General features: G+C 42.3%; 3 protein-coding genes and 1 pseudogene across 9 annotated transcripts in view; 1 reads left to right on the forward strand and 3 right to left on the reverse strand.

Annotated features, from left to right (window-relative positions):
* LOC115158102 (cAMP-specific 3',5'-cyclic phosphodiesterase 4D) overlaps window positions 1-27445 on the forward strand; it is a 166665-nt gene extending 139220 nt beyond the window's left edge. For all 5 annotated transcript variants that reach the window (XM_029706637.1, XM_029706638.1, XM_029706640.1 and 2 more), the window contains 10 exons: window positions 1-59; window positions 6717-6810; window positions 12708-12880; window positions 14064-14162; window positions 14348-14512; window positions 14800-14899; window positions 15089-15243; window positions 17731-17853; window positions 23501-23683; window positions 24652-27445. The exon at window positions 1-59 is cut by the window's left edge and continues 54 nt beyond it. In XM_029706637.1, coding sequence (XP_029562497.1) covers window positions 1-59; window positions 6717-6810; window positions 12708-12880; window positions 14064-14162; window positions 14348-14512; window positions 14800-14899; window positions 15089-15243; window positions 17731-17853; window positions 23501-23683; window positions 24652-25215 — 1715 coding nt within the window. In that variant the 3' untranslated portion in view covers window positions 25216-27445. The remainder of the gene's footprint in view (window positions 60-6716; window positions 6811-12707; window positions 12881-14063; window positions 14163-14347; window positions 14513-14799; window positions 14900-15088; window positions 15244-17730; window positions 17854-23500; window positions 23684-24651) is intronic.
* Window positions 27446-32863: 5418 nt separating this feature from the next.
* Window positions 32864-35983, reverse strand: LOC115158104 (gamma-interferon-inducible lysosomal thiol reductase-like; annotated as a pseudogene).
* A 362-nt stretch (window positions 35984-36345) lies between these two features.
* LOC115158103 (phosphatidylinositol 3-kinase regulatory subunit beta) lies at window positions 36346-48102 on the reverse strand. Of its 3 annotated transcripts, XM_029706642.1 has the most exons (12): window positions 47743-48102; window positions 45853-46042; window positions 45175-45266; window positions 43836-43941; window positions 43599-43697; window positions 43235-43415; window positions 42710-42835; window positions 42469-42611; window positions 42163-42339; window positions 41980-42051; window positions 41680-41853; window positions 36346-39763 (listed from the first exon to the last, which is right to left on the reverse strand). In XM_029706642.1, exons 1-12 carry the CDS (start codon window positions 47864-47866, stop codon window positions 39571-39573), a joined length of 1677 nt encoding a protein of 558 aa, XP_029562502.1. In that variant the 5' UTR covers window positions 47867-48102; the 3' UTR covers window positions 36346-39570. The 3 variants fall into 3 exon arrangements, with proteins under 3 accessions (XP_029562502.1, XP_029562503.1, XP_029562505.1); XM_029706643.1 differs by lacking the exon at window positions 45853-46042 and having other exon boundaries at window positions 47743-47810; XM_029706645.1 differs by lacking the exon at window positions 47743-48102 and having other exon boundaries at window positions 45175-45261; window positions 45853-45906.
* A 22492-nt stretch (window positions 48103-70594) lies between these two features.
* On the reverse strand, window positions 70595-121668 carry LOC115158949 (microtubule-associated serine/threonine-protein kinase 3). The gene is made up of 27 exons (XM_029708387.1): window positions 121338-121668; window positions 112496-112585; window positions 103632-103720; window positions 101219-101291; window positions 92663-92741; window positions 88668-88825; window positions 87199-87274; window positions 86637-86846; window positions 83198-83299; window positions 82871-83003; window positions 82682-82749; window positions 81660-81754; window positions 81168-81376; window positions 80149-80287; window positions 78399-78531; window positions 77962-78127; window positions 77760-77861; window positions 77423-77545; window positions 77061-77173; window positions 76717-76877; window positions 76324-76445; window positions 75749-75958; window positions 74909-75135; window positions 74671-74793; window positions 74421-74557; window positions 72181-72368; window positions 70595-71930 (listed from the first exon to the last, which is right to left on the reverse strand). The coding sequence occupies exons 1-27, from the start codon at window positions 121382-121384 to the stop codon at window positions 70861-70863; spliced, it is 4443 nt and encodes a 1480-aa protein (XP_029564247.1). The 5' UTR covers window positions 121385-121668; the 3' UTR covers window positions 70595-70860.
* Between the last annotated feature and the right edge of the window lie 228 nt (window positions 121669-121896).

Genomic DNA, 121896 nt, shown 5'->3' on the forward strand with positions numbered 1-121896 from the left:
TGGACCAGCTGGAGACCCTGCAGACCCGTCACTCAGTCAGCGAGATGGCTTCCAACAAGGTGAGCTGTGTTGCATTTGAACTGAGCCTCATCTACAGTAAAAACCTGGGAATGATTGCTTAAAGCAGTGGTATTCAAACTTTTTCAGCAGGGACCCCATTTTTTCCCCTCTAATTTCTCACAACCCCACCCCACCCCAATTTGATGACACAACCGTAAAATTGGTCAATTTTGATTTTTACATGAACAAATAACCTTAAATTCATTGCATTTGAATCTCTTATCAAAATGAAAAGAAACCAATAAATACATTTTTACTCAATAAAATTTTATTTTTTCAAATTATCTTTCTCAAAAACAGTTGTATATTATCCCATACAATAACGTGACCCCACTGCACTTCCCCCGTGAACCCACTAAGGGTCGCGAACCCAAATTTGAATACCATTGCCCACAGCACCTTTCATCGCTCTCATCAGTATCACATTGCCCTTTGTTCATGTCAATCACATGTCTTATGTTTAAGATTTACAAAGTGATGTTATTCTTTACCTGTACAGTATATTAGATTGGAGAATTCAGTTCCTGGTGTAGCATATGCTGTTTTCCTTAATGCATCAAGACAGTGGTTGATTGAAGTGATATGATGCTTTTGTTCGCTATGCTATCTCAATAGCTTTTGAAAATGGCACAGTATACAGTGCATTCGGAAAGTATTCAGACCCCTTGACTTTTTCCACATTTTGTTATATTACAGCCTTATTCTAAAGTGGATTAAACTATTATTTTTCCCTCATCAATCTACACACAATACACCATAATGACAAAGCGAAAACAGGTATTTAGAATTTTTGAAAATGTATTAAAATTAAGGTATTCAAGTATTAAACCCCTTTGCTATGAGAATCGGAATTGAGCTCAGGTGCATCCTGTTTCCATTGATCATCCTTGAGATTTTTCTACAACTTGAGGTCCCACAGTTGACAGTGCATGTCAGAGCAAAAACCAAGCCATGAGGTCGAAGGAATTGTCCGTGGAGCTCCGAGACAGGATTGTGTCGAGGCACAGATCTGGGGAAGGGTACCAAAACATTTCTGCAGCATTGAAGGTCCTCAAGAACACAGTGGCCCCCATTTTTAAATGGAAGAAGTTTGGAACCACCAAGACTCTTCCTAGAGCTGGCCGCCCAGCCAAACTGAGCTCAGGGAGGTGACCAAGAACCTGATGGTCACTCTGACAGAGCTCCAGATTTGTTCTGTGGAGATGGGAGAACGCTCCAGAAGGACAACCTTCTCTGCAGCACTACACCAATCAGGCCTTTATGGCGTGGCGAAACGGAAGCCGCTCCTCAGTAAAAGGCACATGACAGCCCTCTTGGAGCCAAAGGCACCTAAAGGACTCAGACCACGAAAAACAAGATTATCTGGTCTGATGAAACCAAGATTGAACTCTTTGGCCTGAATGCCAAGCGTCGCGTCTGGAGGAAATCTGGCACCATCCCTACAGTGAATCATGGTGGTGGCAGCATCTTGCGGTGGTGATGTTTTTCAGTGGCAGGGACGGGGAGACTAGTCAGGATCGAGGGAAAGATGAAAGGTGCAATGTACAGAGAGATCCTTGATGAAAACCTGCTCCAAAGCTCTCAGACTGGGGCGAAGGTTCACCTTCCAACAGGACAACGACCCTAAGCACACAGCCAAGACAACGCAGGAGTGGCTTCGGGACAAGTCTCTGAATGTCCTTGAGTGGCCCAGCCAGTGCCCGGACTTGAGCCCGATCTAACATCTCTGGATAGACCTGAAAATAGCTGTGCAGTGATGCTCCCCATCCAACCTGACAGAGGATCTGCAGAGAAAAATGGGAGAAACTCCCCAAATACAGGTGTGCCAAGCTTGTATCGTCATACCTAAGACTCAAGGCTGTAATCACTGCCAAAGGTGCTTCAACAAAGTACTGAGTAAAGGGTCTGAATACTTATGTAAATGTGATATTTCAGTTTTTTTTGTTGATACATTTGCAAAGATTTCTAAAAACCTGTTTTTGCTTTGTCATTATGGGGTATTGTGTATAGATTTAATCCATTTTAGAATAAGGCTGTAACGTAACAACATTTTGAAAAAGTCAAGGGTCTGAATACATTCTGAATGCACTGTAACAGCTGGAATGCCAAGGTCAAGGAAATGTCTAATAGACATAATAATAATAATAGATTTCATTTGTATAGCGATTTTCGGTTCTGGGTGGAAGATCTTCCACAGTCATCCACAGAGGGAGGTGGAAGTCCAACGGGTCACATCATATGTCTGATCCACTCTCCATGCGCACCTTCCTCACCCGCACCATCCATTTCTCTTCCAACTGAGGCCCAGATGAAGAGTGGAGGACCAGATGAAGGGTTGAGCTGGGGGGAAACGATGGTCAGATCCAGGGGGGAAACTAGTCAGAAACCAGGACACCTTTTTCCATCCCCAGTCATAGACTCCTTGGTAAACTCCTCCGAAAACATGTATTACCCACCTGGGTGAAGCCATGCAGCCACTAAGCTTGAGGCGCTTGAAGCTCACTACAGTCAACACTACAGTCCACCTTGAAACAAAACCATTGTGGAAAAACTTTAGTGATCCTCTGCCATATACAACAGTCTCCAAGCCTCTGCCATCTCGTTGTTTCAAATGAAAACAGTCAGTTCAGTTGGTAAAATAACTGACTTGCCAGTCTTGCACTACTGTGGATCAATATATAAACGCAACATGCAACAATTTCAAAGATTTTACTGAGTTACAGTTCATATAAGGAAATCAGTCAATTGAGATACATTCATTAGGCCCTAATCTATGGATTTTACATGACTGGGAATACAGATACCTTAAAAAAAAGGTGGGGCGTTGATCAGAAAACCAGCCATATCTGGTGTGACCACCATTTGCCTCATGCAGTGCGACACATCTCCTTCGCATCGAGTTGATCAGGCTGTTGATTGTGGCCTGTGGAATGTTTTCCAACTCCTCTTCAAGGGCTGTGCGAAGTTGCTTGATATTGGCAGGAACTGGAACACGCCATTGTACAGGTCGATCCAGAGCATCCCTAACATGCTCAATGGGTGACATGTCTGAATATGCAGGCCATGGAAGAACTGGGAAATGTTCAGCTTCCAGGAATTGTGTACAGATCCTTGTGATATGGGGCCGGTCGTGCATTATCATGCTGAAACATGAGGTGATGGCAGTGGATGAATGGCACGACAATGGGCCAATTGCACGCTCCAAAACTTGAGACATCTGTGGCATTGTGTTGTGTGCCAAAACTGCACATTTTAAAGTGGCCTTTTATTGTCCCCAGCACAAGGTGCACCTTTCTAATTATCATGCTGTTTAATCAGCTTCTTTATATGCCGCACCTGTCAGGTGGATGGATTATCTTGGCAAAGGAGAAATGCTCACTAACAGGGATGTAAACAAATTTGTGCACAATATTTTTGAGAAATAAGCTTTTTGTGCATATGGAACATTTCTGGGATATTTTATTTCAGCTCATGAAACATGGGACCAACACATACATGTTGCATTTATATTCTGGTTCAGTGTATATACAATCAAAACTTCATTAGCTAACAAAATAAAAATAAATACAAATTCTGTCCAAAAACACCTAAAACTATTAAAATATGTACAATATTTACAGAGCTTTCTGTGTATGCAACCTCACGGCGCCATGGTAACCACAGATTCACAGATATGACCACTTATTATTTGGACCCTCCACCAAGTAGGTCTTGTAGGCAGTTGAACTGCTGCTGCATTCTCCCTCTGCTTAAAATGTGGGCATACAAAGAGGATTGGGGCTGATGCACACGCCCTCCCATTCAGACACAAACACACACCAACACATGAATGGAGCCCATCCTTCCCATTGAAGGAGTTAACCAGTCGCATCAATTCCCATCCCTTCTTTCCACTCCACTCCTCCTGGATGCATTATGTATCCCCCTCTCTCTCTCATCCTCCACCTCTCACACTCCCCTCCCCTTTACACCCACAACCAATCAGATCCCTCGCATCCCTCCAGCCTCTGTAGCTGATTGGCTAGGGGGCATCCCGCATGTAGGCAGTTCAAGGGGAGATACACACAGGGAGGGAGAGACTTTCCTCGCTCATACTCTTCCCATCCCTCCCTCCCTCCTTCTATCTTTCACTCCTTCCTCTCGGTCTCTGTGTTTACATTGAGAGTGTGATGGTGGATGAAGGAGCAGCAGTCAGCCATGCGCTCTGGTGTCCTGCACCTAACTGGACTGTCTGTCCCCTTGCCCTGCACCGCCCGTCCCCCATGTCCCCTCTGTGCCCTCTGTCCTCCTTACTCAGCTCAGGGCTACGGGCACACCTCGTCTTTGGCTGACGACTGTTAGATCTTTTCCCCTCTTTCAATCTCGGACCTACGGACTGTCAGGTTGTGACGAACCTGTAGACCCATAGAATCTCTTACTGGATTTTATTCACCCGAGTTGGTTTTTATTGCTCGCTCGTCTTTGTTTTTGATTGAACATGTGTCCACTGGGTTGCCCGAAGTCACTTTGTTCTCTGTGTCTTGGACACTCATACAGGTGAGTGCACGGGAATGTGTGGGCTCAAGGTGTAAGGCTGTCAGAATTTCATTTTCTGTTATTGCATTGCAAACTTCTTAATGGGTCTGCATAACGATAAGTGTGCTTTGGTGCACTGTAGAACAGTATGGTTTTGGATGTATCTGTGTTTTAGCATATTATGTCAGTGAGATGGTACACTACAAAAGTATGTGGACACCTGCTTGTTGAACATCTCATTCCAAAATCATGGGTATTCATATGGAGTTGGTCCCCCCTTTGCAGCTATAACAGCCTCCACTCTTCTGGGAAGGCTTTCCACTAGTTGGAACATTGCTGCGTGGACTTTCTTTCATTCAGCCACAAGAGCATTAGTGAGGTTAGGTATTGATGTCAGGCGATTAGGCCTAGCTCGCAGTCGACGTTCCAATTCATCCCAAACGTGTTCGATGGGATCAGGGCTCTGTGCAGGCCAGTCAAGTTCTTCCACACCGATCTCGACAAACATGGGGTCAGGGCTCTGTGCAGGCCAGTCAAGTTCTTCCAAACCGATCTCGACAAACCATTTCTGTATGGACCACACTTTGTGTATTGGGGCATTGTCATGCTGAAACAGGAAAGGGCCTTCCCCAAACTGTTGCCACAAAGTTGGAAGTACAGAATCATCTAGAATGCCATTCTATGCTGCAGTGTTAAGATTTCCCTTCACTGGAACTAAGGGGCCTAGCCCGAACCATGAAAAACAGCCCCAGACTATTATTCCTCATCCACCAAACTTTACAGTTGGCACTATTTATTGGGGCAGGTAGCGTACTCCTGGCATCCGCCAAACCCAGATTCGTCCGTTGGACTGCCAGATGGTGAAGCGTGATTCATCACTCCAGAGAACCCGTTTCCACTGCTCCAGAGTTCAATGGCAGAGAGCTTTACACTCCAGATTGCATGGCTGTGTGCTCAATTTTATACACCGTAACAAATAGCCGAATCCACTATTTTGAATGGGTGTCCACATACTTTTGGCTAAGTAGTGTATAAAACTGCCTATTATTGTCTAGACAAGTTATCACATATTGTGTGTGTACACACATGCCTGTTTCCCTGTGAGTACACTACACGTTCCGTCCTATATGTGTGTGTGTGTGTGTGTGTGTGTGTGTGTGTGTGTGTGTGTGTGTGTGTGTGTGTGTGTGTGTGTGTGTGTGTGTGTGTGTGTGTGTGTGTGTGTGTGTGTGTGTACATGCACCGTCTCCTTTAAGACCATATGGTGGTTTGTATGGCTGGCGTTGTGCGCTCCGCCATCTCGTAACCACGTGATTACATAATTTGCTGAGCCCAGCTGAAGACGTTGTGCCCTCCCTTCCCAATGCCCTACTCTCAATGAACCATTCACTGAGCACGGCTGCCTCTGTGTACCAAGATTCGCCATGGCAACCACACTGCTCTGTCTAAAAAATAATGTCCCCCTTCTTTCTGTCTGGACTGTGTGCTGCACTGTCTGCTAGTGATATGGCTATATTTCTCTGGTTTTTCCATTTATCCCCATTCATGGAATGACTGTGTCCCTGCAGATGGAAAATACCCACAGAGCTAATTCAGCTAAACATGGTGCAATATTTGTTGTGCATGTGTTTAGTATGAAATAAACAACAACAAAATGTGTGATGCACTGAATAGACTTGGGGTTTGTATGAGGTTGTGTCATGATAGAAGTTACTGATTCATTTTCTGGTCTTGATATAATTGTGTCTTACTTGACTACTATTAGTCTATTGATATCTAATTTCACACATTTTATTTTGATGTAATCAAGGAAATCAATACTGTCATTTGATTTACTCATTATTTACTCCTGACACCTTAAATGTGTGATGTAAAAAAGATCACACCAAACATGTAAAAAAAAAAAACATTTTTTTTTTTTTTTGTTTAAGAAATCTTGAACTCTGCTTTTGTTTTATTAATTTATCATTTCACAAATTGTTTATGCAAAAAGAGAAGTCAGTCATCCACATTAAAGTGTGAGAAGAACTCTAATGCTGCTAAACTTGTTCTACTGAGGCATTTTCTACTTTCCACACGGAACAGTATATCCATGTATGAACTTGTGTCACTGATGCCTGGTGTCTGATCTTGTCCCCCAGTTCAAAAGGATGCTGAACAGAGAGCTCACCCAGTTGTCAGAAACCAGCCGGTCAGGAAACCAAGTCTCAGAGTTTATCGCCAGCACTTTCCTTGGTGAGTGACAACAGCGCTCCTGAATGGCTCCTGAACATGCATTAAAATGGCCACGCAAGGTATTCATTTTGACTCTACTGACAAATAGGAATTGATGTAAAGCATTCATCCTGCTCAAATTCTTTTACGTAATACAATATTTATTTGCTTTATAAGGCGTTATACAGCCTTGGTCATAATGCTTTATAAATGTAGTCAAAGATGTTCATGAGTTGTGCATTATTATGAAGAGGGTATTCATAGGAAATTCTCACGGACAGGCCGTATCTATGAAAGGAATCGCAGGATCATGTTGTCTGATGCAAAGTTTAAGGGATATTTATTACAAATACATGGCCAGGCTGAAAATAACAAACACATGGTACGGGTGGCAATAAGAAGGCCTCCTCACAGACACACCTTCACTCATGTTCTCCCATGCCTTGAACCAGGAGACTTGAAGCCCCACCTCATAGCACTCCACTATATACCATTCCCACTGGTCACAGGTGCAGTTCGTCACCTGTGATGAGGGAAGAGAGAGAAAGGGAACAAAGAGAGAACAAATGATAGCACAACATAATGACGTTTCATCTCACATTCATGCAAATACTTAAGAATAATGTATCAGGGTGAAATTATGAAAGTATGCCTATAACTAACTGTACGTTGATGAAATATGGATTCTGGTACTGATCAGTAAAATAAAGGACAAACATTCATACATCCACTCTCATACTCAGCGCCCCTTCTAGGTTTTTATTTTTATTTAACTAGGCAAGTCACTTAAGAACAAACGCTTATTTACAATGACGGCCTACCCCGGCCAAACCCAGACGACGCTGGGCCAATTGTGTGCCACCCTATGGGACACCCAATCACGGCTGGATGTGATACAGCCTGGATTCGAACCAGGGACTGTAGTGACGCCACTTGCACTGACTGTTGCGCCACTCTAGCTAGAGATAGCAGGCACCCATAAGTATTCAGACCCTTTACTCAGTAATTTGTTGAAGCACCTTTCGCAACGATTACAGCCTTGAGTCTTCTTGGGTATGATGCTACAAGCTTGTCACAGCTGTATTTTGGGAGTTTGGCCCATTCTTCTATGTAGATCCTCTGAAGCTCTGTCAGGTTGGATGGGGAGCGTCGCTGCACGGATATTTTCAGGTCTCTCCAGAGATGTTAGATCAGGTTGAAGTCCGGGCACTGGCTGGGCCACTCAATGACATTCAGAGACTTGTCCCGAAGCCACTTCTGCGTTGTCTTGGCTGTGTCATTAGGGTCCTGTTGGAAGGTGAACCTTCACACCAGTCTGAGGTCTTGAGTGCTCTGGAGCAGGTTTTCACCAAGGATCTCTCTGTAATTTGCTTTGTTCATCTTTCCCTCGATCCTGACTAGTCTCCCAGTCCCTGCTGCTGATAAATATCCCCACAGCATTATGCTGCCACCACCATGCTTCACTGTAGGGATGGTGCCAGGTTTCCTCCAGACGTGATGCTTGGCATTCAGGCCAAAGGGTTAAATCTTGGTTTCATCAGACCAGAGAATCTTGTTTCTCATTGTCTGAGAGTCCTTTTGGTGCTTTTGGCAAACTTTTGGCTGTTATGTGCCTTTTACTGAGGAGTGGCTTCTGTCTGACCACTCCACCATGAAGGCCTGATTTGTGGAGTGCTGCAGAGAAGGTTGTACTTCTGGAAGTTTCTCCCATCTCCACAGAGGAACTCTAGAGCTCTGTCAGAGTGACCATCGGGTTCTTGGTTACTTCCCTGACCAAGGCCCTTCTCCCCCGATTGCTCAGTTTGGCCGGGTGGCCATCTCTAGGAAGAGTCTTAGTGGTTCCAAACTTCTTCCATTTAAGAATGTTGGAGGCCACTGTGTTCTTGGGGACCTTCAATGCTGCAGAAATGTTTTGGTACTTTTCCCCAGATCTGTGCCTCGACACAGTCTCAGAGTTCTACAAACAATTCCTTTGACCTCATGGCTTGGTTTTTGCTTTGACATGCACTTTCAGTGAAATAATCTGTCTGTAAACAATTGTTGGAAAAATGACTTGTGTCATGTACAAAGTAGATGTCCTAACCGACTTGCCAAAACTATAGGTTGTTAACAAGAAATTTGTGGAGTGGTTGAAAAACGAGTTGATGACTCCAACCTAAGTGTATGTAAACTTCCGACTTCAACTGTATTCTTATTTATAATAAAAGTTGTGCCCTTGCATAGAGTACACAAATATGCATATTTAGTCATGCATGTCTACTAGCCTATTAGCATGGCATTCCTGGACACATTGTGTGGCATTGCCATGGAGACCATAATATTATTACACTGCCTTTTGCGTCAGGACGGGTATGATCGTAAATTCCCTCTGGAGTGCCGTAGTATGCTCTGGGCGTTCGTAAATTCAGAGCTTATTGATCCGAGATGTTGCTCGTTCGTAAATCCATCAGTTATTCTGCGCTCTGAAATCGGAGTAGATAGTCAGAGCGAATTTACGAATGCACACTTTAACTAATAATGTGGCAGAACAACTGCCCCCTCTCATTGCAGCCACGGAAGTTCAAGACCGACCGTGGTACTGCAGGCATTGTTAGCAGAAGCAGAAAAATTGCAATCATTTTGTGTAATAAAAACATTCTAAATAAATACAAATCAAAGACAACTCTAATTCAAGTGAACAGGAGCTTTCACACTAAACGATAACTACAAAAAGAGTGGAGGACGATAACAATAGCTATCATTTGGATAATTTTCTGAGTGATTCCCCCGACGATAAAACATTAACAACCAATCAAAAAGTTGTTCTATAGAAGCATTATTGGTTCCTGGAGCACGAGGCGAGAAGGCAGAACGCACGGTAAACTTGCCTGATATAGGATGAATTGAGAGAATGATGATCCACAACAAACTTGCATATCAGTATGAGAAGGCCATATTTTCAGATAGTGTATTTTTTCTTCTTCTTTTTCACATTTTAAATTGCATTTTATTATACATCTCCCATTTGGCATCTCTTTTTTTTGTTATTTTTTAATTTATTTTATTCATAATTCAAAAATCAACTTACATTGCTACATCAAACATGTCTAACAAAACACAGGTATAAACAAGAAAATACTCACAACATACAAAAAATATCAATAAAATAATACAAAAAATAAACAATTTTAGTGCAATTGTATTCACTCAGAAAAAAGGTTATTATAATGATTCAGGAAGATGTTATTCTTGTTGGTATTCACTAGGGTTAATGTTTTAATAAGATAGATGAATTCAATCAGAAAAAAATTGTAATTTTGGTATAGAATTTTTGAATTTTTGTTTGTGTATGGATAGTGTATGTTAACGCACGATACATCCCGACAAAATACGCACTATGACTGGCCTGCTAATGTGTCTTTCTAGACCTTGCAAACTGTCTAAAAGACTAGGCTAGATTATTATTATTTCGTAATGAAACATGCGTTCAAAACGGTTATTGAAATGACATATTCAATGCAGTTAACAGCCTAGACTAGAATGATTTACTCACTAGAAAATAATCTAATAAAATGCATTATTGGATTGTGTTGATATAGCCTATGTATGATCATTTTCTTGTCCCCACAGCCTGGGGAGCACACAGTAGCCTATCCCTGGCTACTTGTCATTTCATTATCTGATTTTTTTTTTTAATTCACTGTGTAAAGTCATTGGGTAAAGGCTATTCACTGTAATATTAGGCCTAATATTTAGCTAATTCATTTAGGCTACACTTCTGTAGTCTGTCTTCATGGGTCCTTTCAGCTACAGGCAGCTATTCTTTAGCTCTTGGAGTCCCAGGAAAAGCTAGACTACATTAGCTTGAATGATTAGTCTGCTAATGTACCTTTCTGGACCTTGTAAACTGTAGAGAATAGATCCATAACTGATCCAAATGGTTGCAAAATCAGGCCTTGGCTGGATGCAGTTATTTCAGCATGAAGCATTCAAAACAGAACGTTTGAGCGGTTATTCAAATTAGCCTACATAGCTGTGGTTTACAGCCCTAGACAATAATTGTGTACTCAATTGATAACAATAAAAAAAAAAATCCACATTGCACTGTGTTGCAGCCTAGGTAGAAAATGGTATTGTCTAAAAAACGTAGGCCTAATCAATAGTGGAGCTTTGCGTGCCCGGGGACTGCAAAGCGCAGCCTGGATGAACACACTGATCTGCCATTTTATAATCTGTCAACTTTTTTTTCTTTCACTTTGACAGGTAAATATGTATAGCCCTAGTATTTAGCTAATGAATGGCCTGTCTAGCTAATATTTAGCTTCTTACTTCGGCTACACAACTCTAGCCTCTTTCTCTTCCAGCCGTTCCCGTGTGCAATTGGCTATATGGAGGCAAGCCTCTCCGCTATTCCTCTTCTCTTGAAATCCCAGGAAAAGCTATAGGCTACAAAAGCTATAAGACATTCAAGATATTTTATACTATGCCTAGTAGCCTTTTTGTGGAGAGAAGCAGGGCTGCTGATTGCTGAATGTAAAATAGGTCTAGGCCAAATTAACTGTTGTGGACATTTTAGGAGTGCGCATTGGTGTGATGTTTGGCCAGTGACGATAGCATTATTGCACTGATGCATTGCAAATGATTGCACAGGATATACAGAGAGATGAGCACAGTGAAAAAGAAGATTCAAACGAATTGACAACCATTCGAAAAATGGAAATCACATCCAACCGCTTAAGCAACGAGGCAAGCAATAACATGATGTAAAATATATATATAGGCTAAACAGCATTTGTTGTAAAATTGCTACATTTAAATACGAGTTTCTATATTATTTTTCATTACATTTACATTGAAGGACAATTTGCAGTTGTCACTATGACAATGAACACACACTGAATGGTCTGTGTTACCACATTATTAATATGCCTACAGCCTGCAGTAGGATGCGTTGATCAGTTGATTGACAGGTGTAGGCTACTGCAGAACAATCAATGCTAAATTGCCCGCTGTTGTGGATGCTCACCAAAGTTTATAGTTCTGTATAATGTTTTGTTATACAGTGCCTACAGAAAGTATTCATAGCCCTTGACTTATTCCATATTTTGTTGTTACAGCCTGAATTCAAAATGGATTAAATGGGTTTCCTTCTCACCCATCTACACACAATGCCTCATAATGACAAAGTGAAAACGTGTTTTTTGAAATGTTTGCAAATTTATTGCAAATAAAATACAGAAATCTAATTTACGTAAGTATTCACACCCCTGAGTCAATACATCTTGGATTCACCTTTGGCAGCGATTACAGCTGTGAGTCTTTCTGGATAAGTCTCTAAGGGCTTTGCACACCTGGATTGTAAAATATTTGCACATCATTCTTTAAAAAAGTTCTTCAAGCTCGGTCAAGTTGGTTGTTGATCATTGCTAAACAGCCATTTCAAGTCTTGCCATAGATTATCAAGCCGAGTTAAGTCAAAACTGTAACTAGGCCACTCAGGAACATTCAATGTCATCTTGGTAAGCAACTCCACACCACAAGAGCTCTATTTTCATGTCGTCTGACCATAGCACCGGTTCCAATCCAAGTGCCAATGCCATTTATCAAACTCCAGGCGGTGCTATGGTCAGATGACATGAAAATAGAGCTTGTTATATTTGTCACTGTCTGACTACCAGGAATCATTCTTGGTTGAGAGATTACATTTGCTGCAGAGTTATCGGTCGAAGCCGTATTCCTAGTCTAATTGATTTCTCACCTGATTTGTGATGGAAAAACATTAGATTAGCTATAGTTATTAATATTAACAATCATCAACTGTGTCCCCCTATATTGGTTGAAAGAAATCTCTATCTCTCTCTCTGTGTCTCTCTCTCTCTCTCTCTCTCTCTCTGTGTGTGCGTGTCTCTCTCTCTCTCTGTGTCTCTGTGTGTTTGTAGAAAAGCAGCAAGATGTGGAGATTATGTCTGGGCCTCTTAAAGACAAGGACAAGAAGAAGAGGCCCATGTCCCAGATTGTTGCGGTGAAGAAACCTGCCCTCAGCCCCAGCCTCGCCCCTACCCAGATCCCCCGCTTTGGGGTCACCACCCTCCATGAGGGTCTACTGGCAACGGTGGGTGCCAAGCCTACACACACTTACACAGACGGGCACAAACACACTCCAAGCTCAGTGGGTTAGAGCATGGTGTTGGCAGCTTAATGGTTTGTTTCCCGCATGGAGGACAGACCTTTGGATAAAAACGTCTGCTAAGTGACCGTATTATTATATGTGAAGAAAAACACATTACAGTCTCAAGTTTTATTGTCACATGCACAGGATACATCAGGTGTAAAACAGTACAGTGAATTGCTAAAATATAGTAATAAAGAAACAGTTATATACTGTACAGGTCTTGTATACAGGTCAGTGCAGTGCCAGTAGCGTTATTACAATGTGTAGGGGTACTGGAGCGAATGAGGAAGGAATGTACATGTAAAGTCGCTGGTAGCAGGATAAATACCAATGGTAATAATAATAATGCTAATAAACAATATAGCAGCATCGAATGGTAATCACTATAATTAATCAATACATTTTGGCAGCAGCGTATGTGGCGTATGCATGGTAATGAGTGAGTGTGCGAGGTGTCAGTAGGGATTGTGTGAGCATGAGTACGTCGGTATGTGTGAATGTGAAGAACGTCAGTGTAGGTGTGTGTAGCTGAGTGGTAGAGACCATTACTTGCTTTCACACTTCAGACATACTACAAATACTCTAGGAATCTCTTCATTCCATCCCTAAAATATTTTAGCGTTTTTAATGACTGGAGGGCTTACAATAGTCGTAAACATGATGGTATAAAAGCTACTGGCCACAGGGCCTTTATTTAGAAAAACAGCAATAAATGATTTGTAATGGGTTCACCCCCTCTCATTATGACCATAGGATTGTGGTACATGAAGGCACTGTTTTATGATCTGTCAATACTGTAATGTATGAGGGATATTGCGTAGCTACTGAGTTTGTTTACCCCATGTTACAGTGAAGAATGGATAAGTTACAGTACTTTAATGCTTATTGCTTGACCGTTAATGGTATTTATGTAATTCAGTTATCATCTACTGCCGTCAGTGACGTGTTATAACGTATTATAACTCGTCACATCATCTGCCCTCTGGAGGATTGCAATTGGAAAAAGTCTGACGTTTTTGTGCCATTTTCATGTATTTTGCTATGCATGTTAAAAAAGTTAAATAAATAAAATATTTTTGCCATACCAGACTTTTTCTCACTGAATGTTGTGTTGTCGTTCTAGGAATTTGAAGACATCAACAGATGGGGTCTAGATATTTTCAAGATAGCTGAATACTCGGGGAATCGGCCTTTGACGGTGGTGATGTACTCCATTTTCCAGGTATGAGTCTCCCATTACTTTGTAGCATTTTCTAGCATTCTCACCAAGGCGTTTGAATCTCTTAGTGTATTGTTTGAGCCCCGGTCTTGGCTACCCCGAATTCACTGCAATACTTTACCCCTATGTTTCTTACGTATTTGGTTCACTCTTCTGTGAGCCTGGTTTCTGTTGCTCCCCAAACTCAGGAGCGAGAGCTGCTGAAGAACTTTAAGATCAGAGCCGACACCTTCATCACCTTCATGATGACCCTGGAGGACCACTACCACACTGACGTGGCCTACCACAATAACATCCATGCTGCCGACGTGGTACAGTCCACTCACATCCTCCTCTCCACCCCTGCCCTGGAGGTATGGGACGCTCCATTATGAGGAAGATTACAGGATGATGTTCAGCCATATTCTATATTCTAATCCAGTTAGTTGACATGGCTTTAGATTTCATCAACTTTATCAATGTATATTGAGGGAGAAGGCATTTGTTCATGGTTTTAATAGTAAAGATAAGGTAAAAAAAAAATATCCCCACGTTAAGTGTTAATACTTAGTAACACTTTTTTCAAATCTTTATTTAACTAGGCACTTAACAGGCACTTAACACTAGTAGTAACAAAAAAGTTTGTGTTGATTGTTTTCAGGCTGTCTTCACTGACCTGGAGATCATGGCTGCTCTGTTTAGCAGTGCCATACACGACGTGGATCACCCCGGAGTGTCCAACCAGTTCCTCATCAACACAAGTCAGTTCCATCCCTCACTAGCAATCTCACTGATTAGATATAAAGGATATGTCCTTTGGAGCAAAATGTGTCTTGGATCTACTACTGTGAAGACTATGTTATAGCATCTGTAAGGCATTACATCACTGAATACAGGAGTGCCTTGGAATTGTTGTTGCTTTACTAACGGTGTGGGTGTTCCTACTGTAGACTCTGAGCTGGCGCTGATGTACAACGACACCTCGGTCCTGGAGAACCACCACCTGGCCGTGGGCTTCAAGCTGCTGCAGGAGGACAACTGTGACATCTTCCAGAACCTCAGCAAGAAACAGGGACAGTCCCTCAGGAAGATGGTCATCGACATGGTGAGACACTGACTGAATGAATTGGAATCAGATATAAATAACATTATATCTACACAACTCCCTGTTATCATAGTTAAACATGATAAGGAATTAGCTAACATCATAATACCATGGCCATTTAGCAAAACCTTTTTCCCGAAGTCACTTAACGGTACATTTAACACACACAAAACATTAGGAACTTACTCATTCCATGACATAGACTGACCAGGTGAATCAAGGTGAAAGCTATGATCCCTTATTGATGTCACCTGTTAAATCCACTTCAATCAGTATAGAGGAAGAGGAGGAGACAGGTTAAAGAAGGATGTTTATGCCTTGAGACATGGATTGTGTATGCCAGTCAGAGGGTGAAAGGACAAAACAAAATATTTAAGTGCCTTTGAACGGGGTATGGTAGTAGGTGCCGGGTGCACCGGTTTGAGTGCGTCAAGAACGGCAATGCTGCTGGGTTTTTCACGCAGAACAGTTTGCCATGTGCCTCAAAAATGGTCCATCACCCAAAGGACATCCAGCTAACTTGGCACAACTGTGAGAAGCATTGGAGTCAACCATTCGGAAACACTTTCGACACCTTGTAGAGTCCATGCGCAGACCAGCTGGCTGGTGTGTTTATGGACATATTCAATCAATTTTTATCCCAGTCTGCTGTTCCCACATGCTTCAAGAGGGCCACCATTGTTCCTGTTCCCAAGAAAGCTAAGGTAACTGAGCTAAATGACTACCGCCCCGTAGCACTCACTTCCGTCATCATGAAGTGCTTTGAGAGACTAGTCAAGGACCATATCACCTCCACCCTACCTGACACCCTAGACCCACTCCAATTTGCTTACCGCCCCAATAGGTCCACAGACGACGCAATCACACTGCACACTGCCCTAACCCATCTGGACAAGAGGAATACCTATGTAAGAATGCTGTTTATCGACTACAGCTCAGCATTTAACACCATAGTACCCTCCAAACTCGTCATTAAGACCCTGGGTCTCGACCCCGCCCTGTGCAACTGGGTCCTGGACTTCCTGACGGGCCGCCCCCAGGTGGTGAGGGTAGGTAACAACATCTCCACCCCGCTGATCCTCAACACTGGGGCCCCACAAGGGTGCGTTCTCATCCCTCTCCTGTACTCCCTGTTCACCCACGACTGTGTGGCCATGCAGTCGTGGGTGAATCATCAAGTTTGCAGACGACACTACAGTGGTAGGCTTGATTACCAACAGCAACGAGATGGCCTACAGGGAGGAGGTGAGGGCCCTCGGAGTGTGGTGTCAGGAAAATAACCTCACACTCAATGTCAACAAAACAAAGGAGATGATCGTGGACTTCAGGAAACAGCAGAGGGAGCAGCCCCCTATCCACATCGACGGGACAGTAGTGGAGAGGGTGGAAAGTTTTAAGTTCCTCGGCGTACACATCACGGACAAACTGAAATGGTCCACCCACACAGACAGCGTGGTGAAGAAGGCGCAGCAGTGCCTCTTCAACCTCAGGAGGCTGAAGAAATTCGGCTTGTCACCAAAAACACTCAAACTTTTACAGATGCACAATTGAGAGCATCCTATCGGGCTGTATCACCGCCTGGTACGGCAACTGCTCCGCCCATAACCGTAAGGCTCTCCAGTGGGTAGTGAGGTCTGCACAACACATCACCGGGGGCAAACTACCTGCCCTCCAGGACACCTACACCACCCGATGTCACAGGAAGGCCAAAAAGATCATCAAGGACAACAACCACCCGAGCCACTGCCTGTTCACCCCGCTATCATCCAGAAGGCGAGGTCAGTACAGGTGCATCAAAGCGGGGACCGAGAGACTGAAAAACAGCTTCTATCTCAAGGCCATCAGACTGTTAAACAGCCATCACTAACATTGAGTGGCTGCGGCCAACATACTGACTCAACTCTAGCCACTTTAATAATGGAAAATTGATGTAATAAATGTATCACTAGCCACTTTAAACAATGCCACTTTATATAATGTTTACTTACCCTACATTACTCATCTCATATGTATATACTGTACTCTATACCATCTACTGCATCTTGCCTATGCCGTTCGGCCATCACTCATTCATATATTTTTATGTACATATTCTTATTCATTCCTTTACACTTGTGTGTATAAGGTAGTTGTTGTGAAATTGTTAGGTTAAATTACTTGTTAGATATTACTGCATGGTCGGAACTAGAAGCACAAGCATTTCGCTACACTCGCATTAACATCTGCTAACAATGTGTATGTGACAAATACAATTTGATTTGATGCCCCGAAAAATGTAGTCTGTTCTAAGGCCAAAAGGTGCTGCAACTCAATATTAGGAAGGTGTTCCTAATGTTTTGTAGACTCAGGATATATTCAGCATGTGGCCCATATGGGAATCAAACCCACAACACAACCCTGGATGTGGGTAGCACCATGCTCTAACCCACTGAGCCATTGGACTTAGTGACTGAAGTAAGTGTGATGAATGGGTATTGTCCTCTGCAGGTGTTGGCCACTGACATGTCCAAGCACATGAATTTCCTGGCTGACCTGAAGACCATGGTGGAGACCAAGAAGGTGACCAGTCTGGGAGTGCTGCTGCTGGACAACTACTCAGACCGCATCCAGGTCAGAGGTCATTCCTAGATTAGTAGACGCCACGGGCAGTGGCGGACTTACCATTAGGCAACTCGGGCAATTGCCCGGGACCTCATATCATTAGGGTTCTTGTGAACTTGGCATCATTTTCTTTAATAATACATAATTTCTCTGTTATCTTAACTTTTGAACACTTGGGTCTATTAGCTATCATGACCCCATTCCTAAAACCTAAGACTCTTTCTATTTCCCTCTACAAAACTCATTAAGCTGGAAGGACACATTAGAAGGGACTGTGAGAAAACCACAATTGAAAACAATGCATATCTTTTTTTTCTACACACATTATTACCATGATTATATTTTCCCGAACATGCCATTAGCATACCTTTCCGATGCATTTCACTCATTTTTTATGCAAATAAAAATGTACACCTTTCCCATACTCAAGTCATTTGACAAATATTCTGAAAGTTGGTTGCAGTTTGTATATGTGCTAGAATGGTTAAGAATGGTTAGGCCGCCCGAGTGGCGCAGTGCTAGCGGTGCCACTAGAGATTCTGGGTTCGAGTCCAGGCTCTGTCGCAGCCGGCCGCGACCGGGAGACCCATGGGGAGGCGCACAATTGGCCCAGCGTCGTCCGGGTTAGCGAAGGGTTTGGCCGGCAGGGATGTCTTTGTCCCATCGTGCACTAGTGACTCCTGTGGCAGGCCGGGCGCAGTGCACACTGACATGGTCGCCAAGTGTACGGTGTTTCCTCTGACACATTGGTGCGGCTGGCTTTCGGGTTAAGTGGGCATTGTGTCAAGAAGCAGTGCGGCTTGGTTGGGTTGTGTTTCTGAGGACGCACGGCTCTCGACCTTCGCCTCTACCGAGTCCGTACGGAAGTTGCAGCGATGAGACAAGACTGTAACTACCAATTGGATACCACGAAATTGGGGAGAAAAAGGGGCACAAAAAAAGGCCATAAAATGTAAAAACAATATTTATCGGTTAGTTATTGGTCGATATTCCAACGAAAATATCACATATAGGTATTGGCCCCAGAATTTCCACATCAGTGCATCCCTAAAACGAGATAGAAAGTATGTTGAAATGATGAAGGACCTACTGTTTTAAAATAACTCCCCTTTTATGGCCTGCAAATCTGTCTGGAAAAAAATCTGTGCGGTCCACTGTTGAATTCTGAAAACCCGATGTGGCTCGAGACAAAATTATTGACCACCCCTGTTCTACAGTATGTGGTGATACAAAACCTTTACTAGTGAAGGACATTTCAAGTGTTTTCAGTTAGGCTTTTCATTCTCCTCCGTTCACCTAAATGAGCCGGCTCCAAACAGCTCTTCGTTCAGTAGCCATGATTTTGTTGAATAGACATGGGGGTGCCTCAGACTGGCCTCTGCATGGGGCCTCCAAATCACTAAGTCTGTCCCTGACTAGTGCTGAGCAATTTTTGCTTTTTGAGGTCGGTTCGGTTTTGGTTAGATTATTAAAAAATAACCACGTTTTTTTTTTTCTTTCGTTTTTTTATTTTTTATTCATTGCACGATGCTTTATGTGGGCTGAATGCTGTAACAACACAGAATAAAACAATTAATAAAAGTCCCATGATGGCAGTGGCTGCCCATTGCTACTTAGCATTTATTCACGTTACTTTAATAAAATATTTCAGTTGCATATATTACATTTGTTTTATTTGATGAATGTAATATTTCATTCAAAGTCATCAAATAATCTATATAGAGCTGCTGCCTATGCTGTCTGACAAAATCACAATTTTAGTATTTCTTCAAAGTAAATAAGGCATACTTTTAAGACTGCTGAATACCAACTATCAATCACTTAGACTTAAAGACTGTAACATTAACCTACAGTTTTGTAGGAATGAGGTTTGTGTGGTAGGTCTAATACATTATCACAGCATATTGGCTATATGCCTGGCCTGCCAATATTGTTATTCTCAGACCATGTTATAAACTCAGCAAAAAAAGAAACGTCCTCTCACTGTCAACTGCGGTTATTTTCAGCAAACTTAACATGTGTAAATATTTGTATGAACATAACAAGATTCAACAACTGAGACATAAACTGAACAAGTTCCACAGACATGTGACTAACAGAAATGGAATGTGTCCCTAAACAAAGGGGGTGTCAAAATCAAAAGTAACAGTCAGTATCTGGTGTGGCCACCAGCTGCATAAAGTACTGCAGTGCATCTCCTCCTCATGGACTGCACCAGATTTGCCAGTTCTTGCTGTGAGATGTTACCCCACTCTTCCACCAAGGCACCTGCAACTTCCCGGACATTTCTGGGGGGAATGGCCCTAGCCCTCCGATCCAACAGGTCCCAGACGTGCTCAATGGGATTGAGATCCGGGCTCTTCACTGGCCATGGCAGAACACTGGCATTCCTGTCTTGCAGGAAATTACGCACAGAACGAGCAGTATGGCTGGTGGCATTGTCAAGCTGGAGGGTCATGTCAGTATGGGCCTGCAGGAAGGGTACCACATGTCTTCCCTGTTACGCACAGCATTGAGATTGCCTGCAATGACAACAAGCTCAGTCCGATGATGCTGTGACACACCGCCCCAGACCATGACGGACCCTCCAAATCCATCCCGCTCCAGAGTACAGGCCTCGGTGTAACGCTCATTCCTTCGACGATAAACGCGAATCTGACCATCACCCCTGGTGAGACAAAACCGCCAGTCCTGTCTAGTCCAGCGACGGTGGGTTTGTGCCCGTAGGCGACGTTGTTGCCGGTGATGTCTGGTGAGGACCTGCCTTACAACAGACCTACAAGCCCTCAGTCCAGCCTCTCTCAGCCTATTGCGGACAGTCTGAGCACTGATGGAGGGATTGTGCATTCCTGGTGTAACTCGGGCAGTTGTTGTTGCCATCCTGTACTTGTCCCGCAGGTGTGATGTTCGGATGTACCGATCCTGTGCAGGTGTTGTTACACATGGTCTGCCACTGTGAGGATGATCAGCTGTCCATCTTGTCTCCATGTAGCGCTGTCTTAGGCGTCTCACAGTACGGACATTGCAATTTATTGCCCTGGCCACATCTGCAGTCCTCATGCCTCCTTGCAGCATGCCTAAGGCACGTTCACGCAGATGAGCAGAGACCCTGGGCATCTTTCTTTTGGTGTTTTTCAGTCAGTAGAAAGGCCTCTTAAGGTTTCATAACTGTGACCTTAATTTCCTACCTCTGTAAGCTGTTAGTGTCTTAATGACCGTTCCACAGGTGCATGTTCATTCATTGTTTATGGTTCATTGAACAAGCATGGGAAACAGTGTTTAAACCCTTTACAATAAAGATCTGTGAAGTTATTTGGATTTTTACGAATTATCTTTGAAAGAAAGGGTTCTGTGAAAGGGACGTTTCTTTTTTTGCTGAGTTTATTTCAAAACTCAAACTTTGATAACCGGTCGATCACGATTGACTGGTCGATCTTCAAGGCATTCCTAGTCTATCACCAAACACTTCTGTTGAAACGCCAACGATGAAGGCTTGCACTCCTTTTGGGGCAGGTAGCGTGCCAGATGGTGAAGCATAATTCATCACTCCAGAGAACGCGTTTCCACTGCTCCAAAGTCCAATGGCGTCGAGCTTTACACCACTCCAGCCGACACTTGGCATTGCACATGGTGATCTTAGGCTTATGTGCGGCTGCTCGGCAATGGAAACCCATTTCATGAAGCTCCAGACAAACAGTTCTTGTGCCGACGTTGCTTCAAGAGGCAGTTTGGAACACAGTAGTGTGTGTTGCAACCAAGGACAGACGATTTTTACGCACTGCGAGCTTCAGCCCTTGGCGGTCCCGTTCTGTGAGGTTGTGTTGCCTACCACTTTGCGGCTGAGCCATTGTTGCTCTGAGACGTCTCCATTTCACAATAACAACACTTACAGTTGACCGGTACAGGTCTAACAGAGCCGAAATTTGACTAACTGACTTGTTGGAAAGGTGTCCTCCTATGATGGTGCCACGTTAAAAGTCATTGAGCTCTTCAGTAAGGCCATTCTACGGACAGTGTTTGTCTATGAAGATTGCATGGCTGTGCTCAATTTTATACACCTGTCAGCAACAGTTGTGGCTGAAATAGACAAATCCACTTATTTGAAGGGGTGTCCACATACTTTTATATATATAGTGTAAGTCAAGACATAGTGTCATGTAAATGTAGGTTTCTACATAAATGCCTGAAATAGAAATGACAAAATATAGAGTACCGGTCAAAAGTTTTAGAACACCTACTCATTAAAGGGTTTTTCTTTTTCTTTCTTTTTCCTATTTTCTACATTGTAGAACAATAGTGAAGACATCAAAACTATTAAATTACACATATGGAATCGTAGTAACCAACATTTTTTTAAACAAATCAAAGTATATTTGAGATTCCTCAAATAGCCACCCTTTGCCTTGATGACAGCTTTGTACACGCTTATCATTCTCTCAACCATCTTCACCTGTAATGCTTTTCCAACAGTCTTGAAGGAGTTCCCACATATGCTGAACACTTGTTGGCTGCTTTTCCTTCACTCTGCGGTCCGACTCATCCCAAACCATCTCAATTGGGTTGAGGTCAGGTGATTGTGGATGCCAGGTCATCTGATGCAGCAATCCATCGCTCTTCTTCTTGGTAAAATAGCCCTTATACAGCCTGAATGTGTGTTGGGTCATTGTCCTGTTGAAAAACAAATGAAACTAAAAAAACAAACAAGTCCCACTAAGCCCAAACCAGATGGAATGGCGTATCGCTGCAGAATGCTGTTGTAGCCATGCTGGTTAAGTGTGCCTTGAATTCTAAATAAATCACAGACAGTGTCACCAGCAAAGCACCCCCACATCGTAACACCTCCTTCATGCTTTATGATTGGAAATACACATGCGGTAATCATCTGGTGACCCACACTGCGTCTCACAAAGACACGTACTCCAGACCAAAGAACAAATTTCCACCGCTCTAATGTCCATTGCTCATGTTTCTTGGCCCAAGCAAGTCTCTTCTTCTTATTGGTGTCCTTTAGTAGTGGGGTCTTTGCAGCAATTTATTTGGGCTGCAGTCTGAGGTGCAGTTAACTCTAATGAACTTATCCTCTGCAGCAGAGGTAACTCTGGGTCTTCCATTCCTGTGGCGGTCCTCATGAGAGCCAGTTTCATCATAGCGCTTGATGGTTTTTGAGACTGCAATTGAAGAAACTTTCAAAGTTCTTGAAATGTTCTGTATTGACTGACCTTCATGTCTTAAAGTAATGATGGGTTGTCATTTCTCTTTGCTTATTTGAGCGGTTCTTGCCATAATATGGACTTGGTCTTTTACCAAAGAGGGCTATCTTCTGTATTCCCCCCTACCTTTTCACAACAACTGATTGGCTCAAACGCATTAAGGAAAGAAATTCGACAAATTAAATTTTAACAAGACACACCTGTTAGTCACCTGGAATGAAATTATCTCATGAATCTGGTTGAGAGAATGCCAAGAGTGTGCAAAGCTGTCATCAAGGCAAAGGGTGGCTATTTGAAGAATCTCAAATATAAAACACTTTTTTGGTTATTACATGATTCCATATGTGTTATTTCACAGTTTTGACCAGTAGTGTATATGTAAGAAAAAAAATATTCTAAAAAGATCAAAGCAATAGATTAATGGGGCCCTTTGTTCTTGTCTCAAGGTCCTGCAGAACATGGTTCACTGTGCTGACCTGAGTAACCCCACCAAGCCACTGGACGTCTACCGCCGATGGACGGACCGCATCATGATGGAGTTCTTCACCCAGGGGGACAGGGAGAGGGACAAGGGCATGGAGATCAGCCCTATGTGTGACAAACACAATGCCTCTGTCGAGAAGACCCAGGTACTGTACTGTACAGTGCATGTACATAGCATACAAGTAGTGTGCTCGCAGGTGAAGGCGCGCAGGCTCTCTCACTCATGCAAATCTGCAAACCCACCCGCAGATCTTTGGCACTGCTTAACAGACCCAGTCGCTTACAAGTTATTGTCGTACTGTCTGTTTGAACCCATCAAAAGAGTGTGGGGCCATACTCGTGAACTTATGCTAAAACCATTGGTTTAAATCATTGGTCTTACATTTCTAGCTGCTATATTTTCTCATAGGCCAACCTGGCAAAATTTGCCACGATGCTGGGGATGGCCAGCTGAACAGATAATTCGATCCGGAAACCCTCATATGGAATCAACCTTAAACGGTATAGCCACCATCCAATTGTATTTGTTAAACAGGTCAACTTGGCCACCAGAGGGAGATTGTTAAACCATCCAACTGCTTGGTTAAGTTGAGTGTTCCAATATATTTTGCATGATGCTTCCATGGCTAAGCTATTGATGTTCCACAAAATTCGAAAGGCAGTAAGGCACATTTCTGCATATATGACCAAATTCCAAGTTTTTTCTTACCGTTTCATACACATCCATGTGCTTTTACGGAGATTATACGTTTATATTTTTAGCTACATCCATCGTAAAAATAAATCGAAGATGGAGGTCTTGTCAACTGGTTGTATTTTTTCGAAACCATTATGACTGATTGGGGGCACAGTTGGCTTAGACAGTTGGCTCAAAGTTCAATGGATACTTAGTGAGAAAGTATTAGGATCAGATCCAACTACGTAGACAATTTGAATAGGCTGATAAGAATTTTGTTACTGGATATTGCATTGTGGAAAATTTTGTCAGCATGGTTTATGAGAAAAGCTAGCAACTACCCGTTTGAGACCAATGGTTTAAACCAATGGTCTTAGCAAAAGTTCACAAGTATGGGTCTTTGTGCATTTACATCTCTCATATTTACTCCCCCTGCAGGTGGGATTCATAGACTATATTGTCCACCCTCTGTGGGAGACGTGGGCTGACCTGGTCCACCCTGATGCCCAGGACATTCTGGACATGCTGGAGGACAACAGGGAGTGGTACCAGAGTATGATCCAGCGCAGCCCCTCACCCACCCTCGAGGACAGGGACCTTGACGGGGGGCCAGGGGCCCTGGAGGCCATGGCGGGTGCCTGCTGCACCTCCACAGGGGACAAGTTCCAGTTTGAACTCACCCTGGAGGAGGAGGAGGAGGAGGAGGAGGGCGACGTCGAGTCAGACCTGGAGAGCCCACCCGAGGAGGAGATGTCACAGGGGGGAGAGACCTCTAGGAAGACCCCGGCCCTGTCTCAATCCCCAGAGCCCAGCAGCAGCACCAGACACCGGCCCCCCTCCCCTCACCCTGGCCGGGCCCTCAGTCTGACCACCATGTCAGTTAGGAGCCCTGGCCATCTCAGGACGTTGAGCCCCGGGCTGGACGGGGACGACAGAGACGATAGGGACAGAGGACTGGGTCAGGAAGGCAATAGTGTAGCGTACCTACGGCTTGGCACGTAACACCAACCCTAGCCCACCCAGCACCTCATTCAGTCCCTGCCTTGGTTCGTGGGTCCCAGCAGCAATTGGACGTGCAGGGTGGGCTTTTTGACAACAGTCTGTAATGACAACAGTCCCTTTACACTGAAGACACCTTTACACTGACCACTTTCCCTCTGTTTAATCTTGTAGAACAAGAAGTATGGTTATATCCTCTTTTTTTTCTCCTTTGTGCCAGATGGGACTTTTTAGTCCTGCTTTCTGTAGTTGATTCTAGGGGTAAAGTGTCAGAAACAGACTGCTGTACATGTCTAGCTGATCAAAGGTAGAATTAATTACATGGCTAACCAGTCTCACCAACGTCTCCTGATGGAGCAAGGAATTCTACTGAGAAAATGTCTTCCTCAAAATTATGGAATATAGATCTATTCAATGGAATATTGTAAGGATTGTGATCAATTTACAGGGTCGTAGAACTGTTGCACCATACAATTAGGCGGATTATATTTGTTTGAATTCAGTAAGCATAAACTAGTGTATTTTATTTAGTTTCTGAGAGTTCTGTGATTGATAAGTTTAACCAAATCCAGTATGTACCTGAATAGTGAGAGAATTGTGACTTAAACCTCAGGATATGGAGAGAGAAATGACACAGACTTCTTGGGTACCCCTTAACCTAGACTGCCTGTTTCGAGTTTTGTCGCTGACGACAAACGTTTCTTAGAACTTCAAGAGGTTCAAGTTACGCAAAAATACATAACTGATTGACATGTGCCTGGCGCCCTCTATTGATCTAAATGAAAAGTTTGAGTTTGAGAACTAAAGTAAGTAAAGTATGGAGTATGAAACAAACAGTACCAGTATAATTATATACAGTGGGGTCTGAAATGATTGACACCCTTGATAAAGACTAATTTATAGGAATCTTTATGGGTGTCAATAATTCTGACCCCCACCCTTTAGGGAAAAAAATGTACTTTTTTAGCACACAATATAGCTCAGTATTTTTATTATTTATTTTATACAGTCAGTATTGCTATTCTTTATCAAGGGTGTCAATCATTTCAGACCCCATTGTATACATGTCAAGCATTTAAACATTTCCTGAAGTACTGTGGTTGATTGGGTTGTTTTAAATCTAGACAAACGCCACTTACGCTCATATTTGTAAAATTGTATTTGTTTTTATGGGATCATGTTTTACGTTTGTCACATTTTTAAATATGATGTGAAATGGTTCTGTTTTCTTGTATATATTTGGGATGTCCTCACTATGTCTGTTTGTCTCTGTGCTTTGTAAGCATAGTTATCCGGGTGCCTCCACCATCCAGTAGCACTTTACAATCTCTGTTGTAAAGTAAGCCCATTCAGTTCTGAAGCGCTTGAGCCAAACCATGATTCTACTGGACAGCTTACTGAAGGTTGTGTAGATCTGAGAGGAATGGATAGGTGTAATAAATGTGGTAAAAATTCCACCTAACCAATCAGAGTGGTTAAATTGTGGTTAAAATATCAGGTGGTTAAATTGTCATGTACTGTAGCTTAAACCTATGAAATCCTTTCAGATCTCCACAAGTGTCTAAGGGTTAGGGGCTATGGGTTGTTTCTGGACAGGGCCGTAGAGTAGACTAATAAGGGTTTTTGTCCAGTAGGGTGCGATGCTTTGAAAGTTGCAGATAGAAATGTAATTAACAGAGTTATGATTCCCTGTAATACACAACAGAAAATCATGTCTGTATTGACATTTGATAACTTCCCATTCGCCTGAATAAGCCCCTAATGTCTTGTTTAATTTGTTCTTGAGGGAAACAAGTTTATAGGGAAAATTGTGCCACAAGTGTTTGGAATTTGAACCAAAGCATCTTCCAGCCTAAGTCGTTATGAAATGTTTAACACAATGTTCTCTCTGAACTGTTGATTGTATTCATGTTATTTTATCAATTATGTTAGAATTATGCTAATTTTTTAAATGGGAAATGTCGCACCTTAATACGTTGGATGTATTGCTTCGACTTAAATGCTACATTCAATTTTGTCAAGTTGATCAATGTTCTGCTCTTCACAGGGATAAAGCTTGTATATACAGTATGCGAATGCCAATTGACCACAGCAAAACACTGAAACATCCATTTTCCACCAATACTGTACAACTTTTAATTAACAAGTATGCTTCAGGAAAGGACCAACAGGAATAAAGACGCTGGAGAATATACTTGTACCCCAGATGTACAGTACCAGTCAAAGGTTTGGACACCTTCTCATTCAAGGGTTTTTCTTTATTTTTACATTGTAGAATAATAGCGAAGACGTCAAAACTATGAACACATATGGAATCATGTAGTAACTCAAAAATATATTTTAGATTCTTCAAAGTAGCCAAGCTTTGCCTTGATGACAGCTTTGCACACTCTTGGCATTCTCTCAAACAGCTTCATGAGGAATGCTTTTTCAACAGTCTTGGAGTTCCAACATATACAGTTGAAGTCGGAAGTTTACATACAGCTTAGCCAAATACATTTAAACTCAGTTTGTCACAATTCCTGACATTTAATCCTTGTAAAGATTCCCTGTCTTAGGTCAGTTGGGTTCACCACTTTATTTTAAGAATGTGAAATGTCAGAATAATAGTAGAGAGAATTATTTATTTCAGCTTTTATTTCTTTCATCACATTCCCAGCATACTATGCTTGGGGTCATTGTACATTTGGAAAAGACCAATTGGCGACCAAGCTTTAACTTCCTGACTGATGTCTTGAGATGTTGCTTCAATATATCCACATACCTTTGCTCCTCATGAAGCTATCTATTTTGTGAAGTGCACCAGGCCCTCCTGCAGCAAAGCACCACCACAACATGATGCTGCCACCCCCGTGCTTCATGGTTGGGATGGTGTTTTTTGGCTTGCAAGCCTCCCCCTTTTTCCACCAAACATAACGATGGTCATTATGGCCAAATAGTTCTATTTTTGTTTCATCAGACCCAAGGACATTTCTCCAAAAGTACAACATTTGTCCCCATGTGCAATTGCAAACCATAGTCTGGCTTTTTATGGTGGGTTTGGAGCAGTGGCTTCTTCCTTGCTGAGCGGCCTTTCAGGTTATGTCCATATAGGACTCGTTTTACTGTGGATATAGATACTTTTGTACCTGTTTCCTCCAGCATCTTCACAAGGTCCTTTGCTGTTGTTCTGGGATTGATTTGCACTTTTCGCACCAAAGTATGTTCATCTCCCGGAGACAGAACGCGTCTCCTTCCTGAGCGGTATTTTGTTTTACCTTTATTTGACGGCTGCGTGGTCCCATGGTGTTTATACTTGCGTACTATTGTTTGTACAGATGAACGTGGTATCTTCAGGCGTTTGGAAATTGCTCCCAAGGATGAACCAGACTTGTGGAGGTCTACAATTTTTTTTCTGAGGTCTCGGCTGATTTCTTTTGATTTTCCCATGATGTCAAGCAAAGAGGCACTGAGTTTGAAGGTAGGCCTTGAAATACATCCACAGGTACACCTCCAATTGACTCAAATGATGTCAATTAGCCTATCAGAAGCTTCAAAAGCCATGACATCATTTTCTGGAATTTTCCAAGCTGTTTAAAGGCACAGTCAACTTAGTGTATGTAAACTTCTTACCCACTGGAATTGTGATACAGTGAATTATAAGTGAAATAATCTGTCCGTAAACCATTGTTGGAAGAATTACTTGTGTCATGCACAAAGTAGATGTCCTTACCAACTTGACCAAACTATAGTTTGTTAACAAGAAATGTGTGGAGTAGTTGAAAAACGAGTTTTAATGACTCCAACCTAAGTGTATGTAAACTTCAGACTTCAACTCTATATTCGGAGCACTTGTTGGCTGCTTTTCCTTCACTCTGCGGTCCAACTCATCGCAAACCATCTCAAGTTGGGTTGAGGTCTGGTGATTGTGGATGCCAGGTCATCTGATGCAGCACTCCTTGGTCAAATAGCCCTTACACAACCTGGATGTGTGTTTTGGGTCATTGTCCTGTTGAAAAACAAATGATAGTCCCACTAAGTGCAAACCAGATGGGATGGCGTATCGCTGCAGAATGCTGTGGTAGCCATGCTGGTTAAGTGTGCCTTGAATTCTAACTAAATCACAGACAGTGTCACCAGCAAAGCACCATCACACCTCCTCCATGCTTCGCCTTGGGAACCACACATGCGGAGATCATCTGTTCACCTACTCTGTCTCATAAAGACACGGCAGTTGGAATCAAAAATCTCAAATTTGGACTCATCAGACCAAAGGACATATTTCCACTGGTCTAATGTCCATTGCTTGTGTTTCTTGGCCCAAGCAAGTCTCTTCTTATTATTGGTGTCCTTTAGTAGTGGTTTCTTTGCAGCAATTCGACCATGAAGGCCTGATTCACGCAGTCTCTTCTGAACAGTTGATGTTGAGATGTGTCTGTTACTTGAACTCTGAAGCATTTATTTGGGCTGCAATCTGAGGTGCAGTTAATTCTAATGGACTTATCCTCTGCAGCAGAGGTAACTCTGGGTTTTCCTTTCCTGTTGCGGTCCTCATGAGAGCTAGTTTCATCATAGCACTTGATGGTTTTTGCGACTGCACTTGAAGAAACTAACAAAGTTCTTGAAATTTTCCGGAATCATGTCTTAAAGTAATGATGGACTGTTGTTTCTCTTTGCTTATTTGAGCTGTTCTTGACATAATATGGACTTGGTCTTTTATCAAATAGGGCTATCTTCTGTATACAGCCCCTACCCTGTCACAACACAACTGATTGGCACAAATGCATTAAGAAGGAAAGAAATTACACAAATTAACATTTAACAAGGCACACCTGTTAATTGAAATGTATTCCAGGTTGCTACATGATTCCATATGTGTTAATAGTTCGTCTTCACTATTATTCTACAATGTAGAAAATAGTACAGATAAAGAAACACCCTTGAATGAGTAGGTGTCTAAACTTTTGACTGGTACTGTACATGGATAAGAATCAGTGGAGGCTGCTGTGGAGAGGACGGCTCATAATGCTGGCTGGAACGGAGCGAATGGAATGATGGAAACCATATGGAAACCATGTGTTTGATACCATTCCACTTATTCCACTCCAGCCATTGTCACGAGCCCGTCCTCCCCAATTAAGGTGCCACCAACCTCCTGTGATAAGAATACCTCCCATTTTAAAGCGATAGGACAGTGAAATTTGAAATGAACAGTACTTCCAAAAAAGTTCAACAGCTCCAGCTTGGTAAACTTGCCTGGGATCTAACACTAAAAAGTATTCCACCTTCCTCTTTTCCTGGTAAGGCAGGAGAAGAGTACATTAGTATTTATACATACTGTATTTTGACAGTATTCCATTCACTCAGCTGTTTGGTCATGAATAAGCAAACAGCTGAAATAAGAACCTTAAATTGTGATGGGGAGGAGCTCAACTGTATTGAGGGTAAAACGTACATAAATCAGTGCCATTCAGTGTTAAACGTTGTTGGCTGAGAAGTTAGAATGGTGATCATTTGTTCCCTTGGTCCCTTTATTGCTTTGCTCTGAAACAGTGACACACGATGGTATGCCATTACTGTTGTACTGTTGTTCTATGTCCGTCTTTTCATCCTCAATGTTGTTCCAAGTCAGATATTTATTCGTGGTATATTTGTGTCTGTCAAAATGTAAGTACTGTAAAAAGAGATCTTAACGATAGAATCCATAGTTGTGACATGCATTTTTGGACTAATATATACCCATCAGAACCCCGAATATATATATAAGCTTGTTTTACTCCAATGTTTGTAAACAATGTAAATGTAAACAAACACTGTATAACCTCAAAACATGGTTCAAACTATAATTTTGATATCATGGAGGGTCAGTCCCTTGCATCCATAGCTCAGTCTATGAATTAGTGTGGGTACATTTCTCCAGGCCCATTCCCTTTTATTTGATATTTATTTAGTTACTTTGTTGTTTCAATTAAGGATTCTAGCTTTCAATAAATTTTTCTGGAGCCTAAAAAAAATCAAGTATACCTTTCAAAATGTATACATCTACCGCTCCAATATTTGTTTAGAGAATTTGCTTCGTTTTGTTTCATTTTTAAAGGCCAAAGTTTCTGGAGTTCAAGTTGTTCAAAGTGAAAATGCCAATAAATATGGAAACCTGTATGCCTATTAAAGTTCATTTGCGTTTTATTGAATCGCGGCCTAATCTTTGATTCAAGCATTAATCTACATGTTAATATACTACATGTCAATTTGAACGCGGGATATTATCGGCAATGCCGCTTTTAAAGGCAGTGTTCCTGCGTATGCAGAGATCATTCACCGTGAACGCTGCATGTGTCGGCTCAGCGTTAACCGACAACTGCATAGCAGACCATTTTTTTAAATTAAGTAATGTCAGAAATGTTAACTTCGTTGGAGCTGTCAAATCCAAAGCGGCTCTCGCGTTATACCCATCGAAGACGTTGCCATTAGATGCACCAAGTCGCATTAGTAAAAACGGAGAGGAAGAGGCGAAGCGAGAGGGTTTACTCCGCCCCAAATCTGTCCACGAAGATAAGACCACGAAGTGAAGATTTTTTTGCATGGAGTTCAACGAAACATGCAATTGATAATTTGCTACGTGGGGATTTTTTTTGATCGAATAGAGTAGACGAGTCGGAATAGTTCGATTGTTACGAATGCACTGATATAAGTGGACGCGAATGGCATTTCGGCAACTTTGAAAAAACGACTTTACATTGCAGTTGTGCCTGCTCTCATTGTCTAGAATGGTCCCACCCAGTGGCGATTTTAGCATGTAAATCTTGGTGGGGCAAACAACAAGTGGGACGCATGCCAGCAAAACCACTACACATAAAATCATATATGGGAGACTTGCTTAAACAAATGTGGTTTCTGACAATTGAGATGTACACACTATGGCATAGGGGGATGACAAGCGGATAAGAGGCCATCCGTAATTTCAATTAAGACATTAATGAGAAAGCGATGAATGGCCTTGTCCCCAGCACAAGGTGAACCTGTGTAATGATCATGCTGTTTTATCAGCTTCTTGATATGCCACACCTGTAGGGTGGATGGATTATCTTGGCAAAGGAGAAATGCTAACAAATGTGTGCAAAAAAATTAGGTTGTGCCCTTTCTTTTGGCTACCATTGCTAGAAAAAGAGATGAATGGCTTTGAAAGAGGGTTCTCAAAAGGACCATATGGTGTTTAAAGGGTGTGTCAGTCAAGATCAACGCAATAACACTGAGATTTTGAAGCAGCGCCTAATAGCATTTTCAACCAAACTATAGAATTACTTGTAGAATCTACCTCAAGGCGCATTGAAGCTGTTCTAGTGGCTTGTGGTGGCCCAAAATCATATTTTGACACTGTTGGTGTTTCCTTTATGTTACCTGTACTTTTGAAAAAAGCTGCACATAAAAGGAACATTGTTCTCCAGAATATGCTAATTAATTTTAAGTCAAACGTTTTTCCACAGATAACATTACATGTCTAATAATGTTGACAAGAAGTTGATATTCTGCCATGGTTGTTGCTTTTTCCAAAAGCTTCTTCTTGGGGTCAAAATGACCCCAGTTGGTAATCGGTGCATGTCAAACATGTTGGTAGCTTGAGGGTTAAGCTTTTTGGATGAAGGCTTGAAAGATATATACAAAACAATGAACCTCAATTTATTAGCATTGGGTTTATTTCATCAATACATAGGGAGTTATTTAACACAGTATTGTAGAATCATACTGACAAAATCAAAATATATATATATCTTTCAATTCATGAAATACAGTTCAGCAACAAGAGGTTAGCAACTGATGTTTTTGAAAGACCATTCAAGTTCATTGGGGAAGCTGGTACTTATATATTGTAACAAAATATATTTAAAAAAAACATGACTGTTGGTTTCAGCACAAACTCCTGTCCAGTTTCTTCTGTGCCCCAGTACAGGCAGGGGGCTTGCCTCCCTGTGGACAAATATGGGTGATCATTACATTTTAGCTCAGCCCATGACCAAGTACATGTTGATCACAGTTTCCGACTTTAAATGTAATTAATATTAAACCTCAAACAAGGACCAGTAACCCCCCTGCAACTCACCGTGTACATTTTGCAGACCAAGTTGAAAAGCGATGACATTGCTTTGTCCTGAAAGTCATCCGTGTATTCCTGCAAAGCAGCAGAGGAGGAGGAAGTGGAATGTCAATGTACAGGCTTGACATCGCCAGATAGTGTTCGATTGCATGACCGGCTATACACTTAAGAGTTTTAAGTAGCACGGTATCCGCTCAAAAAGCATTACTTGGTAACCCCATTGTTGATAAACAGTAGATACTCACCCTTGGCTGTACTATAGCCATGTTATCTACATTGTGCATCTAGTTTCAGTCCCGGCACGGTCTTCTTACCCCATTAACAGTCACCCAGGGGATGTACGTTTTGGCCGGACTGAGAGCTTTGGTCTTCAGGGCGTTCTCATGCATCAGTTTGAAGCCATGCTCTCCCTCCCTTCACACAAGATGTGACACTGTCCCACATCAAGGGCGTTGACGTGCAGCTGTAAGCACTAGAGGAGAACAGAACGCAACCGGAGCCCTTGAGGTAAACAGGTGCACAAATGCATTTTGAATGACGAAAAATGCAACAGCTAAAACATTACGTTAAAAACAGTACAATACTCACAGGTTGGGCAGAATCAAGAACGTTAGCTGCAGATTCCATGCAGTAAATGACTGGGAATGCTGAGTACCGACACACTGAATGTAGAATACATGCCTAAGCGGAAGGTATGAAATCACAAATGAACAATATTTCAGGTTACAAGCAGTTCAGACATTTGATTGGCAGGCGCACCTCAATCATGTTGCCATGACACTCTGGTTCTCCATGTTGACAGGTGAAGGGAGAATTCCCTGAGGGAAGCTCCTGTGAAAGAACACCAGGAATAAGGCTGCAGCATTAACACAACACAAGATTTACTGCTGTAATTACTGTTGATTTCTCTAATGTTCTTATTCATTCAATAGTCTAACTGAATATTGATCTATCAAAAGGCCTGTACTGAGGTACAACCTGAACTTCACTTAAAAAAAAAAAGTGCTCTAGTGAACATGACAGTGCTCTCCACTTCGAGAAGAGGCCTACCTGTGCATTGCCGTAGGGCACCAGTTTGACGTCCATGATGTCGTGGAGCATGGCCCAGGTGGGAAAGAGCTGCTGGGTGAGGAAGGCCCTGCAGCCTGGACACAGGCTCTCATAGTACAGGGTCACCTCCACTCGGGGTACCGCCAAGTTGGGCCTGGTGGCATTGAGCTCTAGACCCTGCTTCTGAACCTAGACAGGATACATGAACATGTGTGATACATGTTCAGAAAAAGCACGTGTCGTGGAATTATTCTAATCAAAAGGAGAGACTTACATTTCTTCAAAACAAGTCAACTTTATTATTTATTTACTGCAGTAATGGAGCTTGTCAAAACTAGCCCCCCATTGGTGATTCATTGAGAGCCCAACCAGCAGGACTATACCACAGCATTTTATAGCAAAATCCCTCCTCCTGGATGTTCATGACAAATAGATGTATGGAATGGGTCACAAGGTTAAAATTCGTATGAAAGATACTAATAATTGACAGCAAACGGTATCTGCTGTAAAAACTGTTCTCAATGTGTAAAAACCAGAGTCTGACCCGCAACTCCATACTGGAGCCATCTCCCCCTGGTGCCCCAGTACAGAAACATTAACTCATGCTATGGAATGCAGTCTTGTTTGGCTTATCACCCAAATACATCAAATCTTCCAGAGGCCAATCTTCAGTAGAACACACACAGATTAAAGTGTTCTAAGAACTCCCTATTCTGTTGCATAAAACAACCATTTGATGCAATAACAGTGTTATAATATAATCTTGCAATTTCTGTTCTCACACACGGCAGGCTTACTGTTTCAATTAGACAAATAATTACTTGCCTGGAATTCACCTGAGAATGAATATTGTGGGAACCAAAACCACTTCCGACCCCCAGTTACATTTTGAATGTTTAGAAATCATAGTAAAATGGAAGGCTTTAAAATTCTCACGAAGACAAATTTAAGGTCTTAACTTGAACCGAAACAAAACAGCTTGTTGGCGTCACATTCTCATCGAGGTTTGGCTTCAGTCACATGCCCTCACGAAATGTAGGGCCTCTGGTGCTGAATTTCAAAAGCATGACTCATTCAATCATGGACAAGGAACTCTTTGAACATCAGTTTAAACTGAACCCACAATCCTGTAAAACAATGTTTAGGAATATACACTCACATTTACATATATTGCAGGAGAATGTCTTAATACTTGGGGATATTACACACATAGGACATGAATAGATTTGATAAAACTAAACTGAGCCCAGCAGTTGTCATTATAAGAATGTCTCAGTGCAGTTATTCAAACTTGATGATCCAAACTTACCCTACATTCTACTGCAATTTCCAAACTCCTACGCCACTGCGAAGGGGGGGTATTCACAGGCCGGTTTGGGCTTCGACTTTCCTTGGGATTTCTTGAAAGTAGAGCAGAAAAAGAAGACAAATACAGGTGCAAACTTCATGTTGCTTACAGGTACTGAAGCCAAAGCCTTCCTTGCCACTTATCTCAGACAACACTCTGACCAATTTGAAAAGCCAGTGGGTTGGAGCTCCTCCCACCAATGATTACTATCATCCTCAGATGTGCTAATGAGATGGATTTCAGTGACCACTTGAGAAGCCAAACTCTCTCATTGGACATCCCACAACAATTACAACAGCCATATCATCTCTTCAACCACTTCTCTTTACGTAGAGACACATTGGTTGGCAAAACAGGCATAAGAACAAACGTAAAACTTAGGCCAGAGTAAAAGCCTTCTTAATTGATTGATTCATTATCTAATAGATAATTAATACCATATATACAGTCACAACATCAAAGCAGTACCTAAATAAAGCAGTCCATCATCAGTAGTGACTAACTTCACAGAAAATTGCCAAGACAACAGTGAGGAACATCCTAGACCATCTGACCACATTTTGACAGTAGATGTCACAATTCTCCCAACGTTTACACTCAATTGCCTTCTGAGCAAGGGATTACTTATCTCAGAAAACTGTTGGTAAAAACATCAACAAAAAGGTATTTTGACAACTATACTCTTTTTAATAAATGGTTAATTTAGTCCTATACAAAACTACCAGTCAAACAAATACAACATGAAAATATACCATTGTTTATGTGCAGCCAGAAAGTAAGGCAATAACAATTTTACAGAGTTGGACTAATGTTGCTTACAGTCAATTTTAAAGTGCATTTTGCAATGTTTTGGGGGGTTTTCCATGTTTCAAAGTACTTAACTCCAACCTATGTCAAGGTTGTATAAATTACAGTTTCACAAATACAAAAGTTTAAAACCAAGCAGTCTTAAAAACATTTGAAAGTCAAGATACAACAAACACTACGACAGAATTTCATTCTAGATAAGCTTTTTAGCAGACAAATAGATTGTTTTTAATCTATTTGGTTATTTAGAGATTGTAAACACATTAAATATAAATGTAAAGAAGATCAAAAAATTCACATTAGCTTATTCAATTAAATCTGTTCAGGTTATGATGAACGAATAACAAAAACACTGAAACACAGACGGGTTCCACGGCCTTTCATAAAAACACATTTCAAACAGACCCTTCAAAGTGCCTCTTCAATGATGCCATCCTTGTCTTACAATGAATGAGATGTCCACTATGAGGAGTGTTTCTGACCTATCATAGCCGGTTATTGTAAATAAATGAGCATGTTCAAGTCCAATTGTAATAAAACTCCTGAAACATAAGCTCCCTATTCATGTCTTTGTAGTGCATTTACAGTTCCAGATTTAAACATTTGGCAAGGCAACCTCCCTACTCAAACCTCAAACATTTACCGACTCACACACTTTCTCTCACAAGCTGAAGAAGCGTTTGGTGTTTTATGCTGCACCGTCATAACAGTCTGTGGGGCAATCAAGCATAGCTTTAGTCATAATCTCCAATATGGGCCCAAGCCCACAGAAAAGGCGTGGGGAAAGACATAACAATTCCTCTGAGCCTGGCTCACTGTGAAAAGACTGTCTACACTTTGGAGGACAAGCATAGTCTTACACTGCAAGTGCAATTTCAAAATAAACCGGAAACTTTTTTGGATTGCTCTCTCTATTTACATACAGCACTCTCTCACATGCCAAAACCCCCCGCAATCTCACAGTTTTCAACGGTCCTTTGACCTGAAGGGTAGCCTAACTGAACAGGACTCCGGTTGAAATGCTATGTTCAGTAAATAGTACACAGACTATTAATCTGTCATCTCTCTCCAAGGAGACCTTTTCTCCTAACTACCATATAAACATAAGAAACGGGTTTACCAGATTAACATAACAAACAAAACAAACAATGTTGACTGTTAAAGAACTTACATTTTCACCAATCCCAACATGCTGGGCAATTGAATCACTCCTAATAGTGAGCAATAAAATGCACCAATGCAATGTCATCATAATATATAAAACATTGTCCACTTTTAGTACCAATAACCCCGTCACCCCTGCTTCTGCTAAAGGTTAAGAACGTGATAATGATACTATACAAGATCTCTAAATCAAGTGAGATTCTTGCGTGCAAAAGCTAATGACTTATGACCTTCTGTGTCCCTGACATTGGATTTCTACCTCAATACCTCCTGTAGTCTTGTAAAAAAGGTCTGATTCATACACAACAAATGTGAGGGTTATCAATTTCGATAACGAGGCATCATCAAGTTGTCTCCTAACTCGCTGCATAGTACTAATCCGTTTGTCAAAGTAGTTTGTTCGAAATCTAACAAGAATATCTTGTGCGTGTTAGCGTTACAAAACAGATTTGGAAGCTTGTGTCCTGAGAAATAAGTGCATTCATAAAGTGTGGCAGGTAAGGTCCAATGAAGGAAAATGCATTTTGAATCATTGAAATAGGCTACTTATTCCTTAACGTGGGACTGACAAATACCTCAGTTCATACAGCATACATAACCTAATGTCAACTGCAAGCAACTCATCCCCCCACAACATTTACCAATGATCGACTCGAAAAATATGAACAAAAATCAATTTTCAACATGGACAATTCCAACACCACCATCATACACACACTAATGCAGGGGTGGGCAAGTTCCGTCTTCATAGTGTCTTTCCTTTAAATCAGAAACTGATTGAGACCTGGGAAACCAGATGTGTGCACTCTGAGCAGGCGGTGGCAGTAGTGCCAGGTACAACTCTGAGGGAGTTGCCCATCCCTGCTGCTCTAAGGCAATCAATAGTGAGGTCCATTTCAGATTTCCAGATTCACACACAGTGCTGTACAAAACACTTGGCATCTGATTGGGGCCAGGCATCCACACGGACTCTGATTTACAGAGAAATAATGGAACACAGAGGATTAGAACAGAAGGCACTTTCACCACCAAGTGTTCTACCATGTTCTACTGTGAAAGGGCACATAGCATGAAAGGTTACACAGAGAGCAGATAGAATGCTTTCTTTGTGTGTGTGTTCCCCAACGCTGTGGAATTTTTTGTTTGTATTAATATGAACTTGAAGTAAAGAAATAAAACACTGACAGTTAATAATTACAGTTTAACCTCAATTAGCCACAAAATCCCTAGTTTGAAAGCAACTGTTTTTCTGGAAGCTGTGCTGCGCCATTTCCCCCCAAATTTTCCACCTGTGCCAGCCCCCTAGTAATTTGAGTTCAACCAATGAGCTTCAGCCCCTCGCCATGTCAGTAACAGCTAGCAAGTTGCAAATGAGCGAGACAGAAAGGAATGACGTGGTGCACATGTGACGTAGTATGCAATTTTGGCTTCTTTCAGAACTACTGGCTAAAAAGTAGTCAAAAGTACCGGAGAATCCCTTTAAGCATTTTACCACAGTGGACAATGTGAGCAAGGCTTAATGTAAACAGAAAAGCACTTCTAGGTCTTTTTGTTCTCCATGTCTTGAATATCAAACCCTCTCGCAAAAAGCCCCTCTTTAACTGTAGAAAAAAGTAACAGAAAAATAAAGAAATACATTTCAAAGTCGATTTCAAAAGAATCTACAGCAATTACTTTGAGAGATTTAAATGTTTCTCCAAAAAAAACGTGTAGTGTTGTAGAGATTTAACAAAAATAGAACATGTAAATGGGCTCCATGTCAAAATCCACTCCGCCCTTCCCCTCCTCTCAAACCCAACGCGCAGAAAGCGGTTTGCTTTTTTGTTTTCTTGTATGGGAAAAGTGAGGGTTTGTGGTCTTTATGAGCTCTGTGTGTTTCCTCTTTGTGTGCCAGGCCCTGTCCGGGTTATCTTGCGTCTCATCTGGGTTGCTGCTGGGTTAGGACAGGACATGCCAGAGTTACATTCAGCAAGTCATTGTGCTGGACCAGGGAGGTGTGTCTATAGTGAAGCACCAGCTCTCTCAGGGAGCTGTACAGGTTGTAGGGTTTGGCGAAGCCGTAGCCCGTGGAGGTCTTGAATATCACACAGTGCTTGACGTCCCCGTCCACACTGCACGTATTGATATGTGAAGTCAAGAACAGAACCTTTGGTTAGCCGAAACACAGCAGTAAAAGTGATATTTCACCCCAAAATCACAGTTTGTCAAATGTTTCTCAAGACCTCAGAAGTGGACTACTATCAAGATCTACACACCATAAATGTTCCTGCTACAGTGGTTCCTTATGCTGCAACATGGTTGTGGTAGATGGTGGCAGATTGTGGTAAATTGCCTCATTCTGTCATTGCGCCACACTATCACAAGGGGGAGTTAGAATGCTGGTTATGCTTTTGGTTTCTCTCCCCTGCAAAATGAATTGCTTTATTTACCACAGTGTTTTCAAGACCTGAGCTATTTATTAATTTACTTATGAACTGTACTAGTTTATTATGGCAATTAAATGTATGTTTAGGTTAGGCATATTTTGTAGGCTATTTTGCAGCACAAAGCTATATTTGTCAGCATGAAGCTGAGTGACTCACTCATTCGTGGCTTTGGATCAAAATAAATAAATACCGACATTCTTTATGCATCATTCCCAAATGTTCTGCAATCCCATAGGTTGGACGAGCTGAATCAGTTGTGTTACTGCTTGCTGGAACAAAAGCCTGCACCCATAACGGCCCTTTGAGGATAAGATTGGCCAACCATGTTTTTAGATGGTCCCTATATTTCCTATGCATTTGAGATTTTCAGCATCTCGGCAGGTGAGGCCGGAAAACATCTGATAAACCTGGCTAAACCCCACCCAACTGTCCTGCCGTATTCCAACCCAAATCATTCTGTATTCACTAAAGCCTTGTTCACACGGCAAGTCTTAATGCTCAAATCAGTTTTTTTTTTCTAATCTGTTTTGGAATACTGACTGTCAAACAGCAAGTTACAAGTGACCACATTGCATTTGCTGACATGGCTACGCTAGTTGTAATCCTAGTGACGGGTATGTGTGCAGTGGTGTAGGCTGATTGGTGGTGGTGCTCGTGCTTCCTATCGCTCAGAAATGATGGAGCAAGCTAAGGTGGTGACAACTATACCTGCCGTGGACGTCTCCCAGTTGCTTTGAATGTTCAAAATGATAGTGTAAGAAAACATGTAAAGCCTCAAACGGTTAAGATGAACTTTCAAAACAAGTCCTTTTTTGGATAGCCACAGCAGTCTGTTAAGCTTTCTAGCACATTTACTAATTTGTTTGTGAACAATTAACAAGCTAGTTAACTACCACATGTTCTTGTCAAACTGTCAACAGAGTAGTTAGCAAGCAATAAGATATGCCAAATAACAGTCTAAAAACCACTTGAGGGCAAATAAATTAGATTTAACCATTCAGACACAAGTTGCATGGCTAGGAATCAGATTGGTATCTGATTTCAAACCACCTACGAAGGTGGTTTGAAATGTGGTTTGAAATATCTGATTCCATGTGCTTTTTGGCTGTTCAGACTGCAGGGGGAAAAACGGATTAAAATCGGATATGCAATACAGATTGCGGAACAAAATTAATAGTTACATATCGGATATTTTTTTTGACGATATATTGTACCGTTTTGACGATATCGCAATATTATGTTTGCGCTAGTTTTCTGTACCTGCACCAAAATGCCAGTATTCTTCCTTCATAGCTTGTTCTCCATCTTCTTTTAAATAGGGACCCAATATGTTTTCAGCACTTTTATTTCCATGACTGATCAAAACTCGTTTTCTCATGGCTCTCTTGCCACTCTGCAGCAGTAATATTTTGGAACATTGAATCGCAATAAAATCACAGTATTGAATCGCAATACATATCGTATCGGCACCTAACTATCATGATAATATCGTATCAGAAATTCCCAGCCCTATTATGCAAAAAAAAAATGGATTTGAGTCACTTCAAACTGCCAGTGTTAACAAGGCTTTATAGACCCCAGGTCAGGCTAACAGGACTCACACTACAGAGCAGGCGTAGGAGCCCTTCTGGGACTGGCTGTCTCGGATCAGGAAAGTGCCGTCACCCTTTCCCCTCAGCAGCTCCTCGGCTTGGCCGCGCTTGATGTCGCCCACGTACCAGGTGCGCTCGTCGAGGTGCGGCACGTCTTCCTCCTCATCCACCAGAGAATACAGGCTGGGAGGTAGAGGGGAAGAACGGCAGACATGGGAAGGAAACCAGTGTCAATACGATACACGATACCACATGATAACACATGGTAATACATTACAACTGGCTGATGGCCACATTGGTTTCACTCACTCTTCCATGTCGTTTTTGATCCCCAGCCACTCGTTAATCTTCTTCTGTCTGGTGCCCTTCTGATTGAGCCACCTGGGACGTTAACACAAGCAAACTGTTAGACTGCCATGTTCCTAAATATTGCAGTGTGTATGTGTGTGTGTGTGTGTGTGTGTGTGTGTGTGGTAGAAGGGTATAACTTACACCAGGTACTGGTCTCGGATCTTCTTCAGCTGTACGAGGTCCGTTTTCAGGCTGCTCATCTTCTTATTGATCTCTCGGTTGTCCGTCGCATGCTCCTTCAGGTCCTGCCCCAGCTTCCTCTTCCTGTCATGGCTCTCAGTCACCTGCGACTTCAGCTTATCCCAATTACTTTGGATTCTGGAAGATGGAGCGACAACATTGGTATGTCCCCCACTTTAACTACCAGCTTCATAGTCAATCAGAGGGCTAGTTCAAAGCCTGTATCACAACAGGAAAATCCTAGAGCAAGCAATGTATTGTGGATACCTCTCAGTATCTTTGCTGTTTCCCTCCATGAGGAACTGGTCAATGTTCTCCTTGCTATAGCATTCTTGGGTCTCGCACTGCTCCTCGGCGATCTTGATGGTCTCGTTGAAGGCCTCGATGGCCGTGCGCTTCATCTGTAACTCCTGAAGTACAGGGAAAACAGACGAGATTGTGCTCATTTCAAGTGCTATGGAGCCCAGACCCAAATGTGACAGTGAAAACGTAAGTGTTGGATATGTACCTGAGAGGTGCGAGTATACTCTTCATACAAGACGTCATATTCCCGGCTCTTCTCCTGGCACTGTTCGTGGTACACCTTCAGTTGCTCTCCTACTGCTTCCACGTTGTCCCCTTTCACCACCTGATCCTGGAAATAACAAAGACCACAAGTCACTAACTGACCACAGCACTTGAGATGTTGAGATAAAGTATATTCAATATGGGCTCAGTGTATTTCAAATAGAGAAGGGCAGCAAGCAAACTGTTCGAGCCTAAACAGAATTGTTTGGTGACATTTCAGACACGCTTAAGTGCTCTTGGGAATGCCATGGGTTATTTTCCTTCACGCATATGCCATAAGAAATGTAGGGCCTTCCAGAAAGCATTGGGGTGCTGTTCGAAGGCTGCATTCCTTATCTCTTATAACATCTCTATTTAAAAACCAAGGAGTCCCATTAAGATATGGCCCAGAAGCCAAACCAAGACTGAGGCCCTTCAGAACAGGATACAGAACACTATAATAATAATAATAACAGAATGAGCCTACCTGCTGATATTTGGAGATTGGGTACAGTAGCCGTGAGTCCAGCTTGGGGTTGTACTGGGCCAGCGACTCGTGGTGATAATACAGGATGAGTTCCACCACAGAAGCAAAGGTCAGCGGCTCAGAGAAGCCGTACTTGCCTCCTTGGTGGAAGATCTTGATCAGCTGGTTGTTTCCTCCTTTCCTAGAAAAGTCCCGAGACGTTGTGCAACATTACTGAGGTTCTGTGAAAGACTTTGGAAGCTATTCAAAGTGGTAAAATGCCATTACACTTCAAATGAGTGACTAGGCAAGCACAAACTTGGAGTGTATTTTAGGAGGGACAAAATAGTCATGTTTAGAAAGACTTCATTATTAATACCCTTACCTGAGAGTCAATGTATATTCTCCTTGCACCTTGCTTGAGGCATCTCGGACCAAGAAAGTGCCATCTGGTGTGTCTCTCATCTTGTCATTCACCTCATCTCTGGAAAAATATATACAAATATATAGCATGATTATGTAATTAAAGATGGGTGAGTAAGACGAGTGACAATATTTTCTTCTTGAAACAGAAGATCGTGTAAATAACCAAGTGTGGATATCCATTATTTATACATTTTACCTGGAAATGTCTCCCCAGTACCACTCTACGTCAGCCATCTTGCTGCCATCACCACTGATGACAGAAGATGCCATGGCTTTGGTTTTGGAAGGCTTGGGAGTTAGGGCTGTCAAAGGAACCAATAGGTGGTGGTGTTACAATACAGCGGGACATCCAATCAAAATTTACCCAGGAGGCAAAGATGGCTTTTTAGTGTAATAACCTTGTTAAAACCAAGTATAGAGTTCATTTGTTATATTTAATTGGTATTAGATTTATAAGGTGATCGAATTGCTCCTGAATTGTAATGTCATTAATGCATTTATTTTTAATAAATATTTATTTAATGTACAAGTGAATAGGTTGGTTTACTTCTAAGTTTAAGTTTTGACCAATAAGGTAGCTTGTTAAGCTGTGGCCAATGGGAGAGTTGACCTGGTTAACAGGAGGCCTGGGAAAAAGAGACGTTGAAAAAAGAGGGAGAGACTTTGACAGACAAATGTAGAGACATTATCAGTGTTGGTGAAGAAAAACTATGAAAAAATACGATAAAAATAAAACAAACCCATATCTACCGAGTTTTGAAGGGACATACGGATTTGATTTTATAAGAGTTGTTATTATTTTTGTTAAGAAACACTTGGAGGCTGAAGCTACCGTCGCGTCGTGGAGGTATTTGACAGCTCGACGTTAGCCTAGCATTGTGCGTGACCTGGAGGGAATTGCTTGTGGAAGATTAACGAGTTCATGTTGCCATGGGATATCTGTTGCTGCTAAGGGGTACTGTCGGCATTGATAGCTGTGCTTGCTGTGGATCTTTTGAGGACACCTGCTGGGAACTGCTATACTTCAACGAATAAATATCAACGAGTAGTGAGCAACTACAACGGTGGGGCTTTTCGGGACTTTATGTACGGCATAATGTTTTTGGAGCTCCAACGCGCGCCAACGGGTTTAACCAAGCTTGCAAGTAATTTGGACATGGGTCACGACTCATTGGGGTTTATTATTTTTATTTCTTTTGATGTAGTACATTGAAAATGTGATAATATACATCTTTACACTTGTGTCTGTTATATTGGTGGAGTCATTTACTGTTTCAGTTTAATTTAATGCATGGGAAAGCATATCCTTATATAATAACATAAATCTATAATCATTCTATCTGAAGTTAATACTCTAGTTGTCATAACCTTAGCGAGTTTACCAATAGGGATTCTTATTGGAGATGTCTTTCTCACCTAATTTCCCATGCTGTTCAGATATTCTAAATAAGGTAATATGGTGAGAGTCACATTCGAGCCTGGTGAGGGGATTACATTAGTGAGTGTGCTAAATTGTTGTGAGCTTGTGTGTTTACCTGATGACATCTGGTCCAGCTCCCAGGCCCTCGCCACCAGCAGTCTCTCCAGCACTTGAACCTGGGCAGGAACCTGATGACCTTCTTCTGATCTGGACACAAATAAATACACTCATGCGTAAGTCATTCAGAGTACGGTGGAAAGCTTTTCTGTTACAAGTAATTAAGGTAGAGAGAGTTGTTCAATGCGATAAAGAGGGGGGGAGTCATATTTTACATTAGTACCAGATGGATGGGTGCCATAATAGGACTTCAGTTACTAACATGTGGGACATTGGAAAGGTGCTGAGGGGATGTATATATTCTGCTGACTATAGAGAATAGTGTCCTTCCAGGAAAACAGACAGGTGTTATGGCTTCAATCTCTTTCTGGCTCCATCTGGGGCCCGTTCCTACAGCCAGAACTCTGTAGACTGACAACAGCATGCGCTCAAGAGGATGCTGGCACTGTTAATGCATTCTCTTCCTCTCTATGTCTGTTGGCTGGCCAGTGTGTCTCTCTCGCTGGCACAACAAAGCCCTCATAAAAGTGGCAGAGGGACCTGCCGCTTATGAAGATGACAGGTTTTTATCCCCCTTCAAGATTAGTCTAAATTTGAGTTTAAGTAAAAACAAATATTTTGTCTGAAAGTTTTATGACCAACATAGGTTCAGTATTTGTTTAAATGTGAAACTGACCCAGCGGTGAGCAGAAGAGGGCTGAATAGGAATGCGAGGGTGTGGGGGTCCAGGCCGTTGTGGGCCGAGCTCTGGCCCACTCGGTTCAGGTGTCTGAGCAGGTAATGCAGGGTAAGCAGGCTCAGCAGGGGCACAGTCGGGGGCTCCAGCGCCTTCGGCAAATGCCTGCCTGTCTCCCCGACGGACAACTCTTGGATACAAGAACCAGCAAGGAGATTGTCACTCAATCTTAGTGCCTTGGCTGTGAGACACAATGGTAAGTAAGCAACATTATTTTCTATCCAATGCCAAATTAACATATTTTGCGTTTGCATTTCTAAGTGATTCCAAAATGTACACAATTCTTTTGACAGTCCTGATAGTGTGCTTCAATGATGGCCTTTAACCTGTTGGGGCTAGGGGGCAGTATTTGCATGGCCGGATAAAAAACGTACCCGATTTAAACTGGTTACTACTCTTGCCCAGAAACGAGAATATGCATATAATTAGTAGATTTGAATAGAAAACACTCTAAAGTTTCTAAAACTGTTTGAATGGTGTCTGTGAGTATAACATAACTCATATGGCAGGAAAAAACCTGAGAAGATTCCATACAGGAAGTGCCCTGTCTGACAATTTGTTGTCCTTCAGTTGCATCTCTATCGAAAATACAGCATCTCTGCTGTAACGTTACATTAAGGCTTCCATTGGCTCTCAGAAGGCACCAGAAAGTGTAATGGGGTGTCTGCTGTCTCTGGGCGAAGAACAGCAGGAGAATTTGTGAGTGGTCAGCTTGGGGACAGTGACACTGGAGATGCGCGTTTATGAGAATTCTCAATTTTTTTCTTTCAGCCTTTGAATGAATACAACGTTGCCCGGTTGGAATATTATCGCTATTTTATGAGAAAAATAGCATAAAAATTTATTTTAAACAGCGTTTGACATGCTTCGAAGTACGGTAATGGAATATTTTGAATTTTTTTGTCACGAAATGCGCTCGCGCGTCACCCTTCGGATAGTGACCTGAACGCACGAACAAAACGGAGGTATTTGGATATAACTATGGATTATTTGGAACCAAAACAACATTTGTTGTTGAAGTCCTGGGAGTGCATTCTGACGAAGAACAGCAAAGGTAATCCAATTTTTCTAATAGTAATTCTGAGTTTGGTGAGGGCCAAACTTGGTGGGTGTCAAAATAGCTAGCCGTGATGGCCGGGCTATGTACTCAGAATATTGCAAAATGTGCTTTCGCCGGAAAGTTATTTTAAAATCTGACACCGTGATTGCATAAAGGAGTTCTGTATGTATAATTCTTAAAATAATTGTTATGTATTTTGTGAACGTTTATCGTGAGTAATTTAGTAAATTCACCGGAAGTTTGCGGTGGGTATGCTAGTTCTGAACATCACATGCTAATGTAAAAAGCTGTTTTTGGATATAAATATGAACTTGATTGAACAAAACATGCATGTATTGTATAACATAATGTCCTAGGAGTGTCATCTGATGAAGATCATCAAAGGTTAGTGCTGCATTTAGCTGTGGTTTTGTTTTTTGTGACATATATTCTTGCTTTGAAAATGGCTGTGTGATTATTTTTGGCAGGGTACTCTCCTGACATAATCTAATGTTTTGCTTTCGCTGTAAAGCCTTTTTGAAATCAGACAATGTGGTTAGATTAACGAGAGTCTTGTCTTTAAAATGGTGTAAAATAGTCATATGTTTGAGAAATTGAAGTTATAGCATTTTTGAGATATTTGTATTTCGCGCCACGCGATTCCACTGGCTGTTGACTAGGGTGCCCAGGGAAGTTAAATTGTTTTCCTTCGTTTTGTTTGCCACCAAGTAGAATATGCTCCTTGCATCAGTTCTTGATGAGATGCATGTGAGTGCTAAAGGTGCTGTTACCTTCTTCCTCTTGCAGGGTAGTCTTCAGGCTGGGATAGATAGACTTTGGGATGACGGGGGATGGCAGGTCCTGCAGGAATCCCATCAGGGCCTCTGAGAGAGCCTGGGTGTCGTATTGGCCCATCTCAGGCCCAGAGAGCTCTGTAAAAGACCACTTTAGTCGTTAATTCAGACACCGCAGAGTCCGTTTGTGTACATCGCTGGTTCTCCTGTTCTGTGGTAAGGTCTCCAGAGAGTGTTGTTGTGGTGTGGCAAGTGTTACTGGTGTGGCTAAGTGTGCTGTCTGGGAGACAGTGTCCAGACTAGTCCTACGACAGGTGACAGTGTCTGAGTGCCTAAAATAATGTCCTCCTCCTCTTCCACCGCTGCGAAAGGCAGGCAGGCCAGACTGGCTGGGTGCTGTTTACTGCTCCGTCACGCCTCAGCTAGCAAACAACAGCTGTCTGAAAAGGCCTGCCTGGCTCGGTCGAAGTCTCTATCTGAGCAGATAGACTGTGGGGAAAGTGTCTGGCATGTGTGAGCACAGGGAGGGGAGAATCTGAGTTGTTCTGTCTGTGTCATGTTAAAGGTATGTGTGGGTGGGTGGGTGGGTGGGTGGGGGGGTCTAGCTTACACTTGTTCTGTCTGCACATGCAGAAGTCCCAGGTCACATGAACTCTAGGAACAGCCTCTCCAAGTAAACCGATCTTATAAAACACAGTGTTCACTTTCTCCAGTCGAAACAAACTGTCATGCAATTATAGATATACACATATAACAATCGGAACATGAACTTGTAAAGACAATGCTATTACATTTAATGCAATCGTACTGCCAATTTTACTGAGTTCATGTGAGGAAATCAGTCAATTGAAATAACTGAATTAGGCCCTAATCTATGGATTTCACATGACAGGGAATACAGATATGCATCTGTTGGTCACAGACACCTTTTTAAGTTAAGGGCGTGGATCAGGAAACCAGTATCTGGTTTGACCTCCATTTACTTCATGCAGCGCGATACATCTCCTTCACATAGAGTTGATCAGGCTGTTGAATGTGGCCTGTAGAATGTTGTCCCACTCCTCTTCACTGGCTGTGTGGAGTTGCACAATGCTATACACGCTGTCTGCCATCTTCCCAGTACAGTTGAAACCGGGATTCATCCGTGAAGAGCACACTTCTTCAGCATGCCAGTGGCTATTGAAGGTGAGCATTTGCCCACTGAAGTTGGTTACGACGTTGAACTGTAGTCAGGTCAAGATCCTTGTGAGGACGACGAGCACGCAGATGAGCTTCCCTGAGATGGTTTCTGACCGTTTGTGCAGAATTTCTTCGGTTGTGTAAACCCACGGTTTCATCAGCTGTTCGGATGGCTGGTCTCAAGACGATCCCACAAATGAAGAAGCCAGATATGGAGGTCTTGGGCTGGCATGGCTACACGTGTTCTGCGATTGTGAGGCCGGTTGGACATAATGCCAAATTCTCTAAAACAATGTTTTATTTAAAACAATGCTTAGGGTAAAGAAATGAACGTTCAATTATCTGGAAACAGCTCTGGTGGACATTCATGCAGTCAGCATGCCAATTGTACGCTCCCTCAAAACTTGAGACATCTGTGGCCTTTTATAGTCCCCAACACAAGGTACACTTGTGTAATGATCATGCTGTTTAATCAGCTTCTTGATATGCCACACCTGTCAGGTGGATGGATTATCTTGGCAAAGGAGAAATGCTCACTAACAAGGATGTAAACAAGTGTGTGCACAACATTTTTGAGAAATAATATTTTGTGTGTATGGAACATTTCTGGGATCTTTTATTTCAGCTCATGAAACATGGGACAAACACTTTACATGTTGTTTTTATTTTTGTTTAGCATATATCAACCATTTTTTACACTGTTTGGACTTAGGCGACCCGAAAAAGTATTTCAATGGAAGTACCCAATTATTTCAATGGCAGGAAAATCCCTGGATTCTCTTTAGAGGGGAGAACAGCAGGCTGGCCTATTTCTCTACACAAACATAGGCTGTGTTATTGGCCCACTGTTGAATTAGAGCAAAGATAAATGGAGGATGCAGTGGATCCTCCAGGAGTGGGAGTCACAAGGGCAGCATGGTAATAACCCCCGAGTTAAGTTGGAATTCAACCTATTTAACTGAACTCAATAGGCAAGGCTATAGTATGAACAGCACCACAGATCACTAAAGTCACAGGGTTGGGAGTAAATCCCTTTTTATCCCATTGGAATGGATGACTATCTGACCATGGCAACAAACTATACTGCTCAAAAAAATAAAGGGAACACTTAAACAACACATCCTAGATCTGAATGAAATAAATAATCTTATTAAATACTTTTTTCTTTACATAGTTTAATGTGCTGACAACAAAATCACGCAAAAATAATCAATGGAAATCCAATTTATCAACCCATGGAGGTCTGGATTTGGAGTCACACTCAAAATTAAAGTGGAAAACCACACTACAGGCTTATCCAACTTTGATGTAATGTCCTTAAAACAAGTAAAAATGAGGCTCAGTAGTGTGTGTGGCCTCCACGTGCCTGTATGACCTCCCTTCAATGCCTGGGCATGCTCCTGATGAGGTGGCGGATGGTCTCCTGAGGGATCTCCTCCCAGACCTGGACTAAAGCATTCGCCAACTCCTGGACAGTCTGTGGTGCAACGTGGCGTTGGTGGATGGAGCGAGACATGATGTCCCAGATGTGCTCAAATGGATTCAGGTCTGGGGAACGGGCGGGCCAGTCCATAGCATCAATGCCTTCCTCTTGCAGGAACTGCTGACACACTCCAGCCACATAAGGTCTAGCATTGTCTTGCATTAGGAGGAACCCAGGGCCAACCGCACCAGCATATGGTCTCACAAGGGGTCTGAGGATCTCATCTCGGTACCTAATGGCAGTCAGGCTACCTCTGGCGAGCACATGGAGGGCTGTGTGGCCCTCCAAAGAAATGCCACCCCACACCATGACTGACCCACCGCCAAACCGGTCATGCTGGAGGATGTTGCAGGCAGCAGAACGTTCTCCACAGCGTCTCCAGACTCTGTCACGTCTGTCACGTGCTCAGTGTGAACCTGCTTTCATCTGTGAAGAGCACAGGGCGCCAGTGGCGAATTTGCCAATCTTGGTGTTCTCTGGCAAATGCCAAACGTCCTGCACGGTGTTGGGCTGTAAGCACAACCCCCACCTGTGGACGTCGGGCCCTCATACCACCCTCATTGAGTCTGTTTCTGACCGTTTGAGCAGACACATGCACATTTGTGGCCTGCTGGAGGTCATTTTGCAGGGCTCTGGCAGTGCTCCTCCTGCTCCTCCTTGCGCAAAGGCGGAGGTAGTGGTCCTGCTGCTGAGTTGTTGCCCTCCTACGGCCTCCTCCACATCTCCTGATGTACTGGCTTGTCTCCTGGTAGCGCCTCCATGTTCTGGACACTACGCTGACAGACACAGCAGACCTTCTTGCCACAGCTCGCATTGATGTGCCATCCTGGATGAGCTGCACTACCTGAGCCACTTGTGTGGGTTGTAGACTCCGTCTCATGCTACCACTAGAGTGAAAGCAACGCCAGAATTCAAAAGTGACCAAAACATCAGCCAGGAAGCATAGGAACTGAGAAGTGGTCTGTGGTCCCCACCTGCAGAACCACTCCTTTATTGGGGGTGTCTTGCTAATTGCCTATAATTTCCACCTGTTGTCTATTCCATTTGCACAACAGCATGTGAAATTTATTGTCAATCAGTGTTGCTTCCTAAGTGGACAGTTTAATTTCACAGAAGTGTGATTGACTTGGAGTTACATTGTGTTGTTTAAGTGTTCCCTTTATTTTTTTGAGCAGTGTATATCAACTTGTATAGCTCAGCAAAAGATGAATGTAAGAACAATGCATGCATGCATGCACAGACATAAGGTGCAAGAGAGGAAGTGGGTCTTACCGACATTCAGGCTCTGTCTCTGACCGCCAGCAGCCAAGGAGCCAGCTGGCCTATACAGAGTCTCACTCCAAACCTGCACGAGTTTCCCACACACAAGTTAACTCACCCTTCTGAAATAGTCTCTTCTCTCCTGGCATGCCTGGATTAGTGGGTCAGTAACACATATAAACATACAAAATACATCACCCGGAGCTAAAAATACATGGGCGAGACGCTAACTGGAACATGGCGCGTTTCAACGCTAACCTGGCCTTTGACATGCTACCCAGAGGCCAAGGAGCCCCTTTTAGGTGTGCTAAGTCTGAAGGATCTAAGGCCAGATGGCGGGAGGAAAGGTTGACTGGTATTCAGGAGTAGAGGTGTGACCAGATAGGTGAATTCCTATCAAATCCCAAGTGTCTCACCTAGCTGATAAACACTTTCAAATGTCACTGTTTCGATCATGATAAAATCTAAATAAATATATGTATACATATGTCATGTCATGCATAAAATATCCCCTACCAAAGCATTGGTTTACATGTAAGTATGGATAACTGATTTATTCATGCCAAATTGAATGCATTACGTGGCATATTTTCTGGGCATTGGTGCTATTTATCTTGGCAAATTCCTTGTACTAAACACCTCAGATTCAAGTGTTCTGATATTACAGCCATCTTAATATGTGCCATGGGATCTTTAGTGACCACAAAGAGTCAAGACACCAATTTAACATCCCCTCCGAAAGACAGCATCCTACACAGGGCTGCGGCCCCAATCACAGCCCTGGGACATTGGGATATTTTTTTGACCAGAGGAAAGGATGCCTCCTACTGGCCCTCCAACACCACTTCCAGCAGCATCTAGTCTCCCATCTTGGGACAGACCAGGACCAACCCTGCTTAGCTTCAGAAGCAAACCAGCAGTGGGGTGCAAGGTGGTATTCTGCTGGATAGGCCTTGATGTTGTTTAAAATCAATGAAAACTACTACATCGTAGCGCTTGATGGTTTTTGCAACTGCACTTGAAGAAACTTACAATGTTCTTGAAGTTTTCCAGATTGACTGTCCTTCATGTCTTAAAGTAATGATGGACTTTAGTTTCTCTTTACTTATTTGAGCTGTTCTTGACATAATATTGATATGGTCTTTTACCAAATAGGGCTATCTTTTGTATACTACCCCTACCTTGTCACAACACAACTGATTGGCTCAAATGCATTAAGAAGGAAAGAAATTCCACAAATTAATTTTTAACAAGGCACACCTGTTAATTGCATTCCAGGTGACTACCTCATGAAGCTGGTTGAGAATGTGCAAAGCTGTCATCAAGGCAAAGGGTGGCTACATTGAAGAATCTCAAATATAAAATACATTTTCATTTGTTTAACACTTTTGGTTACTACATGATTCCATATGTGTTATTTCATAGTTTTGATATCTTCACTATTATTTTACAATGTAGTAAATAGTAAAAAATAAAGATAAACCCTTGAATGAGTAAGTGTTACTGAACTTTTGACTGAAACTGTATGTATTTTAATCTATAGCGACACAGCCTATTATAGGCCTATAATAAACTTCTATGAAGATGCGCTTATTATTGCAAATAGCCCTATATTGCGTAGCCTATTTGAAGGTCAGTCGGCAATATAATAAGTTGTTCCCTGTTACAAATGGTAACAGGAGCCCTGCTTGGCCTAAACAGTACAACATTGTATCAGCCCCTTCAAAACTCCCTAATTCTTAATAACATCCCTCACACAGGTCCCCTGATGTCGGAATTTGCCTACATATTCAATCTAAGTATTTGCTTTTCAAAATGCAATATTCCCATCACTTTTGCTGATTGTTTTCTCATAACTCATTAGGCTTACTCAAGTGGTTCAGAACAATCCACTGCTAATGACCTATATCAATCAGCATTGTGCCAGGTGTCTATCTTAGTAGGCTATAGTTTGAACTTTATAACGTAAAATTCTATATTTTCTTTATACCATGAATATATCAATTGACATCAATTAATTTTTGTAAAACAACTAGTACATCATATGCTGCTGTAAATAGGCAACCTACGTTATTGTCCTTCATCAGCCAGTAAGCTTTAACAGGACATATGTCCTACCTTTTGAAATGATGGTGTAGGGTACAACGCACTGCTGCAATATATGGGTTGGGCAACAGTACATTCCACTCAATATCAGATTAGCAAAATGGTGTTGTACTTGCAATGTTGCAAGGGGCAGCAATGGCTTGCAGCATGCTCCACCAACACTTTTTATTACATCAAAATAATGGATGGATTGAAACACACACTCAGAGCTGTTAGTGATTAATGCGTTTATTAATTAACAAGTAACTGAACGTGCATAAAGGCTCTCCTAACCTGTTTTGTATGGTTAATAAATACTTTCAGAAACTTAAATAATCTACAGATATGAATATTTAGATGGATTTCTTTCATTGATCACAAATATTCTGAATCCATTCTCTCGATATATTCTATTGAGTCTGTCAACAAAATATTTAAAGGGATGGCTCAAGATAAATGTACTGTAAACTCCAAGACAAAATCTGTTGGCCAGCAAGTGGGAGGGTTTTCAGCATTTGAATTAGATTTATTCAGCACATGCAAGAGAACCACGCATACAACCCTTACGCACCTTCAAAAGGTAAGTCTGCCCTCCAAACAAAAGGCATTGAAGAAATTTACAAAACTAGAAACAAACTTTTATCTGTGGATTATTTGTTGGAGTAGAGGACCTTGTGTATTTCAAGTAAAATAACAACCCAATGTTTATATCCCAGGACAAATTAGCTAGCAACAGCAAGCTATCGTGGACTTCAGGAAACAGCAGAGGGAGAAACCCCCTATCCACATCGACGGCACAGCAGTGGAGAAGGTGGAAAGTTTTTAGTTCCTCGGTGTACACATCACGGACAAACTGAAATGGTCCACCCACACAGACAGTGTGGTGAAGAAGGCACAACAGCGCCTCTTCAACCTCAGGAGGCTGACGAAATTTGGCTTGTCACCTAAAACCCTCATAAAACTTTTACAGATGCACAATTGAGAGCATCATGTCAGGCTGTATCACCACCTGGTACGGAAACTGCGCCTTTACGCGCGCAAACTCGATGCACCCTGAGTTTGTGTTATTAGTACAAATAAACATAACCGCTTTTTTGGTTGAAGCTAGCTAGCTATTTTACAGTGAGAACGAGGTAAGTTATTGGACAAGAAATGACAAATAGTCTAGTATTTTCTGTATTTCAGCCCGCATATTTCTAGACGTATTTTATTTTAATCAGTTACGTATTGTACCGACCCTGGGCTTATAAGCGCGGAAATCGACTCTGCCGCTTGAGCATGCTTTTGCGGCACAGTCAATAGCGCGCCGGACTTCGGGCTTGAAGGTCGAGGGGTCGAGACCTGCTCCCTCCCTGCTGTTTCATTACAGTATATTGGTTCATCTTCTAGACAGGAAGTGATATTTTTCGGGCCTGGCCAGCAGTATCTTGTATGCTAATGTTAGCTTTTTGGTTCCCTCCGGTTGCAAGCCCAGTGAACATTGGGCCTTTTTAGCTAGCTGCTCGGCGTTATAAATTATGTAAAAAGACAATAACATCAATCGTGTAAGCACATGGAAATACTTTTTAGTGAATTATTGAGGTATTTATTTCATGATTTAAAAGTGTCTGACTGTGAAACTCAATCTCCCATGATTCCATAGTTCCGGAACTGACGTTTTATCATTTGTACCGAAACTGAACATTGTGTTCTTTTTTATTATACCTATGGTTGTGTTGAATACCGCACCCAACTTAAAATAAAGGATTACTCTGCACAGAATACATAACATATAACAGAATAAACTATTTAGCCTTTTAATTAGATATTTGATGGCGTAGCTAGTTTATTTATGGCCTGTGTGTCTCCCATATAAATATGATTACATAGCTACACGTGTCTGCACATTTTAAACTGTTAACTGTAATTCTTTTTGCTGTCTGTATATCAATTGTGTAAATATGAATACACATCTAGTTCATAAATAATAATACTAGTTTTGTTCACAACTGAGTGAATTAAAGCAGATCAATAACAAACATTTTAGTGTTAACTATGGAGGCTTTTGCTTTTGCACAATATAACGCAATTCCCACGATACTGAAAATCAACCATCCACAATGTATACCAATTTACTTCTATCATGTGTGAATCTACTATATATATTTTGGATTGTCTCACAGTATATGATCACACGTTTTGGTACTTTTTTTTCTTTCTACGTTAACATACAATAATGTTTATGTTCAACCAAATAGAGAAATGAGCTTGAGCAAAGAGCGGGATGCGGCACGGGTGGCATTTGAGGAGGCTCTTCGAGAAAGCTAGCGCACAGCGTTACAATTTCAACATGTAGCTAGCTGTAAGTGATATTTCTTCCCATTTCCCCAGTATATTTTTAGGGCAGTTGAACTGTGGGTACATACCACAGTTGTGTTGTAATTTTAATCTCAGATATGTTTCCATTATATGTTTGATTTGAACGAGCGAGCTGCAAAGCAACAGTTACCTGCTCCTGCCACTAGCCTTGCCCCTGTCCAATGGATAGAGAGGGACAGCAGAGGCAACATAATAAACCAAAGACCTGGACTAAAAGGTCTAAGAAGGCCTCAAGCCATGGTAAATGTTATGTACCTATTTAGTTGTGTGTTTGTTTACACATGTAAAGTGTAACCATTTTTTCTAAATACATAACATATGCCAGTCCTGGCTGCCTCATGTTAATTGTATATTATTGTCAGTAAAAGTCTCAGCGGAGGACATGGACCCTCCCGGAACAGGTGACCATATTGCAGCTAATGGCAGGGGTGAATACTGCCTTAAATAGAGCTTAACCTTGGGGCATCTGACCTTAAAACAGGGTTTCCCAACCCTCTCCACTGCCCCCCCCAGAAGTTTTACATTTTTGTTTTAACCCTAAATTACCATACCTGATTTAATTAGTCAAAGGCTTGATGATTAGTTGACTAATTGAACCATGTGTGCCAGTTAAGGGTTAAAACAAAAAATTGAAACGTCTGGAGAGGCCGAGGAGAGGTTTGGGAAACACTGCCCTAAAGGAACCCCAAGGGAGATGCCAAGAGTGAAATCTCCATCGGGGGATTTCTTAACAGACTTATCAAGGCTAGGATTGTTACACTACTCCCTCGGTTCAGAAAACACAACCCGTGCTTCTCTATCACAAATCCCTCACGCCTGAACAGGATACAGTAAGGGAAAAAAAGTATTTGATCCCCTGCTGATTTTGTACGTTTGCCCACTTACAAAGAAATGATCAGTCTATAATTTTAATGGTAGGTTTATTTGAACAGTGAGACAGAATAACAACAAAAAAATCCAGAAAAACACATGTCAAAAATGTTATAAAATGATTTGCATTTTAATGAGGGAAATAAGTATTTGACCCCTCTGCAAGAAATGACTTAGTACTTGGTGGCAAAACCCTTGTTGGCAATCACAGAGGTCAGACGTTTCTTGTAGTTAGCCACCAGGTTTGCACACATCTCAGGAGGGATTTTGTCCCACTCCTCTTTGCAGATCTTCTCCAAGTCATTAAGGTTTCGAGGCTGACATTTGGCAACTCGAACCTTCAGCTCCCTCCACAGATTTTCTATGGGATTAAGGTCTGGAGACTGGCTAGGCCACTCCAGGACCTTAATGTGCTTCTTCTTGAGCCACTCCTTTGTTGCCTTGGCCGTGTGTTTTGGGTCATTGTCATGCTGGAATACCCATCCACGACCCATTTTCAATGAGCCTGGCTGAGGGAAGGATGTTCTCACCCAAGATTTGACGGTACATGGCCCCGTCCATCGTCCCTTTGATGCAGTGAAGTTGTCCTGTCCCCTTAGCAGAAAAACACCCCCAAAGCATAATGTTTCCACCTCCATGTTTGACGGTGGAGATGGTGTTCTTGGGATCATAGGCAGCATTCCTCCTCCTCCAAACACGGCGAGTTGAGTTGATGCCAAAGAGCTCCATTTTGGTCTCATCTGACCACAACACTTTCACCAGTTGTCCTCTGAATCATTCAGATGTTCATTGGCAAACTTCAGACGGGCATGTATATGTATTCTTGAGCAGGGGGACCTTGCGGGCGTTGCAGGATTTCAGTCCTTCACGGCGTAGTGTGTTACCAATTGTTTTCTTGGTGACTATGGTCCCAGCTGCCATGAGATCATTGACAAGATCCTCCCGTGTAGTTCTGGGCTGATTCCTCACCGTTCTCATGATCATTGCAACCCCACGAAGTGAGATCTTGCATGGAGCCCCAGGCCGAGGGATATTGACAGTTCTTTTGTGTTTCTTCCATTTGCGAATAATCGCACCAAATGTTGTCACCTTCTCACCAAGCTGCTTGGCGATGGTCTTGTAGCCCATTCCAGCCTTGTGTAGGTCTACAATCTTGTCCCTGACATCCTTGGAGAGCTCTTTGGTCTTGGCCATGGTGGAGAGTTTGGAATCTGATTGATTGATTGCTTCTGTGGACAGATGTCTTTTTACAGTTAACAAGCTGCGGTTAGGAGCACTCCCTTTAAGAGTGTGCTCCTAATCTCAGCTCGTTACCTGTATCAAAGACACCTGGGAGCCAGAAATCTTTCTGATTGAGAGGGGGTCAAATACTTATTTCCCTCATTAAAATGCAAATCAATTTCTAACATTTTTAGACATGCGTTTTTCTGGATTTTTTGTTGTTATTCTGTCTCTCACTGTTCAAATAAACCTACCATTAAAATTATAGACTGATCCTTTCTTTATCAGTGGGCAAACGTACAAAATCAGCAGGGGATCAAATACTTTTTTCCCCCACTGTATGCTTTGAACCGTTATACACTATCCTACTTCTGCTCATCAGAGTAGCGAATGGTAGGAGGGGGTATTGACCTGAGGTAGGCTTGAAGCCAGGTTGCTTGACCCTAAGGAAATCACACTACACACAACAACCCCAAGAGAGTAAGGGCCTCATCAAGGCTAGCATCGTTCAACTTGACAGGCAGCATGACTACCTTGTTAGGATATTTCTAACTAGTACTAAATGCAGTTGCAATATACTGACCAATTTTAGCTGGCTCACTGGCTTTCATTTCAATGCGGGGTTAAATACAATGTAGTGCTATAAAACTTTAAAATCCTCTGACCGATTGACTGTAACCTAAGCCTCTGTCTTGCAGGCATGAACTCTTAGGTTGCATGTATTGAAAATAGATTCAAAATGTTATATTACTCTCAAAATAAGAAGAACCACTGCTAATGTACATTAAAACCACATAGTTATGCACATGTAATTTAATGACATATCTAATATAAGGATGTACAGGACATGTATATCATAATTTTATGACATATCTGTCAGAGTGGATTCTCATCTCATCACCCAATCAACACAGTTATACTAAGTTATACTTAAGTTGCGTTGATGAAGAAATATAACACCATTTTTATTTAATAGTTTCCAGTACCAGTACCCATCCTCCTGCAGTACCTTGCTCCTGCACCTATCCTCACAAGATTCAGGTACAGAATGCTAGAATGCCAAACAAACAAACAAACAAACAAATACCATGCTAACTTTAACATTTTTTTTAATACAGCCAAGCTATTCTTTTCATGATTTTGTATTCAATTTTTTTTTTATCTCCACAAGACTCACCGATGCAGAACCTACAGGAGCTGATGGGGAGTTTCACGGGGCCAGATTGTCACGTAACCCCAAAGGTGACCTGGGCAGAGAGGCAGACATAAGTTGGGGGAAAAGAGTGAGGCAATGGTGGACAGCATGCTCTCTGCTGAAGGTACTGTGTTGGGCCAGTGTCAGTATTGAAACAGTGAGGATAGCCTGCCCAGGCATCTTCTCTATGCCGCATGTGACATAGCCACCCATAGCAGGTTTTGCACAACAGGAGTCTCTGTTTGAAGGGTTTTATCGCTCCTTGTCCCCAACCACCGTAATTCATCAGGATGATGAGTGGTCCCTCACCTTCCAGGAGCAAGGTGTGTTTATTGTTTTGGTGTTTCAAATTAAATCTGATAGCACCTCCTGCAATACATACTTTTTAGTCAAGCTGCACAATTTTAGAGTTTAACTGATGATGCTACGATGATGTGATGTAATGTTAATATTTTGTATCTTACACGACTTTAATTGCAATCTTTATGTTGATTGGTTAGGCACACGGTAGTACATTATTAGAATAGCTGACTGAAGATGTTATTTTTTTGGGTGGGGGGGTGGGCTTTAATAATATATATTTTCTTTTATCTGTGTCTGCTTTCTCATTCTTGTTTATCTATTTCTACATGTCTGATCTTCTGTCTGCATCCCTGGCTCAGCTTTTAATTATTTTATTAGACATCTTGATGTAGGAAAACTGTATACATTAAAGTTAAACATTTTAGTGTGATTCACTTGACATATTAAAACCTTCACATATGTTATTCCTTAATGGAATTGTATTTTTTCAGAATGTCAAAAGACTGAAAGAGACGACCAGCCTCCTTGAAGAAAAGTGGGCGGAGCTGGACGTCAACGACGCTGTGCTTCAGGAGTGGGTTGCTGAGGTCCAGCAGTGGCCTGAAAGTATGTTAGGTTCTGAACAAATAGAGCAAAAACTGAAACGGACAACCAGAAAAAACTCAAAATCAAGTTTATTCTACCCACAAGCATATATTTATACCTTCCAACTAGGCGGAGTAGCCACCTTGCATGTCTAAGATAAACACTCCTTCCCTGTTGTTAGGCAGAAACACAATATGTTCATTTTACTGGTATTGTCATGGCCTGCCTAAGTCTAGGACCCTCATGGGGATGGAAGTGTTTGTGTATGGGATAGGACTGTAGTCATGGCCCCTTCCCAGCAGTGTCTTCTCTCTTCAACTGCTGACCTTTCACATCCCTCCTTGTCCTAGTTCCACAGCCTCTGGCCTGCCTTATCAGGAACTAAAACCAAACCCTTTGCCTCCTTCCTTAGAAATATTAATATTCAGCAATAACATGTTTGAACAGAATATTAACTTTCTGACCCTCCCATAGTGTCACTCAGTAACTTCCATACCCAAAGTTCCTATTCACCCTTCGTTGACCCCCAACATGTACAGTTGAAGTTAGAAGTTTACATACACTTAGGTTGGAGTTATTAAAACTCATTTTTCAACCAGTCCGCAAATTTCTTGTTAACGAACTATAGTTTTGGCAAGTCGGTTTGGACATCTACTTTGTACATGACACAAGTAATTTTTCCAATAAACTATCAAAATAAAGAAAGTCGCACACTCCATGTATAATCTCCCAGCAATTGAATGGGTATTTACAAGTAATTTTTCCAACAATTGTTTACAGACAGATTATTTCACTTATAATTCACTGTATCACAATTCCAGTGGGTCAGAAGTTTACATACACTAAGTTGACTGTGGCTTTAAACAGCTTGGAAAATTCCAGAAAATGAAGTCATGGCTTTAGAAGCTTTTGATAGGCTATGGAAAAATCTAAAGAAATCAGCCAAGACCTCAGAAAAAAATTGTAGACCTCCACAAGTCTGGTTCATCCTTGGCAGCAATTACAAAACGCCTGAAGGTACCACATTCATCTGTACAAACAATAGTACGCAAGTATAAACACCATGGGACCACGCAGCCGCCATACCGCTCAGGAAGGAGACGCGTTCTGTCTCCTAGAGATGAATGTACTTTGGTGCGAAAAGTGCAAATCAATCCCAGAGCAACAGCAAAGGACCTTGTGAAGATGCTGGATGAAACAGGTACAAAAGTATCTATATCCACAGTAAAACGAGTCCTATAAACAACATTACCTGAAAGGCCGCTCAGCAAAGAAGAAGCCACTGCTCCAAAACCACCATAAAAAAGCCAGCCTACGGTTTGTAACTGCACATGGGGACAAAGATCGTACTTTTTGGAGAAATGTCCTCTGGTCTGATGAAACAAAAATAGAACTGTTTGGCCATAATGACCATCGTTATGTTTGGAGGAAAAAGGGGGAGGCTTGCAAGCCTGGCTCAGTTACACCAGCACTGTCAGGATTAATGGGCCAAAATTCACCCAATAAGTTGTGGGAAGCTTGTGGAAGGCTACCCTGAACGTTTGACCCAAGTTAAACAATTTAAAGGCAATGCTACCAAATACTAATTGAGTGTATGTAAACTTCTGACCCACTGGGAATGTGATGAAAGAAATAAAAGCTGAAATAAATAATTCTCTCTACTATTATTCTGAAATTTCACATCCTTAAAATAAAGTGGTGATGCTAACTGACCTAAGACAGGGAATTTTTACTAGGATTAAATGTCAGGAATTGTGAAAAACTGAGTTTAAATGTATTTGGCTAAGGTCTATGTAAACTTCCGACTTCAACTGTACATTTCGTATACATGTAAAGTAATCAATACGTTCTAATATGATGACAGGAATAAGTATATTTCAAGCCAGAATCCAACAGGCAGAAAAGTGAATGTTTCTGTCTCTCAACTTCAGAATTGCGTTGATGTCAGTGGAGTCATGTTTGTAACTTGCTCTATGTTTGACAGCCACACTTCAGGATAGTCCGACAGGGCAGACACGGCATCTCCAGAAGAAGACTGAGGGGCTTGACAGTGTGAGACAGAGGAAACACTACCTCTACCGTTAGACAGGTAAGCCCCAACAACAATATGACCTCAAACACATTATTAATCAAGCAGTAAAACTGATTTGTGAAAGTAAATGCATTAGTCATACACATCAGACCATGTTGATGATCAAATGTAGGCATGACCTATGTTATTAATTGATCTAATGCAAAACATGTCATTAAACTGAGAAATTACGTGACCATAAACAACAGATCAACTTGTGAGCCACAACTGTGCATGCCTTGTATAATGTTATAACTGCATGACAACAAATGCTTTAGAAATGAGTTGATTGATTTGTACTCCTTTGTGCATCTATAGTAGCTTATAGTAATGTAATATATCTGAATTATTATTTATTTAACCTTTATTTAACTAGGCAAGTCAGTTAAGAACAAATTCTTATTTACAATGACGGCCTACCCCGGCCAAACCCAAACCTGGACGATGCTGGGCCAATTGTGTGCCGCCCTATGGGATTCTCAATCACTGCCGGTTGTGATAAAGCCTGGAATCTAACCAGGGTCTGTAGTGACGCCTCAAGCACTGAGATGCAGTGCCTTAGACCGCTGCGCCGCTCGGGAGCCCCCAGTCCATCTAATCACCCCTTTTTATTCAGACGGCAACAAGAGGAGGCATCAGATTCAGATAAAAATTGTTGAGGACAAGGCCTTGACAGCTGCCATTGTTCAACTTCCCAAGCAGCAGGCAGAGTTTAGGCTCCCCACAGTGGATGAGCTGCTCAATACTGACAACTTTGTGTGGTCATGGGAGAGACTTGGCGACAGTAAGTGTATGATTGCAGAAGGTTTCTATTGTGATAGAATTTTTACCTTCAGCGTAGGCTGCAATCATCGCTGTTCCGTTATATACCTCTGTGAGCTTACATCTCACAGGCAAAAGCCATCTTGCAATCAAAAAGGCAATCTTTGACAGACTGATGTTGGTGAACATACTGCAGGAGGAAGAGAGGATCCTGGTGCAGGAGATGAAGAGGCACTGGGGAAGCCTACAAAGAGCAGTTAGAACTCTGGCGGCACTGTCCCTGCAGCTGCAAGATCAGAGTAAATTGAAGTTTATACTATTTTTGGACTGAACTTTTTGTCTTGCTATACAAATACCTTCCAAACGATTTTGTGTAATGGAATTGTAAATAATTTAGTGCTTTAAATGTGACTTTTAGGCAATGCAGTGGAGTTTTCAGAGGGAGGGAGGAATGGCCTTCTCTGCCACCTGAAGAGAAGATTGAGTGACCTGACACAAGACGAAGTGAACACCAGGAATACCTACCACAAGCTCATTCTGGGAGAAGGGGATATTTTTGATGACTCTGTAGATGAGAACTCAAATGAAGATAGAAGTCCTATTAATGAGAGCTCAGATGACGACTGCTATGCTTTCTGAAATCATACACCACCCCTGCCTCTTTCTCTCGGTCTCGCTGTCTCCTACAGGAGAGGGAGAAGGCTGGCACCACCTCCCTTGGGAGCAACCTGGTCTCTTGACGTTGATCCATTACCTTCTGAACCCATCCAGGGTAATGTAGTTTGCCTGATGACTCGCTAGTGGAGAAGGAATGTCTCATTTCAGCCCCATTTGTTTCCATGTTTCCTCTCCTCACCTCCGTTTCTTCCGGTCCTAGACTATGGTGACGTCATCAGCACAAGACTGTTGTTTGAGGACCTCTTTACTGAGGAAGGTGGTTGTTCTTCATGATATTTTTTTTTTATTGGAGTATTTTAATATTTTTTAAATTACTTAACTTTTTTTTTTCTTTTTTTGTTACTGTTAAGAACAAATTCTTATTTACAATGACAGCCTACCCTGGCCAAACCCTCCCCTAACCCGGACGACGCTGGGCCAATTGTGCGTCCAGGATCGAACCAGGGTCTGTAGTGACGCCTCTAGCACTGCGATGCAGTGCCTTAGACCGCTGCGACACTATAATGCCGTGATTGGGATTTTGGTGTAATTGTGAGTCCTTGGTCTCAATGGGACTGCTAAAATACACAAATAATGGTCTTAACGTTGGAAGATTAGCGTAAATATAATTATAATAGGGACAATAGTGTTGGCAATAGTGTTAAATCTCAGACATGACATCTTCCGCGTATGACCAACCTACCGCTCTATACCCTGCTCTATTGCCTGTACTAACCCTGGAACTGTGTAATGACAGCCAAGTATTACGGCGCGCATAGGGTTCAAACTCGGCTTGGTCTGCGATCGGCTCCGTAATGATTTAAATTAGCCTACATGTCTTTTTTTAATATGATCAACTGTTACTAATGATCAAAGGCAACAACCACATGGCCGTGACAGCGTTTACAGAGGAAGCAAAATGAAAGTAAAGAAAACAATGTAATTACATGGAATAATAATCTGGACTATACCAACTGAAGCGAGCTAAAAGTAAATTGGCAGTTGGATATGTGTGGTTTTTAGGCCTACTGACAGTCAATACTGAATATCTACCTTGGTAGAAACAGGGAAAGTCGGGGTAGCCGATAATTAAAACGTTTCGAGTGTCCATCCCTGCAAGCTAAAAGGCTGTACAATTTAAATTCTGCATAATGGCACAGTATTTCATAAACTTTACTCTTGGACAGTTGATACGTTTATATGCTTCCGTTTGCTGCCATATGACTGGTTTCACATTTGTCTCCAGCGATAAGGTAAAATGTATCTAAAACAAGTGTCATTTATATTTACAATTCCCTTATCCAAACGGATTACTCATTTACATAGCTGTTATCGTAAAAAAAATAATATAGATGCTTTTTCCATTTGGTTCGCTAGACCTTATTCATGACTTCCTTGCGCGTAAAGGAAGTGGAATTATTAGGGAATTAAGTCAAGGTCAGAATACGGTATACAGTATCTGTAGACACACTTCAGCCACACCTTAATTTATTCCATCTCCACCCAAAACGAATAGCAGGTGAACAGCATGCTATTCTCATGCTTAAATTCAAGCTCACAATAAGCACTGCGAGAAAAGAGCAGACAAAGGGAATTACGTTCCATTTACACATGCTTAACTCTGTCTGGAATCACACCCCATATGAGCAATGAGCATGTGTCTGGTTCGTTTCTCTGTCCTGTTAATGTTGAAGGAGTGCGGTCGGGAAGTGCCCATTTGGGGGGATGTCGGATTTCTGACCACCACTAGTAATAAGCTGAGCTTCTCAGTCATTTTTGTAACCGTGTGACAATGTTTTTGAGAAACTAGAACGTTATTATTCAAATGAAACTGTGACAAGAAAAATCATAACTGGCACGCAGATCGGTAGGATAAATTCTTAGCTTCCCTAAATGTGAAATGTAACCATGGCCAGTAGAGAGGAAAGGAAAATGAGCTAGGAAAGGAAATAACAAAAGGGAGATAGGGAAGGAAGCTAGGAAAGATGGAAAGGAAGCTAGGAAAGGAGGAAAAGAAAGGGAGCGATGAAAGGAGAAAAGGAAACTAGGAAAGGAGGAAATTAGCTAGGAAAAGAATTAAGGAAACGGAGTTAGTAAATGGAGGTAGAGAAAGAAACAAAGTTATCAAAAGGAGGAAAGGAAGCTAGGACATGAGGGAAGGAAAGGGAAAGGAATCTAGGAACAAAAAGGAGGAGTTCATACATGTGGTAGGGATTAACCACAGCCAGTAAGGAGGAAAGGAAGGGAGCGAGAAAAGGAGATGAAAGGGAGCTAGTAATGGAGAAAAGGAAGCAAGGAAAGGTGGAAAGGAATCTAAGAAAGAAAAGGAGTTCACAAATATGTGTTAGGGATTAAACACGGCCAGTAGATGGCGATAGTATTGCTTTTAGTGACTGGCTAGTTTCGTCACAGGCTGCTGCAGGGCTGCAGCTCCATACTATTGGTCATACCAGCTAAACTTGTGTTGTATGAAGCTTGCTGAACATGCACCAGTTCAAAATATCTTCTTAAACAAAAGATAGGACAATGTGTGCCTTCAATATCAAATGCCATACGGAAACAATTTATTATAAAACCGTTTGGAGAAACATCAAGTAAAAACACAAAATAGATCAATCTTGACACTTGTACCAAGGATGGCCGGCATCCCTACTCAAACAAAAGCAGACAGATGTTAAAACAAGGCAAAGTGATGTGAGCTCGCAAAATTGTTAGGATTCTCAGGTACACAAGCACTTCTCGGCAAATACACTCAATAGTCCAACCCAACCATAGGCATATTCACATCCTAGCCATCTATTTATTCAACATTTGCTTTTGTTTGAATAGGGCGCTAGGCCACACAGTTAGAACCACAAAAAGAAAAACTAGTCAGACAAAACTGGTTCCAAATAAAACATATGAACACCACCATATTCTCCACATTCACATAAAATGGACATTAGCACTGTCGCTCCAGTATTTCTAACCCAATCACAGAACTAAACGAAGGGAAAGAATGAATGTGGACATGTTTTTGCATATGTGTCCATTTGACCCTGTAAGTGTGTGACAATGTGTACAGGTACCCTGCCTTGTCTACAACTAAGTCAGCATAGAGGTGTTCGATAGCAGACAAAATGGAAAATGTATTAAAATGCGGGTTAAATGCAAGAGAGACAAACCACTGTAGACTAATGGACTATGCGTAGCCTAACCGCCTTCACTCCCAGCCCTTGATGAACCCCATGCATCCCTTATGGTGTAGATGACTAAAGAGATTCTTTACCGCGCAGTGGTGAGAAAGTGAAAAGCAGACGTACACATCCCGAGAGTGGAAGATTTCATCCCAGTACACACAGAAAAAAGACCTACAACTATTAGGAAAACAGACCAGTTGTCTATTTGTGGTTCAGGGTATGACGAGTAGAGGAGTCAGAGGAAAGTGCAAAAGTTGACTTTGCACACAAATGCTCTATTAGACACACTGTAGAAACCCCAGCATGGGCTATATAAACCCAGAGTACCATGCAATCAAGTATTATGTGTCCTTGTCTCATGCAGCATGCATCTAACAAAGGCGTAAACAAGAGGAAATGCATCATACTGTATTCTTAAGGAACAGTTTGGAAGTTTTACAGTTCCAAAAAGACTAAAGCCTTTAAAAACGGTGTAGTGTTGAAATGCACAAGACTGCAATACAATACCTACACAAGTACATAGAAATACAGGATTACAAAATACCATTTGTTGAAATTGTACATAGCGTGCTCATTGTAAACAATTCTGACCGGCTTTGCGAGATAGCATGTCCTGGGTATAATTTCCTTTCACCACCGCTTACATCTGAATAGTTCATCAAATCTGAAAATATAGACCTCTTTTGAGGATCTGTTGAGACTTCGAAAGAACCCCCTCCCACCGCCAACTTTTGATATATACAGACAGTTACATAACAGCAAGTACAATTTGACACAATATCAACCTTCAGAACTACTGTAGTGTATAAAAGGCCCAAAATGATGGTGTTCAACATATCTAAGTGTACAATATGCATCGCAATACTGATGTGATTTCCCCAACAAGCTTCATCCTTGAGGCACATTTTTTACAGCCATTGTTGTTCACATCACTTGTGCAACTGGTATGTTGGTATACTCCAAAATATAATAATAATGCATATGGCAGTAACAGACTCCGATATCAAAATACATACATAAATACATGTACAGTACAAAGACCATGAAACTATTATCTGTTCCTAATATCTAAGCCCTGGGTTCTGACTGAAGGTATGTGACGCTCCTCCATCGTTGCCTCTTCCTTATGTCGTTTACAAAATTCATGTCAAAATATACATTTTCCTTAGTGCACTTTACCCCAATGTAAACATCAACACACAGAAGATGAAAGAGGAATGGGTTTCTTTCGCATGGACATTTTCACACGCACACTGGTCGTTGTGCTCAGATGTGAGTATAATACGTAGATAAAAGGTCAAAGGCTGCATTGAGGATCATTTGAAAATATGCAAGCGGATCTTGTGGAAAGCTTAAACTGTTTATCTTTAGCTTGGCGGCGTCACCTGGACAGCTGGATTCTAGGATGTAGCCTAAAACAGGTTTGAGAGCAAAACTATCTATCTGTGTCTCATCAAAACAATATCCTGTCAGCAATTGCCTCTGTGACAGAGATTAGGTGACAGCATTTGATAGGATTAAAGTTCCATGCTTTAGTAGTACAAGCATTGGCAGCAAGCTCAAATTGCCATGCTACCATGATTTCAGCGAAATCAAGTGGTATAAACCCGGTTGTCCATGAGAATCAGCACAGAGGAACCAGGAAACCCAGAAGTGGATGAGGTCAGGATGAACGAACATAATGATGAGGTTATGACAGAATATTGTGCAGTATAATCAACAGGTTTCAAAACGAACTAAACCTGGCTTTAATTTATATGTTAAATAAGATTGGAAGAAATACCCTCTTTGTGAGTTGGGTAAAAATGCTTAGAAATATAAACTAGCAAAATAATTGAAGCATTCGTAAAGGGGACTGCATTTTCCTGCTACTATCAAGCCTGCAAACAAGGGAATAAGAGCTATTTGTCAAACAAGAAAGGCCCTCATTCCATAAGATATGGGTTAAGAGAACAAAAACAAAACAAATCTGTTTCATGGCAGGTAATACCATTTGTTAGTAATACAATGTCTTCACATCAACCAAAACCTGACTTAGCCACAGTGCATTCGGAAAGTATTCAGACCCCTTGACCTTTTCCACATTTTGTTACGTTACAGCCTTATTCTAAAATGAAATAAATAGTTCAATCTACACACAATACCCCATAATGACAATGCAAAAACAGGTTTTTAGATTTGTTTTGCAAATATATAAAAATAACAAAAATGATATATTTTACATAAGTATTCAGATCTCAGTACTTTGTTGAAACATCTTTGGCAGCGATTACAGCCTCGATTCTTCTTGGGTATGACGCTAAAAGCTTGGCACACCTGTATTTGGGGAGTTTCTCCCATTTTTCTCTGCAGATCCTCTCGAGCTCTGTGAAGTTGGATGGGGGGGGCGTCGCTGCACAGCTATTTTCTCTCCAGAGATGTTTGATCGGGTCCAAGTCTGGGCTCTGGCTGGGCCACTCAAGGACATTCAGAGACTTGTCCTGAAGCCACTCCTGCGTTGTCTTGGCTATGTGCTTAGGGTCATTGGAGCAGGTTATCATCAAGGATTTCTCTGTACTTTGCTCAGTTCATCTTTCCCTCGATCCTGACTAGTCTCCCACTCCCTGCCGCTGAAAAACATCCCCATAGCATGATGCTGCCACCACCATGCTTCACCATAGGGATGGTGCCAGGTTTCCTCCAGACGTGACACTTGGCATTCAGGCCAAAGAGTTCAATCTTGGTTTCATCAGACCAGATAATATTGTTTCTCATGGTCTGAGAGTCCTTTAGGTGCCTTTTGGCAAACACCAAGCGGGCTGTCATGTGCCTTTTACTGAGGAGTGGCTTCTGTCTGGCCGCACTACCATAAAGGCCTGATCGGTGGAGTGCTACAGAGATGGTTGTCCTTCTGGAAGGTTCTCCCATCTCCACAGTGGAACAATGGAAACAGGATGCACCTGAACTCAATTTCGAGTCTCATAGCAAAGGGTTTCAATACTTATGTAAATAAAGTATTGTTTTTTTATTTTTAATACATTTGCAAAAAAAAATCTAAAACACTTTTTGCTTTGTCATTATGGGGTATTGTGTGTAGATTGATGAGGGAAAAAAACGATTAAATACGTTTTTGAATAAGTGTGTAACATAACAAAATGTGGAAAAAGTCAAGGGGTCTGAATACTTTACGAATGCACTGTAATTAGTTAAAATAAGAATTGCCCTGCAGTTTTATATGATTCAAAATGTACTTCAAACGGTTCAAGACGCAGTCGGGGATCTTAAGCACAACAAATTCGTAACATATTGTTTGAATTGGATTCGTAACATATCATACGAATTGGAAAACAACAAAAAAAATGTAATGGATGGCGTTGTACCCAATTGGATGATGTAGTACACAAAAAAAGGGACCCGTTTTGGCTCGTTAGCACCACTTTCAAAACTACTGGCTGAGATTATACAAAAGCATCACTAAGTCTTAGCATACGAGCCTAAATCAAAACATGAATGTGTAAAAAATGAATTCCTCTCAAACTACTCACTTCTTTGAACTACTATTAGCAACTACTATGTACCATGTTTAAAAATTGACATAACAAAATATATGGACACAAAACATGATTTAACCTTGGCTAGCCACTATCAATTTAACATTTTCCTTTTTTGGCCCCAAAAATCCACTTAGCTTATAAAAGTAATAAATAAGCCCAGGAAATAAAGTGCAATCTATTTCCTAGTGTTACATATTTACAAAACAATATCCTGGATCAAGTGAAATCTACAAAACAAAATCAATGTCGCAATTTGTTTGAGTTCCTTCGGAGGGGAAACCCACTTTTGCCCAAACATTTCCTTCCTTCAACAGTGAGAGTGTCAAGGTGCATCCTTGGAAGATATGTGCTGCATGAAATGATTCAAGGAAATGTCACTTCCTTAGCTTCCCTTTCTGGGGGCTAGAGTCTACTGCGGTATCCCCAACCTTATCAGAGGCAGTTTTGTGCAAAGCAGCTGTCACTTCTGGTGCCTTACTGGAGACGTTCACCGTGAGAGAGACATCCTTAACAAGCTGCTGTGTGCCAATGTTGTTATCGGTAGATTCGGGCTCCTGTCTCTTGCCGTCCTCCTCCTCTCCGTCTGAGCACGGCTCCCAGTCATCCTGCTCTTCACTCTCCGTCGAGCCCTGCACAGCAATCTGAGGCACCAGGGTGGAGCGTTTCACCTCCGTCACCTCCTCGCTGGGTTGGGACATGGGCGTCCAGGAGGCTGCCCTCTGCTGGAGCCGGTTGGCTCCAGGGGCAGTGAGCATCACGGTGAACGTGGGGTTTGTCTTCTGGTCGTCAGACTCGTCAAAGCTCACCTCCTGCACCGCCTCCTGCTTCTTGAAGGAGTCACGGCGCTCCGAAAGGTTGAGCTTCCTCATCACCACCAATTGCTCTGAACGCTCCGCCGCCCAGTCCCTCAGCCTCTGGCAGCCCCCGTAACCCCCCAGCAGCCTCCCGTGGTCCCCGAGGTAGGAGACCCCCCCGCCGCAGACCCCCTCCGCCTCCACGTCCTCCCCCTTGCCCTGGAAAGGCACCTCCAACGTGTGCCTGCGGTGAGGGTATGACTTCTTGTCAACGTGGTAGGCGCTGGAGAGCCTCTCAGCCGACTGCACCCTCTTTAGGAGGGGAGAGCGGGGCGGCTCTGCGCTGCGGGGGCGCACACAATGGCGGACAATGGTTGGGGGGGACAGAGTCTTGCCACGGACTGTGTGGAAGGTCTTGGTGATGCCAGGGAGGGGAGAAGGGGAGCGCTGGGGCGACAGAGGCTGGGGAGAGGAGTTGCAGGCCAGGGGGGACGGGGGGATGCTGCTGGTGGACTTGCGGCGACCCACCTTGGTGTAACGCTGGATACTCAGCTTGGAGCCCAGGCCGTGCAGGGAGCTGGGCCGGATGTGTGCAGCCGGGGAGCTGGGAGAGCTGGAGCAGGGAGAAGTGCTCTGTGGAGAGTTTGTGTCTGAGGGAGAGGTGAATACAGAGTAAGTTTACAGTCCACCTCAAAGGGGCTATTGCATTGTAATGGACTAAGAGATATTGCTAGCAAAATGGGGAGATAAAAGCTTAAGTTAGTGGTAACAGTAGTAGTTTTAGTAGTAGCTTAGTAATACAGTAGTGACTGTAGCCATAGTAGTAGTAACAGTAGTATTAGTAGTCCTAGTTACAGTGTCAGTAGCAACATTGCTGCAGAAGCGTGGGCCTTGTCTTACCTGCAGCCTGGTGGTCAGGGGCAGGACTGCGGCAGGGGGTGGAGGGGCCAGGTGACAGGCTGTGTGTGGGGGAGCCTGGCAGGCTCTCGCTGGACGACACAGAGTGGTGCTGCAGTCCAGAGTTGAAGCTGCGGCTGCTGTGAATCACCGTGCTCTGCTTGGACAGCTTCTTCAGGATGCTCCGCCGCCTAGCTCAGTCAGTGGTTACAAAAAGTTATGAAGGGCTAGCGAAGGGCTTGCAAAGGGTTTTGAAGGGTAAATAGAGCCATAACATTATTATTATAGTATGTGATTCACAGCCTGGGAGTTTTTTTTCTGTATATGTATGCTGTAAAACAAATTTCTCATTGAGTATAATTTTGTTTTCTAATTGATCAGGGTTAGGTCAACTTGTTTCACAATGGTGACAGTAGAGTTATAGAAATGGGAGGGAATACTCTGTGCATTAAGGAGGTCTTCTACAGTATACCTTACGTTTCTTAACCTAAAGTCAAGGCTTAGATTTCTAACTCCATTTTGAAAAAAGGCAACACTGGTGAGGTATGCAGTTTGTTGTCATCCATGCGGTAGTGTGTAGTGATCTCGATTGAACACTGGGGGTAGATTCACGTTCGACGGGCGTCAAGTTCCTCTGTGTCCACATCACTAAGGATCTATCATGGTCCACACACCAACACATGCCTATTCCCCCTCAGGAGACTGAAAAGATTTGGCATGGGCCCTAAGATCCTCATAAATGTTATACAGCTGCACCATTGAGAGCATCTTGACCGGCTACGTCACCGCTTGGTATGGCAACTGATTGGCATCCAACCGCAGGGCGATACAGAGGGTAGTTCGTATGGCCCAGTACATCACTTGGGCCGAGCTTCCTGTCATCCAGGACCTCTATACTAGGCAATGTCAGAGGAAGGCCCTAAAGACTCCAGCCAATCAATTCATAGACTGTTCTCCCTGCTACCGTACGGCAAGTGGTACCGATGCACCAAGTCTGGTACCGATGCAACCAAATTGCTACTGGACTATCTGCATTGACCCTTTTTGCATGAACTTTTTGGACTCGTCGTATACACTGCTGCTACTGTTTATTATCTGTCACTTTATTCCTAGTTAAATGTACATATATTGCTCAATTACTTTGTACCCCTGCACATTGACTCGGTACTGGTACCTCGTGTATATAGCCAAGTTATCGTTACTCATTGTGTATTTATTATTACTTTTCTATGATTTTTCTATTTTATTTCTCTGCATTGTTGGGAAGGGCCCGTGGGTTAGCATTTTATTTCTCTCTGTATTGTTGGGAAGGGCCCGTGGGTAAGCATTTTATTTCTCTCTGTATTGTTGGGAAGGGCCCGTGGGTAAGCATTTTATTTCTCTCTGCGTTGTTGGGAAGGGCCCGTGGGTTAGCATTTTATTTCTCTCTGCGTTGTTGGGAAGGGTCCGTGGGTAAGCATTTTATTTCTCTCTGCGTTGTTGGGAAGGGCCCGTGGGTTAGCATTTTATTTCTCTCTGCGTTGTTGGGAAGGGCCCGTGGGTAAGCATTTTATTTCTCTCTGCGTTGTTGGGAAGGGCCCGTGGGTTAGCATTTTATTTCTCTCTGCGTTGTTGGGAAGGGCCCGTGGGTAAGCATTTTATTTCTCTCTGCATTGTTGGGAAGGGCCCGTGGGTAAGCATTTTATTTCTCTCTGCGTTGTTGGGAAGGGCCCGTGGGTAAGCATTTTATTTCTCTCTGCGTTGTTGGGAAGGGCCCGTGGGTAAGCATTTTATTTCTCTCTGCGTTGTTGGGAAGGGCCCGTGGGTAAGCATTTTATTTCTCTCTGCATTGTTGGGAAGGGCCCGTGGGTAAGCATTTTATTTCTCTCTGTATTGTTGGGAAGGGCCCGTGGGTAAGCATTTTATTTCTCTCTGTATTGTTGGGAAGGGCCCGTGGGTAAGCATTTTATTTCTTTTTTACATTTACATTTTAGTCATTTAGCAGACGTTCTTATCCAGGGCCCGTGGGTAAGCATTTTTCTGTTAGACTACACCTGTTGCTTACGAAGCATGTAACAAATACAATCTGACTCAATTTGTAATAGTGCCTTTTGCAGTACGACTCTTGCTGGATGTATTTATATAAATGTTTTGATACAGTATCAACCCCCGCCAGGTTAATATATCATAACAATGGCAATACGGCAGCGATATTCCCTCAAATTAAATTAGCACAAAAACAACTCAAAATATTTTCCCCTCACCTGTCCTGATTGTCCCTTCTTTTGCTTTTCTTGCTGCGTCTTGCCATCTTTCCCTTGTGGCTGGTCTTTCGAGCTGGCCCAACCTTGATTGACGTGTTCTCCAATGCAGTAGTCTGAAGGGCCACCTTGCCGCCACTCTGTTGGTGTTTCACAAAAAACTATGAAGGATTGGATCTTCTAATATCACCAACAGTGTTGTTATAGGTTGACAATAGGTATAGGCTCTAGGGTGTGTATTGTTTTAATGTACCTTCAGAAGCAGCTCCATCATCTCTGTGTGGACCAGACCCTGCACGGACTCTCCATTCACGTGAGTGATGAGGTCACCAGCCCTCAGTCCTGCCTCGTGGGCTGGGCTGCCATCTTCCACACTCTGTAAAACAAAAGTGTTTTTATTATCACAATTCCTCAGTCTTTCTGGGGTGATGCCGCCTTTTATTATGTAACTATTGGCTAATTCTGGAGCAGGATAGCAAAGGGTCACTCACCGAGACCATGTGGTGCACAGTGTAAACGTCGCTGTCGCCCATGTAGACGCGGATGGCCTGCATGGTGAAGCCGTATTTCTTCCCTGAGCTGTGGATGATGATGGGTGGCCGCAGGCTTCTGAGGCTAAGCGACAGGTCGCGGCTGGGGGACGAATCGCGGGATGAATGATTGGAGGAGAGCGAGCGCGAAGAGATGGGGCTGGGCTGGAGGCCGCCGGGCATATCATCTGGAATGGTACACAAAGGATGAGTTCAAGTTCAGGAAATGAGAAAAGGGATGGGGCAATGGTTGAATTTAGAACAAGCGCCTGCTCTTGTTTAGCATTTACAATCAACTTAACAGCCATTAGCTCTGTGCAAACACACCTGCCATACCACACCCTATTCAGCGATATTTGCCTGCTGGGCACTAGGAACCCTGTATGACTAACTTACACTATATATACAAAAGTCTGTGGACACCCCTTCAAATTAGTGTATTCGGCTATTTCAGTCATACCGTTGCTGACAGCTGCATAAAATCGAACACACAGCCATGTAATCTCCATAGACAAACATTAGCAGTATAATGGCCTTACTGAAGAGCTCAGTGACTTTCAACGTGGCACCGTCATAGGATGCCACCTTTCCAACAAGTCTGTTCTTCAATGTTCTGCCCTGCTAGAGCTACCCCGGTCAACTGTAAGTGCTGTTATTGTGAAGTGGAGACCTCTAGGAGCAACAACGGCTCAGCCGTGAAGTGGTAGCCCACACAAGCTCACAGAACGGGACCACAGAGTGCTGAACCGCAAAAGTCAACGTAACGATTTACTTTTGTAATGCATTACCCCCAACACAGACCTGCAGTGATGATGAGAGACAGGGCGGAGATGGAGGCAGACTTGGGGACTTTGCCCCCAAGCCTCGGTCTGTCTGGTGTCTGTCTATCTGGTGTCTCCAGCTGGTTTCCAAAGCGTTGGGGGGCTCTGTGGTTCCTGGGGGAAGAGTGTTTGGCCCCAGTGCTGTTGCTACGAATCCTGATCCGATGCAGGTTTGACACTACCACCTCAGCTGTAATACACAGGAATAAGGGTTCAAATCAAATTTGTTTGACCAAAACAGGCAATGTCCGAAGTATCTCTGCAAATAATTTGGTCTGGATGGAAGCTCACTCTAAAGAGAAATTTCATACACTTGAACTCTGTGTTTGTGCCTAGACTGCTTTTTGTTTTGACTGTTTGCCCTTTGATCAGTCTGCACCTGGCTTGGTCATGAATCCTCCTGTCCACAAAAAGCAATATCACACAAATCTGTTTGTTTTTATGAAGAATGTTTCATGAGAAATTAAATATCTTATGTGATATTTGAATTTTTGTTGGTTTCCATGAGGCTGTGCAGACTTGAAGAAGAGTGGAGGGGCTTGGGACTGAGCTCACCTTCGTCGTCTGTGGAGAAGGCGAAGCGGGGCATGGTCTCCAGACTGTGGGTGCTGCTCATCACCAGGGGGCTGGTGCCCCTCTCAGAATGGAAGGAATTGGACGAGGCCCGAGGGCGCAGGCTGCAACACATCAACGTCAGTGTCAGTTAGGATTAGAAGGGGCAATGGTGACATCGTATCTACAACTAAAATAGTCATTTATGATGTGTGCAGCCATTGGTTAATGCACACCCTATTCAGCAAACATTTCTTGACTTTTCGGAAACTAATCATCATTTTATGCACTTTCACCCAATGTTTTGGAGCGCGTCCAATAAAGACGTGTTTTAACTCTTACACGGGGAATCCTAACAGAAACATAGAGCTACAAACTCATCCTGGCTCTGCTCACCTGCCCCTGCGATCTTGGTGCTGGCGTTCCTGTCTCTGGATGTCTCCTCCCAGGGAGGGTGTGAAACGCCCATCCCAGCCCTCCTTGTCCTCACTGTGGCTGCGGTCCGATGAGAAGCTCAGGTTGGACGGTGTGGCCAGATGTTCTGTGCTGCTGTACACCTGAAAGCATGGAGTAGCCACATTAGCTAGGGTGGTCAAGTTTGGTGAACTGGGCACCAACAAAACCTTTTTTTCTCTCTTTCACAGATTTAAGTTTTCCATTATATTGTATTTACAAAGAATTGCTCAACAAACGACTAATATTATTGACATTTCTAATATTTTAAAAGGTACGTTCCGAACCTTGCTGAAGCGGTTTGACCAGGAGGAAAACTGACGGATTTCCAGGGAAGACTCTTCATCGTTGGTTTCGTCATCCTCATCCGAGGCCAAATGGTGGTAACGCTCTAAGCGAGCTGCAAACATGACAACACAAAATGAGTGGAACTCAGGAACAGGGACCGTACCATAAAATCCGAAGCAGGACATTTAGTGTATTTCAGGAAAACATATAGTTTTCATTAAACACAATTGACTAGTGAAAATATCAATAAGCATTAGACCGGCATGAAGAGCAAATATCACTACATCTGTGGAGATATACTGGCAATAGAAAGAATGGATCTTTGTCTTTAATAAGAGCACTTATGAAGGACTGCCCGTACTGTCAAAGTAGCTGGTGTCGTCCTCCGCTTCCAGCTGAGGGATGAATTCGGCTTTCAGTCGCAGTAGTCCGTTCCAGTCCAGACGTAAGAAAAAGGGGTGTTGTTTTACCTCAGGTGCTCCTCCTAGAACAATATTTAGTTTTCCGATTACGGTCATGTGCAAATCTCAGAAAAATAGCCAACAGCAACACGTCAGACTAGGATGATGTGGAATGAAAGACGAGGCCTCGGGATCCAATATCTAGACTAGCGCACCACTTAGAATGAAGCAATAGGGCATGCATTCTAAGTGGGATGCTAGTATGGACGTTGGAACGTAGTTTTGTCGTCTACGAACCTGTCCCCAGGCGCTCCAGAGGGCTCTGCCTCAGCAGCCGTGTGATCATGTCCTGGGCGTCTGCAGGTAAAGCATCATCCCCATCGGGCCAGATGATGTCATCTGTACATCGAGCAAGCAAACGTTAATGAGAGGATCTCCACATTAAACACAATTAAAGAAAGCCTACATACTGTACACATTCCATCAACGGAATACTTACCACTGACAACCTGCCCAAAGAGTTCCTCGGGAGTGTCCCCAAAGAAGGGCACACATCCAACCAGGAACTCATACAGGATGACTCCCATGGCCCACCAGTCTACTGGCTTCCCATAGCCCTGTCTCAGTATCACCTCTGGGGCTATGTACTCTGGGGTGCCACACACCTAGAGAACCACACCAATAATATTCAGTTATACCGTAACATTTGCATTCAGATTTTTGTAACACAATGGAGTTTAGTTACACAGTAGTTATGATATGGTACACCTATACTGGGTTGAGTATTTGAAAGTATTTGACCCTGGTGTGAGTATGTGTTCAAAAAAAAACTTGTCTGGCATTTCGGTATATTGTTTTCCTATGCCTTATTATGGAGCTGAATGTATTTATAGTGAAAGGACAAATAAAGGGTTACGTGGTTGACAAGACTCTCACCTGTTTGTCGATGAACTCCCTGGTGTCTTTCTCCATGTGACCCTCGTAAAGGTTAGTGGTCATGTTCATCAGGCCAATTCTGGACAGGCCAAAGTCGGTCAATTTGATGTGGCCCATAGAAGTGATCAACAAGCTGCAGGTGGCATAGAGGGAAATGTTAAAGCTAAATTTTCTTCGACTTGAGGTACGGTACCTTCAGAAAGTATTCACACCCATTTTTCCACATTTTGATGTGTTACAGCATGAATTTAAAATGTATTACATTTAGATTTTGTGTCACTGGCCTACAAACAATAACCCATAATGTCAAAGTGGAATTATGTTTTTAGAAATAGCTACATATTTTCTAAAAATTAAAAGGTGTAATGTCTTTAGTAAATAAGTATTCAACCCCTTCGTTATGGCAAGCCTAAATAAGTTCAGGAGTAAAAATTTGCTTAACAAGTCACATAAGTTGCATGGATTCACTCTGTGAGCAATAATAGTGGTTAACATGATTTTTGAATGGCAACCTCATCTCTGTACCCCACACATAAAATGATCTGTAAGGTCCCTGAGTCGAGCAGTGAATTTCAAACGCAGATTCAATCACAAAGACCAGGGAGATTTTCCAATGCCTTGCAAAGAAGGGCACCTATTGGTAGAAAAAAGACATTGAATACCGACTTTGAGCAGGATGAAGTTATTAATCACTCTTTGGATGGTGTATCAATACACCCAGTCACTACAAAGATACAGGCGTCCTTCCTAGCGCCTAAGTTGCCAGAGAGGAAGGAAACCGCTCAGGGATTTCACCATGAGGCCAATGGTGACTTTAAAATAGTTACAGCGTTTAATGGCTGTGATAGAAGAAAACTGAAGACGGATGAACAACATTGTAGTTGCTCCACAATACTAACCTAAATGACAGAGTGAAAAGAAGGGAGCCTATAGAGAATAAAAATATTCCAAAACATGCATCTTGTTTGCAATAAGGCATTTAAGTAAAACTGAAAAAAATGTGGCCTGAAAACAAAGCATTATGTTTAGGGAAAATCCAATGCAACACATCACTGAGTACCACTCTTTATATTTGTGGCTACATCATGTTATGGGTATGCTTGTCATCGGCAAAGACTAGGGAGTTCTTTTTTTAATGTACGGAATAGAGCTAAGCACATGCAAAATCCTAAAGGTAAACCTGTTTCAGTCTGCTTTCCAACAGACACTGGGAGACAAATTCACCTTTCAGCAGGACAACTACCTAAAACACAAGGCCAAATATACATCTATACTGAAGTTGCTTACCAAGACGACACTGAGTGTTCTTTAGCTCCTAGTTACAGTTTTGACCTAAACTGTCTTGAAAACTTATGGCAAGACTTGAAAATGGCTGTCTAGAAATGATCAACAACCAACTTGAAAGAGCTGAAGAATTAAATAAATAAATAAATAATGTGCCAATATTGTACAATCCTGCTGTGCAAAGCTCTTAGAGACTTGCCCAGAAAGACAGCTGTAATCGCTGCCAAAGGTGATTCTAACATGTATTGACTCAGGGGTGTGACAAATTTGCAAAAATGTAGATGTTTTTATTTTCTTCACTTTGTCATTATGGGGTATTGTGTGTAGATGGGTGAGGGGGGGGGAAACGATTTAATCCATTTTGAATTCAGGCTGTAACACAACAAAATGTGGAATAAGTCAAGGGGTATGAATACTTTCTGAAGGCACTGCTTGTAAAGAGGTTTAAAGCTTATTGTGGACTCACTTGTCAGGTTTGAGGTCTCTATGAACAATGCCGTAGTTGTGAAGGTACTCCAAGGCCAGCACAGTCTCAGCAAAGTACATCCGGGTCATGTCCACGGGAAGGGGGCCCATGTTCTTCAGCAGGTTAGCACAGTCCCCACCTGCAATAGATAATCAACAGTTATGCTAAAGCTAGGAGAAATCATGGATGGATAAAATTTGCCTTTCCAACTATACTGAACAAAAATATTATATATAAATGCAACATGTAAAGTGTTGGTCCCATGTTTCATGAGCTGAAATAAAAGATCCCAGAAATGTTTCATACCCACAGAAAAGCTTATTTCTCTAAAAATGTGGTGCACAAATTTGTTTACATCCCTGTTAGTGAGCATTTCTCCTTTGCCAAGATAATCCATCCACCTGACAGGTGTGGCACATCAAGAAGCTGATTAAACAGCACGATCATTATACAATAAAAGGCCACTCTATAATGTGCAGTTTTGTCACACAACAAAGTGCCACCGATGTCTCACGTTTTGAGGGAGCGTTCAATTGTCATTCTGACTGCAGGAATGTCCACCAGAGCTGTTGCCAGAGAATTGAATGTTAATTTCTCTACCATAAGCCGCCTCCAACGTCATTTTAGAGAATTTGGAAGTACATCCAACCAGCCTCACAACCACAGACCACATGTAACCACGCCAGCCCAGGAGCTCCACATCCGGCTTCTTCACCTGCGGGATCGTCTGAGACCAGCTACCCGGACAGCTGATGAAAATGATGAGTATTTCTGTCTGCAATAAAGCCCCTTGTGGGGAAAAACTCATCCTGATTGGCTGCGCCCTTACCCAGTCATGTAAAATCCATAGATTAGAGCCTAATTAATTAATTTCAATTGACTGACTTCCTTATATGAACTGTAACTCAGTAAAATGGTTAATTGTTGCGTTTATATTTTTGTTCAGTATATTTCCATTCCAACATGACAGAGTCATGATAAACATATCGCTTTTGGGTTAGAATATCATATGGCATTACCTTCCACATACTCCATCACCATGCACAGGTGGCGTCGTGTCTCAAAGGAGCAGAACATGGAGACCACAAATGGGTTCTCGGCGAAGGTTAGGATGTCCCGCTCCACAAACACCTGCTGGATCTGGTTCCTCAGGACGAGGTTTTGCCTGTTGATCTTCTTCATGGCGAAACGTTGCCGAGTGTCTCTGTGTCGGACCAGGTATACAGCCCTGCCAACCACCACAGGACAGGAGCCATGTCATACAAGACCTCCACATTGATAATCCATGACTACAGGGACAGTTCAATCCATAAAAGTGGAATTGTAGTTAATATTCAATAGTTTTCTAAATGTTTACTAACCATGACAGAAGTCTACAGTTGGCATTTTACTGTTAACCTTTAACTGAAGTGACAGAGTGCACTGATTTCAAATCAACATGATAATAGCTAATTGGGAGTCCATGTTTTCAGTGATCAGCGTGGTTAACCACTTGCCTGTTTAGCGCTTACCCATAGGCTCCATTACTGATGAGCTTGATGGTTTCAAAGTCACTCTCCAGTGGTTTCCTTCGCGTCGGGGTGAGTGCCTGGGGACACTTGTTCTGCTGCAAACAGTGCAAACAATAAGAGAATTAAGAGGCAGCCATTATTCAAAAGGTGCCGGGGGACCCGGTCTACCAAATAACGTCATGTAAATAAAGCTGCTTATTATGTTGTTAACTGAAAGTCCAGTTTATGTGATTCTGTTGGCAATCTCATGCTAAAAACCTAGTACATCACAGGCAAGCTAATGCCCAATTCACATTCGTGACATATTTCATTACGCGGTAAGTCCTCTTAACGCAATCTCGTTCTGCTACTGGACGGAGAGCATAGGGTTTCACAATGCAAGACAAAATGGAGGAGAGCCTAGTTTCTCGTCCGAGAAGGCATTTATTTTGGCAGATTGTAAAATAGGCCCTTTTCATTCAAGACAGGAGAAACGTGCTGTTTCAGGTGATAATAAAACATGTTTCGTTGAGTTACTTTTTCCTCAACTTCTTTCTCTAACTTTCTATCAAGTCAAGCTAGCTAACTTAAGCAAGGCTAGGTTGAAAATACTGTAGCTCGTGATCTCCACCTAAAAATGATCAAAAACAAAAGTCCTTACCATCACAATAAACTAAAACAGACATATAATATAATTGGCTTAACAGCCAACATTTCTATTAAAATAGTACTCAATTATAGGAATGAGTAATTGTTTACAAGTTGCTAGTTATCCCATAAAGCCATCGCCGAAAACCACATATATTTTCATCTTGTTCTGTGGTTTGGTAACTTCCTATTCTATTGACAGACTCTGGCTGCACTGAAGACGTTGCATAGTTTGGAAAAGTGTGCGTCACCCGTTTCGCAATGGAGCCTTCAACCGCAGGGGGGGGGTGCTGCGATACCACTCCGTTAAGGAAAGTTTCCCATTGAAATGAATGACATCTGGTGCAACGCAACGGACTGCTCAGGCGGAATGTGAATGAGGCATAACTCCTTACCTCCACAGACTCATCAGACTCCAATGTCATCGACGGAGCGGACTCATACTGCTCAAGCTGTACCATATCTAAAAGAGCAGGGTAGAAAGATATGATTTAACAGCAATGCAATGATATTGATTGGTACTGGATATCTGTCTCAAGTGCGGGAAATTCAGGTCAATGTTATGGCAAAAGATATACCAATACCTTCGAGGGGGTCGCGAGTCAAGCCCAGTTGGTTGATGATGTAACGTGGAATATCCGTCTTGATGCCCTGGCCCTCCTTGGCATGACCCTCGGCTGCCTCCAGCAGATGATAGAACTCTTCCGGGTCAAATTCCTGCCAATGACATCCAAGGGCCATTAGATTAGATTGGATTAAAGTGAATAAAATCACTTAGTCATGAAAGAGCTTATTGGCAATACAGTGGCTTAAAAACCAGCGACAAAACAGATTAAGAGAGACGGCTTTCCAACGCTCTCGACAGAATCAATCGCATTTTCAATCGGAATGAGATTTTCTCTCCGTCTCACCAGGCACTCGAGCAGCCTCGCCGGTCGGGATATGATGATGAGAATCTTCTTCACCAGCTGGGTGATGACAGATACCTCCTCGCTCTCCGAGCGATCATACGCCTGAAATGCAAAGCCAAAATGTTATCAGCTTCTGAACAGAGCACAACATGGAGATGATCAACTGTGTTGAAGACGCAGAGAGCTCAAAAACAGAGGAGCCTTTATATATCTCTTTCACCATAACAAGACCGCAACCACATAGCATTAAAGCCAACATACTACGTCCAAATCAACCTAGCTACCTGCAGCATGACCACAGAATGCATTACTAGCAGACATAGGCCCTGTCTAGAAAGAAACCCTAGCCCCTAGGCACTTCTGTAGATCTGAGAGGACTGAATAAGTAAAATGGCGATAATTCCACCCAAGTGCCTAGGGGGAAGGGGCAACGGGTTGTTCTTTGTTCTTCAGTGGATAATCAATTCCAGAGAATAAATTGTTCTACAGAACACAAAATCAGGAAGCCAATGGATCTTAAGCCCTCGCACTATGCATCATTATTGGCTACCCCAAGCATCACAATCAGGTACCTGGGCGGCAGGTAGCCTAGCGGGTAGAGTGTTGGCCCAGTAACCGAAAGGTCGCTGGTTCGAATCACAGAGCCGACTATTTGAAAAATCTGTTGATGTGCCCTTGAGCAAGGCACTTAACCCTAATTGCTCCAGGGATGCCGTTGATAATGGCTGGCCATGACCCCACTCTCTGAGGTTATCTCAGGGGCAGTTGGATTATGCAAAAAACACTGTGATGGAAAATTTGATCATGTGAAGAGACAGCATTGAAAATGTACATCTTGTCTTAGTGTCATAAATAATCCTTGGTTCCTGCCTGTGCTTGGTAAAGATATGAGGGGTGGCGACATGACCCCCTCCTTAGGACCATCTGGCAGAATGCCAAGAATATGGTCTATAAGTTAAGATAGGAGACGGTGCCTGACAAATGCCCGGAATCAACCCAATGAACTATGCCTATGTAAGCAGTATATAAGAGATCTAACGGGACTGCCCCGGGGGAGCTCACTTCAAACCGGTACTTTATGCATCTAAGTTTGACTGTGACCTCTCCAGCTTGCTGTTAATAAACAATGATTCATTTAAGATTGACTTCGAGTGTCCTTGTGTAGAATTTCCACGACAACACATTTGAAATAAGACAAATATAAGCACCCACCAAATTATTATTATGTTTTAGTTTGATTCGCTTTTGATTCGCTGTCCTTCTGAGGCCAGTTGCAAGTGACTGGACAGCTGGGTCACAATGTACAGACACCAGACCTGGGTTCAAATACATGTGTATTTGAGTATTTTCAAATAGTGTGGCCGAAATCTACTACTGCTATTTGAAGTATTTTCCTATTTAGCCTAATACTTATTAGGGTCAAATGCATTGGAGTATTTATTTGTATTTGAAAATACTCAAATACACGCCAAAACTTTCCTAGTGTATTTCCAAATATGTTCCAATATTCAACTACTTGTATTTTCCAAAGAAATTATCTGAATACTTACTTTTAAATGTATGTGAAAGTAATCGAAATAATTGAAATAGTATTTGAACTCAGGTCTGATACACACACACAAAGAGAACGACTAACTACACTGAACAAAAATATAAACGCAAAATGTAAAGTGTTGGTCCCATTTTTCATGAGCTGAAATAAAAGATACCACAAATGTTCAATATGCACAAAAATATTCTTTTTCAAACATTTTGGCCACAAATTTGTTTACATCCCTGTAAGTGAGCATTTGTCCTTTGCCAAGATAATCCATCCACTTGACAGGTGTGGCATATCAAGAAGCTGATTTAACCACATGATCATTACACAGGTGCACCTTGAGCTGGGGACAATAGAAGGTCACTCTAAAATGTGCAGTTTTGTTACACAACACAATGCTACAGATGTCTCAAGTAGAGGGAGCGTGCAATTGGTATGCTGACTGCAGGAATGTAAACCAGAGCTGTTGCCAAATAATTGAATGTTCATTTCTCTACAATAAGCCACCTCCAACAGCATTTTAGAGAATATTTCAGTATGCCCAACTGTCCTCACAACCACAGACCACGTGCATGACGTCGTGTGGGGGCGAGTGGTTTGCTGATGTCAACGTTATGAACAGGGTGCCCCATGAATGCACAGAGATACCGTGACGAGATCTTGAGGCCCATTGTCGTGCCATTCATCTGCCGCCATCACCTTATGTTTCAGCATGATAATGCATGGCCCCATGGTGCAAGGATCTGTACACAATTCCTGGAAGCTGAAAATGTTCCAGTCATTCCATGGTCTGCATACCCACCAGACATGTCACCCATTGAGCAAGCTTGGGATGCTCTGGATCGACGTGTACGGCAGCGTGTTCCAGTTCCAGGCAATATACAGCAACTTCCCACAGCCATTGAAGAGGAGTGGGACAACATTCCACAATCAACAGCCTGATCAACTATATGCGAAGGAGATTTTGCGCTGCATGATGCAAATGGTGGTCACACCAGATACTGACTGGTTTTCTGATCCACGCCCCTACCTTTTTTTTTTAAAGGTATCTGTGACCAACAGATATATCTATATTCCCAGTCATGTGAATTCCATAGGTTAGGGCCAAATACATTTATTTCAATTGACTAATTTCCTTATATGAACTGTAACTCAATAAGATATTTGAAATTGTTCCATGTTGCGTTTATGTTTTTGTTCAGTACATTTACCACCCGTTACATAAAGTGAGTTTGCCTTCAAGGAAAACTGTCTGCTTGGGTTAGAGTGGTGAGAGCAAGACTGAGTTTCGATATAAGGGGAACTCTGGGGAAGAGAATGCACGATGCTCTGGATAGAGGAGCTCTGGATAGAGGAGCAACCCCACGGAACCACATGAGACAGCCTCAGTCATGCTGTGGCCTCCGTGAGGGCAAATTTGATCCCTTAATAACAAAACAAGCCAAGGCAATGAGGACGAACGTCTGAAAAGGGAGGAGAAAAGCGATGTGTCCTTAACAGATGTGTTAAATGTGGCCAGAAATATTACACACACACACACACACACACACACACACACACACACACACACACACACACACACACGCGTATCCCCAAGAAAATGCATCAGACAGTACGTTACATCAACAAAGGAGAATATTCCTTGGCTGTATTCTGAGGGCCTCCTGATTCAAACGGTGAGTCCTCATCCTTGGCTGCACTAGCTAAACCATACAAATAACATGCCATCCAAAAACAACTTATTTATTCCTCAGGGGGTTGACATATCATATGCAAATCATAAAACAACTGGATGCCCAAGGGTAGTCTGAGGAAACACATTTTAGACTCAAGTGCTGGCAGTTATTGTCCGATCACACTGATAAACCTACATGCAAAAGATATTTGTGGATATCCCACCTCGTGGAGCAGCTTCTCCAGTTTCTCCTGCAGCTCCACGAAGTAGCGTGAAGTGACCACGCCCGTGTGGGACTTGTCCAGGCAGTCTCGGACCAGCTCCACCAGCTGGTGCTGGATGAAGCCCAGCACGCCATCGGACAGTGGGAGGGTGCTGTCTGGGGAGCAGGCGGTGACGATATCCAGCAAGCGCTCTTCCATCTGTGCTGTGGCCTAAAGGGACAGCAAACACACACAACATTATACCAAAAAAAAACACACCTAAGCATTAGTTTAGTAAGATCAGAAATAGTGAAAATGCATTCAATCAAAGCCTGTAACCAAGTGCAATCGTCAGTAGCACCCAAAACAGGGTAGTGGTCCTTCTGGAGCGCCCAATACTGCTAATTATCTTCAGACATGTTATGACGACCACGGTTAGTCCGAGTGCAACGTTCAGAATGTCAGATAAGTCGGAGTAATCACATTCCCCAGAAGCAGAGGGGAAATTAGCTTTCTGATTATGGCAAATACCAACAGACATTGCTTCCTGTACAACAAAGGGGGAGGAGACAACATGACGTACCTTAGGGAACCGTTCTTTGTAAACATGGTTCATCATGACGACCTCATTGTCGAATGAACCCATTGTTCTTCCGGGGCTAAAACAGAAAAGGACACAGATCTTGTCAATGTTTATTATTCCAATCCAACCAAATGGACTGGCAGAGCTCGCAAAAATCTGTGAAGCAGTCGGCATTGACAGTTCTTATTGGGTGGTTGCAATATTTTGAATAACGGCTAAGATGATCATCCCAAGTGAAGATTCATTGTGGAATAGTGAATGTGCAACATTCAGACAAAGATAAAAATCTAATCCCTTCAAAACATCTAATCGACACATTTTATTTTGCTTCCAAACTCATTTCCTGTTTCACTTTGCTGCTTTAGATTATTTTTTTTAACTCTTCACTATTAGGTAAGAGAACAGCTGGTGTAAGACATGGACCACATCTACACTGTCTGTCTGGCCCATGTAACAGACCAACAGGCCCTTCCCTCTCACGTTGCCCCGCCTAATCTCATTGTCCAAGAGTTAGGGGTACGGTGCAGAAATGCATCCCAGCCACAGACCCATTCAGCGCAATGAAAGAGGCTTCTGTTACAGCAGATGGCAGCCTGACCACCACACACTGCAGCCCGCCCCCTCCCCCTAACTCACCCCCTGAGAACCTCCAGCCTAGCTGGTCCCCGCAGTGCTCTGCACCCACCCACCTACGCACTGCACGCCATGCCACGACAACACAGGGAGCTCGGGCAGAGCATGGTACACAACGCTGCTCGCCTTAAGCCACGCAGCAGCACCACCTCTGCGTCCTAACCTATGCTTAATCGGACCCTACGAGAGTCCCACAAATTGGTGCAGTATGTTACTTATTACAAAACAGGCTCATTTTCTACAATATTATACCACACTAGAACAGTGAAGGTGGGAACTGCAATCCCACTGTGTAGTGAGTTTAGCTAGAGGTCAAATTGAGTCTTACTGAACATTAGCAACTGCAAAATACTTTAGCTTTACTTTGTTACAGGACTGAATACATTTTGACTGACCACACTGTCAGAACTAGTAGCAGGGTTGAATTGTACGATGCAGGATCAATAACTAGCTAACGCATTGATTCTGCTTTGTGAAACAGCCCCCAGGTAAGGGGATGTAGATGAATACATTGTCTCCATTCGTCAGTTCACTGTGTAAATACTCCACTGACTCATGCTCTCGGCCACACCTAAGTTCTCTATCGCAACACAAAGGGAGGCGAGTTAATTAAGAACCAGGCAAAACAATGAGATCCTGGTACGGTACAGTCAAATCTAGGTTTGACTTAATACATTGTTTTTGAAGATGTTCCAATTTGCATGTAATAAATTCCCAGGTCTGATAACAACAACAACAAAAAATCCACAAAAATGTACGTAAGGGTGATGATGCATTAAATGTCATTTTGATGATATGGCACATTAAAGTTAAGGCGAGGGTTAACGGACGGCTACCTGAGGCTGCGGGAGCGAGGACGCATGAACGGCGAGGGTCGCACTTCCTCGTCGGTCACGCTCTCTGAGCTGCGGAAGTGCTTGAACAGGAAGTGGAGCTCGTCTTGAGTTGGCTGGTAGGGGAGCTGGTGCAGGCGCTCCTGGGAAGAGGAGGAGGACTGGAGGAAAATTAGTACTTTTAACATTCAAACGCCAACACTTTATCCTGAAGGATGGAGGATCGGTATCATAATTAGGTTATTTTTTGTTGCTTTTGAGGCTGAGTACATTATTTTCCTGATTAGTTTTATGAGATGAAAGGCACACTCTGGCAGCTCCTGGCAATCTGTCAGATGTTTTGCCCCATGGGTCCTGAATAGCAGTAGATCATGGTGACTTGGCCTGCTGCATCTGTGATGCCCCTTTTCTGCCTGCTCATACAGAGGTCACTGAGGATCACTGAAAGGCCTATTGTCCCAGTCTGACCTTGCCGCATATGCCGACCTTTCCCTTATAAAACTACTCATAAATGGAAGAACACATGGCCTGTTCTCATCTTAGACCCTCATCTAATTTTTGCACCACCACCCTTCTCCTTCAGAATGGAGACCTTTGATTTTCTATTTTTTTTTCAACCTAATTCAGCCTTGAGACAATTTTTTTCTTGAGCGGATGGTCAGGGGGCCGGAACATAATTACAAATAATCTGAAGACTGCAAATTGACCGCAATAAGTCCAAACATACAGTGCACTCGGAAAGTATTCAGACCCCTTGACTTTTTCCCGCTTTTTGTTACGCTACAACATTATTCTAAAATGGATTAAAATGTTTTTTTAACTCATCAATCTACACACAATACTGCATAATGACAAAGCAAAAACAGGTTTTTAGAAATGTTTGCTAATTTATTACAAATAAAAAACGTAAATAACACATTTACATAAGTATTCAGACCCTTTACTCAGTACTTTGTTGAAGCACCTTTGGCAGCGATTACAGCCTCGAGTCTTCTTGGTTATGACATTACAATCTTGGCACACCTGTATTTGGGGAGTTTCTCCCATTCTTCTCAGCAGATCCTCTTAAGCTCTGTCAGGTTGGATGGGGAGCGTCGCTGCACAGCTATTTTCAGGTCTCTCCAGAGATGTTCGAGGTCCTGAGCGCTCTGGAGCAGGTTTTCATCAAGGATCTCTCTCTACTTTGCTCTGTTCATCTTTCCCTCGATTCTGACTAGTCTCCCAGTCCCTGCAGCTGAAAAACATCCCCACAGCATGATGCTGTAACCAACATGCTTCAACGTAGGAATGGTGCCAGGTTTCCTCCAGACATGACGCTTGGCATTCAGGCCAAAGAGTTCAATCTTGGTTTCATCAAACCAGAGAAAATTGTTTCTCATGGTCTGAGAGTCCTTTAAGTGTCTTTTGGCAAATTCCAAGCAGGCTTTCGTGCTTTTTACTGAGGAGTGGCTTCTGTCTGGAATAAAGGCCTGTCTGGTGGAGTGCTGCAGAGATGGTTGTCCTTCTGGAAGGTTCTCCCATCTTCCCAGAGAAACTCTGGAGCTCTGTCAGTGTGAGCATTGTGTTCTTGGTCACCTCCCTGACCAAGGCCCTTCTCCCCCGATTGCTCAGTTTCTTCCATTTAAGAATAATGGAGGCCACTGTGTTCTTGGCGACCATCAATGCTGCAGAAATGTGTTGGTACCCTTCCCCAGATCTGTGCCTCGACACAATCCTTTCTCTGAGCTCTAAGGACAATTCCTTCAACCTCATGGCTTGGTTTTTGCTCTGACATGCAATGTCAACTGTGGGACCTTATATAGACAGGTGTGTGCCTTTCCAAATCATGTCCAATCAATTGAATTTACCACAGGTGTACTCCAATCAAGTTGTAGAAACATCTCAAGGATGCTCAATAGAAACAGGATGTATTCAGACCCATAGCAAAGGATCTGAATACATACACAAATAAGGTATTTCTGTTTTTTATTTTTAATAAAAACCTGTTTTTGCTTTGTCATTATAGGGTATTGTGTGAAGATTGATGTGGATGTATATATTTTTAAATCTATTTTAGAATAAGGCTGTAACATAACAAAATGTGGAAAAAGGGAAGTGGTCGGAACACTTTCCCGAATGCACTGTATATAATACCTGACTAAAACAATCATTTTAAACCTTGCTGACATTTGTATACGATATGTCTCTCAATTATGCGTGGGAATAATTTGGAACAGATTTCCAAAATGTAAATCACTTGGAGCTGATTTTCTGGTGTTTTCAGTCGTATTTAAAAAAATAAAATCGCACGCGGGCCGAATTAGGCTGCCAGTTTGTGAACCCTGTCCTACTGTCTCACGCAGCACGTATAGAGTCAAAAGGTACCAAGTTTATCCTCACTAGGGTAGGGGGCACTATTTTCACCTCCGGATAAAAAGTGTGCCCAAAGTAAACTGCCTGCTACTCAGGCCCAGAAGCTAGGATATGCATATAATTGGTAGATTTGGATAGAAAACACTCTAAAGTTTCCAAAACTGTTAAAATAATGTATGTGAGTATAATAGAACTGATATGGCAGGCGAAAACCTGAGGAAAATCCATCCAGGAAGTGCCATTATTTTTTAAATGGCTGTTTTTCCAATGAAAGCCTATCCACCATTTAAAGGGATAGGACCCAGATTCCGTTTCCTATGGCTTCCACTAGTTGTGAACAGTCTTTAGACATTGTTTCAGGCTTTTATTCTGAAAAATTAGGGCGAATGACCACTTTGAGTGAGTGGATAGTGGGATGTCCCCAGAGCTGTTTTCTGCGCCCGACCGAGAGTGCGCCTTCCTTGTTTTTCTTTTATATTGACGACACTATTGTCCGGTTGAAATTTTATCGATTATTTAGGCTAAAAACAACCTGAGGATTGATTATAAACATCGTTTGACATGTTTCTACGAACTTTACCGGTACTATTTGGAATTTTCGTCAGCCTGTTGTGACTGCTTTTGAGCCATTGGATTACTGAACAAAACGCGCCAACAAAACGGAGGTTTTTGGATATAAAGAGGGAATTTATCGAACAAAACGAACATTTATTGTGTAACTGGGAGTCTTGTGAGTGCAACCATACGAAGATCAAAGGTAAGTGATTCATTTTATTGCTATTCCTGACTTTCATGACTAATCTACTTGGCTGGTATGTAATGTTTTGTGTGCTGGGCGCTGTCCTCAGATAATCGCATGGTATGCTTTCGCCGTAAAGCCTTTTTGAAATCTGACACCGCGGTTGAATTAACAAGAAGTTCATCTTTAAGCCGATGTATAACACTTGTATGTTTTATGAATTTTTATTATGAGTATTTCTGTTTTTTAATTTGGCGCTCTGCAATTTCACCGGATGTTGGCCAGGTGGGATGGTAGCGTCCCACACCCCTAGAGATGTTATCTGTCTGTCAGAAACGTAGATGCTGGTGGATTTGTGAGCATGAGAGTTTGTATTAGGTTTGTTGGGGCGTATGGGGAGCAGAGGCCTTAACTCTCACCTGTCGCTATAAAGCCCCCACAGTTTTATTCTCTCATAGAATATTTGATGTTCACATCTTATTCTGTTAATTCTGTTCATGCTTAACCATGAACAATATCCGCAGGGTAAGTAAAAGATAAGATGAGGGCATTTAAGTGCGCACCCCTTCGGCACAGGAGCACTGATAACGCTCTTCGAAGCATCAAATCCTATTACGAGCACAAATACAGAACATTAGCTCATCACGTCACACTCGAATACATTCATGTACTATGGGCCCATTATCACTAGACCGCAGGCTAGGAGCCAAACATAAATGACTCATTCAGACACATGATGATTCAAGACGGGATTTGGCCCGTTTGATCACATGGTCACAGTGTTGTCTCTTTCAGCCACAGACGCATTTCTTATCCTATTCAGATCTTGTTGAATGGTTTACATGGTGTTGTGAAACTGCAGTTTGATATGGACCCTGTGGGAGCTGGGTGAGGGTTAGAGACTTACAGAGACTGTGGAACTGGGCGGGTTGCTTCCATAGCCGGAGGAGGGGAGGGACGCCAATGACCATCTTCTGCCTTCCGCTCTGGAGAAAAACAGACATTGTTATGTTACCTTGCACATTTGCATATCATATCAACTGCCGTATAACACGTTACGTCTTCCCCGCACTACACTGAAAGCCTTGTGTCTTGCTATTACTCTGTTCTTCGTGATGTAATATGCATTCGGGGATTGTGTAATTACTATGCACTTACAATGTACAGTCAGGTCCATAATTAATGGCATCCTTGATAAAGATGAGCAACCAAGACTGTATCAAATAAATAATACTAATACTGAGCTATACTGTATGCTCAAAAATGTGAGAAATTATATTATTTTATACTAATACAATTGCTCCGAGGAATAGATTGTTTAACAAGTAATCAAACAAATCTAAAGATAGGGGTCAAAATTATTGGCGCCCATGTTTTCAAGACTCCAGCACCCTCCCTTTGCGAGGATAACAACACTGAGCCTTCTTCTAAAATGTTTTATGAGATTTGAGAACACGTTGGGAGAGATCTTAGACCATTCCTCCATACAGAATCTTTCCAGATCCTTGATATCCTTTGTCTGTTCTTATGGACTGCCTTCTAATTCAAACCACAGGTTTTCAATGGGGTTCAACTCCGGTGACTGAGATGGCCCTTGCAAAATGTTGATTTTGTGGTCAATTAACCATTTCTTTGTACTTGGGGTTATTGTCTTGCTGGAAGAGCCACTTGCTGCCAACTGTCACCCTCCTGGCAGAGGCAACCAGGTTTTTGTCTAAAATGTCCTGGTACTTGGTAAAGTTCATGGTGCCGTTTCTAAAGTCCCCTGTATCGAGGACCTGTGTGGTTCTGGTACTGGTTCCGACTGACATTTTCACTTATAAATTGATCTGGGGACACCGTATATCGAAATGGCTTGCATTGAGCGGTAGCCCTGGTTCTCACGGACTCATGAGTCTATCTCTTCCGCCTGTGTAGGATGTGAAATCTGACAGCACTTCAAGCTGGGATTTCCCTCCTACCATTTCATTTCATCAATCAACTCCCGGCTGAACCCTACGTCACAGCCACTGACAAAGCACACGCCTGGAACCTTACATCGTAGCCAGCAGGAGAGTGGTTTCGTCGCTCGAACACATTCAGAGATCGATTTCTAGCCAACTTTATCAAAGTAATCTAAAATAGATTTTAAACAAAAAACACTTCCTGCATATGGTTCTGTTTTTCCAACCCCAAACCCACCACTGGTGTGTGTGGCCAAAGAGCTCTATTTTCATGTCATATGACCATAGCACCGGTTCCAATCCAAATGGCAATGCAGTTTCTCTCTGATGTTATGGCTATTTTGCTTTCACTGGTCCTGTGGCCAGTAAACGGCATCATTGACCTTAATAGCTCAATATAGCTGCAATATGGCTACAATAATAGCTGCAATATAGCTTAGTGTTTATATTTTACGCAAGGTATTTTTTGCTGTTCTTTATCAAGGGTGCAAATAGTTACGGACCTGACAGTATCTGGGCTGATGAAGGACAAGGGGATTTGATCTTTTCAGAAAAAGTGGTAACCAAATAGAGGCAAGGCAGGAGAAAGGCATGAAGGACAACAGGATAAGAGAAAAACCTACCTGTCAGCGCGAGCCATGTGGCTGAGGTCACGACAGCAGGAGAAGCAAGAGAGAGATTACAGGGGAACATTTTAACCTGTTACAGGTTAAGTTTGCATCTTTCTACAGTCTCATGCTTAGATTGAACATGACTGCGATAGTGAGCCACTGACCTGTGACATTTCATTTGACGAATGAAGTCTGACACAATTGGCTAATGTGTCAGCCTTCATTTGTCTAGCATGGGGAGTACAGGTTCAACATGAATTCAAAGAGCAAAAAAAAAATGCTGTAGCACTTATTTGCTCTTTCTAAAAACCAGGGATACGGGCAACGGAAATGATCAGGGGGCTGAAATTATAAAGGGTCTTATCATTTCAGTGCAGTTCTTTTTCAGCCCATATCAAATTTCCAGAGACATTGTGTAAAACCATATATTTTCCTATCAAATCTGGGTTTAAGAAAAATTGGTTATGCCCATTTCTCTACATGTTGCATAACCAATAATGAGTTGCCATCAGGAATCAAAGCCAGGGTTGTGAATAAAGGTATGTTGAGTAACTGCGAACACACAGCTGGCCAAATGTGGTTTTAAAGCGGATCAAAATTAAAGCCTCCTAAAAACAAATTGTTCCAGCTTAAAGGATTCAGCAGCTCCTAGTTGAACGTTCTGACTTTTCCAGCCCGAAAACAGTTTCCTGATGGCAACAGTTGTCGACAGTCTTCAACATTGGGTACATCTTCTTAATGAGAAAACATTGGAATAAGAATGATTTGGTATAAATCCACATCCCATTATTGGTTCCTTCAATGTCTTGATTTCTGTGTGGAAACATGTCTGGATGTTTAAAAAATGTCTGATGTTTGCGGGTATCTGTTCGTATATGAAGTTCTCTTGTTTTTATGTTCACCTGCCCGGGGACTGCAACACATATTTTCTCACGTATACTGAGACTAAAGTTTTTGTTGTGCATTGTCACCGCTCAAATAAACGTAACAAATAAACATATTTTATAAATACAAAAAAACTACTTTATATTGAAATATCCTTTCTCACACACACACACACACACACACACACACACACACACACACACCTCATCTGAGTAAGGAAGAAGCTAACCTAGCAGGAAGGATGTGATCTCCACTATGACTCAACCAACCATCCAACCACAGCCTCCAGCTCTCTGCTTTATTACCAGTGCCTTCAGAAAGTATTCACACCCCTTGATTAAATTTAGATTTTGTGTCACTGGCCTGGTATTATGTTTTGAGACATTTCTACACATTATTTAAAAATGAAAAGCTGAAATGTCTTGAGACAATAAGTATTCAACCCCTTTGTTATGGCAAGCCTAAATAAGGTCAGGAGTAAAAATGTGATAAACAAGTCACATAATAAGTTGCATGGACTCACTCTGTGTGCAATTATAGTGTTTAACATGATTTATGAATGACTACCTCATCTCTGTGCACCACACATACAATTATCTGTAAGGTCCCTCAGTCGAGCAGTGAATTTTAAACACAGATTCAACCACAAAGACCAGGGAGGTTTTCCAATGCCTCGCAAAGAAGGGCACCTATTGGTAGATGGGTAAAAAAAAATAAAAAATACATACATACATTGAATATCCCTTTGAGCATGGTGAAGTTATTCATTAAACTTTGGATGGTGTATCAATACACCTAGTCACTACAAAGATATAGGTTTCCTTCCTAACTCAGTTGCCAGAGAGGAAGGGACTCTAACGGCTATGATAGGAGAAAACTGAGGATGGATCAACAACACTGTAGTTACTCCACAATATTAACCTAATTGACAGAGGGAAAAGAAGGAAGCCTGTAAAGAATAAAAAATATTCCAAAACATGCATCCCGTTTGTACCACTCTCCATATTTACAAGTATAGTGGTGGCTGCATCATGTTATGGGTATGCTTGTAATCGTTAAAGACTGGGGAGTTTTTTGGCATAAAAAAGGGCCTTAGATAGTGGAGGAAAATAGCCCTTAGAATTCAGACGAACACACAAATAAACATCCAGTGAGCTTAAGTATAACCAGGTCCACATACTAGGGTTGAATATTTTCCCGGTGTCATTCAAAAGCATTATAAAGCATATACAGTGCCTTCAGACCCCTTGACTTCTTCCACATTTTGTAACGTTACAGCCTTATTCTAAAATTGATTTTTTTTTAAATGTCCTCAGCAATCTACACACATCACCCCATAAAGACAAAGCGAAAACAGGTTTTTATTTACATAAGTATTCAGACACTTTGCTATGACACTCAAAATTGAGCTCAGGTGCATCCTGTTTCCATTGATCATCTTTGAGCTATTTCTCCAACATCATTGGAGTCCACCTATAGTAAATTGAATTGATTGGACATAATATGGAAAGGCACACACCTGTCTATATAAGGTCCCACAGTTGACAGGGCATGACAGAGCAAAAACCAAGCCATGAGGTAGAAGGTATTGTCGGTAGAGCTCTGAGACAGGATTGTGCCCAGGCACAGATCTGGAGAAGGGTACCAAAAAATGTCTACAGCATTGAAGTTCCCCAAGAACACAGTGGCCTCCATCGTTCTTAAATGGAAGAAGTTTGGAACCACCAAAACTCTTTCTTGAGCTGTTAGCCCAGCCAACCTGAGCAATCGGGGGAGAAGGGCCTTGGTCAGGGAGGTGACCAAGAACTCGATGGTCACTCTGACAGAGCTCCAGAGTTCCTCTGTGGAGATGGAAGAACCTTCCAAAAGGACAAGCATCTCTGCAGCACTCCACCAATCAGGCCTTTATGGTAGAGTGACTAGACGGAAGCCACTCACCAGTAAAAGGCACATGACAGCCCGCTTGCAGTTTGTCAAAAGGCACCTAAAGACTGTAAGACCATGAGAAACAAGATTCTCTGGTCAGATGAAACAAACATTGAGAGGATCTCCAGAGAAGAATGGGAGAAACTCCCCAAATACAGGTGTGCTAAACTTGTAGCGTCATACCCAAGAAGACTCGAGGCTGTAATCGCTGCCAAAGGTGCTTCAACAAAGTACTGAGTAAAGGGTCTGAACAATTATGAAAATGTGATATTTCAGGGGGTTTTTGTAATAAATTAGCAAACATTTCTAAAAACCTGTTTCTGCTTTGTCATTATTGGGTAATGTGTGTAGATTGAAGAGGGGGAAAAAACAATTTAATCAATTTTAGAATAAGGCTGTGACACATTGTGGAAAAAGTCAAGGGGTCTGAATACTTTCCAAATGCACTGTATGTCTGGATTTGATCAGCATGAATATTCAAGCCTGATGCTACCTGAGCCTGATGAGCCATATATTAAATACATTTTATGAGCCCATAGATGTAGCTAGCTATATGCTCTCTTGGGTAAATAAATGTAACTAGCTGCAGCAGGCTAATCTTTTTGAGTGTGAACTGTATTACTGTACTGTATTATATGGACTGGAATTACGCACATTGTTCAAACCATGATAAAGCTGAAAGAACATGCGATTCTGGTGCACCAGAAAGTATATGCTAGAGAAATTGATTACAATTGTGAAATATAATAGGGCATATTTGTATAATCAGTAGGCTGACGAATATAAACCTTTCATATTTCCCCTAATGTTATTGGCCTATCTCCTCTTTCTCTCTCTATTGTTGCTTCATTCCTTCCTCACTTTCAACAGTTTTATTGTCCTTATCTTCATCATTCTAATGACATGCTTGAATAATATAGGACTAGAATTAAACGCAGACGGCTTTCACCTCTCTTCACGAAGATTGAATGGTTATGGGTCTGAATAAATAACTGCTATAGCCTACCGCCATCGCGTGTACGCTCTTCTTTCAAACTACCCGTGAGTTCTGTTGGCTGCTGTATTTAACGTTCCGCAAAAAAAAGAGCTTGCGCCCCTCTTCGAATAGTCTATTGGTATAAGAAATGCTAAAAAAAAAAGAATGTCCAGCAAGCTATTCTAGTCAAGCTTTTCCTGCATGGGACTCCAAGAGCTAAGGAGTGTTTTTTAAGGAGAGGCCAGCGGAGCACAGGTGCATGCGTATTGCGCAAGAAATGGAGGCTAAAAGTCAGAAGCGTATTATGCATAAACCATTAACTAGGTAAATATAAGGCTAATACTGCATTGAATGTATTACCTGAAAGAGGTAGGCTAGGACAAATATATACACTGTATAGGGCTACAAAGAGCTGCTTCCTGTGCTTGGCCCTCCTATGTAGAACATAATAAACGGCTCTCTATCCACCAGATGTGAACCAAACTCACTAAAAGTGGCAGTAATAAAGCATCTCTTGAAAATGCCAAACCTTGACCCAGAAAATATAAAAACTAAATTGGCCTATATCGAATCTCCCATTCCTCTGAAAAATGTTTGGAAAAGCTGTTGCGCAGCAACTCACTGCATTCCTAAAGACAAACAATGTATACGAAACGCTTCAGTCTGGTTTTAAACCCCATCATAGCACTGAGACTGCACTCGTGAAGGTGGTAAATTACCTTTTAATGGCGTCAGACCAAGGCTCTGCATCTGTCCTCGTGCTCCTAGACCTTAGTGCTGCTTTTAATACCATCGATCACCACATTCTTTTGGAGAGATTGGAAACTCAAATTGGTCTACACGGACAAGTTCTGGCCTGAACAACAAATTTCGTTGTTTCTCAAGGTTCCGTTTTAGGACCACTATTGCCTTTCACTATATATTTTACCTCTTGGTGATGTCATTCGGAAACATAATGTTAACTTTCATTGCTATGCGGACGATACACAGCTGTACATTTCGATGAAACATGGTGAAGCCCCAAAATTGGAAGCCTGTGTTTCAGACATAAGGAAGTGGATGGCAGCAAATGTTTTACTTTTGAACTCGAACAAAACAGAGATGCTAATTTTAGGTCCCAATAAACAAAGAGGTCTTCTGTTGGATCTGACAATTAATCTTGATGGTTGTACCACAATTAAAACTGTGAAGGACCTCGGCGTTACTCTGGACCCTGATCTCTCTTTTGACGAACATATCAAGACTGTTTCAAGGACAGCTTTTTTCCATCTACGTAACATTGCAAAAATCTGAAACTTTCTGTCCAAAAAATATGCAGAAAAATTAATCCATGCTTTTGTCACTTCTAGATTAGACTGCAAATCTCTACTTTCCGGCTACCCGGATAAAGCACAAAATAAACTTCAGTTCGTGCTAAACACAGCTGCTAGAATCTTGACTATAACCAAAGAATTTGTTAATCCATCATATTAATCCAGTGCTAGCCTCCCTACACTGGCTTCCTGTTAAGGCTAGGGCTGATGTCAAGGTTTTACTGCTAACCTACAAAGCATTACATGGGCTTGCTCCTACCTATCTTTCCGATTTGGTCCTGCCGTACATACCTACACGTACGCTACGGTCACAAGACGCAGGCCTCCTTATTGTCCATAGAATTTCTAAGCAAACAGCTGGAGGCAGGGCTTTCTCCTATGGAGCTCCATTTTTATGGAACGGTCTGCCTATCCATGTGAGAGACGCAAACTTGGTCTCAACCTTTAAGTCTTTATTGAAGACTCACCTCTTCAATAGGTCCTATGATTGAGTGTAGTCTGGCCCAGGAGTGTGAATGTCAACGGAAAGGCACTGGAGCGACGAACCGCCCTTGCTGTCTCCGCCTGGCCGATTTCCCTCTCTGCACTGAGGTTCTCTGCCTCTAACCCTATTATGGGGCTGAGTCACTGGCTTACTGGTGCTCTTCCATGCCGTCCCTAGGAGGGGTGCGTCACTTGAGTGGGTTGAGTCACTGATGTGATCTTCATGTCTGGTTTGGCGCCCCCTTCGAGTTTGTGCTGTGGGGGAGATCTTCGTGGGCTATACTTGGCCTTCTCTCAGGGTAGTAAGTTGGTGGTTGAAGATATCCCTCTAGTGTTGTGGGGGCTGTGCTTTGGCAAAGTGGGTGGGGTTATATCCTGCCTGGTTGGCCCTGTCCTGGGGTATCGTCGGGCAGGGCCACAGTGTCCCCCGACCCGTCCTGTCTCAGCCTCCAGTATTTAAACTGCAATAGTTTGTGTGTCGGGGGGCTTGGGTCAGTCTGCTTTATCTGGAGTATTTCTCCTGTTTTATCCGGTGTCCTGTGTGAATTTAAGTATGCTCCCTCTAATTCTCTCTCTCTTTCTCTCTCTTCACCGGACGTGCTACCTTGTCCCGGACCTGCTGTTTTCGACTCTCTCTCTACCGCACCTGCTGTCTCGACCTCTGAATGATCGGCTATGAAAAGCCAACTGACATTTACTCCTGAGGTGCTGACCTGTTGCACCCTCTACAACCACTGTGATTATTATTATTTGACCCTGCTGGTCATCTATGAACGTTTGAACATTTTGGCCATGTAATGTTATAATCTCAACCCGGCACAGCCAGAAGAGGACTGGCCACCCCTCAGAGTCTGGTTCCTCTCTAGATTTCTTCCTAGGTTCCTGCCTTTCTAGGGAGTTTTAGGCTGGACTTCTGTATAGCACTTTGTGACATCGGCTGATGTAAAAAAGGGCTTCATAAATACATTTGATTGATTGATTTCAATCTAGAACAGGATGATCTATTTTGGATGCAATGTGAATGAAGTTGATGGAGAGAGAGAAAGACTGCGAGAGAGTGGTCGCGCATGCACTGATTTAAAGCAACAATATTCGAGTGATAGGCTGTGTTAAAACTCTGCAGCTGCAATTAAAAAAAGTATAATCTTTACAAGAAAAGCATATAACTTAACAGTTAAATTTCACACCATGCTAGTCATATGAATAATTTATTATAATTTACTGGTTTCTCACAGTTATTTATTCCAGGAAAAGGGAATGGTTTTGGGCGGTAAATGTCGGTAAATGTCGGTAACAGGGTTTCCGCCATTCAACCCTACCACATACCTGCGAGCAAATGGGAAGTTGAGGGAGGCACTGGTGGACACATTTCGGGGGCTGTCTATGGGACTGCTTGCAGCTGAAAAGAAACAAGGGATGATTACCATCATTACAATTAATTAAGCTCGGATAATAACAATAGGTAATTATAGCGATTGAAACCCTATTCATATTTTCAATAAGGACGAAGCAAACTGTATGGAGGCAAGTCTCAGGTACTGTAAGTAGCTAGACTGAATAATATCTCAAATAGGTCTGGTTTATGGTGCCAAACATAGCAGCAGTTACCATCAAAGGGCATTAATGGAGAGGAGGCTATGCGCTGTTGTAAAGTATCATTTTGTTTGTCTTTGACAGTGCCTGGACCTTTGTGTACTCGAGACACAAGAGTTCATTAACATGGGAGCATTTTGCTACCAATTAATTAAACTGTAAACATAATGAATGCTTAATTGTGCCCCCTAATCAGATAAGTCTCGACATGATAGAACTTGAAAGAGAATGTCTGCACATCTCTGGCATGTAGGGCCCTTGTACAGAACTCTATTCATAGGGTGCACCTGCTTGACAACCAGAAGTGATACAGTGCCTTCAGAAAGTACTCATACCCCTTGACTTATTCCACAGCCTGAATTCAAAAGTGATTAAATAGATTTTTTTCTCACCCATCTACAGTACACACAATACCCCATAATGACAAAGTGAAAACATGCTCTTAGAAATGAAATACAGAAATCTCTCATTTACATAAATATTCACACCCCTGAGTCAATACATGTTACAGTAACCTTTGGCAGTGATTACAGCTGTGAGTCTTCCTGGGTAAGTCTCCAAGAACACACCTGGATAGTACAATATTTGCACATTATTATTTTTCAAATTCTTCAAGCTCTGGTTGTTGACCATTGCTAGACAGGCATTTTCAAGTCTCGCCATAGATTTTCAAGACGATTTAAGTCAAAACTGTAACTAGGCCACTCAGGAACATTCAATGGCATATTGGTTAGCAACTCCAGTGTATATTTGCCCTTGTGTTTAAGGTTATTGTCCTGCTGAAAGGTGAATTTGTCTTCCAATTTCTGTTGGAAAGCACACTGAACCAGGTTTTCCTCTAGGATTTTTCCAGTGCTTAGCTCTATTCCTTTTCTTTTTATCGTAAAAATCTCCCTAGTCCTTGCCGATGACAAGCATACACATAATATGATGCAGCCACCCCCATGCTTGAAAATATTACGAGTGGTACTCAGTGATGTGTTGGATTTGCCCCAAACATAACGCTTTGTATTCAGGACTCAAAGTTTATTTCTTTGCCACATTTTTTTCAGTTTTACTTTAGTGACTTATTGCAAACAGGATGCATGTTTTGGAATATTTTTTATTCTGTACAGGCTTCCTTATTTTCACTCTGTCATTTAGGTTAGTATTGTGGAGTAACTACAATGTTGTTGATCCATCCTCAGTTTTCTCCTAACACAGCCAGGAAACTCTAACTGTTTTAAAGTCACCATTGGCTTCATGGTGAAATCTCTGAGCGGTTTCCTTACCCTCCGGCAACTGAGTTAGGCAGGGCGCCTGTATCTTTGTAGTAACTGGGTGTACTGATACACCATCAAAAGTGTAATTAATAACTTCACCATGCCCATAGGGATATTCAATGTCTGCTTTTTTCCCAATAGGAATTGGAAAACCCTGGTCTTTGTGGTTGAATCTGTGTTCGTAATTCACTGCGCGGCTTAAGGACCTTACAGATTATTGTACGTGGGGTACAGAAAATCATGTTAAACACTATTACTGAACACAGAGTGAGTCCATGCAGCTTATTATGTGACTTGTTAAGAGTTTTACTCCTGAACTTAATTTAGGCTTGCCATAACAAAGGGGTTCAATACTTATTGACACAAGACATTTTAGCTTTAGATTTTTTATTAATTTGTCAAAATGTCTGAAAACATAATTCCACTTTGACATTACGGGGCATTGCGTGTAGGCCAGTGACACAAAACCTCAATCTAATCCATTTTAAATTCAGGCTGTAACACAACAAAATGTGGAAAAAGTCAAGGGGTGTGAATACTTTCTGAAGGCACTGTATACACTCCCATTGATTCAAATGCTAAAGGGAAACACAAAACCCCACCCCTTTACCGAAGAGACAATGTTTTTATTTTCTGACCAATAAGATCCTCCTTTATTTTCTACAATCAGCACAGCATATATCTAAAAATGCTTTGCGGTCCCAATGATAGCGAGAGAAATCCAAAATACTGATACTTGCACTTGCTATGTTGTAGTAGGACAGCCTACTCTAAAACATTCAAACGTGTCAACATGTAGGAATAGGTCTACGTAGTGTACTACAGGCTACAAAAACAGGCTACATACATTGGAGACAAACTTCTGTTCCTGTGATGGTTCTTACCGGTGTGGACGGAGAGTGGGGAGAGAGGGCGTGACAGAGAGGGCGAAGGTGTCCCCAGGCCAAGACTCTTCCTGTTGCTGCTCCGGCAACTGTGGAACATAAACAGGAACAGAGATGTCAGTCACCAGCTACAAAACACTTCAGTCATCCATCTGGCAGTGCTTCAAAACATGAGTTAGTTCCGCTATTCAAATAGCAATAGGAATAGTTCAAGTGATGTCAACAAAAATGTCTTTAAGCACAGCAAATATACCAGTCTAAGCCAGAGGGGGGGGGGGGGGGAGATCATCAAAAACTGGCTTGTTTAGTACACTATTCTGGGAGGGGCAAAGATGCAATGCTTTCAACGTGAGTAATTGGCTATGACTAGCAAGCAATGCAGGGATTTTTCTGCCATTGAAATCCTTGGGCGGGCCACCTAAGCGTTTTTTGGGGTTGCCTAAGTCCAAACAGTGTAATAAACAAACGTTGTCTAAACGTAAACAACTAAAACAATATATAAAGTATGTAGAACAGATAATGGACAGCTATATTATTTTATCATCTTTGAGAACTAAAAGCTAGACCGTCAGAATTGAAATTTCCAAAAACAATGAATTTAGCAGTATTCATTTTGTTTGAGCAAAAGAACACAGCATTATCTATGACATAATGCATAGAATTGCAGGAAACTAACTTTTAAACTGCAAAACTTATCTCTCAAAACTTCAATATAACCAAAATCAACACAATTGCAAATGGCTATTGTTATTAACTGTGAAGCAACAAAATATAAAGGTGAAACACTTGTATAACAAAACATCCACTATAAATCTACCACTTTGAGCATAGGCCTATGTACATCAACGGGACTCACAGGACTCACAGACAGAGTCAGACAGTTTATTATAAAGACTGTGAGAGGAGGAGTCAAGTAAATCATCTCATCGATTTTAGCAGAATGGGCACCATAAGGGTCAATAAAGGACAGATGAGCATCACTTAGAGTGACCTACAAAGAGAAGAGGCGACATTAGCCGGCAAGTGGCCTAGCAGTTAGAACGTTGGGCAAGGCACTAACGTTAACTCTATAACTGTTTCAGGATCACCGTTGATAACGGCAGACCCTGGCCGTGACCCGACTCTCCAAGGGGTGTCATGCGTATTATTACACATATGTACATGTATGAAATAGAACAAATATCAAATATAAGCACCCATCAAATTATTGTGACTGCCATTGGTCATCCAGATCTATGATGTTTTGCACAGCAGTGAGCAACCCAAAATTCGACGTGAAACAGGAATATGCCTATTTATTCTGCATAGTATCATTGTTTTGACTCTAACAAGGACTGTACTTAGGTAATTCATTATTGAATACACAACTATTTTGTTCCCTTTTTGTTATAACAGTATTATAGACTTAAAACACGAATAACTTATAGGCCTATTTGTTTAGCCTTTCCATAACTATAGTGTAGCCAACGATACATATTCACAATCAGCACATTTTCTAAGCACTGACCACGTTTAGCTGCACGCTCTGAAACAAAAACAATGGGGATAAGACCGCGCATGGCATCAATATCGAAACCAAATGGGAGCCAATGGATGAGCGTCAACATCGGCTATGTTATCACTTACAAAGTAATGGCAAACATGTTTTTATCTAGTTACATTGTTTCTGAATATGTGAAATTGACACAATGCAAGTTGAGGTCAAGCATGTGTCCATCTGGATGGCCATCTACAGACGGGTTATTTCAGAGACTTGTCTGAGAACATCAGCAAGGCCAATACAAGAAAAGATCCTTTAAAAAAAAAATACAAAACACATTAAAAAGGACCATAATTGTCTGCCGTTGAGCTTTGTTCCATAACTACATAAACCAGAACCTCTCCTACCTTTTTGATCGTTTTAGCATTGATCCTGTTACAAAATGAGACTTGTTGTGGGTTGGCACTGCGGTCCAGTAACTTGGATCCGACATGGTGGATGTTGTTTAGAACGAAAAAGAACACACATTCCGATCCAAAATAAAGAATTATTGAATCTCCTTCTAGATGGTAGATACAGGACCCGAAAATGGAACCCACAAAACCACGGGTAGACCCTCCAAACGCCGACGCAGTATGTTGTGCTCCCTGGACTAGCTAGTCCGCGTGGCTATCATTCAACTTCTTCATGACTGAAGAAGCCAGCTTTCAGCGCCACCTTCGTTTTATTTTTGCCTCATATCCAAGCACCTAGGCCTACATCTTCTGCCTGGATAGTGTTCCCGGTGGACATGGGCTAGTCTCTCTGCTGCCAAAACTCCATCGTGACTGATATAGTCTACTACCATAGACACAGTAGACTTTTCACTGGTATTCTGTTCAGCACAAACGATGACGTCACTTCCCTGCATTAATAAAGGAAACCTTTAAAATAAAAGCCGGCATTTCAAAACATTGCAAGGTGGTTACATCTTTCAAAAGATATTACATTTTTATTCATGTCGATTTTTATTGTGCTTATAAGCAAATGCAAGAAGGAATTTATGGAAAATGTTTTAAATATGTAAAACTTGAGACCACTATTGAAAAATACAATGCTCAGACTGGTATGTTGACAACATTGGGCTTTAGTGAAAAACATTTTTGTTGGTGCCTATGTAAAAGTGGGGTTGGGAGCACTCAGTAGGGTCTGTAGAATCTACATTGAACAAAAATATAAACGCAACATGTAAAGTGTTGGACCCATGTTTCATGAGCTGAAATAAAAGATCCCAGAAAATGCACAAAAAGATTACTTTTCTAAAATGTTGTGCACACATTTGTTTACATCCCTGTTAGTGAGCATTTCTCATATTCCAAGATAATCCATCCACCTGACAGGTGTGGCATATGAAGAAGCTGATTAAACAGCATGGACATTACACAGGTGCACCTTGTGCTGGGGACAATAAAAGACCACTCTATAATGTGCAGTTTTGTCACACAGCACAATGCCACAGATGTCTCAAGTTTTGAGGGAGCGTGCAATTGGCAAACTGACTGCAGGAATGTCCACCAGAGCTGTTTCCAGATAATTAAATGTTAATTTCTCTACCATAATCCGCCTCCAACGTCATTTTAGAGAATTTGGCAGTACGTCCAAATGGCTTCACAAGTGCAGACCTCGTGTATGATGTCGTTTGGCCGAGCGGTTTGCGGATGTCAGCGTTGTGAACAGAGTGCCCCATGGTGGCGGGGTGGTTATGGTATGGGCAGGCATAAGCTGCGGACAATGAACAACAATTGCATTTTATCGATGGCAATTTGAATGCTCAGCGATACCGTGACGAGTTCCAGAGGCCCATTGCCGTACCATTCATCCGCTGTCATCATCTCATGTTTCAGCATGATAATGCACAGCCCATGTCGCAAGGATCTGTACATAATTCCTGGAAGCTGAAAATATCCCAATTTTTCCATGGCCTGCATACCCACCAGACTTATCACCCATTGAGCATGTTTGGGATGCTCTGGGTTGACGTCTATGACAGCGTGTTCCAGTTTCCGCCAATATCCAGCAACTTTGCACAGCCATTGAAGAGGAGTGGGACAACATTCCACAGGCCACAATCAACAGCCTGATCAACTCTATGTGAAGGAGATGTGTCGCACTGCATGAGGCAAATGGTGGTCACACCAGATATTGACTGGTTTTCTGATCCACACCCCAACAGATGCATATCTGTATTCCCAGTCATGTGAAATCCATAGATTAGGGCCTACTGAATGTATTTCAATTGACTGATTTCCTTATATGAACTGTAACTCAGTAAAATCTTTGAAATTGTTGCATGTTGCGTTTCTATTTTTGTTCAGTATATACAGTATATGGTGTAATTTCATGGGGCACTGAATAATACGGAGTGTTGCTGGAATTTTACTTCAACCATTCCATAGGTCATAATGCAAATATATATGAACAATATATTGGCTTATAGTGAAAAAATGATTCTGGAGGCATGTATTCTGGAGGCATGTGTTCTCTAAAAATGATTTGTGATAATGATGTAAAAAGCATGTGAAACATCCATCCTCCCGATGAGGTTTCTATGTGAAAATTACCAGAACAATTTGAAATTTTTGCCAAATATCAAAAATCTCCAAAGAAGATTCCAGTACGAGTTAGGGCTATAACTCAAAGTGCTTATCAGACACTCACTAATCATTTAGCAAATTCTGTTGTTCTAGTGAAATGTAGCCCAAATAAAGTAATGGTATAAATAACATTTTCATTTGAACTAAAAAGTTGGTTTTATGTTTGTTTTTTGAGAGTTAAGTGTGCATAGTGCTGCTGGGTATTGAAATAACATGAAATAACACCATATATATATATTCTACAGACCCAACTGAGTACTCCAAACTCCAGTTCACATCAGCACATAGAACAGTTTAGTTTTTTACCTATAAGCCGATGTGTAATGCATATACAGTGATTTGCATTGTGGCCAATGTAATGGGCGAAGTAAAAGGCCTGCAACGCTCCGTATTACTCAGTGCCCCATGAAATGACACCATATATAGATTCTACAGACCCTACTGAGTACTCCCAAATCCACTTTTACATTGGCACATGGAGTAGTTTTTTCAAATGCAGTGCACATATAGAGTTGAAGTCGGAAGTCTACATACACCTTAGCCAAATACATTTAAACTCAGTTTTTCACAATTCCTGACATTTAATCCTAGTAAAAATTCCCTGTCTAGGTCAGTTAGGATCACCACTTTATTTTAAGAATGTGAAATGTCAGAATAATAGTAGAGAGAATAATTTATTTCAGGTTTTATTTCTTTCATCACATTCCCAGTGGTTCAGAAGTTTACATACACTCAATTAGTATTTGGTAGCATTGCCTTCAAATTGTTTAACTTGGGTCAAACGTTTTGGGTAGCCTTCCACAAGCTTCCCACAATAAGTTGTGTGAATTTTGGCCCATTCCTCCTGACAGAGCTGGTGTAACTGAGTCAGGTTTGTAGGCCTCCTTGCTCGCACACACTTTTTCTGTTCTGCCCACAAATTTTCTATAGGATTGAGGTCAGGGCTTTGTGATGGCCACTCCAATAACTTGACTTTGTTGTCCTTAAGCCATTTTGCCACAACTTTTGAAGTATGCTTGGGGTCATGGTCCATTTGGAAGACACATTTGCGACCAAGCTTTAACTTCCTCACTGATGTCTTGAGATGTTGCTTCAATATATCCACATCATTTTTCTTCCTCATGATGCCATCTATTTTGTGAAGTGCAGCAGTCCCTCCTGCAGCAAAGCACCCCCACAACAACATGACGGTGCCACCCCCGTGCTTCACGGTTGGGATTGTGTTCTTCGGCTTGCAAGCCTCCCCCTTTTTCCTCCAAACATTACAATGGTCATTATGGCCAAACAGTTCTATTTTTCTTTCATCAGACCAGAGGACATTTCTCCAAAAAGTACGATCTTTGTCCCCATGTGCAGTTGCAAACCATAGTCTGGCTTTTTATGGCGGTTTTGGAGCAGTGGCTTCTTCCTTGCTGAGCGACCTTTCAGGTTGTGTCCATATAGGACTCGTTTTACTGTGGATATAGATACTTTTGTACCTGTTTCCTCCAGCATCTTCACAAGGTCCTTTGCTGTTGTTCTGGGATTGATTTGCACTTTTCGCACCAAAGTACGTTCATCTCTAGGAGACAGAACGCGTCTTCTTCCTGAGCGGTATGTTGGCTGCATGGTCCCATGGTGTTTATACTTGCGTACTATTGTTTGTACAGATAAACGTGGTACCTTCAGGCTTTTGGAAATTGCTCCCAAGGATGAACCAGACTTGTGGAGGTCTACAATTTTTTTCTGAGGTCTTGGCTGATTTCTTTTGATTTTCCCATGATGTCAAGCAAAGAGGCACTGAGTTTGAAGGTAGGCCTTGAAATACATCCACAGGTACACCTCCAATTGACTCAAATGATGTCAAATAGCCTATCAGAAGCTTCTAAAGCCATGACATCATTTTCTGGAATCTTCCAATCTGTTTAAATGCACAGTCAACTTAGTGTATGTAAACTTCTGACCCACTGGAATTGTGATACAGTGAGTTATAAGTGAAATAATCTGTCTGTAAACAATTGTTGGAAAAATTACTTGTGTCATGCACAAAGTAGATGTCCTAAACGACTTGCCAAAACTATAGTTTGTTAACAAGAAATGTGTGGAGTGGTTGAAAAACTAGTTTTAATGACACCAACCTAAGTGTATGTAAACTTCCGACTTCAACTGTACATACACTTTTGAACGAGAAATTGCCAAGAAACTGAAGATCTCTTACAACCCGGTGTACTACTCCCTTCACAGAACAGTGCAAACTGGCTCTAACCAGAATAGAAAGAGGAGTGGGAGGCCTCAGTGCACAACTGAGCAAGAGGACAAGTACATTAGTGTGTCTAGTTTGAGAAACAGAAGTCCTCAAGTCCTCAACTGGCAGCTTCATTGACCACGTGACTGGGACAATGCTGGGGGAAAAGGCCAAAAAACTGTACAGATAATGCATTCATTAAACAACACTGTTTCACGACACATCAGTGACATGGCAGGAGATGTTTTGACACAATTACTGCTTTGCATACAAGCCAGTGAATTCTATGCGTTACAGCTGGATGAGTCAACAGACGTGGCGGGCCAAGCACAGCTCCTGGTATATGTCCGTTACATTTATGGGGGTCAATTAAGGAAGACATCCTCTTCTGCAAACCACTGGAAACCAGGACAACAGGAGATAATATTTTTAAAGTAATGGACAGCTTTGTGACATCAAATGGACTTTGGTGGTCAAGATGTGTTGGTATCTGTACTGATGGCACAAAAGCCATGACAGGGAGACATAGTGGAGTGGTAAAGCGCATGCAAGCAGATGCTCCCGACGCCACTTGGGTACCCTGCAGCATCCACCGAGAGGCTCTTGCTGCTAAGGGAATGCCTGACAGCTTGAAAGACGTTTTTGGACACTCCAGTAAAGCAAGGCCCCTGAACTCTTGTGTATTTTCTGCACTATGCAATGATATGGGCAGTGACTATGTAATACTTTTACAACATACAGAAGTGCGCTTGTTATCAATGGGCAAAGTATTGACACGTTTTTTTTAATTGAGAGACGAGTTTAAAGTTCTTTACTGACCATAATTTTCACTTGTCTAACCACTTGCATGATGACGAGTTTCTCACACAACTGGCCTATCTGGGTGATGTTTTTTCTCACCTGAATGATCTGAATCTAGAATTACAGGGACTCTCCGCAAATATATATTCAATATGTGGGACAAAATTGAAGCTATGATTAAGAAGTTGGAGCCCTTCTCTGTCTGCAGTAACAAGGACAACACACAGGTCTTTCCATCATTGTATGATTTTTTTGTGCGCAAATTAACTCAAGCTTACGGACAATGTCAAATGTGATACAGCGAAGCACCTGAGTGAGTTGGGTGTGCAATTACGCAGGTACTTTCCCAAAACGGATGACACAAACAACTAGATTCGTTATCCCTTTCATGCCCTGCCTCCAGTCCACTTACCGATATCTGAACAAAAGAGCCTCATCAAAATTGCAACAAGCGGTTCTGTGAAAATTGAATTGAATCAGAAGCCACTGCCAGATTTCTGGATTGGGCTGCGTTCAGAATATCCTGCCTTGGCAAATCGCACTGCTAAGACACTGATGCCCTTTGCAACCATGTATCTATGTGAGAGTGGATTCTCGGCCTTCACTAGCATGAAAACTAAATACAGGCACAGACTGTGTGTGAAAAAAAACTGAAATTCTCTCCAATACAACCCAGCATTGCAGAGTTATGTGCATCCTTTCAAGCACACCCTTCTCATTAACCTGTGGTGAGTTATTCACAATTCTCAATGAACAAATAAGGTTTTATATGCAAGATGGTTAAATAAAGAGCAGAATTATTTATTATTATTATATGATTATTTGTGCCCTGGTCCTATAAGAGCTCTTTGTCACTTCCCATGAGCTGGGTTGTGACAAAAACTCACACTCATTCTTATGTTTAATGAATGTATTGTATAGTGTGTGTGTGGCAGGCTTACAATGATGGCAAAAAAACAACATTTGAGAGTGTGCTGACCCTGGTGCTAGAGGGGGTACGCAGCTGGAGGTTGAATGTTTGAAGGGGTTCGGGACTATAAAAAGTTTAGGAACCACTGGTGTAGAGAAAGAAATTGATGCACAACACTTTAGAGTTGTAAAATAAAGAAATCTTGGTGGTCAAAAAAATAATTTGATCAAACTAAAATGAAATTCAACCAAATGTCATTTCAAAAACTATTACTGGGATATTACAGTTCCTCTGTGAACAGAACTGAACAATATTCTTGGTAGTTTTGCCAAATTATCAGGATACAGATGATTTCTCACTATATGTATTACAATAACCTAGTGCTCTACATAGCATGCTGTATGCTGCTTCGGTTTGCCATATCGTTTTCCTTTCCTCTGCAGTGTACCATTGGGGGTTGCCAGGCAACCACCATAATCCAGGGGACATTTCCTCCGAATGACTTCCAATAGTTAAGACAATTTCTAGCAGCTGCATTTTGCACGTTGCAACATTTTATCTAAACAATATGGTTCAGAGTTTTAACGTTTATTGTTCAACAAATTAGGCAATGTTACTGCGATGAAAAATGTGCTTTCATCAGTGAAATTAAATTAGCAAAAATACTGTCCGTAAATGCAACGTCTGCTTTAAAGCTATCTTCATAATTCCTCACAGGAGCTGTTCTCAAGCCAACCGGCCCATTCTATAAAGTGGGCCTGATGCCCTTGTGTGGCTGTATGTGGCTGTGTGCTGTATGTGGGCTGTCTTTCTTACCTCCAGGGATGTAGGGTTTGTAAGGGGCTGCAGGGGCTGCATGGGCTGCATGGGCTCAGTAGAGTTGGGCTCTGGCAAGTGTGTGACAAACTGTAAGGCAAGACACGGTCACATGGATCAGTGTGCTGACTCAGCACGGTTGCTGTTGCCTACCAGTGCCTGGGTAATGGCTGAGATGCACCCCAAGGTCTCACTTTCATTGGCTGACATTATAGGTCTGTGATAGACACTCGGCAACTGTTTGCAAATGACACCAACTTACTTCCCAGCCGTGTTTTGGGATACTTCTTCCAGATAGTACCTGATTGTATGGATAATAGTCTGTCATCGAATAGCCATTTCAGTGTTCTGTACAAGACACCAGATCGATGTCCAGGGCATGTCACAGTATGATTTTTTGCTCACTTGCTTTCATTTTTTAATTTGATTTAACCTTTATTTAACCAGGAAGGGCTCATTGAGATTTGAAATCTCTTTTTCAAGAGCGTCCTGGCCAAGAAAGGCAGCACCAAGTCATTACACAATTACAGACAGACAACATGAAAACTACAAGTAATCTAGTAAAAACCATAGAATTCACAAGAGTATAAAAAAAATCATAAAACAGCAAATTAAAAACATTGACAGGTCAGGTAATCAGTCTCAAAATCCTTCATCAGTGATTTAAAAACACCAATCGGGACAAGTTCTTCCAGTTTAAAAGTATTTTGTAAGGCGTTCCAAGCTGATGGCGCAGAGTACATAAAAGCCCTTTAACCAAATTCAGTTCGGACATTTGGAACAGGCCTTATTCCTAAAATAAAATCCCAACTTCAGCTTCAATTTTTTTGTAAGTTGTTGAATATGCAATTTAAAAGAAAGGCCTTCATCAATTAAAATTCCAAGATATTTATATGAGGTTGCAGTCTCAATCTGATTGACCTGACAGGTAGTAATAGGTGAAAGGTTCAGAGATCTATTTCTTGCATTAGAAAACACCATTAGTTTAATTTTGTCAGTATTGAGGATAAGCTTCAATTGACACAAGGTATATTGAACAGTATAACAAGCAGTTTGCAAGTTCTGGAAAGCTTTTGTGAGAGACAAGGCACAACAATAAATAACAGTATCACCAGCATAAAAGTGAAGTTGTGCATTTTACACATTTTTGTCTAAATTATTTATATAAATAGTGAATAAGAGGGGACCAAGTACAGAGCCCAGGGGGCACACCATTATAGACAGACAGATAGTTAGCAAACCATGCAACTGCATGCTCCGAAAGACCTACACTCAACAATCTCTGCCTCAGTATGGCATGATCAACTGTATCAAAAGCCTTAGAGAGATCAATACAAAGTGAGACACAGTGCTGTTTTTGGTCAAGGGCTTTAGTGATATCATTTAAAACCTTCATGGCTGCTGTAATTGTGCCATGCTTCTTCCTGAAGCCCGATTGGTATATTGATAAAATTGAGTTAGTATATAAAAACTAATTTAGCTGTTCACTCACAAGGGTGTCAAGTATTTTCACCAGGGGTGACAGGTTTGAAATTGGCCTATAATTATTTTAAAGAGTTGGATCTCCTCCTTTTAAAAGTGGTAGGATAAATGCTGATTTCCAGATCTTTGGAATTTTATTACAATCCAGGGTTAGATTGAACAGATATGTAAGTGGTTCAGCTATGAAATCAGCTGCCAGATTTAAAAAGCAGGGATCAAGAAGATCAGGACCTGCAGGCTTTCTCTGATCTAAGGATTTCAGGGCTTTATGCACCACCTGCACTGAGAATGGCAAAAAGCTAAAAGTTTGACCAGCTCTCGCTGGTTCATCCACACAGGGTTGTACAGAGACAGAAGACACTGAATCAAACAGCCTACCAGATGATACAAAGTGCTCATTGAAACAATTCAGCATTTCAGTTTTGTCATATGCAGCAACAGCAAGCAAGTCCAGCAGCAAGTCCTTCAATACACATGACAGTCATTCATTAACATTACTGTTTCCAGACATAGACTTAATAGCCTTCCAAAACGTTCTAGGGTCATTCAGGTTATCAGTGGTAACAGACATAAAATATTCAGACTTGGTCTTCGTGAGAAGAAAATTACACTTGCTTCGTAACTGTCTAAAAAGAAGCCAATCGGCATCAGAACATGATTTCCTTGCTTTAGCCTAGGCTAGATTACATTCGTGAAAAATACAAGACAGCTCAGAAAAAAACCATAGATTATCCCTCCCTTTAACTCTGAACCTGCGGAATGGGGCATGTTTGTTGACTATTTGGAAAAAAACATCATGAAAGAATTGACAGGCAGTTTCCACATCAGGAATAAGCTCAATCTTGCTCCAGTCAAAATAAAACAAATCATGAAAGAAAGCCTGCTCATTAAAACTCTTCAAATTTCTCTTACGAATAAAGCGTGGGTTTGTCTTAGGAACCTTAGTATTTCTAACGGCAACAACAGCACAATGGTCTTGCTGTTTTCAGTCAAAGCAGAAGTTAAATGAACAGACCTTTCAGACCATTGATTACTTTGGCCTGGTTTCCCCATTAAAAGGTTATTGTCCAAGTCTAGCTCTATAACACTGGTTGTCTGACAGGTCTAGCCTAATGTCCCAATGTAGACACCATCTGAGAATCTAAATATATAGCGTGTCAGATATATACATACCGGTACACAGTTTTATATTTACATTTGACATTTTAGTCATATAGCAGACGTTCTTATCCAGAGCGACTTACAGTTAGTGCATTCATCTTATTAAGATAGCTAGTTGGGACAACCACATATCACAGTCATAGTAAGTACATTTCTCCTCAAAGTAGATATCAGCAAAATCAGAGCTAGTAAGGGGGAAATTACTAAATTGGGAGTGTTAGTTCACAAAATCCTTTTTTATGTGGGGGGGGGGGGGGGTGTCAGGTCTGGGCGTGAGGAGGGGGTAAGGGGGGGGGGTGCTGTGGGACAAAAGACCAGATGTGGCAGAACGGAGTGCTTGGGTTGGGGTGTGTGGTTTGAGTATACCCTAAAAGGTAGGAGGGGCAGTTCCTCTTGCTGCTCCGTAAGCAAGTACCATTTTGTAGTAAATCAAAACTTTGACTGGAAGCCGGTGGAGTGTGTGGAGAAGCAGGGCAACATGGGAAAACTTGGGAAGGTTGAACACCAGGCGGGCTGCAGCATTCTGAATAAGTTTCAGGGGTTTGATGGCACAAGCGGGGATCTCAACCAACAGCAAGTTGCAGTAGTCCAGACGGAAGATGACAACTGCCTGGATTAGGACCTGCGGCACTTCCTGTGTGAGATAGGGTCGTACTCTACGGATGTTGTAGAGCATGAACCTGCAGGAGCGAGTCATTGCTTTGATGTTTGCAGAGAACAACAGGGTGTCCAGGGTAACACCAGGTCCTTTGCACTCTGGGAGGGGGACACTGTGGAGTTGTCAACTGTAATGGAGAGGTCTTGGAGCAGGTAGGCATTTCCCGGGAGGAAGAGCAGCTCCGTCTTGTAGAGGTTGAGCTTGAGGTGGTGGGCTGACATCCAAGCTGAGATATCTGCCAGGCACGCAGAGATGTGTGTCGTCACCTGGGTGCCAGAAGGGGGGAAGGAGAAAAGCAGTTGAGTGTCATCTGCATAGCAATGATAGAAGGGCAGCAGGTAGCCTAGTGGTTAGAACGTTGGACTAGTAACCGAAAGATTGCAAGATCGAATCCCCAAGCTGACAAGGTACAAATCTGTCGTTCTGCCCCTGAACAAGGCAGTTGACCCACTGTTCCTAGGCCATCATTGAAAATAAGAATTTGTTCTTAACTGACTTGCCTAGTTAAATAAAAGTAAAATATCTATTTTTTAATTAAAGGATATGACAGAGCCGAGTGACTGGTGTATAGAGAGAAGAGGAGAGGGCCTAGAACTGAGCCTTGGGGGACACCAGTAGTGAAAGTACATGGTGCAGACACAGATCCTCTCCATGTGACCCGGTAGGAGCGGCCTGCCAGGTAGGATGCAATCCAAGAGTGTGCCAAGCCTGAGACCCCAGCCCTGAGAGGGTGGAGAGGAGGATCTGATGGTTCACTGTGTCGAAGGCAGTGGATAGATCTAGGAGGATGAGAACAGAGGAGAGAGTCAGCTTTGGCAGAGAGAGCCTCCATGACACAGAGAAGAGCAGTCTCGGTTGAATGACCCGTCTTGAAGCGTGACAGGTTAGGGTCAAGAAGATCTTTCTGAGAAAGATAGTGAGAGAATTGGTCAGAGACAGCAGGCTCAAGTGTTTTGGAAATAAAAGCAAGAATGGATACCAGTCTGTAGTTTTCTATGTCAGAGGAGACACAGCCAATGGTCAGGGATGAGTTGATGAAGGAAGTGAGGAATGGGAGAAGGTCAAAATTGTCCGCAGAGAGGGAGGAGGAGGGGGAGGGGGTGGAGGACTAAGGAGACAAGGTGTCGCCTTCAGCGTCAGCTAATGGGGAGCCTAATAAATAAAAAAGCATAGGCTGAGATGAACTCGGTGTTCTTGACCACAGATTGGCAGTTCCATGGAGGGAGGAGAAGGTGGAAAATAGTTTCCTAGGGTTAAAGGAAGAAGCTTGAAATTTAGAGTGATATAAAGTAACTTTAGCAGCAGATAAAGAGGAAGAGAAGGAAGAGAGGAGGGAATGAAAGGATGATAGGTCCTCCGGAAGTTTCATTTTTCTAAATTTTTGCTCAGCTGCCTGCAGCCCTGTTCTGTAAGCTAGCAATGAGTGACTCAGCCATGGAGCAGGAGGGGAGGGCCGAGCCGGACAGGAGGAAAGGAGAGAGTGCAAATCATAGGATGCAGAAAGGGAGAAGAGTAGAGTCAAAGAGATAGAATCAGGAGACAGGAGGGAGAAGGATTTAGCAGAAGGGGGAGATGATAGGATAGAAGAGGAGAGAGTAGTGGGAGAGAGAGAGCGAAGATTGCGACGACTCATGACCATCTGGATAGAGGCTGAGTGGCTATGGTTGGAAGAGAGGGAGACAGAAAAGGAAACAAAGAAGTGATCAGAGACCTGGAGGGCTGTTGAAGTGAGATTAGTAGGCGAACAGATGAGGTCAAGATGAGGTCAAGCATATTGCCTGCCTTGTGAGTGGGAGGGGACTGCGGAAGGTCAAAAGGGGCAAGGAGGGGAAAGAAAGAGTTGGAAAGAAATGAATCAAAAGCAGGCATCAGGAAGTTGAAGTCGCCAAGTACAGAGAGGGGTGGGACATCATCAGGAAATGAGATTATCAAGGTTTCAAGCTCATTGAGGAACTCTCTAAGGGCACCTAGTGGGAAATAGATGGCAACAATGTTAAGCCTGAGTGGATAAGTGACAGTGACGGCATGGAATTCAAATGAGGAGATGGACAGGTGAGAGAGGGAGACAAGAGAAAATGTCTACTTTGGAGAAATGAGTAGCCCTGTGTCACCACCACGACAACCAGATGCAAAATAGCAAAATGAGATCATCTGAAAATAACTAGGTAAGATACTCAAGTAAGAGAGTGGTGTGGAACCTTCCTCTTTTACTTCCTACCTCAAATAACTCAGCAGAACTGTCTTTGTTTCGGCGACGGTCTTAGTTTTGCCACTGACAGCTGCCACTGATAAAACAGGGGAGACTGAATTACTAACACTAATTCCCTTGCGAAGGTGAAGAGCACATAGTCTAGCGGTTAAGAGCTTTGGGCCAGTAATTGGAAGATTGCTGGTTCAAATCCCTGAGCCGGCAAGGCGAAAACAATTGCTGTTCTACCCTTAAGGGAGGCGGTTAACCCCGAAAAACAACTGCTCCCAGGACGCAGATGAGGTGGATGTCGATTAAGGCAGCCCCCATGCACCTCTCTGATTCAGAGGGGTTAGGTTAACTGTGGAAGACACATTTCAGTTGAATGCATTCAGTTGTGCAACTGACTACAGTAGGTATCCCCTTGCCCGTCCTCACCTCCCGGTAGTGATTGTCTAGGAGAGGAGAAACCACTCCCCCTCCAATAGAGCCACTGATTATGAAGACAGCAACAGTCACAAATTTCCATAAACTTTAATCCTGGTTGATATGTCAACAATCATCTGCAAGTTAATAGCAGTCAGCAGTTCACACATAGGGAACACAGACAGCACTTAAAGTAAATGGCCCTAGCTAGCAAAAAGACAACAACTGATTAAGACGTCTTCTAGACCCTCTAGATATTGAATGGAGCCTGAGAAGCTGTTCTTGTGTTTTGAACATACAATAAACTCATGCTGTCCTCTGTATTCTATAGTAGGGGTGGCACAATTACGTTATAACCGTGTAACCGACAGTTATGGGTGAAAACCGTAAAAAAAAAAAAAAAAGTGTCATAACTGTTTTTGTTTGTTTTGTGGAACGAACAGCTGACTGAAGACGGCAAGCCCAGGCATCCTTGCGTTTGAGTCTTGTTTCTGCGATAACATGGATTCTTAACAACGTGATGAAACTTTCTTGCTCCTTGCTGAAACAAGCAAGGTGTTCTAGCAAAAAAGCCTTTGGCTACCTAGGCTGACACCCCCTCCCTGCAGCAGCAGCACACATATACATATCATCTATTTATATGGAAGCACATGCAGTCGGGAGCGGAGGAGAACATTTCAAAATATATATTAAAAAATAAACAATAACCGCCCTCGAAATTCCATGACCGTCACAGCCCTATTCTATAGGAAGACTTGCTATAGAAGCACACCCCAAAACATCCGCCATCTTGCTCACATGTCAAAATATGACCGTTCAGCTATAATACCGTAGCAGGCTGGCCGTCAGAAGTTGCTGACCCTGCTGGAAGGCTGGCTTTATTGATTTTCATGTACAGATCTGTGCTTTGCTATCACAAATGCACAATGTTGATATGGTTTGAGTGCTGCTGCAGCAGAGGGCTCTTCAGATCCAGTGCAGAACATAGCACTGGCTTCTGCAGCAGCGAGATGAGCCTGTTGTCATAGTAATAAAGAGAGATGGTTGGAAAACAAGCCTCTGCACAAAGACACTGCACTGTGCTAACTCATAATTACCTATCACTCACAGTCACGCCTCATCATTTCAAAATATTTTTTTCTCACCCCTCCAACCCATCTACAATGCTCTGAATTAGATTGTTCCACATTGTGTGTCACCTCATTGTTAATCGTTAGATTGCAGCTCTCCACCTACTTAATTAGTGCGTGAGGTGCTATGTTTATATCCAGTAGAGGTAGACGTTTGGGGGAGCTGTATTTGCTGCAACACACAGTCAAACCTGAGAGCTCCCATGTTTTGCTTTCATTTTGTGATAAAAAAAAAAAAACTTTGTGTGAAGCGTTCTGTGAACACAGTGGTTGCTTCGAAAAGGGTCTCTGCAGTGCGCTCATGTTGCTCATCGTGCTGCACCCACAAAACCGGGGGGTCAATACCCTACGCTGAGCCTGTGATCCATGGGAGAGTCAGATTTTGGAGAAAAAGCTCCTACGCTTTATGGATCAGCGTCTAGTGGGCAGCAGGCAGGCAAACAGGCAGCCCCTGGCTACATTGGCTCAGAATGGAGAGTGGGTGGAAAGAAGAGAACTGCTGCAATGCTAATCCTTTGAAGGAGGCAAGAATCACAGTAAAGCGTTTGGAAAATGGGTGCATATTTCCAAAATGACAGACATTTGTGTAGGGAGTGAGTGATATGTGAAACACGTGTTTGACACTGGCCCGAGTCAAAGCTATGTGACATCTTGACAATATTTCTGAAAAGGGCAAATAATCTGTGAGGTAACTTTGAAAAACATCTAGTCTAATGTATTTCTGGATTGAATGTAGACAAATTCCTATCCCCCCCACCCACCAACAAAGTGAGAAGCATCCCTCAAATTCACAATGAGTTTATGATCTGATAATTGGTTCAATTTCAACAAGGTATAGTATATACCAACATGCATAAATTCACCAACATAAATATGCCACGTAGGCTGGCTATAGTAGCTCATCTTGCAGAACTATCTTAAGTCATTGGTCAAATCTCAATAGACAAAGAGACGTTTCTGAGTTCTACACCACGATAATCACTCACTCAATGCGTGTTCAAAACTCCTGCAGCCTACAAGCTGAGTGGGTCTCATTGGGAAACACACTAGGTGTCTGTAGGTTCCATACTGCGTGTTCCATACTGCGTGTTACATACTGCGTGTTCCATACTGCGTGCCAGAAACTGGTTGCAACTGGTAGAGTTGAGAAATACATTGGCACACCACTGTAGCCTGTTGTCTTTTCTTATCAAGCACATACTGTAGGCTAGCTACTATTAGGGCTTCAATCGCTGTAAACTCTCAGAATAAAAGGATTCTTCGGCTGTTCGCATAGGAGAACCAATATTTGGTTCCAGATTAAAAAAAAACTTTTTGAATCGAGGTACAACCATTTTGGGTTCTACCTGGAACCCAAAACGGTTCTTTATGGAACCAAAAGGGTTCGACCTGGAACCAACAAGGGTTCTTCAAAGGGTTCTCCTATGGTGACAACTAAAGAACCCTTTAAAGGTTCTAGATAGCACCTTTTATTCCAAGAGTGTACCATATCTATCAGTTCAAATACTCACAGAAAAATAAGCATGATTTGAGTGCATCAGAGTACAGTAGTCTATAGGGATTGTAGCCTATTATAACATCTAAGACACCAATTGATTATATATAGCCAAACATAGGCTACAGTAGGCCCTACATACATGAATAATATAACATTATATCCAAAGGTGCACTTAGGCTACATTTACTTACCTTAATAAAATATAACTGATTTCCCATGGTTCACCCGACAACATGAATGAATGGTCATGTAGATCAATGTGCATAAGTTATACACTATATAAAAGCATGCAAACTTACTCCAAAGTAAGGGAGGGGATTTTCAGCTTGTCTCTCCTCGACTTCATCCTTCTACGACTCCTGCCAAGAGGGACCTCCGTTGACTGCTGCTTGCACTTCACTTGTCACGGTGCGACACTTGTGATTTTGCGAACAGTTTCTCTATCATCGTGCGGCGGGACCTAAAAAGAACTGTCAAGTAGCTATCGTTTATCAGTGGCTTCAGCACATCGTCACTAACTGGTACAAACACAACATGTCAATGAAGGCAAACTCAACATAGGCAATCCGTTTCTGAAAAGGCGCGCGTCAAGTGTGTAGTCCAAAGCGCACCAGTGAAGAACTGAGGAGCAACAGCGCGGTTGGAACCGCGGTCACCACCAGGGACGGACTTGGACCAGAAATCGGCCCAGGCATTTCTATCACACCAGTGCATTTTTTTCCCTCGAGGCCCACACACCGGTCGATTTTTTTATATCAAGGCCACCAATATTAGCCATATAATTACAATTTTATGGCTAATATTACAAAAAAATAACAACAATTTAGACAGGGCCACCGTGCTAGAAATGGACCAGCC

The sequence above is a fragment of the Salmo trutta genome, chromosome 22 (assembly GCF_901001165.1).
Source record: "Salmo trutta chromosome 22, fSalTru1.1, whole genome shotgun sequence".
Classification (NCBI taxonomy): domain Eukaryota; kingdom Metazoa; phylum Chordata; class Actinopteri; order Salmoniformes; family Salmonidae; genus Salmo; species Salmo trutta.

What these genes read in the sequence shown, in the direction of transcription:
- LOC115158103 (XM_029706642.1), bottom strand. Translation starts at nt 47,866, where the DNA reads ATGGGCCAATACGACACCCAGGCTCTCTCAGAGGCCCTGATGGGATTC. An exon ending in GAATATACATTGACTCTCAG is followed by an intron (nt 43,416 to 43,598) that starts GTAAGGGTATTA and finishes GGACTTTTCTAG; the next exon opens with GAAAGGAGGAAACAACCAGC. An exon ending in ATCAAAAACGACATGGAAGA is followed by an intron (nt 41,854 to 41,979) that starts GTGAGTGAAACC and finishes TCTACCTCCCAG; the next exon opens with CCTGTATTCTCTGGTGGATG.
- LOC115158949 (XM_029708387.1), bottom strand. Translation starts at nt 121,384, where the DNA reads ATGAAGTCGAGGAGAGACAAGCTGAAAATCCCCTCCCTTACTTTGGA. An exon ending in GGGAGTTCATCGACAAACAG is followed by an intron (nt 78,128 to 78,398) that starts GTGAGAGTCTTG and finishes GTGGTTCTCTAG; the next exon opens with GTGTGTGGCACCCCAGAGTA. An exon ending in CCCTGACCACCAGGCTGCAG is followed by an intron (nt 71,931 to 72,180) that starts GTAAGACAAGGC and finishes CCTCTCCCTCAG; the next exon opens with ACACAAACTCTCCACAGAGC.